General features: G+C 44.7%; 2 protein-coding genes across 3 annotated transcripts; both read left to right on the top strand.

The window, feature by feature from the left end:
• Window positions 1-4,053: 4,053 nt before the first annotated feature.
• LOC123750681 (glutamate receptor ionotropic, delta-1) lies at window positions 4,054-42,690 on the top strand. Its single transcript, XM_045732784.2, has 14 exons — window positions 4,054-4,646; window positions 6,940-7,099; window positions 8,608-8,717; window positions 12,971-13,146; window positions 23,792-23,893; window positions 25,759-25,835; window positions 27,242-27,484; window positions 28,412-28,539; window positions 29,144-29,265; window positions 30,564-30,792; window positions 32,770-32,918; window positions 40,921-41,010; window positions 41,274-41,440; window positions 42,066-42,690. Exons 1-14 carry the CDS (start codon window positions 4,595-4,597, stop codon window positions 42,385-42,387), a joined length of 2,127 nt encoding a protein of 708 aa, XP_045588740.1. The 5' UTR covers window positions 4,054-4,594; the 3' UTR covers window positions 42,388-42,690.
• Window positions 42,691-48,533: 5,843 nt separating this feature from the next.
• LOC123750692 (uncharacterized) lies at window positions 48,534-81,317 on the top strand. Of its 2 annotated transcripts, XM_069333617.1 has the most exons (7): window positions 48,534-48,650; window positions 48,727-48,867; window positions 66,071-66,243; window positions 72,493-72,571; window positions 74,578-74,923; window positions 75,939-76,042; window positions 79,618-79,940. In XM_069333617.1, the coding sequence occupies exons 2-7, from the start codon at window positions 48,826-48,828 to the stop codon at window positions 79,852-79,854; spliced, it is 981 nt and encodes a 326-aa protein (XP_069189718.1). In that variant the 5' UTR covers window positions 48,534-48,650; window positions 48,727-48,825; the 3' UTR covers window positions 79,855-79,940. The 2 variants fall into 2 exon arrangements, with proteins under 2 accessions (XP_069189718.1, XP_045588758.2); XM_045732802.2 differs by lacking the exons at window positions 48,534-48,650; window positions 48,727-48,867 and adding an exon at window positions 62,579-62,698 and having other exon boundaries at window positions 79,618-81,317.
• The last annotated feature ends 44,057 nt before the right edge of the window (window positions 81,318-125,374 follow it).

Here is a 125,374-nt window from a genome sequence, read left to right as displayed (position 1 = left end):
ACTATGTGACGAGGCCATACCCCTAGCCTTAAACAGCCGAACACCAACGCGTTACCGTCACAATATATATATATATATATATATATATATAATCAATAAAAACTGGTAACAAAAAAAAAAATATATATATATATATATATATATATATATATATATATATATATATATATATATATATATAATCAATAAAAACTGGTTTGGAGAAGGTGGGCTCCGTGGTTGTAGACTTTCTATGGCCCAAACATTCACATTGTTAATACTAATGGAGCACTCTGAGCTTTTATGGAGTTTAATCTACTTAATTTGAATACATTCTCGGGGTAATGGGCATCGCCCATGATGGGTTAGTGGGCTCCTCTCTCTGCTGCTGCCCTAGCATGGGGAGATACTACCCACATCGTACCCAAAACTAACCCAAAGGCAACGAATGTTAAAATCAACCTAACCTAACCTTATCCGACCTAGTCTAACCTAACCTTATCCAATCTAACTCGAGCCATTCTAAAATCGAAACGAGTCAAGCCCAATCGCGTTTGTTCCCGATTCACAATCTGCAATTCCGGGTCTGAATCTCAGGCAGAACAGAAATGTTTGGGCACGTTTCCTGTCACCTAATAATCCCATTCACCTAGCAGTAAATATTATAGGTACCCAGTAGTTAGTGAGCTTGTGAGGTTGCATCCCTTTATATATCACAGGAGTTATACATATTTTATATATCACAGGAGTTATACATATTTTATATATCACAGGAGTTATTAATTATTACATAGTTTCACAGGAAGTATGTTCGCGCCTTCTTGACTAATAGGTGAGCTGTGTGGGGCGGTGAAGCCTGATCCTGCACACCTGAGGCCAGATTCACGAAGCAGTTACGCAAGCACTTACGAACCTGTTCATCTTTCCTCAATCTTTGATGGGTTTGGTTACATTTATTAAGCAGTTTACAAGCATGAAAACTTCCCAATCAACTGTTGTTATTGTTATAAACAGCCTCCTGGTAATTCGGAATTCATTAGCTGTTTAATAATTGTAAACAAAGCTGCCAAAAATTTCGAAAAGATGTACAGGTTCGTAAGTGCTTGCGTAACTACTTTGTGAATTTGGCCCCAGGTTAGCAACACTGTATTGGTGGTTTCACAACGTCCATTCTGCAATCTTACACTGGCTTTGAGGACGTGGTCATATTGGAATAAGATATCTTCCATGTGTATAGTATTATCATCCGAATATGTATATGTAGTATCTATATCTTGATATGTAGTAGGCTTCCATCAGTCTCAGGAGACTATGGATTTGGGCTCTGGTTGTCGGTCTGGAGTGTCCTCTCCAGGGCACAAAGCCTGGGTACGTTGAAACGGGGGAGAAGCTGTTACCCATGCAGCAGGTTCATCCTCCCTTCTCTACGTCCCTCCATATATCTTGATATAGATATATCAAATATCTACATATTTGATATATATATATATATATATATATATATATATATATATATATATATATATATATATATATATATATATGTCGTACCTAGTAGCCAGAACGCACTTCTCAGCCTACTATGAAAGGCCCGATTTGCCTAATAAGCCAAGTTTTCCTGAATTAATATATTTTCTCTAATTTTTTTCTTATGAAATGATAAAGCTACCAATTTCATTATGTATGAGGTCAATATTTTTTTATTGCAGTTAAATTTAACGTAGATATATGACCGAACCTAACCAACCCTACCTAACCTAACCTAACCTATCTTTATAGGTTAGGTTAGGTTAGGTAGCCGAAAAAGTTAGGTTAGGTTAGGTAGGTTAGGTAGTCGAAAAACAATTAATTTCTGAAAACTTGGCTTATTAGGCAAATCGGGCCTTGCATAGTAGGCTGAGAAGTACGTTCTGGCTACTAGGTACGACATATATATATATATATATATATATATATATATATATATATATATATATATATATATATATATATATATATATAATCACATTATTTTTCATCGCAAGACATCTCCACACGGGTGGGGGGGGGCTTCTCCCCCTCTCCACAGCTTGAGAATTTAATATTCAGAATTACTTATTTGTTGCAGGAATATCGAGGGAGATTGAAAGGCATGCAGTGACCTGTGACGTCAGTGATGTGGTGACCTGGTGACGTCAATACTGTGGTGACTTGGTGACGTCTGTACTGTGGTGACCTGGTGACGTCTACCGTGGTGACCTGGTGAGGTCAGTACTGTGGTGACGTCAGTACTGTGGTGACCTGGTGAGGTCAGTACTGTGGTTACCTGGTAAGGTCAGTACTGTGGTGACGTCAGTACTGTGGTGACATCAGTACCGTGGTGACGTCAGAACTGTGGTGACCTGGTGACGTCAGTACCGTGGTGACCTGGTGACGTCAGTACCGTGGTGACCTGGTGACGTCAGAACTGTGGTGACCTGGTGACGTCAGAACTGTGGTGACCTGGTGACGTCAGTACCGTGGTGACCTGGTGACGTCAGAACTGTGGTGACCTGGTGACGTCAGAACCGTGGTGATCTGGTGACGTCAGAACTGTGGTGACCTGGTAACGTCAGTACCGTGGTGACCTGGTGACGTCAGTACCGTGGTGGCCTCCTGGTGACGTCAGTACTGTGGTGACCTGGTGACGTCAGTACTGTGGTGACCTGGTGACGTCAGTACCATGGTGACCTGGTGACGTCAGTACCGTGGTGACCTGGTGACGTCAGTACCGTGGTGACCTGGTGACGTCAGTACTGTGGTGACCTGGTGACGTCAGTACTGTGGTGACCTGGTGACGTCAGTACTGCGGTGACGTCAGTATTGTTGTGACCTGGTGACGTCAGTTCTGTGGTGACCTGGTGACGTCAGTACTGTGGTGACCTGGTGACGTCAGTACTGCGGTGACGTCAGTATTGTTGTGACCTGGTGACGTCAGTACTGTGGTGACCTGGTGACGTCAGTACCGTGGTAACCTGGTGACGTCAGTACTGTGGTGACCTGGTGACGTCAGTACCGTGGTGACCTGGTGACGTCAGTACTGTGGTGACCTCCTGGTGACGTCAGTACCGTGGTAACCTGGTGACGTCAGTACTGTGGTAACCTGGTGACGTCAGTACTGTGGTGACGTCAATACTGTGGTGATCTTGTGACGTAAGTACTGTTGTGACCTGGTGACGTCATTACTGTGGTGACCTGGTGACGTCAGTACTGTGGTGACCTGGTGACGTCAGTACTGTGGTGACCTGGTGACGTCAGTACTGTGGTGACCTGGTGACGTCAGTACTGTGGTGACCTGGTGACGTCAGTACTGTGGTGACCTGGTGACGTCAGTACTGTGGTGACCTGGTGACGTCAGTACTGTGGTGACCTGGTGACGTCAGTACTGTGGTGACCTGGTGACGTCAGTACTGCGGTGACGTCAGTATTGTTGTGACCTGGTGACGTCAGTACTGTGGTGACCTGGTGACGTCAGTACCGTGGTAACCTGGTGACGTCAGTACTGTGGTGACCTGGTGACGTCAGTACCGTGGTGACCTGGTGACGTCAGTACTGTGGTGACCTCCTGGTGACGTCAGTACCGTGGTAACCTGGTGACGTCAGTACTGTGGTAACCTGGTGACGTCAGTACTGTGGTGACGTCAATACTGTGGTGATCTTGTGACGTAAGTACTGTTGTGACCTGGTGACGTCATTACTGTGGTGACCTGGTGACGTCAGTACTGTGGTGACCTGGTGACGTCAGTACTGTGGTGACCTGGTGACGTCAGTACTGTGGTGACCTGGTGACGTCAGTACTGTGGTGACCTGGTGACGTCAGTACTGTGGTGACCTGGTGACGTCAGTACTGTGGTGACCTGGTGACGTCAGTATTGTTTTGACCTGGTGACGTCAGTATTGTTTTGACCTGGTGACCTCAGTACTGTGGTGACCTTGTGACCTCAGTACTGTGGTGACCTGGTGACGTCAGTACTGTGGTGACCTGGTGACGTCAGTACTGTGGTGACCTGGTGACGTCAGTATTGTTTTGACCTGGTGACGTCAGTATTGTTTTGACCTGGTGACCTCAGTACTGTGGTGACCTTGTGACGTCAGTACTGTGGTGACGTCATTACTGTTGTGACCTGGTGACGTCATTACTGTGGTGACCTGGTGACGTCAGTACTGTGGTGACCTCCTGGTGACGTCAGTACTGTGGTGACCTGGTGACGTCAGTACTGTGGTGACCTCAGTACTGTGGTGACCTCCTGGTGACGTCAGTACTGTGGTGACCTTGCAACGTCAGTACTGTGGTGACCTGGTGACGTCAGTATTGTGGTGACCTCCTAGTGACGTCTGTAACGTGGTGACCTCCTGGTGACGTCAGTACTGTGGTGACCTGGTGACATCAGTTCTGTGGTGACCTGGTGACGTCAGTACTGTGGTGGCCTGGTGACGTCAGTACTGTGGTGGCCTGGTGACGTCAGTACCATGGTGACCTCCTGGTGACGTCAGTACTGTGGTGACCTTCCAGTGACATCCGTACCGTGGTGACGTCATTACTGTGGTGGCCTCCTGGTGACATCAGTACCGTGGTGACCTCCTGGTGACATCAGCGATGCTTCACGTGTCGGTGGTCATCTATGCCACCTGTCTCCTCCGCCAGTCAGGTATGTGGACCGTGAAACCGTTTGTGCATTAGTGACAAGTGAACGTTAAGACAATGAGCGCTAATATTTGGATTTGGGACGAAAGAAAATGGAGGTGGGGTATCGTTCTTTTCCCCATGTTTCTTTTTTGCTTAAGTTTTAGCTCACTGGTTTTAGTCTTGTTTTAAAACATTATCTTGGTGGCGGATATAGATGCAGAATGTTCATTAGTGTGTCCCATTCTTCTTCAACTGCTTTTCTAATCATTATATGATTCATTGTTATTGTGACTCATCGCCTGTCTAATCATTGTATTCGCTGTGGAATTTGCATCTAATGCAGCTGCCGTCGTTGGATTAATGTTGAGTTTGAGCGCAGGGTCTCCAGCTCGTTGTTTTAGATTTAGTTACTCAGACCGAAATGTCCATGTAGCACGGGCTATGGTGAGCCCGTAAGACTCCAACTCACGTAACCCAACATTATAACCAGAGCGGGGAAGAATAGGTGGACAGCCGCCACACCTGCATCATAATACCGTCCTGGCGCAGCCTGAGGCTTAAGCATCCGTTGGATAAAAACTTAAAACAAATTTTACCGCAGTTCCCCCTTAACATCTCTTACCTCCAGGAAATACATAATGTGACGTGTGTTTCCATACACCAAGTTTAACGGTAGACCAAATATTGGATGAGTACCCTCGCCAGGTAAACTGTATAGTATGTGTTGGGTGTTAATAACACTACGGAACTCAGCTATGGTATGGTTGTGTTCACTTGCAGTCTCCGTGGCGTAGGGGTAAGACGCTCGCCTGACGTTCCCCGAGCGCTTTGTCCTGGGTTCGTATCCTGGCCGGGGACGATTTACTACTATATTTATCTAGGATTTAGTATACTAAGGCGCAAATCCTTAACTGTAGCCTCTGTTTAACTCAACAGTAAAACGGGTACTTAGTTGTAAAACTATTCTTCGGGGGGGGGGGGGGGGGGGGGTCGTATTCCAGGGAACACAGGATTAAGGACTCGCCCGAAACGTTATGCGTAATAGTGGCTGTACAAGAATGTAACAACTTCTGTGTGTGTGTGTGTGTGTGTGTGTGTGTGTGTGTGTATATATATATATATATATATATATATATATATATATATATATATATATATATATATATATATATATATATATATAACTTGTATTCCAATGGTCGATACAATGCTTAAGTCATTGAGGCAGGAAAAGTCGCCTTCAGACTTCAGGTAACAGTCTATGGCAACTGACAGCATCGGGAGGCTGTGCGATGTGTGGCAGTCAGCACTTCTAAACAGTTACATTTCTAGAAGTTACACCCCCGCTCCTGTGCCAGGTAAGTACACTACGGGCTCACTATAGTCCGTGCTACTTGTCCCGCTCCTGTGCCAGGTAAGTACACTACGGGATCACTATAGCCCGTGCTACTTGCCCCGCTCCTGTGCCAGGTAAGTACACTACGGGCTCACTATAGCCCGTGCTACTTGCCCCGCTCCTGTGCCAGGTAAGTACACTACGGGCTTACTATAGCCCGTGCTACTTGTCCCGCTCCTGTGCCAGGTAAGTCCACTACGGGCTCACTATAGCCCGTGCTACTTGCCCCGCTCGTGTGCCAGGTAAGTCCACTACGGATCACCATAGCCCGTGCTACTTGCCCCGCTCCTGTGCCAGGTAAATCCACTATGGGCTCACTATAGCCCGTGCTACTTGCCCTGCTCCTGTGCCAGGTAAGTCCACTACGGGCTCACTATAGCCCGTGCTACTTGCCCCGCTCGTGTGCCAGGTAAGTCCACTACGGATCATCATAGCCCGTGCTACTTGCCCCGCTCCTGTGCCAGGTAAATCCACTATGGGCTCACTATAGCCCGTGCTACTTGCCCTGCTCCTGTGCCAGGTAATTCCACTACGGGCTCATTATAGCCCGTGCTACTTGCCCCGCTCGTGTGCCAGGTAAGTCCACTACGGATCATCATAGCCCGTGCAACTTTGTGTTCCAGTAGCTGAATCTTAAACAACAACTACTTCTAAACATTTTCTTAATGTGTGGTAAACACTCCTCGTCTTATTTTGAACGCCACCTGTGTGGCCAATCAAATGAATAGGGTCAAATAAAACTTTCAAAAGTTACTGCACAACAACATCAACTGAAAAAATGAACTCTGGGGAGTTCATTTTTACAATTCCCTTCTAAAGTGAAGACAAATATAAGGTAAATAGAAAACATTGGCAATATGTGTGTGTGTAAATAAATTCCTGTTTCTATAAATTCGTGGCATTTCACCACCAACTGCAGGAGGTGAGAGGGTGACAGGAGCGAGCGGGTGGAGTGCGTTAAGGAGTGCCAACACCGGCCTTCCACCAGCGTTGACGAGTGCCCAACACGATGCCCAGACCCCAGGCTCCTCAGGCCCCACACCAGCCCACAACGGCATCACCTCCCTACTGGCCTCAAGGTACACACACGCGGGCTCTTGGGTTAAAGGGAGGTCCTCACTGCCTGGTATTAATTTAGTTTCCGTTTTCTAAAATTATATTTTTTCTAAAGTTATATCACATTGGATACGGGGGCCAAAGGTTTAAGTCAGTGGTCGTATACACCGGAGGGGGGGAGACAACCCTTGTATACTTCTGGGAGAGGGGAGACGACCTTTATATACTCGTGGGAGGGGGAGACGACCCTTACATTCTTGTGGGACGACCTTTCCGTCGAGGTGGGCAGACAATGTGTTCAAGTTTTCTTCAAGGCCCAACTTCGAAAAATGTGTTGGAAAAAGAATCATTTCTCAAAAAATTATAGTTTTCTTATCACTATAAACTTTTTCTTTTAATAATAATGTATCTCAATTTAAAGGGCATTTGACTTGTACTATTTGGAAAGATCAAATACAAGCAAACATTAATTTTTATTTATATATTAATGAGTTATTAATATTTATATCTAACATCAGCTCACAGTTTTGGCATTGAAAATGCGATAGATTTTTTACACATTATATTTTGTCCTCACCAATTTCAAAGTAGCTTGATATCTCAGAGCTACAAAATAACTCTAAGCTTGGCCAGCTTAAACGTCACAAGCGTATGACGTTATTGTCAACAAAAGTCGCTATTATAGTTCTTTGTTTAATAAAAACACAGTTTAGTTTTAATTTAAAATACCTTATCTATTGCCATCAAAAACGAATCTCATATGTAACTCATAGTAAGAGATAATATGCTAACGAACTTCAAAATATTAATCCATTTAATAGGTTTTAGTTATGATTTAGGTTACTGTGTAGTTCTGTAAACCATCTTGAAGACGATTAGAGACGATCAAAGATGACCTCTTAAGACGTTCTTTAAGACGACCCTAAGTTATCACAACACAGAAAAGTGCTTCACTCAATAAAACTGCCAAAGAACATCTAATTTCTTTCAAAAACAGAACCTTATACCAATGAACAAATATGTGTGTAGAACCTTATGTCATTCACATATTATAATTAGCGTTAACACTTATGACAATTCTGTATTAACCAAATCTTCGCCCCATACCGTCATCAAAGCAGGATTGACGGAGTCAATCTTCAGTCAACCTCAGGAAGACACTTATTTCATGCTATTAAACATCCACTATTTTAGTTCAATGTTCTCCATCATGACTCTAACATTAAAAATGTGTTTTTGGACATGACTGAGTGATACTTGAGGGGGAGGGAATTATCAGGAGAAATTGACAAGCCATTACGACTATATAGCACTGGAAAGGGGTCAGGATAAGGATTGGGGATAGGACGAGGTGATGGAATGGTGCCCAACCACTTATGGACGGTCGGGGATTGAACACCGACCTGCATGAAGCGAGACCGTCGCTCTACCGTTCAAGTCATGTGGTTGGGCAGTGTGATACTTGAGCTTGACCATGTTCCCGGGCTTAACCATGCCCTTGGGCTTGACAGTGATGCTTGGAGTTTGACAGGGCGGTGTCTGGAGCAGCGGAGGGCAGGCGTGTGGCAGCGCTGGTCGACTTTGTGGTGAGATCATCGACCGGGAGGCAGCTCTATCTTCTCCACGACCTCTCCTTTACTGGTAATTAGTATCTAATTGGTCATTACTCCTCAATAGTTCTGACTTTAGTGGTGGTAGTAAGGATTATGCGGCTACCACATACCTCGTTCTGCTGACTCAATTCAACAGGACCAAAATAGTTATCATTTTCAGATATCCCTGGTTGGGGTATATATATGATTTTGTAAAAAATAAATTTGCTACGTTCTGTGGGATACTTGAATAATTCCTCATTGTATCGACTTGATACAGCCAATTAATGCACAATTATAAATTAATATATTAATGCACAACTATATTTTACCCACTTCAAGACTCCGAACCAATATAGAAGCATCAAGAGGAAGTATGGGCCAATATGCCCTCGGCAGTTACTTCCATTCTTATGTTCTCATATCCAATTAATACTCATTGTTTCGTGTTCTGTCATATATTTGTCACAAGTTTGTTCAACTCATCCAAAACTGTTGCACCATATCACCTCACCCAAATGCGAGTATAAGTACGACGGATCAGATGTTTAGTGTTAGTATAAGTATGACTGTTTAGTGTTTTCAGGTTACAGTTGTGTGTGTCAACTAAAGTCTTTGAAAATGTAATAAGTTATTACGAATCGCGTTCAAGTGTCGTGTCAGACTAGAAATAAAAATGAATTTTGAAGATTTGATTTTTCAATTACCATCGACAGTAAAAAGAAACATAAGAAATATTGAGAAAATTCGTGTTAGAATTATTAATCTTGCTTTTTCGGTCATATTTAAGAAATGTTTACAAGAAAGACTGCTACCAATATATATATATATATATATATATATATATATATATATATATATATATATATATATATATATATATATATATATATATATATATATATATATATATATATATATATATATATATTATTAAATATGACCGAAAAAGTAAGATTAATAATTCTAACACGAATTTTCTCAATCTTTCGTACATTTCTTTTCACTGTTGGAGGTAATTCAAAAATCAATTCTCCAAAATTCATTTTTATTTCTAGTCTGACGCGACACTTGAGCACGTTTCGTAAAGCTTATTACATTTTCAAAGACTTTAGTTAACACATACACAACTGAATAGAACTTACACATCTCCGATTTTGTTTATATCTACATTTGAGTGAGGTGGATGGGGTGAGGTGGTATTTAATAAGGTATTAATTTCATCAACACAAGCCAGAACATGAAACAATGGGTATTGAATAGAAGTGATTGTAGAAAGCCTATTGGTCCATATTTCTTGATGCTTCTATATTGGAGCGGAGTCTTGAGGTGGGTAGAATATAGTTGTGCAACTATATTCATTCGAGACACAAAAGGTCACCACCAAAGACACCTTACAAGCAGAACTTATTGCAGAAGGAGAAAAGAATCGAGGCAACTACAGAAGCACCATACTGTCCCCCGAGCTCAAAGCAGCAGCTAAGAGCCTTTGTGAGAACAAGGAGATAGTCGTCAGAAGAGATGACAAGTCGCCAATATACGTCATTCTTAAAAAAGACGAATATCTGGCGAAAATGAACCTCATTCTCTTTGACCAAACTAAATTCCAAAGGGTAACGAAGGACACTACAGCCAAATTGAAAGCAAAGGTCAACAAATTGATCGAAACTGTGAACGCCAAGAAATCCGGACTCCACCTGCCAAAGATTATTGGGGAATATAAACCTGGATACGCATATGGAAATGTCAAGACTCATAAGCCTGGAAACCCACTTCAGCCAGTCATCAGCCAGATACCCACACCCACATACAGAATGGCGAAGCGACTCAACGGCTTGCTGATTCCTTATGTCCCTTGCGCCTTCAGCCTGAAGTCTCCAAAGGAATTTGTTGACTTACTGCGGGGAACACGGGCCACAGGGCAACCCGTTCTCGCATTTGCTTACTGTCAATATTGGCTTATTTAATAAGTGCATCTGTGACATACTAATTAATTGTGAATATTTTAGTTTACCTTGAAAAGCTTCATAGAAAACACCGACCTCACCTAACTTTCTTAGTATGTTAAGATAAGCATCTTATTGCTTCTTATTTACAATTATTACTTAACCTATCAACGGTATAGGTTAAGTAATAATTGTGTTGCGTTTCACTTACGAGATGGAGAAGGATGGGAAGCTGCCCTTTCTAGATGTAACAGTCATGGAAAGGAGCGGAGGGTTCCACACTGCAGTCTACACTAAGGAAACAAACATAGAAATGTGCCTAAATGCCAACAGTGACTGCCCAGACAGGTACAAGAGGAGTGTTATTAACGCTTATGTCGACCGTGCTCTCAGCCAAAGCTCAGGATGGAAGCAAGTTGATGAAGAACTCTGTAGGGTAAGGCAGGTCCTAGTCAACAACGGCTTCTCCAATGGTTTCGTTGAAGACAACATAAGAAGGAAGCTGAAACGCCATGCAACCTCAGAAGAGACAACTAACACAACACCTATACCCCCTATGAGACTATTTTACAGGAACTTCTTTTCCACAGCTCATAAAACGGAGGAAAGGGTCCTGAAAGATATTGTTAATAGAAACGTTATCCCTACAGACAAAAATCAGAAGATACAACTGACGATTTACTATAAAACCAAAAAAACGGCCAGCCTACTCATCAGAAACTCTCCAGATACAAAGCAGAACGCCTTAAAAGAGATCAACGTCGTCTATGCCTTCAAATGCCCACTTGGGGACTGTAAGCCTCAAAGAATTTAGTATATAGGCAAGACAACAAAATCTCTTTCCAGGCGATTAACGATGCATAAGCAACAGAGCTCCATTAAGGAACATATAATCTCTTCCCACAACCAGACCATCACCAGAGAAATCTTAGCAAACAACACAGAAATCATCGATAGATACAGCGATAGCAGGCGACTTGACATCTGCGAGGCTCTACACATCAAGAAATCAACAGCCAATTAATGCACAACTATATTCTACCCACTTCAAGACTCCGCTCCAATATAGAAGCATCAAGAAATATGGGCCAATAGGCCCTCTGAAGTTCTTCCATTGTTACCTTCAATTTACCCAATTAATACCCATTGTTTCGTGTTGTGTCCTGTGTTGAAAGTTTTGTTCACCTCATCCAAAACTGTTGTAACATATCACCTCACCCAAAATGGGGGGTATAAAATAAAATGAAAGCTGTTTAAATCATAGCATAGTAAGAACTCTGTTTAGTGTTTGCAGGTTATAGTTGTGTGTGTGTAAACTAAGTCTTTTTTTTTTTTTTTTTTTTTTTTTTTTTTTTTTTTTTTTTTTTTTTTTGAGATATATACAAGAGCTGTTACATTCTTGTACAGCCACTAGTACGCGTAGCGTTTCGGGCAAGTCCTTAATCCTATGGTCCCTGGAATACGATCCCCTGCCGCGAAGAATCGTTTTTTCATCCAAGTACACATTTTACTGTTGCGTTAAACAGAGGCTACAGTTAAGGAATTGCGCCCAGTAAATCCTCCCCGGCCAGGATACGAACCCATGACATAGCGCTCGCGGAACGCCAGGCGAGTGTCTTACCACTACACCACGGAGACTGCTGCTGTCTTTGAAAATGTAATAGGTTATTACGAAACGTGTTCAAGTGTCGCGTCAGACTAGAAATAAAAATGAATTTTGGAGAATTGATATTTCAATTACCATCAACAGTGAAAAGAAACATAGGAAATATTGAGAAAATTCGTATTAGAATTATTAATCTTACTTTTTCGGTCATATTTAATAATATATGTCTACAGGAAAGACTGCATATATATATATATATATATATATATATATATATATATATATATATATATTAAGTATATAAATATAATATCTCATACTTTGTTAGACTTAAGACTTTATCACCCAGTTGCTTACCCTTATTTTTATATACCTTACATTAAGAAAAGCAGCAAGAGTCATGAAGACGACTTAAACCGATGCTCTGGGTCCTCCTATGCACACGCCTTAGACCACTACACCACGACATGGTCAAAAGCAATGCAATCTAAAATTCAACTGAATCCTCCTTCAGCTGAAGTCAAATCAGGGTTCTCACACATTGTTGCCCATCAGAGTACCCAGCGCCAAGGTTCGAATCCTCGTCACGGGTCCTGCTCATTTTCTAATCGATACATCACGTTCTTTGTGCATACCATACATTAATTCATTTCCGTCTCTCCCGGTGATTCGAACCCTGGATTCCCTATTGCGAGTAGAGAAGGAACCCAACTGTACCACAGAGACTGATTTAAACGTTTTCCGGGCCAGAGGCGTCCCCGGCGGTGGAGGCGAGTTACAGGAGTGACGATGACACCGCGGTCTTCAGGTACACAGAGGAGTTGAGAGAGTTCGAGGCAGCAGTGAGGACCTACTTCCACGTGGTGAAGATGAGGAATGTCCTCGTCTTCTGTTCTCCCCAACACACTCTCCATATCTTCGAGCAGGTATGTCCTTACACCTCAGTGTACCACAGTATCGCACACGCACACACACACACGCACGTACATACACACACGCAAATGGAATGCATTAGGAAGTGATGTGGTGGAGGCTGACTCCATACACAGTTTCAAGTGTAGATATGATAGAGCCCAATAGGCTCAGGAACCTGTACACCTGTTGATTGACGGTTGAGAGGCGGGACCAAAGAGCCAGAGCTCAACCCCTGCAAACACAACTAGGTGAGTACACACACACACACACACACACACACACACACACACACACACACACACACACACACACACACACACACACACACACACACACACACACACGACATACGAACGTGAACGTGAACATACGAACGGCATTCAGAAACTTGTGTAAAGAATCATTCAGAACTTTGTATACCACATATGTCAGGCCAATCCTGGAGTATGCAGCCCCAGCATGGAGTCCATATCTAGTCAAGGATAAGACTAAACTGGAAAAGGTTCAAAGGTTTGCCACCAGACTAGTACCCGAGCTGAGAGGTATGAGCTACGAGGAGAGACTACGGGAATTAAACCTCACTTCGCTGGAAGACAGAAGAGTTAGGGGGGACATGATCACCACATTCAAGATTCTGAAGGGGATTGATAGGGTAGATAAAGACAGTCTATTTAACACAAGGGGAACACGCACAAGGGGACACAGGTGGAAACTGAGTGCCCAAATGAGCCACAGAGATATTAGAAAGAACTTTTTTAGTGTCAGAGTGGTTGACAAATGGAATGCATTAGGGGGTGATGTGGTGGAGGCTGACTCCATACACAGTTTCAAGTGTAGATATGACAGAGCCCGATAGGCTCAGGAATCTGTACACCTGTTGATTGACGGTTGAGAGGCGGGACCAAAGAGCCAGAGCTCAACCCCCGCAAACACAACTAGGTGAGTACAACTAGGTGAGTACACGACTTGTGTTGTGACCATCGTGTTGGGTGGACGTGGGTTGGGAGCTCCTGGTTCACTAGTGGAGTGCGAGGGGTAATCAGGCAACTTCGAAGTGAAAAAGTGTGTACAAGTGAATGAAAAAAAACTTGGGTTTTGACCAAAGCCATAAGGTAGTGAAGAAAAATAGTTTAAGTAGCGTAATTGAAAATAGTTGATGAAGTACTGTGGCAGTGTGCAGTGTGGAGCAGACCTCACCGACCTCTGACCGTGACCTCACCCCCGGCAGCAACCCTCCTACCACCACGTGGGGAGACGCTTGGAGATTCACTCACCTATTGTGTTAGCAGGACGGTAAGATACTTGGAACCCCTGTGGGTAAGGTTGCATTATAGCAATGACTAGGTCAGGAAGGGTGTCTAGGTCCAGCAGTATTATGATTGAAGAAGAAGATAGGTTTTTGGAGATGATTGGGAAATTTGTAGAGAAGAGGGATGTTTGGATAGATCATCTAATCCAGGGGATTAAAAGTGAAGTCTTTAATAAGATACAGGACGAGGTTCAAAGACTCAAAAAAGAGTTTATGGATTATATTCAAGAGGAAATCAGGAAGAGCAGGGTAGAATGGCAAGAATATCTAAGCTTATTAATGAATTTGGCAGGAATAAAGGAAGCTTGGCAGGGGAAGGGGGAGTAGTAGTAGGTGGAGTAGCGGGAGTGGGAGGGGTGGGGGTCAGCCAGGGAGGGGGCCACCAGCATGACCCTGAACTGAGAAAGAGGACAATCATAATCCATGGATTGCTTGAAGCCAGGGCACCATCGAGGCAGGAAAGGATGGAGATTGAGGATTTGGAGCTACAGGGGATCTTGAGAGATATGAGAGCCCAGATGGCAGGGAATGAGGTGCAAGTCCACCGACGCATTGGGCCATAGAACTGTAACAGGAAACGACCTGTTCTGGTACAGTTCACTAACGAAGAGGCAGTGGATTACATCACAAACACTTACTCAGAGGTAGCGAAAATTACTACAACGTATATATTGACAAATTCATGACGAAGGAGGAGCAGATAGCCCACAGAGCAAGCAAACAACAATACAACTCTTCTCATTTGAGCGTAGCTACACACCCCAATGCTAATCCACCCCATGCTAACCAGCTCACACCTTCTCAGGTCACTCCCTCCCCAAATCAGCCCTCCCTGCCCCTGATTATCTCCCCAACACCTCCCTTGACCCCTCTGACCCCACTGCAGTCAAATTCATCCCACATTCCAAGGACCCCCTCATCACCTCAACCCCCAAAACCCGTCCAGCCCTCATCCCCTCAACCCCCAAAACCCACCCAGCCCTCATCCCCTCAACCCCAAGAACCCACCTAGCCCTCATCCCCTCAACCCCCCAAAACCTACCCAGCCCTCACCCTTCCTCATCCCCTCTCCTTCCATGTGACCCCCCACCCTTGCGAGGGGGGTGGGAGGTTCCCCCACCCCCCTCTATCCTTCCCCCTCCCAACCTCTGACACCCAACCTTACGCTATCTCCCAACCCCTCTATGCCTATCAGACCCTCCCTAATCTTCAGACCCAGTATGCCCTTCCTACTCCAGACCTACCTACCCAGGTCCTACCCCGGACCCTCCTACCTACCTTCCTAGAAGCCCAGCCCCCATTAGCCCCCCAAGCACCCCTCCTGACCTCTTTCACCCCCGATACCCCCCCCCGGACCCCCCCCAGATCTCCCCGGACACCCCCCGGTTCCTCCCCGCCCCCAGTCATCCCCCAGACCCCCAGAGAAAGGGAGAACTCTGGTACAAGAGTTTCCATGAAGAATCTCAAGATTTGGTACACCAATGATGATGGGGTATCTAATAAAGCAGAAGAGATAAAAGAAAGAGTTAGTGAAGCAGATCCTGACATAGTTGCAATTGTGGAAACTAAAATTAATGACATGATCTCAGATGCAATCTTTCCTGAAGGGTACCAGGTGGTACGAAAAGAGAGGACACAGAGACAGGGAGGGGGAGTGGCACTCCTAATAAACCGGAAATGGAAGTTTGAAGACCTGGGAAATCGGGTTACCAATGAGTGCACAAGCTTCATACATGGAACTCTGACAGTAGATGGGAGGAAGATTGTGATCTTGGCAATCTACAATCCCCCACCAAACAGTAGAAGACCCAGGCAGGAGTATGATGACAACAACAAGGCATGTATAGATGAACTGCAGAAGGCAGCAACACTAGCCCACAGAATGAGAGCGAAGCTGCTGATCATGGGGGACCTAAATCATGGAGAAATAAATTGGGAATCAAGGAATCCCCATGGAGGGGACGAAACGTGGGGAGCAAAATTAGTAGATGTTATAGACAGGAATTTCCTAACACAACATGTGAAGGAAGACACAAGGGAAAGAGGAGGAGATGCACCGAGCCTATTAGACCTGATTTTCACCCAGAACGTAGAAGACATCGAGAATTTAGAGCATGAAATACCTCTAGGGGCCAGTGACCATTGTGTCCTAGTCTTTGACTACATGATGGAATTCAAACTTATGACCATGGGACAAGAGATCTGGGAAAGGAGAGTTGACTACAGGAAAAGGGACTATAAGAGGATAAGGGACTATCTGGGTGAAGTGCAGTGGGAGGAAGAAATTAGAGAAAAAACAGTTCAAGATATGATGGACCTAGTCATACAGAAATGCCAGGAGGCCGAAGAGAGATTTATACCCAAAGTAAAGGGAAAAAACAAGAAGGAATATAATAACCCATGGTTTAATAGACAGTGTCAGGAAGCAAAAATGGCCAGCAGGCGGGAGTGGAGGAAGTACAGAAGACAAAGGACAGAGGACAACAGGATCAGATGCAACAAAGCTAGGAACGATTACATTAACATAAGACGAACATCGGAAAGGGACTATGAGAACGATATTGCAATCAAAGCGAAAAAAACAACCTAAGTTACTACACAGTCAAATAAGAAGAAAAATGTCGGTGAACGACCAAGTGACAAGACTAAGGAAGACAGAGGGGGCATATACTGAAAGTGACTAGGAAATCTGCGAGGCACTGAAAGTCAGTTTCCACGGAGTGTTCACTACCGAGCCTGAGCAACTCCCATTGTTGGAAGGGGTTACCCTAGATGAAAGACTATCAGATATAGAGGTGACAGCAGAGGAGGTAATGAAACAGTTGACAACTCTAGATGCAACTAAAGCAGTTGGACCAGACAAAGTATCACCGTGGATACTAAAAGAAGCAGCGCAGGCCCTCAGCGTGCCTCTGGCAATGATCTTTAATGAGTCACTTATGTCGGGAGAATTGCCCAGTTGCTGGAAGAAGGCAAATGTCGTGCCGATCTTCAAGAAAGGCGATAGGGAGGAGGCACTTAACTATAGACCTGTATCACTGACAAGCATCCCCTCTAAAATACTGGAAAGAATAATTAGGCTACGACTGGTTGCACACCTGGAGAACATTAGATTTGTGAACAAACATCAACATGGGTTCTGGACAGGGAAATCGTGCCTAACAAACCTTCTGGAATTCTATGATAAAATAACGAGGATAAGACAGGACAGAGATGGTTGGGCAGACTGCATATTTCTGGACTGCCAAAAAGCCTTTGATACAGTACCGCACATGAGACTGCTGTTCAAGCTCGAGAGGCAGGCGGGGGTGGGGGGAAAGGTCCTAGCATGGATAAGGAACTACCTAACAGGAAGGAGCCAAAGAGTTATGGTAAGGAGCGAGAAGTCGGACTGGCGAACAGTAACAAGTGGAGTACCACAAGGATCGATGCTGGGACCAATTCTATTTCTTGTATATGTTAACGACATGTTTACAGGCGTAGAGTCCTACATGTCGATGTTTGCGGATGATGCAAAGTTGATGAGAAGAGTTGTGACAGATGAGGATTGCAGGATCCTCTAAGAGGACCTGAACAGGTTGCAGAGATGGTCAGAGAAATGGCTACTGGAATTCAACACGAGCAAATGTAAAGTTATGGAAATGGGACTAGGAGATAGGAGGCCAAAGGGACAGTACACAATGAAGGGGAACAGCCTACCTGTGACGACGCGCGAAAGAGACCTGGGTGTGGAAGTAACACCTAATCTATCTCCTGAAGCACATATAAATAGGATAACGACAGCAGCATACTCTACACTGGCAAAAGTTAGAACATCATTCAGAAACCTAAGTAAGGAGGCATTTAGGGCGCTTTACACTGCCTACGTGAGGCCAGTCTTAGAGTATGCCGCCTCATCATGGAGTCCCCATCTGAAGAAGCATATAATGAAACTGGAAAAGGTTCAGAGGTTTGCAACGAGACTCGTCCCAGAGCTACGAGCGATGGGGTATGAGGAGCGCCTGAGGGAACTGTGCCTTACGACACTAGAAAGAAGAAGGGAGAAGGGGGACATGATAGGAACGTATAAAATACTCAGAGGGATTGACAAAGTGGACATAGATGAAATGTTCACACGGAATAGTAACATAACGAGGGGACATGGATGGAAGCTTGAAACTCAGATGAGTCACAGAGATGTTAGGAAGTTTTCGTTTAGCGTGAGAGTAGTGGGAAAATGGAATGCACTTCAGGAACAGGTTGTGAAAGCAAATACTATTCATAATTTTAAAACCAGGTATGATAGGGAAATGGGACAGGAGTCATTGCTGTAAACAACCGATGCTCGAAAGGCGGAATCCAAGAGTCAATGATCGATCCTGCAGACACAACTAGGTGAGTACATACACACACACACACAGGCCAGTGTCCTTAACTTGTATACCATGCAAGGTGATGGAGAAGATTGTGAGAAAAAACCTAATAACACATCTGGAGAGAAGAGACTTCGTGACAACCCATCAACATGGGTTCAGGGAGGGTAAATCTTGCCTTACAGGCTTGATAGAATTCTATGTTCAAGTGACAAAGATTAAGCAAGAAAGAGAAGGATGGGCGAACTGCATTTTTTTGGACTGTCGGAAAGCCTTTGACACAGTACCCCATAAAAGGTTGATGCATAAGCTGGAGAAACAGGCAGGAGTAACTGGTAGGGCGCTCCAGTGGATAAGGGAGTACCTAAGCAATAGGAAGCAGAGAGTTACAGTGAGGGGAGAGACCTCAGAATGGCGTGAAGTCACCAGTGGAGTCCCACAGGGCTCTGTGCTTGGACCTATCCTGTTTCTGATATACGTAAATGATCTCCCAGAGGGTATAGACTCATTCCTCTCAATGTTTGCTGACGACGCATCAAAATTATGAGAAGGATTAAGACAGAGGAGGACAGCTTGAGGCTTCAAGAAGACCTAGACAAGCTGCAGGAATGGTCGAACAAATGGCTGTTAGAGTTTAACCCATGCAAATGTAATGTAATGAAGATAGGGGTAGGAAGCAGGAGACCAGATACAAGATATCATTTGGGAGATGATATACTTCAAGAGTCAGAGAGAGAGAGAGAAAGACCTGGGGGTTGATATCACGCCAGACCTGTCCCCTGAAGCTCATATCAAGAGAATAACATCAGCAGCATATGCCAGGTTGGCTAACATAAGAACGGCCTTTAGAAACTTGTGTAAGGAACCTTTCAGAAGATTATATACCACATATGTCAGACCAATCCTGGAGTATGCGGCTCCAGCATGGAGTCCATATCTAGTCAAGCATAAGACTAAACTGGAAAAGGTTCAAAGGTTTGCCACCAGACTAGTACTCGAGCGTAGAGGTATGAGCTACGAGGAGAGACTACGGGAATTGAACCTCACTTCGTTGGAAGACAGAAGAGTTAGGGGGACATGATCACCACATGCAAGATTCTCAAGGGATTCGACAGGGTTGATAAAGACAGGCTATTTAACACAAGGGGCACACGCACTAGGGGACACAGGTGGAAACTGAGTGCCCAAATGAGCCACAGAGATATTAGAAAGAACTTTTTTAGTGTCAGAGTGGTTGACAAATGGAATGCATTAGGAAGTAATGTGGTGGAGGCTGACTCCATACACAGTTTCAAGTGTAGATATGATAGAGCCCAATAGGCTCAGGAACCTGTACACCTGTTGATTGACGGTTGAGAGGCAGGACCAAAGAGCCAGAGCTCAACCCCCGCAAGCACAACTAGGTGAGTACACACACAGTCATTTACAACCCTCCCCTAAATGACAGAAGACAGGAGTTTGATGGGAACAACATGGCAACCATTAATATAGTAGAGAGAGCTGCTTCAGTTGCCTGCAGGAATGGCTCCAAACTCTTAATCATGGCGATTTCAACCATGGAAAGATAGACTGGGAGAATGGGGACCCACATGGTGGTGCAGATACGTGGAGAGCTAAACTCTTGGAAGTGGCAACAAGGAACTTTCTGAGCCAGCATGTCAAGGAACCCACAAGAGTGAGAGGCAATGATGAACCAGCTAGACTCGACTTTATATTCACCCTGAATGAGTCAGAAATAAGGGAAGTCAAAGTTGAAGCCCCCATAGGAATGAGTGACCACAGTGTACTGATTTTTGAGTACTTGGTGGAGGTAGGGATAACTTATCCAAGGATGGGATCGGAGGGAAAAAGACTAAATTACCGAAGAGGAAAATATGACGAGATGAGGAACTTCCTCAGGGGAATACCATGGGAAACAGTACTTAGAGACAAGAATGTGCAGGACATGATGGATTTTGTCACCCAGAAGTGCCAGGAAGCTGCAGACAGGTTTATCCCCGTCCAAAAGGAGAAAAACGAAGAACAACAGAAAAACCCATGGTTCAACCAGGAATGCAAGATAACAAAGGAACTGAGTAAAAGAACATGGAGAAACTACAGAAATAACAGAACACCGGAGAGCAAGGAGAGATACCAGAGGGCCAGAAATGAGTATCTCAGAGTGAGGAGGGAAGCAGAGAGACAGTTTGAAAATGACATAGCGAGTAAAGCCAAGACCCAACCAAAGCTGCTCCACAGCCACATCAGGAGGAAAACAGCAGTGAATTAACAAGTGATGAAACTGAGAAAAGGGGAGAACAGATACACAGAAAATGACAAGGAGGTGTGTGAAGAACTCAACAAGAGATTCCAGGAGGTCTTCACAATAGAACAAGAAGCCCCTGCACTAAATGAGGAGGAGGCAAACCAAGCAACCTTGGAGGAATTTGACCTCACCAGTAATGAGGTCAAAAGGTGTCTGCTGGAGCTGGATGTGACAAAGGCTGTTGGGCCTGACAGAATCTCACCAAGGATACTAAAGGAAGGTGCAGAAGCACTAAGTGCGCCACTCTCTATGGTGTATAACAGGTCATTGGAAACAGGAGACTTACCAGAAAGTTGGAAGACAGCTAACGTAGTCCCAATATACAAGAAGGGTGACAGGCAAGAGGCGCTGAACTACAGGCCAGTTTCCCTAACTTGTATTCCATGTAAGGTGATGGAGAAGATCGCGAGGTAAAGGCTCGTAGAACATCTGGAGGGAAATAACTTTGTAACACACCACCAACATGGGTTCAGGGATGGTAAATCGTGCCTCACAGGTTTAACAGAATTCTATGACCAGGCAACAAAAATTAGACAGGAAAGAGAAGGGTGGGCCGACTGCATTTTCCTGGACTGCCAAAAAGCCTTTGACACAGTACCCCATAAAAGGCTGTTAAAAAGTTGGAGCATCAGGCAGGAGTAAAAGGGAAGGTGCTCCAGTGGATAAGGGAGTACTTAAGCAACAGGAAACAGCAAGTAACGGTGAGGGGGGAGACATCAGAGTGGTGAGATGTCACTAGCGGAGTCCCACAGGGCTCAGTACTTGGACCCATCCTGTTTCTAATATATGTAAACGATCTCCCGGAGGGTATAGACTTGTTCCTCTCAATTTTTGCTGATGATGCAAAAATTATGAGAAGAATCAAGACGGATGAAGATAGACAGAAACTACAGGATGACCTGGACAAACTGGAGGAATAGTCTAGAAAATGGCTGCTAAAGTTCAACTCGGGAAAGTGTAAGGTAATGAAATTAGGCGAAGGGAGCAGGAGGCTGAACACAAGGTATCATCTGGGAGGTGAAATCCTGCAAGAGTCAAATAGAAAGATCTGGGGGTTGATATCACACTGAACCTGTCCCCAGACCACCACATCAAAAGAATATCATCAGCGGCATATGCTAGACTGGCCAACATAAGAACTGCCTTTAGAAATTTGTGTAAGGAATCGTTCAGGACCCTGTATACCACTTGTGTAAGACCAATCCTGGAGTATGCAGCTCCAGCATGGAGTCCCTACCTAGTTAAACACAAGGCAAAGTTAGAGAAGATCCTGCGGTATGCCACCAGGCTCGTCCCGGAACTGAGAGGAATGAGCTACAAGGAAAAGCTAAAGGAGCTGAACCTCACAACCCTGGAAAACAGAAGAGTAAGGGGAGACATGATAAACATCTACAAAATTCTCAGGGGAATTGACAGGGTGGACAAAGACAAACTCTTCAGCACGGGTGGGATACGAATAAGGGGACACAGGTGGAAACTTAGTACCCAGATGAGCCACAGAGACGTTAGAAAGAATTTTTTCAGTTTTTTTTTCTTACCACAGACGTGGCCACACATTTACAATGCTAACCAGCATATATACATTTTCTTCTGTCCTCCATGGACAGGGTTAGAGAAGTGTTAAACATATAATTCAAGGGTTAATTGAACACTCAACCACAGAAGGTGATTCGGTGCTTTTAAAATGCTAAGCTAACCTACATACGTAAATACATAGTTACACAGATTTACGTATGTACTATATAAAGTGTTTGATGTGTCTTTTACATAGTGTCATTAATGTACATTCACAAAGGTGAAATTTAATTCTTTCAGTGTCAGAGTAGTTAACAAATGGAATGCACTAGGAAGTGATGTGGTGGAGGCTGACTCCATACACAGTTTCAAATGTAGATATGATAGAGCCCAGTAGGCTCAGGAATCTGTACACCAGTTGCTTGACAGTTGAGAGGCGGGACCAAAAAGCCAAAGCTCAACCCCCGCAAGCACAACTAGGTGAGTACAATTAGGCGAGTACACACACACACACGTTACCATGTTTGAGTACTGAAACACTTCTCATATTACTAGATGAGGTACCCGGTGATTCCCGGATCACGTCCGACTCCAGTGATGGTGTAATCCAACATCCACTCTATCGGTGAAGCCCGTCCTCCGTAACGTTCCCAACGTCCAGAAAACGGTCAGTTTAAAGTGGTCTCTCCTAACCTACCAGAGGACCCAAAACAGAAAACGGGACAGAACGTCACTTTCGCCAGCCGCTTCCATTTTCTAGTACGATAATTTTTGGCCCTTGGGTAACGCATACGTGCAAAAAGCGACGTTTTATGTAGGAGGACAGGTTGCTCTCACTAGGGGAGGATGGGTGGCACCACACACCTGCTCCTGTATCACAGGCACCACACACCTGTACCATATGCATACATGACACTAAAATCCACCACGATGTAGTTCTTACTCATACATGTGGGATTTTCACCTCTACTGCCCGGAGTGGTAATTTACCTATAACCATACAGATATGCGTCATTAGCTCCTGGTACGCGGTCAGATTACAACGTATAGATATGTATATGCGTATGTACTCTGGAGTTATACATATATAGATGTATGGGGTTGAGTATTATGTATATGCAGTGAAAGGTTATGCATATGTATGTATACGATAAGGATATTTATGTGATTGGCAGGTCCGGGCCCGGGCGCTGGAGTCTGCCTCACTCTACTGGTTTGTGGTGATGGAGGAGGACGTCACCAGCGCCGTCCTCGACACCCTGAGGGAGGGCACGCAGGTGAGAGAGGGGGCACGCAGGTGAGGGAGGGCAGGGGAATGAGGTAGGGGCCGCAGGTGAGGGAAGGCAGGCGGGGTGAGGGAGGGCAGGCGGGGTGAGGGAAGGCAAGCGGGTGAGGGAGGGCCCGCAGGTGAGGGAGGGGCCGCAAGTGAGGGAGGGGCCGCAGGTGAGAGAGGGGCCGCAGGTGAGGGAGGGGCCGCAGGTGAGGGAGGGGCCGCAGGTGAGGGAGAGGCCGCAGGTGAGGGAGAGGCCGCTGGTGTGAGTGTGCAAAAAATGTCAGGATTAATTTATGAGGAGAAATACTTAGGACTTCTACTGCACTAAATTAAAAAATTACTGTATGTAAAATTAATACTACTAAAAATCCTCAACTATGATTGTAAATCCTACTCCTCTTGTCCTAATGACAATTAACTGTAGGGGGCAGGTGGGTCTCTGAGGGTGAATGGAGTTGTTGATTGGAGATCTACATCCACCTGCAGACATATCAACACATCAGCGTGTATTTTTATACAAGGATAAGATTAAATTTTGTTCAGTTTTGATTAATTTAGATTAAATAAGTTCAGTTTTGCGAGTGAACACTGCTGTAGATCAAGTATGTGAACGATATACACAGTCCAGCCTAACTCTAATATTATCACGACAGCCAATATTCACATACTAATAAACTCAAGATAATTGAATTATACAAGTATGATATATGTAAATATGCAATCAAAGGTCCATAAATGCGGTCCAAGTACTGATATCTAGGTACAAGAAATTCTATTTGATATGATAAACTAATGATAAATTAATGATAGCTAAGTTAGCAATTGTTAACGATGTATAAGATCAATTATATATATACAGATAAATTCAAATTTATATGAAAAGTTTCAGTTGCTGAGAGATTAAATCAAAACTTACTGAAATTTAGGGCTTTGCCCTGCAGTGTAACGATTAACAATTTATGTGGCCATATTAAGGTTATGTTAGGATGAATGCAATTGGCCAATCAACAAACTACAAATAACACTCAAAACTTATCCAGAAATTGAGAACTGGAGCCTTATCTGACTAGTTACCAGACTGTATGTCTCTCTCGTGAGGAGACAGGCTTTATATTTTTAAGTCACAGCTTTGCTATTGAGAAGCTTTGCTAGTTGATTATGTCCTTAGTAGCTTTTGCTGTAGGCTAGGATTAAAATGATCGTGGTGGTGGAGGCGACGTCACTTAGTGTGCCAACTCTGCACACGCTCCATGTAAACAAACGTCAGCTGACTCTGGCGCTGCTCAGGGCGCTTGATCTCCAAGCAAGCCGGGCCTCCCTTTTGGTCTGGCAGGGAGGCCTATAAGTAATATTGATTGATTATTTTTATTGTCTATACAGATTATTGAAATAAAATGTGTTTAAAATATAATTAGATATAGGATTTAAAGATTATACGTAGTACTTGATAATACCATTGATTCTTATTAAGGATTTGATTCAATCCTCACCGGAAATCTATTGATGATCCAATTGTTTTTTAATTGATAGGTTCTTCTGGAACCTTCTAGATCCTTGAGAAATCGTGCACAATGTCACGTAGACACATATAGGCCCAATGGCGTACGTGATCATGGTAGCATTGTCATGTAGGCTCTAGTTGATGTAGGATATAATGAATCTGATGTGATTCCGATACGATATAGAAATAATACGTTTCTTAGGTAATAATATTGATAAAGTGGGTAACGTTTTCCACAAGGGGAGGGCACGCGGGTGAGGGAGGAGTTTCCTCCAACCCCCGTAGTAATGGTAGTGTTCAGCCTGCCCCCGTAGTAATGGTAGTGTTTCCTTCATCCCCCGTAGTAATATCAGTGTTTCTGGATGCAGATGACAGTGGTGGTGCGCCGGGGCCCAGGACACTACGAGCTCTTGGTCTCCCATGTAGACCACACCAACACCATGCGGTAAGTTCCGACGCCAAGCGGTAAGTTCACAGCGCCATTCGGTAAGTTCCAACACCATGTAAGTTCCAAATTATAATAAATAATAAGTTATTATTAAATTGCAGGCAGGAGGCCAACGGTGAGGCATGGAGAGGAAGACATATTATACACAAGGTTGACTACTCTACAGTGATGTTACTCTCTATATGTTCTGGGAGTCTGAGATATGGCTCTACTGAACAGCTAGGCTCTTATTATTTACTAATCACAATTTAGATAGACCAGGGACATTAAATATCTTGATGAATTGAGTACACATTATTTTTAATTTATATTTAATTAGAAATTACAAATCCTGCTCTGTCCACATTCTACTCATAACTAAACCATCCTCCCCCCACCCCACTGTAGGAAGTGTGTATTCACCTAGTTGTGCTTGCGGGGGTTGAGCTTTGGCTCTTTGGTCCCGTCTCTCAACTGTCAATCAACTGGTGTACAGATTCCTGAGCTTACTGGGCTCTATCATATCTACATTTGAAACTGTGTATGGAGTCAGCCTCCACCACATCACTGCCTAATGCATTCCATTTACTAACTACCCTGATAAGATTTACATTTACCTATGTTATACAGGCACTAGAAATTGATAACAATAACCAATATATAGTTTACTAGCAATGCAATTCAAATAATAAATAAACTTAACGACTTAATCCCACAACAACTCGTGAAGTGTAGATGATGTTAACCTCAGATGGAGGCTGGTCAACCTCATGTCTCAATTAATGTCAAACTCTTGACCGAAATAATCACAACTTTCTACATACCACAACTATGTCACATAACATCATGTTCATCATACCACCACCACCACCATGAATCCATATCATGTTCACCATACCACCACCACCACCATGAACCCATGTCATGTTCACCATACCACCATGAACCCATATCATGTTCACCATACCACCACCACCACCATGAACCCATATCATGTTCACCATACCACCACCACCACCATGAACCCATATCATGTTCACCATACCACCACCATGAACCCATATCATGTTCACCATATCACCACCACCACCATGTTCACCATAGCATAATGTTCTTTTTTACCATATCACTGCTCTATAGTATACTATTCCCCTGTTACACTTTGTTATCATAACATAATTGTCATGACACCATTTTCGCCAACCAACTATTTTCATGAGGACATTGAACATGAGGACACTGTTCTTCATAACACTAGAACCTAAACACTGTGTTCATCATAATGCTGTTCACTTCAAATATAACACCATAGTTAAATGTTCACCAATGTGTAAAAATTGCTACGAGGCAAATGAGCTCTATGGGAAATGTATCCGTTCCTCCGAAGGACACTGGGAGTGAACACCACCTTCACCCGCCCGCAGGTTAGAACACATTGGATGGTGGAAGTGGAGCTCTTCCCGCGGGGCCACCAGCTACCTCCAGAGGCCCCTCTATCGCGATCTCAGCGAGGTCTACAGCGACTTCGGCGGCCGGGTGCTGCGGTCGGCGGCGGTGGAGAACTGGCCCTACTTCCAGGTCACACCGCAGGCCGATGGCTCCATCAAGGCGGACTCTGGGATTGATTATAACATCCTGACCACCGTGGGTGAAAAGCTCAACTTCACGTAAGCAATAGCTGGTAGAACCATAGAAACGCTTTGCGTAATAGTGGCTTTAGGCATTGTATGTACTAGCTCTATCTATGAATCCATCAATTTTTGTATCACACCTTGTATGTATGTACTTTACCTAAATAAACATTTGAATTTGATGTTTTTTGAGGCATGTTTTTTTCACATTTGTGAGAATTGCAAAATTTACGGGTTTCACAAAGTATTTTTTTTCAGTTTTCACGTTGTTGAATAGGCTCCCAGAGTTAGAGGTGATATTCCAGTACATGTTATGTGTATAAAACATAGCTGTAGTGATTATTATGCTTTTCAGCTTTAATTACTTTATTTTTAACATTTGTAACCTTTTTTTTGTATTAGCAGGGTAGAGTTTAAGATCTTGGGTTCAGTCATTAGGCTTGCCTCACCCATTGAACCTGCAATAAAATTTCGCCCGTCAATTTTTAACTTATGCAACAAATCCATAGACTCATTCTATTTATTGATTATGCAAACTGAAGAATCATCTCGCGGCAGCCCATCCTCCTGTTTTTGGTAGTATTTAAAGTAACGATGAGGACCATAGCACATATACCGACGAACAACGCAATTAGAAAGTAAAAATCGGTACTATTGTATTTGGACAAACCGGAAGCGATTTTCTACTATGTTACAAAGACAAACTGCTAAGAAGGTTAGTAGCCTAACCTTCTTAGGTCTAATACACGCTATCTTCGGCCTTATATACTACATATGTGTGCTATACTAGGCCTAGAAATATTTAAGCTCTTTTAGTTTAATTTTCTCGGACTATAAAGTGAATAGTACAAAAATCTACTCTCTAATTCCTTAGTACATCAGTCTTTGTACTATGGCGCACATAGTTACAAAAAGTACTATCTAAAGAGGAGGCCGGGTCGCTGACGAAGTCTTCCACCGCAGGTTCCTATTGGTCGAGGCTAAGGACGGTCAGTGGGGAGGCAAACTGGCCAACGGTACAATCACCGGCATGATCGGCCTGGTGGCCAGACACGAGGCCGACGTGGCCATCGACGAGCTCACCATAACAGGTAATCCTCGAAGGTGTTCCTCAACCCCCTGTTCAAAATGGACCCGGATTCACGAAGCAGTTACGCAAGCACTTACGAACCTGGGGCCAGATTTAAGAAGCAGTTACGCAAGCACTTACGAACCTGGGGCCAGATTCACGAAGCACTTACGCAAGCACTTACGAGCCTGGAGCCAGATTCACGAAGCAGTTACGCAAGCACTTGCAAACCTGTCCCATCATTTCTCAATCTTTGGCGGCTTTGTTTACAATTATTAAACAGTCAGTAAGCTCCGAAGCATCAGGAGGCTGTTTATAACAATAACAACAGTTGATTGGAAAGTTTTCATGCTTGTAAACTGTTTAATAAATGTAACCAAAGCCGTCAAAGATTGAGGAAAGATGTACACGTTCATAAGTACTTGCGTAACTGCTTCCTGAATCTGGCCTATGGTTCGTAAGTGCTTGCGTAACTGCTTCGTTAATCAGGGTCCTGCTCTTGCAACCCCTCTCTTAAACCTCGCACTTGAGTGATTCAAACTGCATTGTCAATAAGAGTAAATGATGTCAGTTTACCTGAAAGTTTACAATAACTGTGTATGGTGTGAGTATGAGTTTACCTACAGCGCCCCGGGGGTTGATTGTCGACTTCACGGCGCCCTACTACCTGGAGGCTACGACTCTCGTCTCTCCAGCACCCACCGAGAAGAACAGGGCCTTCGCTGTCTTCTCTCCCTTCTCAGCCCAGGTACTCTCTCTTCTTCCTTCTCAGCCCAGGTACTCTCTCCTCTCCCTTCTCAGCCCAGGTACTCTCTCCTCTCCCTTCTCAGCCCAGGTACTCTCTCCTCTCCATTCTCAGCCCAGGTACTCTCTCCTCTCCCTTCTCAGCCCAGGTACTCTCTCCTCTCCATTCTCAGCCCAGGTACTCTCTCCTCTCCATTCTCAGCCCAGGTACTCTCTCCTCTCCCTTCTCTGCCCAGGTACTCTCTCCTCTCCCTTCTCCGCCCAGGTACTCTCTCTTCCTTCTCAGCTCAGGTACTCTCTCCTCTCCCTTCTCAGCCTGCCCAGGTACTCCCTCTTCCACGTCTCCTGTTGACTATACTAGCTTCCTGTGGTGACTGGTCTTGGCTTCCTGTGGTGACTGGTCTTGGCTTCCTGTGGTGACTGGTTTTGGCTCCCTGTGGTGACTGGCCTTAGCTCCCTGTGCTAACTGATCTTAGCTTCCTGTGCTGGCTGGTCTTAGCTTCCTGTGGTGACTGGTTTTGGCTCCCTATGCTAACTGGTCTTAACTTCCCATTATACGTAATAGTCAGTTACGAGTCCACTTTAAAGAGCAGTATCTCCTATCTCAATCACGGCATCTTAGTGGTATTCATTAATGAGTTTGCGGCGGCGTCTCACCTCTAGCTTGCTGTTAGGTACGATCTCGTTGCACTTCAGAGCTCATAAGCTTTCAGTAATCACCGACTATGCCGCCATGATCATAAGATACACAGGTGTCGTTAGTAGGCACAGAAGTGCTTTGTGAATCGGGTCGTGTTTGCTGACCTCAACTCATCGCTTCTCCTCCTGTCGTCTGGACGTTAGGATTAAGGTATTTTGTAGGATTAAGTACTATTAAGGTTAGTTGCAGATGCTCTTTTGTTTTATAAGTATTGTACATAGGCCGTCATATATCTTATAATCGGTGTGACGTCGTAGATTCTTTGTAAATAAACGCCATGGTGTCCAGACCTGTGTTTCCCTCCACGTCTACACGTGACAGTGGCGACGAGGATGGAATGCCCGATAGTCAAATTCAAATATTTCAAATAGTGTCGTCTGCAACCCGTCCTCTCAAATAATACACCGTAGTTTGACCCTAAAATCCGCCAACGGACAAAATAAGGAATGCTATGAAGACTAACAGCTGACAAAACAACCTCGTTTTCTATGAGTCACTTAGATCGGTAACTTGAGTTTACGTGTTTTAGTAGCCTTTAATTGTGCCCGTTGTGGTAAAACTCCAGAGGACGAGTGAACTATCTGCTCTGGTTGACCTGACAGCTGTGGGTGACGCTGTGTGTGGTGACCCTGTGTATGGGACCTGTACTGAGGCTGGTGACCTGGTTGAGAGGTCTTGGCATCAAGCAGGACGAGAAGCAGCGCACCTTGCAGACCTTCTCCTTCAATGCGTTCCGCGTGCTGGTGGTCCAGACCAACCGCATCATCTCCAAGCACTGGGAGCTTCGCTTGATCTTCTTCACCTGGTACTTCTTCTGCTTCGTGGTTTATGGTGAGTGTCTTCGGTGATGACTTAGTGCCCGCTCCAGGGTACTCAACAGCCTCTACTTTCCCTTGGGCTCAATGGGCGATGTTTCCTTTACCTATGGGCTCACTGCATGCTGTATTCTTTACTTGTGGGTTCACTGCATGCTGTATTCTTTACTTGTGGGTTCACTGCATGCTGTATTCTTTACTTGTGGGTTCACTGCATGCTGTATTCTTTACTTGTGGGTTCACTGCATGATGTATTCTTTACCTGTGGGCTCGCTGCATGCTGTATTCTTTACCTGTGGGCTCACTGCATGCTGTATTCTTTACCTGTGGGCTCACTGCATGCTGTATTCTTTACCTATGGGCTCACTGCATGCTGTATTCTTTACTTGTGGGCTCACTGCATGCTGTATTCTTTACCTGTGGGTTCACTGCATGCTGTATTCTTTACTTGTGGGCTCACTGCATGCTGTATTCTTTACCTGTGGGTTCACTGCATGCTATATTCTTTACTTGTGGGCTCACTGCATGCTGTATTCTTTACCTGTGGGTTCACTGCATGCTGTATTCTTTACTTGTGGGCTCACTGCATGCTGTATTCTTTACTTGTGGGCTCACTGCATGCTGTATTCTTTACCTGTGGGTTCACTGCATGCTGTATTCTTTACCTGTGGGCTCACTGCATGCTGTATTCTTTACTTGTGGGCTCACTGCATGCTGTATTCTTTACCTGTGGGTTCACTGCATGCTGTATTCTTTACCTGTGGGCTCACTGCATGCTGTATTCTTTACTTGTGGGTTCACTGCATGCTGTATTCTTTACTTGTGGGCTCACAAGTACTCACCTAGTTGTACTTGCGGGGGTTGAGCTTTGGCTCTTTGGTCCAGCCTCTCAACTGTCAATTAAAAAGTGCTATTTGCACTGAGGAAATTCGCCCAAAAATAGGCTAATGTTTATCATATTTTACTGGGTTCAAAAATATTGTCAAGACCTTAAAACCTCTTGATGCTCATGTGGTGTTTAATTCTGAAAATGTAATTGAAAAATTATTAGTTAGAAACAGTCAATCAGATTCAGATGAGATGTTTATTCAGGTAAGGTACATACATACAAGTGATGTTACATTAATGGATTGATATATAGATAGAGCTAGTACATACAATGCCTAAAGCCACTATTACGCAATGCGTTTCGGGCAAGAAAAAAATTAATATCTAGAACTTAATACTAATTGAGCATAAAGAATAAAAAGTGTTGAGAACAAATACAAATAAAGATAAAAAAAAAGGGGGAACATGACTGAAAAAGCAGCACAAATACAATAGGTTGACAAACAGTGTTGATTAAAAAAAAAAGAAAATAACAGCCATGGGTTGACAATAGAGGAGTGAGGTAGGTTACAGGGAATTTATTAGGTAGTGTTTAGTTTTTATCTTAAACTGGTTGAGAGAGGTACAGTCTTTAACATGGTTGGGAAGGTCATTCCACATTCTGGGCCCCTTGATTTGTAGAGCATTTCTGGTTTGATTAAGTCGTACTCTAGGAATATCAAAACTGTATTTATTTCTGGTGTGGTGCTCATGGGTTCTGTTACAACCTTCTATGAAGCTTTTGAGATCAGGATTGGCATTACAATTTAGCGTTTTGTATATGTATAGTACACATGAGAGAATGTGCAGTGACTTAATGTCTAACATATTCAGGGATTTGAATAGGGGTACCGAGTGATGTCTGGGGCCAGAATTGGATATTGTCCTAATAGCAGCTTTGTGTTAAGTAATTAGAGGACGTAAATGATTTTGGGTAGTAGAGCCCCAAGCACAAATACCATAGTTGAGATATGGATAGATAAGGGTAGATAATAGATAATCAATTAATCAAGATAATAGATAATCAATTAACCAACCAACCAATCACCTAACCAACCCTTCCTCCAGCTAAACCAGTCAGCCCACAGAGCCTTCGGTACACCACTTCGACTTCCTCTACTTTCAGCGATGTACTCGGGTACGTTGACGGCGGTGTTGGCGCTCCCGTCCTTCGAGAAGCCCATCGACTCTCTGGCCGACCTACTGTACGCCGTCAAGCACAAGAAGTACAAGCCCATCGTCGTTCTCGGCACCAGCAACGAGTTCGTCTTCAGGGTGAGGTGGACGAGCCAGGCAGACGTAGTACTGTTTCAGGACATTTCTTAATGATTTCGGGGCTTTTTAGTGTCCCCGCGGCCCGGTCCTCGACCAGGCCTCCACCCCCAGGAAGCAGCCCGTGACAGCTGACTAACACCCAGGTACCTATTTTACTGCTAGGTAACAGGGGCATAGGGTGAAAGAAACTCTGCCCAATGTTTCTCGCCGGCGCCTGGGATCGAACCCAGGACCACAGGATCACAAGTCCAGCGTGCTGTCCGCTCGGCCGACCGGCTCCCTGTGACCGTGACGAGGATTCGAACCTACGTCCTAGAGGATCCCAGACGCTGCCTTAATCAACTGAGCTACGACATGGTTAAATTAAGCACGATTTCCTGGTTGCAATTCTTTTAACCATGTCGTAGCTCAGTCAATTAAGGCAGCGTCTGGGATGATCTCGGACGTAGGTTCGAATTCTCGTCATGGCCCTTGTGGATTTGCTCATTTATTTATTTATTTATTTATTTATATATATACAAGAAGGTACATTGGGTTTGTGAGAATACATTGGGTAGTACAGTATTTACATTCTTGTAAAGCCACTAGTACGCGCAGCGTTTCGGGCAGGTCCTTAATCTAGCAGATAATTTTAAGTAGGTAATTTCAATCAGAATTGATAAATGATAAAGATACATTACAAGAGAAAATGAGATGAGAGAGCTTAGTAAGTATATTAAAGCACATTGTTATATTAAAGCTCTGATTAATTACATTGACAGCTTGATTAGTAATTTAAACAAGGTTAATAGACACCATACAGCAGATTGTCAGCACATATAAGACAGCAATGATCACAATGGTAAAGATGTTCAGATTGGGTACATAAAGATTGGGAGACTGGGTAGCAAAAGATACAGATGAACAAGATTTATAAACACCATACAACAGATTGGCAGCACATATAAGAAAACAGCAATGATCACAATGGTAAAGATGTTCAAATTAGGAACATAAAGGTTGGGAGATTGGGTAGCAATTGATACAGTGCAATTTTAAGGCAAAAAGTGAAAAACTATGAAGATGAAATTAGGTACTTTTTAGTATTGATTTTGAATGATGTAAAAGTTGGACAGCTTTTCAATTCAGTAGGGAGTGAGTTCCATAAACTGGGTCCCTTTATTTGCATAGAGTGTTTACACAGATTAAGTTTAACTCTGGGGATATCAAAGAGATATTTATTTCTGGTGTGGTGATTTGATACATCACGCTATTGTGATTTTTGTGTGTAATGTGAATATCCATTGGAAAATACATATTCCGACTTATTAACAGTTAACAAAATACAATAATAGAAAAATATATAATAGCAAACGAAATTGAATTTTGATAAATACTACGATACTCTTTATTTACATTGGATAATGCATGAGAGGTTATTTGGAGTGTCGAAGTTCATGCCTATTGGACCGAATGCCTTACTGAACATGCAACCCGTCCTCTTAAAAATAACGTCAGTTTTCGCTCGTATGCGCACTATGCCCAAATTTGGACGTAATTTGAAAGGAAATCGACTCGCAAAAGTGACGTTCTGTTCCGTTTTCTATTTGAGTCGTCCGGCCTATGCGCAGAGGTTATAAGAGGACACTTTAAATTAACGTTTTTCATACCGTTTTGAAATTTTATGAGAATTTCCTGCCCACCTAACCTATCAGAGGACCCTTAACTTACTGTTGTTGAAAAAAAAATCCCAAATTTATTTTAATTTTTTTTCATTTTCAAATTACGTCCAAATTCGGCCATACTGGCAAACGGCCAAAAGCGACGTTCTTTTTAAGAGGACAGGTTGCAACATGACCATTCAATCCCCGACCGTCCAAGTGGGTGGGCACCATTCCTCCCTTACCCCCCCCCCCCCACCGTCCCATCCCAAATCCTTATCCTATCCCCTTCCAAGTGTTATATAGACGTAATGGCTTGGCACTTTCCCTTGATAATTCCCCCCCCCCTCCGGCCCGTTGGCGCCATGAGGAGGCTTGGTGGTCGGCTGCCGGAGTGTGATGCTCCATGAGACAGTCCTCTGTCCTTTTGCGGCCTTATGCTCCTGCTGCTGTCTTCTCCCATTGTGACGGATCGCTTTTCCTTTTCCTTATGTTTTGTTTTTCTCCCCCCTCTTCTCCTATCTGCTTGTCGTTTCCTGCCGACCCTTTGCTTGTTTTGGTTATTCTTTTGGACTTCTATTTTGACGCCCGGGTGCTTGGGGAGGCATAATCTTGCGCCGATAGAACTGTAGTATCCAACGTCGCGAGCGAGGGGGAACCTTTTATTGTCACTCCTCCTTTCGTCACTGAACCCGATCTCGACGGACTGATGGTTCATAAGGTGGCATTTGTGGGGCATATACTCACGACGCACCCCTAGGGGGCCCCGACATGATCAGTGATAGCTTCTTGTTAGGTGTCCTGCCTTTAATTGTGGCTCTATGGTGGGCACATTTGTGAATGAATGTTTTTCGTCTCGTCTGAATGTCTAATTCTGTTCCTCTTCTACCTTCTCGGGCTCGTGGGGTGGGTGACCAAGCCCCCGAGTCGGACCGTGTTGCAAGACTGGGCTCTGTAGCCCCCGCTGCATTGGGCCCTGACCTTGCTCCTCCTCTGACCCTCCTGACTACTCCACTCGGCTCCCCTCCCTCCTCTGTGGTTGGGTCGAGCCCCAAGCCCCCAGTGGTGACCACCTCGTCCCTTGGCACGGCTCAGTCTCTAGTAGTGACTACTGCACCTTTTAACCCCTCTCTCTCTCTCTCTGGGGGTTCTCAACGCCGTCCTCGCCACGGCCGCGCTCGCTCGATTCCTTCCCGTACTGATGCGTTTCAAGCCTTGTTTGGTCCCGCTTCGTGGGCAAAATACTTTGATCTCCTCCCTCTTGATTCTTCGCCTCCTGACGATTTCTCCCTCCATAGGCACCTTGTCGATTCAGTAGACGCCTCTGTTACCTTCAACCCCACCCATCTCTGTACGTGTGTCATTGCTGCTCCTTCTCAGGATGCAGCCTCCTGCTTGGCCGCCTTATCCTGCCTTGGCGAGACCCCTGTTCGGGTCTCCAAGAACGCTCGGTTAAATGCCAGTGTTGGCACTATTCTCCTCCCGCCCTATGTTGTGATTGGTGTTCGGAATCTGCAGGACTGCCACGAAGATACTCGGCATGTTCTCGAAGCCCAAGGCCATTCTGTCCTCCAGGTGGACTCGTTTACTCGTCCCCCTTGTGGCCATCGCCGTCAACCCCTTCGGGTTGTGAAGATTACCTTTGATGGTAGGACCCTTTCGCCCTCTGTCATTCTTGCTGGTGCCAAGTGCTCCGTCCAGGCATACATTCCCTCTCCTCGGCTCTGTAATAAGTACTGGAGGTTTGGGCATGGAGCCCTCAGCTGCTCCAGTACTGTCTCTCTCTGTCCTGTGTGTGGGGACGAGGGTCACTCGTCCCCACAAGTGACGTCCCGTAAAGTGACCCTCGTCCCCAGGGTCACTTTAAGTCGGAGTGCACTTCTCCCCAGGCTCGCTGCCTCAATTTCCGGTGAGGCCCACCCTACCTTCTTCTGCACGTGCATACATTACAAGCTTGAGGCAGCCGTCCTCAACTTGAAGCACCGGGAACGTTTGTCTTTTCCTGAGGCGAGGCACCAAGTTCACCGTCTCCCCTTATGCTATTGTCTCTTATGCTTGCGTGTTGCCCTCTTCCTCTCCTTGTCGTTCTCGCCTTCCTCAGTCTCACAACCGTTTCCGGGTCTTAGACCCAGACGCTCCCACCGCCTCATCTTCTGTTCCTTTATGTTCTGTCCCGGAGGGTCCCCCTCCTACCCCTCTGTCTGGGGTTCCTCTTCATTCTTCCCAGTCTGTCGTGTCTCCTGTGTCTTCTTCCTCGTCTCCCTCCGATCCTCCTTCCCATCTTTCTCCTCCGTCTCTTAGCTCTCCACGCCGCCTGTCAGTGCGGACTGATGTCTATCACTCTCCCACCGGCCGTCGTGTTTGCTCTCGTTCTGTTTCTCCTGTTGAAACACTAGAACCTGTTGCCCAGTACATTGTTGCTGGGACGCCTGTCTCTTTGAGTCAGAAGCGTAAGCCTGGCTCCTCTCCTTCCTCCTCCCCGGCAGGTAAGAAGGCTTTGCTTTCTTCCTCGTCCCCTACCTCTGACTCTCTTGCTCCATCCCCTCCCGCTTCGGTGGTTCCACCCCGTTTCTGCTATGGAGGTTTCTTTGGCCCCCGCTCCCCTCTCGGTTGCTGCCCTTGCTGAAGTGCCCTCCCTGGTTTTTGCCCCTCCTGCTGCTGTTCTTGACCCTCGATTGTCCCCCCTCTTTCCCCTCCAGACCCTGCTCGTCCGCCCCTGGTCGGTTGATCCTGCGCTTCTTTAACGTACTGTGTTCCCTTTTCGCCTTTGTTTCTTCGTTGTTCTCTGTAGCTGTCCTTTCTCTTCCTGTCGATGTCTATTCTTCAATGGAACATTCGTGGTTATTACAGCAATTTCCTTGAACTCCAACTTCGGTTTTAACGATTTTTGCCCCTTTGTCTCCAGGAGCCGATGCTTTGTGCTCGTCCTGGTTGCTTTCGTGGCTATTCCTTTCTCTCCCTCCCCCCAGCCGCACCGTCTTCGACGCTGCCCTCTGCTCTATTCCTCGCTCTTCTCAGGGAACGCAGAAGTGCGTTCCCTGGTGGAATGTGGACTGTGCTCGGGCTGTCCGCTGTAAGCATGCAGCCTGGAAGAGACATCGTCGCCGGCAGACACCTGAATCTTTTCTTTTGTTTCGGAAGGCAAGTGCAGTGGCCCCGTAGGATCATCTGTATGGCTAAACGTGCATGTTGGATGTCTTATGTCTCCACTATCACGTCCGAAACTCCTCTCCCGTTGATCTGGGAGCGTATCCGCAAGATAGCAGGTAAGTTTGTTCCCGATGTCTCTCCAGTCTTTCACCTCGGTGGAACTCTTGTGGCGGACCCATTGCTGGTCGCGACTGAATTTGGTTCCCACTTTTCGTCTGTTAACTCTGGTTCTCATCTCCCCATTCCTTCCTTCTTCGTAAGCCTCTTTCTTGAATCTCGTCCTTTGGATTTCTGTACCCATCTCGACCTTTGCTATAACGATCCCTTCTCTCTCTCTCTCTCTCTCTCTCTCTGAGCTCCAGTCTGCCCTGGCCCTCTGCGGTTCTACGGCAGCAGGCTCCCGATAGCATTCATTATGAGATGTTTCAAGTATCTCCCTCTGTGCTCGTCTCGGTATTTACTGAGTCTGTTTAATCTGGTCTGGGAGTCGTCGTCAGTCCCTGAGGACTTGCTCGATGCTGTTGTCCTCCCTGTTCGGAAACCAGGATCTCTCGGGTCATCCCCCAAGGACTTCCGCCCTATTGCCCTCACGAGTTGTGTCTGCAAGCTCTTTGAACGTATGATTAACGTTCGTCTGATGTGGTTCTTAGAGCACTATCACCTCCTTTCCCCTTCTGAATTGGTTTTCGCAAGTGCCGCAGCACAACAGATGTCCTGGTGAATTTAGAGGTCTATATTCGTACTGCTTTTGCTGCGAAGACCTCCGTTGTTGCCGTATTTTTTTGACCTAGAAAAGACTTACGACACTACCTGGCAGTATCATATTCTGTCCCAACTTCATTCTTTTGGCCTTCGTGGGAATCTCTCTCTCTTCCTCCAAAGTTTCCTTTTTCGTCGTTCCTTTCGAGTGAGGCTTGGTACCACTCTCTCTGCCCCTTTTCGGCAATATCAGTGTGTGCCCCAAATTAGTGTTCTGAGCACTACTCTTTTTCTTGTTGCTCTCAATGGTCTTCATTCCTCCCTTCCTTCTGACATCTTCTCCGCTCTCTATGTAGACGATCTTATCCTTTGCTGTCGGGGTGATGATTCGCCTCTCCTTCAAAGGCGGCTTCAACTTGCGATTGATGCCGTGTCATCTTGAGCCACCGATCATGGCTTCAAGTTATGTGTCTAAGACTTGTGCCATGACTTTTACTCGGAAGCATGTCATTCTTTGTCCCTCTTTGTCACTTTATGGACATCCCCTTGTGTACAAGGATTCCGCTAAGCTTCTGGGGTTAATCTTTGACACTCGTTTGTCTTGATCAGCCCATATTTCTTACCTCCACGCTGAATGCTCTAAGGTCCTTTCCCTCCTTAAGGTTTTGTCCCATACTGCTTGGGGGCGGATAGGCATACGCTCCTCTCTCTCCATTCCTCACTCGTCCTGTCTAAACTCGATTATGGTTGTTCTGCTTACTCGTCCGCTTCTCCTTCTATTCTTCACTGTCTTGATGTTTTGTACCATGCTGGGTTTCTCCTCAGCTCTGGTGCCTTTTCGCTCCTCAGCTCTGGTGCCCTCAGCTTGTATGTTGACACTGGCTTCCTATCTCTCCAGGACCGCCGTGATCGCTACTGTCTTCGCTATCTGGCGCTGTCCTTACAACATCCTCTCACCTCTGTCGTGCTTTGACTTTTATCCCTCCTGTAGTTCCTGTTCCTCTTCACCACCTCCCTCTTTCTGTCTGGCTATCTTGTTTACAGGATTCTCTTTCCATTCGTCTTTCTCTTATTTCTCCTTGTATTGTTCCTTCTTTGCCCCCGTGGAGGCAAAGAAGGAACCCTCCCTTCCGAAGTTTTGTACATCCTTGACCCGCATTACTAAAGCTTTTAGTCCTACTACGGTTCTGAAACGTCTTTTTCTTGAGCACTTTTCTTCACATTCCCACTCCGTTCCCTTCTTCACTGATGGATCTAAGTCTGCGGACGGTGTGGGCTGGGCTACTCCGTTGTTTTTCCTGACCACACTTATATGTGTCACCTCCCTTCGGAGACTATCATCTTCACAGCGGAACTTTATGCTATTCTCCGTGCTCTCCGTCTCCTGCTTTCTCGTTGTCAATCCTCCTTTGTGATTGTAGTTGACTCTCGTAGTGCCCTCGTGGCTTTAGGGTCCTTTAATCCTGTCCATCCGGTAGTCGTCGAGATTCAACATTGGCTGTTTCTTATCTCTGGTAAATTTAAATTCGTGGAGTTTTGCTGGGTTCCCAGCCATGTTGGTGTTTCTTTAAATGAGCGTGCGGATGCTGCTGCTAGAGAGGCCATCCGCTCTTGTCCTGTTTTCCATAAAGGTATTCATTTTTCCGACTTTTATCCGGTTATTCATTCCTCCATCCTTGCCCGTTGGCAGGGTTGTTGGTCTTCTGTTGTTGGTAACAAACTGCGTACTCTTAAGCATTGTGTGTCCCAGTGGCCTTCCTCCTGCCATTGTAACTGGCAGTGGGAAATGGCTCTGGCGCGGTTGCGTCTTGGCCATACGCGCTTAACTCAGTCACTTAATGGAGCGCCGCCCAGCTCCTTGTTATCCAAATCCCATCCCTCTTACGGTCTCTCTTACCGTCGTGCATATCCTTGTTGAATGTCCTGACTTCCAGGACGAGCGTGTGTCTTGTTTTCCGACCGTCCCTTATGGTCACTTGTCCCTCAATAGAATTCTTGGTGAATCGAACACTTTTGATATTGTTCGCCTTATGTGTTTCTGTTCTCGTATTGGCATCCTTGGTGATATTTAGCGCCCTCTGATTATTCCGCACATTTGGTGGTGCTACATAGCTTTCCCGGTTTGGTGCCTTCTTTTGATAATTACTTACTTGATAATTCCCTCCCGTGATGTCCTCAGAATTTTGCCCTGATATATTAACTATTCATTACGTATAATAATGACCTTTATTTTGGGGATTAATAGCAATACTATTAATCCCCCCAAATCCCCACATCCACATTAATCCCCACAGACGAAACAAGAGTGCAGAGCATTGAAACTTCAAAGGAAAGATTTTTTCAGTCTTTTGAGGAAAGATTATTGAATTCTTCCTACTGTAAAGAAAAGCTGCAGGAAGACATGAATAAATTGTATGTCTGAACGGACAACCAGCTGGTATTCCCTCTCGCTGCTATTCCCTCCTGCTGGTATTATTTAATGCTGATTTCTACTGTTTTTGGTGGTGGTACAGGAGGCGAAGAGCGGGATATACAAGGAAGTTTGGGACGTATTCGACCCCAAGGTTGGCTACGTGGAGAACTACAGCGCCGGGATGGACAAGGTTAGTGGCCCCTCCACCTCTACCACACCTGCCACCATCACCTACACCTTCCCCGCGTATCCCCTCCCCACTTTCTTCTCTCACTACGTCTCTCGGTGGGGCCCCACCACTGTCTTGTGTCACAAGCCCCACGACCGTTTTGTCACAAGCTAGGCCCCCACCACCGTTGTCACTAGGCCTCCACCACCGTGTTAACATCTCCCTTTTTCTCTCCCTTATGTACTGTTTTGATTCGTGGTCCGAGCCATCTTCTCCTTCGCCAGGTGCCGAAGGGAAAATATGTGTTCCTCAACGCTAAGTTGGGCGCAGAGATCCGGGCGGTGGTGAGGGGCAAGAACAAGTACTACTTCGCCAAGACCTCCTTTTACCCCCAAGGCTACGGCATCGTCTGCACCAAGGGCTCCCCCTACAGGGACATCGTCAGCAAACTGTAAGTCACCTCTTCGGGTTGGTTCAGCACTTAATGAGAGCTTTGAGCTGACTCTCTGAGTCAGAACGGTTGGTTACTTTGATGATACAAATGTGAGCGGTGTTAGTCTCGGTGTTTTAGTGTGAATAGTCTGTACAGACCAGCACAGCGCTGGCTTTCGACTATCTTCTTCCGCGCTCCCACTGAGGTCAACGTGGTTGGGCACCGTTCCTCGTTGTTGTTTTAGATTTAGCTACTGGGAACAAAAGTTCCAAGTAGCACGAGTTATGGTGAGTGCGTAGTGGACTTACTGGCACAGGAGCGGTGCTGTAAATAACTGGATGGAATTTGTTCATTGGATGGACCGTTCCTTCATTCTATCCTCAAATCATAATTCCTCGTCCTCATAGCCCTTCCAAGTGCTACAGTGGCTTAATACCTCTTTTACCATAATTTTACCATAATTCCTGCCCGAAACGCTTTGCATAATAGGGGCTTTAGGCATTGTATGTACTAGCTCTATAAATCCATCAACGTTTTGTATCTCACCTTGTTTGTATGTACTTTATCTGAATAAATATTTGTATTTGTATTTATACCAGCTCTCATAAACATCCTTAATATAGAGAGTTTTGTCCTCCCTCAGGCTCACTCGATTTGGGTCGGCGGGACTAGTACTGAAGTGGATTAAGGACGAAGTTAGGAAAGTGTCCAAGCGGGAGATCCACCCATCTACCGGTCCGGGAGCCATTACCATGGTGCACCTACAGGCTGCGTTCTTCCTCCTGACTATGGGATACCTTCTGGCGGGGTCGACTCTACTGGTGGAGAAACTCGTCCACTTTCATCTGGACAGCCTAGCCGGGGGGAGGTTCAGCAAGACTGGTATCCGCAGCCATAGAGAGCAAGGAAAAGGAATACCCAGAAATTTGAATAAAAGCAACTTTAGCCACAAATTTGATGTATAAGATGAATAAATGCCAATAGTAGTCTTCACTAACCCTAATCTGAAAATATATATATCCCTGTAACAATGCCTAATATACACTTTTTGATACACTTTTTGTGAACCTCACAAAGCACGTTTGAACTTCTTAAGTGTTTTCTCTGTAATGAAGTATGCAACCTGAGCAAATATACTGTTCACTGGGCAATAAATGAACTTGTAGTACTCTTCACATGTGAAGGAAAACCAGCAAACATTTCTCACGAGACAACACTAACATAACTTTGTAGTTTAAAAAAATAAATAAATTATTTCTCGACCTAAATTAATGACTTTTAGAGGAGCCGCCATCTTCCTGGTGACTCCTAGAGGAGGGGAAGGGAACTATCAGGAGAAGCACCAAGCCATTACGACTATATAGCACTGGGAAGGGGTCAGGATAAGGATTTGGGATGGGACGGGGGGAAGAAGTGGTGCCCAACCACTTGTGGACGGTCGGGGATTGAACGCAGACCGTCACCAAGAAGATGGTAGCTCCTAAAGGAGCTACCATCTACTTATTGTCCCACCGACTCCTCGAGAGTGAGAGAAAGCCATCTTCTGGAATGTTTTAACTATACTAAATACTTAAATCTATTAATAAAAAACATGACCTTGAGAAGTATAGGTTAGGAATTGTCTCCAAAGAATTCTCAAAGAATTACTCATTATTGCTATATAAGATAATTAGACGAGCCAAAACCAAATACTACGAAGATAAATTTACCCAAATAAAGAGCAACATTAAACAAACTTGGAGAACAATTTCACAAATATTGGGATCAAAGAAGTCTTTAAATAACAAACCGACTCTCCTGTCTAATAACGATGGTCAGCTTTCAGCCTCTGATTCTGCTATTGAGTTCAATAGGTTCTTCTCTTCCATTGGTTCATCCCTTGCTAATGATATTCCATCTTCCAGTACTGACATCAAGGACTATCTTACAGGTAACTATCCACAGTCTCTGTACCTAAAGCCTATTAATTCCACTGACGTCAATGAGATAATCCTTTCCCTTAAAACCAAGTCTGGTGCCCTTGAGGAGATACCAACTTTAATCTACAAAAAAGCCTCCAGATCTTTAGCCCCTGCTATTGCTTTGCTCTTCAACAAGTCACTTGAACTCCAAACCTTTCCAGATATACTAAAAAAAGCGAGAGTAACGCCTGTCCACAAATGTGGTGATCTCACAGATGTTAACAACTACAGACCTATATCAATCCTGCCAAACTTGTCAAAAATTTTTCAAAAACTAATCTATAAGCAGCTTTACTCATATCTAGCCAAACTCAATATACTTTGCCCTTGCCAATATGGCTTCAGGCCCAAAAAAAGCACTAACGATGCACTTATTAGTATGCTTAACTCGATTCATACAGCTCTTGATAAAAATGAGTTCCCTGTTGGGTTATTTGTGGACCTGCGTAAAGCTTTCGATACTGTCAACCACCAAAACCTTCTTCTTAAATTACATCATTATGGTGTCAGAGGACACTCCCTACAATACCTCAAATCCTACCTTACTGACAGGTTCAAATGTGTTTCTGTGAATAATACAATTTCTCCCACCCTACCCATCAACATTGGTGTTCCCCAGGGCAGCATACTTGGCCCTCTCCTCTTTCTCATCTACATTAATGACCTTCCAAATGCCTCCCAACACCTCAAACCAATTCTATTTGCTGACGACACAACCTTCATTTACTCCAGTCCTGATCCCCTTGCTCTAAATGCCACAGTAAATACTGAGCTTAATAAAGTCCATCTTTGGCTAACTGCCAACAAACTCACCCTTAACATTGACAAAACTTTCTATATTCTGTTTGGCAATAAATCCTCTAATCAAATAAATCTCAAAATAAACAATACCCAAATTTGTAACAAATTAGATGGCAAATTCCTTGGCATTCTCATTGACCACAAGCTGAATTTCCAGGGACACATTCTAAACATATCAAAAAAAGTTTCAAAAACTGTGGGCATTCTTTCTAAGATCAGATATTATGTACCACGCCCTGCCCTGGTGACTCGATCTATTACTCCCTTATCTATACATATCTCAACTATGGTATTTGTGCTTGGGGCTCTACTACCCAAAATCACTTACGTCCTCTAATTACTCAACACAAAGCTGCTATTAGGACAATATCCAATTCTGGCCCCAGACATCACTCGGTACCCCTACTCAAATCTCTGAATATGTTAGACATTAAGTCACTGCACATTCTCTCATGTGTATTATACATATATAAAACGCTTAACTATAATGCCAATCCTGATCTCAAAAGCTTCATAGAAGGTTGTAACAGAACCCATGAGCACCACACCAGAAATAAATACAGTTTTGATATTCCTAGAGTACGACTTAATCAAACCAGAAATGCTCTACAAATCAAGGGGCCCAGAATGTGGAATGATCTTCCCATGTTAAAGACTGTACCTCTCTCAACCAGTTTAAGTTAAAAACGAAGCTATACCTAATAAATTCCCTGTAACCTACCTTACCCCTCTGTTGTCAACCCATGTATGTTTTTTGTTTTGTTTTTTTGTTTTTCAAATCAACGCTGTTTGAATGTAATTTTCTGTAATAATTTGTAATTGTATTCGTGCTGCTTTTTCAACAATGTTCCCCCCTCTTTTACCTCTATTTTTATTTGTTCTCAACACATTTTATTCTTTTTGCCCATTAGTTTTAAGCTTTAGTCATTAATTTTTTTCCTGCCCGAAACGCTTTGCGTAATAGTGGCTTCAAAAGCTTCATAGAAGGATGTAACAGAACCCATGAGCACCACACCAGAAATAAATACAGTTTTGATATTCCTAGAGTGCGATTTAATCAAACTAGAAATGCACTACAAATCAATTATTAAATTATTATTATTTTTCTTAAGGCCACCTTTCCATTACGTTTTCTTTTTCACGCTCACGTTCCTCTGTTGCCTGTGGGGTTCACTTGTCTATATCTGTCCTAATAGAACGTCGCATTTTGACGTATACTTTACCTAGGACCAAAAACTGTCGTACTAGAAAATGGTAGAGGCTCGCGAAATTGACATACTGTCCCGTTTTCTGTGTTGCGTCCTCTGGTTACCTGGTAGATAACCAGAGCTTCGTCATGGGAGTTCAGTGATTTATTGAACAATCACACAACCTTCATTTGCTCCAGTCCTGACCCCCTTGCTCTAAATGCCACAGTTAATACTGAGCTAAATAAAGTCCATCTTTGGCTAACTGCCAACAAACTCACCCTTAACATTGACAAAACTTTCTATATTCTGTTTGGCAATAAATCCTCTAATCAAATAAATCTCAAAATAAACAATACCCAAATTTGTAACAAATTAGATGGCAAATTCCTTGGCATTCTCATTGACCACAAGCTGAATTTCCAGGGACACATTCTAAATATATAAAAAAAAAAATTCAAAAACTGTGGGCATTCTTTCTAAGATCAGATATTATGTACCACGCCCTGCCCTGGTGACTCTCTATTACTCCCTCATCTATCCATATCTCAACTATGGTATTTGTGCTTGGGGCTCTACTACCCAAAATCACTTACGTCCTCTAATTACTCAACACAAAGCTGCTATTAGGACAATATCCAACTCTGGCCCCAGACATCACTCGGTACCCCTACTCAAATCTCTGAATATGTTAGACATTAAGTCACTGCACATTCTCTCATGTGTATTATACATATATAAAACGCTAAACTATAATGCCAATCCTGATCTCAAAAGCTTCATAGAAGGATGTAACAGAACCCATGAGCACCACACCAGAAATAAATACAGTTTTGATATTCCTAGAGTGCGACTTAATCAAACTAGAAATGCTCTACAAATCAAGGGGCCCAGAATGTGGAATGACCTTCCCAACCATGTTAAAGACTGTACCTCTCTCAACCAGTTTAAGTCAAAAACGAAGCTATACCTAATAAATTCCCTGTAACCTACCTTACCCTTCTATTGTCAACCAATGTCTGTTTTTTTTAAGAGCGCTGTTTGTTGACATAATTGTATTTGTGCTGCTTTTTCATCTATGTTTTCATTTCTTGTTTTCATTCTACTCATTATGCTCAATTAGTATCAAGCTTGTCATTTAAGTTTATCATGCCCGAAACGCTTTGCGTAATAGTGGCTTTAGGCATTGTATGTACTAGCTCTACCTATAAGTCAACCAATCTTTGTAAAAATTTATTGTATGTATGTACCTTACCTAAATAAAATTATTATTATTATTATTATTATTATTATTATTATTATTATTATAATCAACTACATAAAGTGATTGTAATACTTTTAAAATGCTGATATAACCTACAAAACATAAATACCCTGTGGATTTCCCGTGGCGCAGTGATAACACACTCGCCCGACGTTTCGCGTGCGTTGTGGCCTGGGTTCGTATCCTGGCCGGGGCGTTAAACCTTAACTGTATAGCCTCTGTTCACCCAGCAGTGAATGGGTACCTGGTTGTTAAACGATTTGGCGGGCGTTATTCCGGGGAGAATTAGGATTAAGGACCTGCCCGAAATGCAGTGCGTGCTAGTGGCTGTACAAGAATGTAACAACTCTTGTATATATATATAAAAGTACATAAATACACAGGTTTACGTCTGTCCTACATAAACAATGTTCGAGGTATCGTTTTACATAGTGTTATTAATGTGTGTTTACAAAGGTTATTTGCTTACAAATGTATCTTATTGTCTTAAGTAATTATCAAAAGATGGCGCCAAGGGAAGGCTATGTAGCATTTATTGTCTCGATAAACGTAGGCGATGAGTCACAATAACGTGGCTAAAGTATGTTGACCAGACTACACACTAGAAGATGAAGGGACGACGACGTTTCGGTCCGTCCTGGACCATTCTCAAGTCGATTGAGAATCGACTTGAGAATGGTTCAGGACGGACCGAAACGTCGTCGTCCCTTCACCTTCTAGTGTGTGGTCTGGTCGATAAACGTCCTTGAACTTGCACAGGCGCCATATACCATCGAGCTTTCCCTATAACACATCGAAAAGGCCCCACATTCGCGATGGCGCGATCAGGCTTCTGTGTGAATGAAATTTTATTATACACATTTATTGTGGTTAGCAATTTTTATAACTGGGGTGGGGGGGGGGGGCGTGGATCACTTATACTCAAGTGGCACCCCAGGAGAAGGTCTGAAGTCTCCGTTGGACATCAATTGTATGTCTCTGAGAGCCTTCTCTATTGTGGGTGTTCACTAAAGAGCCAAAACTCTACCCCCTGCAAGCCCAACTAGATGAGTACAGTAGCGGATCCCGGGTTCGATTCCCGAGCGGGACAGAAATGGATAGATACGTCTACTTTCACCCAGTGCCTCTGTTCACCAAACAATTAAATATGTACCCCGGGGTTAAATTAAGCAACTAATGTGGGATGCACCCTGGGATAGGTTACTATATATGAATATGAATGAATTAATATATAGTTTGCCAAAGGAGTACCTCGACACGACCAGATATCACAGATATGACAGATTTAAGTTTAGGTGCATATCATAGCTCACCAGTGACCTTGTAAGAGTTAATTACATATCAATTTAGTTATTTTAATTACACCGTATTGAAGGCTGAGCCCATACTAGCTATTATCAGTACGCTGCGCGTACTAGTGACTTTACAAGAATGTTAACACCATGACATGTATCCTCACTAACCCAATATGTACCTTCTTGTATATATATATAAATAAATAAATAAATAAATAAATAAATAAAATAAACGAAAATCCCGCCTTTAGGAAGCACGCTGCACATGCCTATTGCATCACGCAAAAGTTCGCAACCTATCCGCACCACAACAATAATTAATATATCGAATTCAGCCAGTCTCATATTTCAGTTCACACTATGAAAAAGACACCCTTAAATATTGATGATCACATTAGCTTATATTTGGCTTAATTACGTTATGAAACCGAGGATATAATATAGACCAACCCCGGAAGAGTTGGCGAGCCTGGCGGTACCAACAACAACAACATTGGAGACGGTCCCGTCCCGGCGTCAGTGACAGGTACAGCCGGCTTGCTGTCCCAGGCACAGCACCCCATGTGCTCAACATACTCTCAAAAGCACTGTTAGAGGAGAAAATGTAGATGTGTAGAGTAATCTCGCTGTGAGTGCAGTGTAGCGGGGGCTTGCGGTGGTGTTGACTTCCTGGAAACCACAGGATTATCCAGGTGGATTGTACACCAGGCGTTGTCCCAGGTGTGTGGGGGCGTGTACCCCAGGCGCTGTCTCAGGTGTGTGGGGGCGTGTACCCCCCCCTCCGGCGCTGTCTCAGGTGTGTGGGGGCGTGTACCCCCCTCCGGCGCTGTCTCAGGTGTGTGGGGGCGTGACACGTGAGGCAGCACCCTGGAGGAGATGATGTCCTGCGGTCTGCATGGCGGAGGAGGCGCTGCAGGGAAGGAAGTCACATACTACGGTAAGATTATTTATATACTATATATATTTAGGGTCCCGGTAGTACAGTCGGGTTCGTTCTCGACGCACAATCGAGAATTCTGGGTTCGAATCCCGGGCGGGACAGAAATGGTTGGACGCCTCATTTCCTTTCACCTAATCCCTCTGTTCACCTAGCAGTGAGTAGGTACTTAGGAGTTAGCTTGTTGTGGGGTTGTATCCTGGGCAGAGTCAGTAATTCGACCCTGGGGGGGGGGAACCTTGATATAAGCCAAACGTGTATGAATACATGCTGGCTTTCTGTCTCCCAACACAGTGAATGATTAAATTATTATATTTAATAATTTTTTTTTTACATTTAGATTATAATGTTACTTGTTCCTGTCTTTAAGATCCTCATCATTTGTTTTCCTATAGTGTCAAATGAAAAGTTACTTAACCCCGTCCAGTTACAGTGGTTGAACTAGGTACAGTATATGTATTATGTATTTTCCAAATACATAACAGCCAGGCACTATGTTGGGTCAAAATTGAAACCAAACAATCGTGTAATACAATACTGTAGTTGCATCAGAAATGGATTGCCCCCCCCCCCCCATTTAAAAGTACTGTATAGAACAAGCTTTTTCTCTGCAAAAATAATGTAATATAGCTTAATTGCAATAAATAACGTGAATACACTATGTGTTATCAGTACTGTTGGAGACTGAGCATGCTCGGAGATTGACCCACCTTACAGATAGTTCAGCCCATAGTAAAAACTTTACAATTGCCCGTAATAGCATAGAGAATTACAGAAACACGGAGCCTACTGTATATACAAAAGGTGTATGGATAAATTAGAAATGGGCACATGCAGCACTTTGCAGTGTGGAAAATACAGACCCATATTCTCTGCTATTTGAATATGGTACTAGGCCTATGGGAAAATGTGATATTTGCCTACAGGCCCAAGAGACACTGCTATTTGATTATTGGCTCATGGGGGGTATTACTGTTTTCAATATACTGTAGAACCGTGTGGCACTTTTAATTGAATATAGACTCATGGCACACTGCAGTTTGGATGCAGAGAAATATGGTACTGTTATTTGGATAAATACAGACTCAAAGGGCACTGCTATTTGAATATAAGCACATGGTGCATTGTACTATTTTGTTACACGCTATGGAGCACTTGTGTTATTTGCACAAATACTGGCCCATTGGTCAATTCCCTTTGAACGTAGGGAACCCATGTTCAAATATGGTTTTTTGAATACAGGCACATGGTATCTTGTCATTTGGATACTAGCCCATGTAAGCACTGTGTCATTTGGATACTAGCCCATGTAAGCACTGTGTCATTTGGATACTAGCCCATGTAAGCACTGTGTCATTTGGATACTAGCCCATGTAAGCACTGTGTCATTTGGATACTAGCCCATGTAAGCACTGTGTCATTTGGATACTAGCCCATGTAAGCACTGTGTCATTTGGATACTAGCCCATGTAAGCACTGCGTCATTTGGATACTAGCCCATGTAAGCACTGCGTCATTTGGATACTAGCCCATGTAAGCACTGCGTCATTTGGATACTAGCCCATGTAAGCACTGCGTCATTTGGATACTAGCCCATGTAAGCACTGCGTCATTTGGATACTAGCCCATGTAAGCACTGTGTCATTTGGATACTAGCCCATGTAAGCACTGTGTCATTTGGATACTAGCCCATGTAAGCACTGTGTCATTTGGATACTAGCCCATGTAAGCACTGTGTCATTTGGATACTAGCCCATGTAAGCACTGTGTCATTTGGATACTAGCCCATGTAAGCACTGTGTCATTTGGATACTAGCCCATGTAAGCACTGTGTCATTTGGATACTAGCCCATGTAAGCACTGTGTCATTTGGATACTAGCCCATGTAAGCACTGTGTCATTTGGATACTAGCCCATGTAAGCACTGTGTACAGGCACATGGGGCACTGTTCTTTTTGTATTCCCATGTAGCATTGAATTTGGCTAGAAGAATGCATCCAAATAGCTAGGCTAATGCTATTTGGATACAGAGTCAGAGAGCACAACATTTTTTGTTTTTTATATAGGAGCTTATGATAAATTGCCGGTCTCTGGACAGTTAGAAAGTTATCAATGTTCTTGGTGGATTTGATGTAGTTATATCTGGTTAATTGCAAAAGTTATTGCATGAATTAAAACAGGAGATGAATTGAAACAGTATAATTTCTATGAAATTACACTGGACTGAATGCTATACATGCATACCCACAGAGATATTACTGAGAAACTGCAAATGTTCAGAGTTGCGTTGCTTGCCAAGTCTTTGGACACCCTGGTGCTGGTCTCCAGACGAATGGGTATTTTACCCATTTCCTCGACCCATCCTCCTGTTTAGATAGTACTCTTTATTTTTTTTTTTGTAACTGTGGACCATTGCACATACCTGTATATTGATGTAAGAATAATTAAATAGTAGAATTTGGTACTATTCACTTTATAAGAGTCCAGAAAAAATATAACTAAAAACTAAACTTATATATTTGTAGGCCTAGTATAGTTCATATATGTACTATATTAGGCCTTTGTGTGTATTAGCACTAGGATGGTTAAGTTAGGTTAGATTTTATTAGCACCGTAAATACAAAACCTTTTCCAGTTTGTCCAAATTCAATAGGACCTAATTTTTTTTTTCCAATTATGCAATATGTCAATATATGTACAATGGTTGACATCATTTATACAGTATAAGTATAGTACTATCTAAAGAGGAGGATAGCCTCTATTTCTTGCATACTATATTTACAGCGGTATAAATATGTGTAGAATGCTTATACTGTAGTACAAAAATTATGGTTATCAACATAAATTATGTTGACTTTAGTGTACTATTATTAAATATCTAATAATAATAATAATGATAATAACAATGGAGAAACTTACTACAATGCAGTAGTGCTTGAGTGAGGGTGAAGGAAAGATGCAAATTATATGTAAGTGTATTAAAAAAACACATTTTTGGATGTAACCTACATCCTTTGTCAAGGTTTTGTATACAATGCTTAGCATTGTATACAAAATGCTTAGATTGTATATAATGCTTAGCATTGTATACAGTACTTTGAGAAATGTTGTAGGCTATATTCAAAAATTTGGTTTTAATACTTATACATAATTTGGGTCTTTCCTTCACCTTCAGTAATAGGGTAATGAAGAGAGAGAGTGAGTTTTCAAGGGAAAGTGCCAAGCCATTATGACTATATAGCACTTAGAAGGGGTCAGGATAAGGATTTGGGATGGGACGGGGGAAATGAATGGTGCCCAACCACCTGGACAGTCAGGGATTGAACGCCGACCTGCATGAGATGAGACCGTCACTCTACTGTCCAGCCCAAGTGGTTGGGTATAGACTAATGAAGTAATAATCAGATTTCAGCTTAAAAGGCTGGCATCATTTTGTGCTAACCCTAGGTGAAACATTTAAAGATGCTGCTTTAGCTGAAGTGATTTCATAGAATTACTTAACAGGACTTTATGGCATATTAAGCATTGATGAAGTACAGTAGTGTGTTAATCTTCTCAGTGTAGAAAAATCCATCTTGTATGTAATCTTCCTGATAGTATACAGTATATCTTTTGGTATGTGAATTACAGAATACAACCTGGGATTCTACTACAGTAGTGTTGGAGGTTGCACAATAGAATGCCTGGTTGTATAACTAAATCAGGTCAGGGTGATAGTTTTTTTTATTATTATTTTCTACCACAGATGTGGCCACACATTTACAATGCTAACTAGCATATATACATTTTCTTTTGTCCTCCATGGACAGGGTTAGAGGTATGTTAAATATATATATAGTTCAGTGATTTTTTGAACAATCAACCACAGAAGGTGATTGCAGTGCTTATAAAATGTTGATCTAACCTACATACAGAAATACAGAAATATACAGATTTACGTCTGTACTACATAAACAGTGTTCGATGTGTCCTTTTACATTGATGTGCATTTACAAAGGTAAATTGCAATTCTGACCAGCTTCCACATATCCTGTATACACATGCATACATACATACACACATGTACTTAAAAATATATACATATATACACATATATACACACATTTGTCTCTCCTACTTTGACAGGGTAAGGTAGCTGCTATATTAACTACCAATGATTACTTCAGTGATTACTGAATTAAGCGTTATTAAGCACTGAACCTCTGAAGGTGATTAGGGTACTTTTACAAGCTCAGGTTATAGTTACATCACAAACATTGTATAACTGATGCATTACATAGTCTTAGGTACAAGTCCAGTATATTGTCAAGTGTTCCAGTATTCATATAGTATTTACAGAGTTCAGCATACCTCAGCCAAGAAGGGCGAAAGTCAGTCAGTATGGGACATTCTACAATATAATGTTCAAGGGAGTGCATGTTTTCTCTTTCACAAAGTTGACACATGGTGTATTCAACATTTGGGTTTTGAGAGAGCTGCCCGATACGTCTATATTCCAGGCGTATTCTGGCCACTATGACATCACATTGCCGAGATCTTGCTCTATTAGTTCTACTGTATATATAAATGTCTCTTCACGTTATTTATCAAAATCTTTAATGCTACAACTTTCAGGTCTTTGTGAATTTGTTTGGTCAGAAAGATTTTCATTAGATAATTTGTTTAAGTATTCTCTTTGTCACTGTTAATGAAACACCCATATCAATATCTACTACAGGTGGTCTTGGTGATACAGTGGTGGAGGCTGTGGCTGGCAGTATGCTTGTCACGTGTTCGCGTCGTATAAGAGCTCCAGTTGATTTTTTCATTTATATATATCACATGTGTGATTTCTCTGTAATTGTCATGAGTGTTATTTCAGCAGTTATCTATAATTCATTGTGTCTGGGGACAGGAAGCCAGAGTGTTTTCATACACGTTTTGACTTTTGTCGAGGTCCCACCCCAAGGTCGAATTACTGACCCCGCCTAGGATGCAACCCCATCAAGCAGTTTAAGAAGGTGACTAACTTCTGAGTACCTACTCACTGCTAGGTGAACAGAGGCATTAGGTGAAAGGAAGTGTCTCCAACCATTTCTGACCTGCCCAGGATTCGAACCTGGAATCCTCAATTGTGCATCGAGAACGAACCCTTTGTACTATCGGAACCCATTGTATTACTGGGAATATTATTTTACCTACCAGTAAGGATTGTGTTGTTGTGTACCTTGACTTTAGCAAAGCTTTTTGATACAGTGCCACATGAAAGACTGATTAAAAATATAGAAGCTCATGGTATTGGGGGTGCTATATTAAGTTGGATTAGGGCATGGCTGTACCAAAGGAAACAGTTAGTATAAATGGGGTTAAGTCAGATTGGGAAAAATGTTGTAAGTGGAGTGCCTCAAGGCTCTGTCCTGGGACCTCTGTTATTCATAATATATATAAATGATTTAGATTCAGGATTGAGCAGCAATATTTACAAATTTGCAGATGATACAAAAATTGGGAGGGAAATAAACATGGAAAAAGACTCAATATCACTTCAAGATGATCTAAATAAGGTTTTGAAATGGTCAAAAGATTGGCAGATGCAGTTTCATGACACAAATGTAAGGTTTTGAGGCTAGGTATTAATAAGAGTTACAAGATACAAACTAGATGGTGTTGAGAGTGCGAAGTCGGATTGCGAAAGGGTTCTGGGAGTTATGATTAGTAAGAATTTAAAACAAAAGGATCAATGCTTGAATGATCGTAATAAGGCAAATAGGACACTGGGATTTATTAATTGAAGCGTTAGTAACAAGACACCTGGTGTTGTTCTTCAGCTATATCTTGCTCTGGTTAGGCCCTAATTTAGATTATGCAGTTCAGTTTTGGTCGCTGTACTATAGAATGGATATAAATTCACTAGAACGCGTCCAGCATAGGATGACAAAGTTAAACCCTGAAATTAAAAATCTTTCTTATGAAGAAAGATTGACAAAGCTTAAATTACATTCTCTAGAAAGGCGAAGAACTAGGGGTGACCTGATAGAAGTGCACAAGTGGATGAATGGCATAACAAAGGGGATATTAATAGGGTATTAAAAGTATCAACACAAGACAGAATACGAAACAATTGGCATAAATTGAATAAGTTTAAATTTAGGAAAGACCTCGGTAAATACTTGTTCGGTAACAGGGTTTTTGATTTGTGGACCCAATTACCGCGTAACGTGGTGGAGGTCGGGTCCCTCGATTGTTTCAAATGTGAGTTGGACATATATATGAATGGGATTGGGTTGTTATAAATAGGAGCTGCCTCGTATAGACCCAGAAATGCCTCGTATGGCCCTCTGCAGTTACCTTTATTCTTACATTCTTATGTTATCAACATGCTATGTTAAGTGAATGTTGATAATATTGATTCAGCATTACACAAGCATGCTTTGCACACTGAGAGAAAGAATGAGAGGGAGGGAGAACTGGTGGAGGGAAGGGAGAGAGAACAGGTGGGTGGGAGAATTGGGAATGAAAATGAATTGAGAAAATGAGGGAGGGAAAATGGAAAGGAAGGAGAGGAAAAGAGAGAGGAGGATAGAGGGATGGAGACAGGTAGAGAGGGGGGGGGGGAAGAGGAGAGGGATGAACAAGAGAGGGATGAGGAAAAGTAGGGGGAGATGGGAAGAGTGGGGGGATAGGGAAACAGAGATGAGAGTTAGGGGAGGGAGGGGGGAAGAGAGTGACTAGGACGGATGTGTAACCCCCTTGACTGGGGGGGGGAGGTGAGGAACCAATGGGGGCACGGGGAACCAGTGCCGAATGTAATACGGGTAACAGTGTTGTCATGCTTACACATATATTGGTCGCTTAAACAAAGTTCTTTAGGAATTCATTCAAGCAGCTTTTTCTATTGACTCTCAAGGGAACTTTTTAAAATATTGCCAATTTAATCCCATGCTCTCAAAAAGTTCCCCACTCCTGCTCCTCCCTTGAGGAATGAGCTTCCACACCCTTTCCACAGAGTTGGGTATGATATATGCAACCAAAAGGCCATAGAGTTTAGCATTCGTTTAAATATAAGAGTTTATTCAGATACTGACGTGCAAAACGAATATTCAGATGGCAGGTTTGGGGCATGGTCACAGCCTTTTGTTTATAGTGATGTAGATAGTGTAATGTGAAAAAGTTTAATTATATGAGGATATAGGGGGGAATATGTTCAGGTAGATAGGTATGGTGTGAAAATGATTTCAGTAATGTGGTGAGAAGGTGTGTAAGGGGTGGGGTGATGGGGGAGGTGAGGGAAATATTGCCAGAGTAGAATTCCAGAACCCGATCCAGATACAGTGTGGTGGGAGAGGTCTAGGCACAGGGTGGGCCCGGGAACCGTCAGGTACCGTATCTAGTAAACATAAATAATGTCTTGCTGGAGGGTGTGTGTGTGAGATGGGGATCAGGCAGAAGCCTCCTCCTTTCATGGTAGAATCCGGACGCAAGAGGAGAGGAATGCGACAGGGTGGGGGAAGGAAAAGGGAGTCGGGTGAGGTTAGTGCGTGAGCTTGTCATGAGGGAGAATGAGGAGGGAGTGATTGCTGAATACTAATGTTTATATAACCGTGCTCCAGCAAAGGGATTAGGCTCCTTGTTTCAAAACAAAAGAGAGATAGCTGTTTCCTCTTCTCTCGAAAATATGCGACTTCATCACTTTTCCTATGGAGTCAGTTGGTGTAGGCTGGCGGCAATTTGTGTTAGCTTGTGTTTTAAGTGTGCAGATGCGTGCATGTGTAGATACATGAATGTGTAGATGGATTAAAGAGTATGTTGAAGAATATTGAGTGTACCTATGCGTGTTAGTGGCTTTGCAAGAATGTAAAAATTACCAATATAATGTAATCGCACAAAATCCATTGTACCTTCTTGTTAATAAATTATGATTATAGATAAATTGATAAGTATGTAGAATAGATGAATATGTGTGTGTGTGAGCGGGTAGATGTTTCGGTGTGTTTTGAGTGTGTACTCACCTAGTTGTACTCGCCTAGTTGTACTTGCGGGGGTTGAGCTCTGGCTCCTTGGTCCCGCCTCTCAACCGTCAATCAACTGGTGTACAGGTTCCTGAGCCTACTGGGCTCTTATCATATCTATATTTGAAACTCTGTATGGAGTCAGCCTCCACCACATCACTGCCTAATCTATTCCATCTGTGCATTAGGCGGTGATGTATGGAAGTGTGTGTACAATGAGCCGCCTAGTTGTGTTTGCGGGAGTTGAGCTTCAGCTCTTTGGTCCTGCCTCTCAGTCGTCAATCTACTGGTGTACAGCACCTCAATCTATTCACCTAGTTGTGCTTGCGGGGGTTGAGCTCTGCTCTTTCGGCCCGCCTCTCAACTGTTAATCAATCAACTGTTACTAACTGCTATCTAATCTTTTTCACACAAACCCGTAACAGCTGTCTAACTCCCAGCTACCTATTTACTGCTAGGTAACAGGGGCATCAGGGTGAAAGAAAGTTTGCCCATTTATCTCTGCCTAGTCCGGGAATCGAACCCTGGTGTTTGCAATACATACCCGGGCGCAGTGTCCTGTGGCTCTGTATTCAGTTAGCGCAGCTTCCTGTGGTCTGTATTCAGTGCAGCTTCCTGTGGTCTGTATTTAATTAGCGCAGCTTCCTGTGGCTCTGTATTTAGTTAGCGCAGTGCCCTGTGGCTCTGTATTAAGTTAGCGCAGCGCTCTGTGGGTCTGTATCCAAATAACACAGTGCGCGCGCGCCATTTTTTGTATTCGAATCTCCGAGAATCATGGCATGATAATTGTATTTGTGGCCAGCGGCGACACCCGACAACCGTTACAATATCACAATATAATGAAGTAGAGAATAACCTGCATGTATTGTTTTTATTTGGTAGGAATAGTTGTAATTTTAAATTTAATTAAACGATATTATCAATAAGAAAAATTGAAGTAATTCAAGTGGATTTCCTGATTGTAATTTTCAGTATCAAAGTGGTGGTATACAGGAATTTTAATAAAGATATAATTGTTTCAAATTTCAAAAGTTTATTTATAAATGTTTTGAACATTTGTAATTGAGTTTACACAAAATTTCAGTGCAGTATTTGCAATGCCACAATAACAGCCTAACACGTAATCGTTGTAATTAGATACCGTATACTCTACATTTTGATCTAGAAATCTTGTTGGTTTGATGATTTTGATTTGATTTATGGAAACCATTACAGTCGGGGGTGGTGGGGGGGGGGGGACATATATAGCAGAATATACATTTCTGGGGTCCCGGTAGTACAGTCGGCTTCGTTCTCGACGCACAATCTAGTTCGAATCCCGGGCGGGACGGAAATGGTTGGGCACACTTCCTTTCACTTAATGCCTCTGTTCACCTAGCAGTGAGTAGGTACTTAGGAGTTAAGTCAGCTTGAAGCGAGACCGTCACTCTACCGTCCAGCCCAAATGGTTGATGGTTGGACAACAGGAGGATGGGTTGCATATTGTTATTTGATAAAAGGCGTCGCTGGAAATCCCAGGCGAGCGGCAGTGATGGAGGGTGATGGACGCGTGCGGGACCTGTACCGCCGCTCTGCTCTCTGGCTTCACCTGCACACCTGCTGGTAGCCTACCCCCCCCCCCCCACCTATATAGAACCCCCTCCCCCTCCTTCACACACAGTCTCAACCTTCCTTCCCTCCTTCCACACACACGCACTTGGTCCCCCCCCTTCCCCTTCTCTCTCTCTCTCCCCTCCCTATAATTTATCAGTATCCGGCCGCTCCTCCCTCCTTCCAGCCATATCAGCGTCAGCAACTATGTTAGGGAACAAGGAAAATCGTCCCGGTGACCAGTTGAAACCAAACATCATTGATGACTCCAACCAAAACCACTTATCGGCAGCCACTCCAACTTTCACCCCCCCCCCCTCACCCTTTGAATGATTAACTGGGGTTGACAGTGCAGTGGAAAAGAGGATAATTATTTAATAAATTTCATGAAATTAAACCTACATTACAGTATACACTTAGAATATATAGAGGTGACTGCCTCTTCTAGACATTGATAACGAAAACTGGATGACAGTAACGTCGTAGAGTCTACAGGAACGTTACCAATAATAACTGCCAACTTCACTTTACTCTCGCTACGGTAACAGGATTAACGCGAGGCTAGTGATCGCATTCTCTACTTGGGCATATATATTTATTTATTTATATATATACAAGAAGGTACATTGGGTCTGTGAGGGTTTATAGGTTCCATAGCCGGCAGTTTCCTGAAGTTGTGGCAATGTAACACAGGTTCCTCAACCCCCTAAACTTTAACTAGGCCTGCCCAATATCCTTCATAAAGGAATACAGAAAGCAAAAAACAATGTAATATCCACACTAGCGTAACAAATCTGTACCAGAGCGATGGCTCATTCTCCCGACAGGACAGACTACCAACACAACAAATTCCAGCAATAAAGCCAGCATAATGGGTGTAAATTGTGTACAAAACGTTTCTGAAAAAATAGGATAGAAACAAAATTAACAGGCATTAGGATATACCCTGAAGGAGTTGTGGCGAATAACCGCCAATTAAATTTGACCAAGCGCGTTTACCCCATGCACTTCAGAAGCCCTAAACTCATTATAAAGGAAGACATAAGATAGGAAACATAATCGAGTTGATAACGGACCGAAACGTCGTCGTCTTTTCAATTTCTAGTGTGTGGTTTGGTCAAGAAGATAGTGTGTGTGTGTATTAAGTCTGCAAAGACATTAAACCACCACCACCACCCAACACAATTATGGAAAATTCTACATTGTTATCCCATCTTGTTAATTAATTTATATAAATCACAACACACATCCCTCACGTATGTGTCTCGCCTTCAACTGTGTGACCTCTACCAACGTCCGTCTGAACCCCCCACCCCACCCAACCCCCTGAAACACATCCCCCCTTCCCACAGCCTGAAACACCTCCCCCCCCACACCGCATGAAACACCCTCTCCCACCGCATGAAACACCCTCTCCCACCGCATGAAACACCCACTCCCACCGCATGAAACACCCTCTCCCACCGCATGAAACACCCTCTCCCACCGCATGAAACACCTTAATAAGCGTTCTGTTTTGTGTCTGGAGAGTTTCTCATGAGTAGGCTGGCCGTTTTTCTGGTTTTATAGTAAATCGTTTTACTATAAAACCAGAAAAACGGCCAGCCTACTCATGAGAAACTCTCCAGACACAAAACAGAACGCTTTAAAAGAGACTAACGTCGTCTATGCCTTCAAATGCCCTCTTGGGGACTGTAAGCTCCAAAAAAACCAGTATATAGGCAAGACAACATCTCTTTCTAGGCGTTTAACGATGCATAAGCAACAGGGCTCCATTAAGGAACATATAATCTCTTCCCACAACCAAACCATCGCCAGAGAAATCCTAGTAAACAACACAGAAATCATCGATAGATACAGCGATAGCAGGCGGCTTGACGTTTGCTAGGCACTACACATCAAGAAGTCAACACCAGCAATCAACAGCCAATTAATGCACAACTATATTCTACCCACCTCAAGACTCCGCTCCAATATAGAAGCATCAAGAAATATGGACCAATAGGCTTTCTACAAACACTTCTATTCAATACCTATTGTTTCGTGTTCTGTCTTGTGTTGATGAAATTAATACCCTATTAATGCCACCTCTTGTTCTGTCTTGTGTTGATGAAATTAATACCCTATTAATGCCACCTCACCTCATCCACCTCACTAAAATGTAGATATAAAATCGGAGATGCGTAAGTTCTATTCAGTTGTGTATTTGTAAACTAAAGTCTTTGAAAATGTAATAAGTTTTACGAAACGCGCTCGTGTCGCGTCAGACTAGAAATAAAAATGAATTTTGGAGAATTGATTTTTGATTTACCTCCAACAGTGAAAAGAAATGTACGAAAGATTGAGAAAATTCGTGTTAGATTATTAATCTTACTTTTTCGGTCATATTTAATAATATATGTCTACAGGAAAGACTGCTACCAAAATATACAAATACATAGATATGTAGCCTGCTTTTGTGCTTTCAAAACTGAGGTTACTGAATCCTAATCTGAGTTTATTTGGAATTGGAAGCTTGATAGGTTTTGTCTTAGTAATCAATATGCTTTGACCCCTGAACCAAACCAAAGATTGGCTGTTAAGTTCCAAGTAGCACGGGCTACGGTGAGCCCGTAGTGATATGTGCAGCCTATACACCAATGTTATATACCTTATGACTGAGGACTGCACCAAAGCACATTGATAAAACAAACAGGGAGTTATTTTTACTTTTTTTTTTTGGTAATTAAACATGAGTGTGAACTGTACATTTCTCTTCGTTAAGGTCTCTTAGTTATTTCCCAACTTTGCTCTTTTTTGCTCTGTATTATTATTTCTTTAGTTTCATAGTATTTTTCACGAATTTTGGATAGGCTAGTTTCCCATATTTTATTTTGACTAAGCTGCTTAATTCTGTTTTTTTCCATCTATAGCCTAGGGTCATTAACACTTCTATAAGCAAAATTGGTTTTGAATTTTTCCATTTCAGGCTAGTTTATTAAGCATGATCGAAATGTTTCCCCAATTTTTAATAAAACAAATTAATAGCCAATCAGTTTGTTAATATTTATTTCCCATTTCACAAATCTATTTAAAAATTCGGTGTAATACTACAATCTGTGCGTATTTCGCTAATCTTTCACAGTTTCGGCCAAGTTAAAACATTTACAGTTTCTGCCTTAAGTGTGTCCCATTTCACAATCCCTCTTCATACTGGAGATCTGTGGAGGCGCGACTGCACCCTACGTGACGGGAGATGTCTCCTGGACCAAATGGTGACCAAATGGTGTGTGGTGGCCCTTTGGAGCCATTACCAGTATCAAGAGCTGATACTGGAGATCTGTGGAGGTGCGACTACACCCTACGGAGAGGTCGTGACCTCTGAATTCTGACCCCTTCCCAGTGCTATATATAGTCATGATGGCTTGGCGCTTTCCCCTGAATCTGAACGAAATGAATCTGAATCAGTGTCGATAGGCAGGTGTAACTGCGTGCTAGAGCTGGGCAAGGATAGCATAGGCATTTCTCAACATGTTGTTGCAGCGGGGTACACACACAGGTCCGCTGGTGACATGCGCGGTCAGCATTTCTGTTTATAAAATGGTTACCGAGGCGTGCCGGGGCTGATGTTCTCTCACACTGGGAGGAGTCACACGATGCCCACACTTACTGGAGAACAAATAGAACAGATGCACCTCTGTAGGTCACAATAACGTGGCTTAATAATAGGGGTCTAGCAGGAGACCTATTGGCCCCATGCGATGCTGTTCTCAGTTTGAATAATGCTGGATGATAAGCACTTGTAGAATTGTGTAGTTATATTTGATGTTTATCGAGTAGCGTATAGAGATCGAGTAGCTTAACCTCCATTTACCTGAGGGACCACTAGTACTAGCGGCCTCGATGACGACAGGAAGCTGGCGGCTTGTCAAAGGTCCCCTCCCCCCCCTCTTTTGTCTTGATCATTTTCAGCTGTATTTTAAAACCCAGCAAAGTTTAGGCGTTGGCGGGTAGGCGGTTCCACGGGTTTATAGCAAGGGATATATGTCCACGGGTACAAGGGATCTATTCCACAAGGGATTATATCACGGGATATATATTTATATCCCTTCCCGGGTAAATGACGTTAATATTAACAAACGTTTCTGAACGTTTTCAACGCGTTTGAGAGGACGCTGGAGAGGGGATGTTTGGCAGCTTGGCGGTGGCCAGCCAGTGTGTCAAGAGACGCGGTGGAGAACGCACGTCCGCCAGTGCTCCTCCTCACTGTTAATGTAAAGTATTTTCACCAATTACATTCTGATGAGGCAGATATACTTTGTTATATAGAATGTGTCTATTTAAAGTGTATTTGAGCTATAAATGCTCGATTATGTGCAGCTGATATGTATGATGTATGCCGGCATTATAATTTGAAACAGGTGTTAATTATTATTTATGTGGTGTACAGCGAATAAATGTTATTTACATGGTGTATAGTAAATAACATTACGTATCAAGTCTTATATATATATATATATATATATATATATATATATATATATATATATATATATATATATATATATATATATATATATATATATATATCGTACCTATAGCCAGAATGCACTTCTCGGCCTACTATGCAAGGCCCGATTTGCCTAATAAGCTAAGTTTTCCTGAATTAATATATTTTCTCTAATTTTTTTCTTATGAAATGATAAAGCTACCCATTTCATTATGTATGAGGTCAATTTTATTTTATTGGAGTTAAAATTAACGTAGATATATGACCGAACCTAACCAACCCTACCTAACCTATCTTTATAGGTTAGGTTAGGTAGCCGAAAAACAATTAATTCATGAAAACTTGGCTTATTAGGCAAATCGTTCCTTGCATAGTAAGCTGAGAAGTGCGTTCTGGCTACTAGGTACGACATATATATATATATATATATATATATATATATATATATATATATATATATATATATATATATATATATATATATATATATATATATATATATATAATATGCGGAAAATCCACAGAGAAATATGAAATGAGGTGAACGTTTCGGCTTGTTAAAGCCTTTGTCAACACCAGACTGACGACCTTTGCCAACACAACACCCGACCTTTGCCACCAGACCTTTGCCAACACCAGACTGACGACCTTTGCCAACACAACACCAGACCTTTGCCAACACCAGACTCTGGTCAGTCTGGTGTTGACAAAGGCTTGTCAACACCAGTGTATCTGCTTGTACAATATCTCTCATGACCATTATGAGGCCCTCTCGTTTGTCATCCAGTTCTTCCTTTGTCCAAGTGTTGCTTGCTGGTGGGCTGTAGGCATTTAAAATTATCAGCTTATCATCCTGATTCCAGACCTGCAATGCCATTATGTCAATATCTCGAGGGTTTTCAAATATTAACTCTCTTACCTTCAGCTGTTTTTTCACCAGTACAGCCACTCCTCCTCCCTTCCTAGTTTTCCTGTCACGTCTCCAAACTGAATAGCCTCTTGGGAATATGACTTCATTTATTATATTTCCTTCAAGTTTTGTCTCTGATAATGTATGTGTGTGTGTGTGTGTGTGTGTGTGTGTGTGTGTGTGTGTGTGTGTGTGTGTGTGTGTGTGTGTGTGTGTGTGTGTGTGTGTACTCACCTAGTTGTGTTTGCTGGGGTTGAGCTCTGGCTCTTTGGTCCCGCCTCTCAACCATCAATCAACAGGTGTACAGATTCCTGAGCCTATCGGGCTCTGTCATATCTACACTTGAAACTGTGTATGGAGTCAGCCTCCACCACATCACCCCCTAATGCATTCCATTTGTCAACCACTCTGACACTAAAAAAGTTCTTTCTAATATCTCTGTGGCTCATTTGGGCACTCAGTTTCCACCTGTGTCCCCTTGTGTTAAATAGACTGTCTTTATCTACCCTATCAATTCCCTTCAGAATCTTGAATGTGGTGATCATGTCCCCCTAACTCTTCTGTCTTCCAGCGAAGTGAGGTGTGTGTGTGTGTGTGTGTGTGTGTGTGTGTGTGTGTGTGTGTGTGTGTGTGTGTGTATATATATATATATATATATATATATATATATATATATATATATATATATATACATATATATATATATATATATATATATATATATATATATATATAATATATAATATATAATATAATATAATCACTGTGTGGGCCAGCACACAAGACACAACACATGCATAATAAGTGTGTTGTGTCTTGTCTTGTAACAACACTCTCCATAAGACAAGAGGCAGGGAAGGGAGAGCAGACTATATAAAAGGAAACCACATAAAACTAAGAGAGTATCTGGAAAATGTGCAATGGGAGGAAGAATTTAGAGGGAAAATGGGCCAGGAAATGATAGACTGAATACTCTACCCTGGCAAAAGTCAGAACATTCTTCAAAAACTTGAATAAGGAGGCTTTGAGATAACTGTATACCGCCTATGTGAGGCCAGTCTTAGAGTATGGAGCCCCCATCTAAAATAAAACATAAAGAAGCTTGAAAAGATGTAGAAGTTTGCAATGAGACTCGTCCAAGAGTTGCGAGGGTTGAGCTACAAAGACAGACTGAAGGAACTAAGCCTGACCACGTTAGAGAGGAGGGAGAAGGGGGGGGGACATGATACAGATGTATAAAATATTTGAGGGATTGACAAGGTGGAAAGACGAAACGCTTACAATGAATAACAAGAGAATAAGGGAACACAGATGGAAGCTTGAGACTCAGATGTGTCATAGAGATGTTAGAAAGTTTTCTTTTAGCATAAGGGTTAGTGAGTAAAAGGAATGACCTAAAGGAGCAGCTTGTAGATGTTAACTCTACCTTAAGGTTAACTGATGCTGTGTGGACTAGTAACCTGACTGACTCTGGGGTGGGAGAGTCTCATTGTTGATGTTGTGGTGGGGGAGTCTCATTATTGCTACGGGCTCACCATAGCCCGTGCTACTTGGAACTTCTTGTTCCAGGTAGCGAATCTTTAACAACAACAACAACTCATCGTTGATGCTGGGGTGGGCGAGTTGCATTGCTGATGCTGGGGGGTGGTGAGTCACATCACTGGCACTGGGGGAGTCACATCACATAGGGGAAGTTGCATTGCTTGGGGGTGGGCAAACTGCATTGCTGTGCTTGACCATGGGGCATGTGTGTTTCATTTTGCTGCTCCATTGGTTGTGTAGATATAATAGAGCCCAGTAGGCCTCAGGAACAACGACTGTCTTGCTTCTTGCAGGTCGGCGTTCAATCCCGACCATCCGTAAGTGGTTGGGCACCATTCCTTCCCTGCCCTGTCCCATCCCAAATCCTTATCCTGATCCCTTCCCAGTGCTATATAGTCGTAATGGCTTGGCGCTTCCCCTAATAATTCCCTCCCTCCCTCCATTGGTTGTGTTGACATCACTGGGATGTGCCCTTTGGCTAAGAGTCAGTAGGTTTGGTGTTCAACTGCAGTCTTGCCTTGCATTGTGTTCTGTGGGCTTCACTTTTTCCATGATTTTGATTTTTGTGTTGTCATCCCATAGTAAATTACAATTATTAAGAAAATTGTATTAAAAAATATTTGATTTAAAACATTGCTAACATTTGTTGTGTGTCCTTAACTCTTTTTAATATTTTATTGACAGATGACTGATGATAAAGAGGAGGCAGAGAGTATGTCGTGTGTGGTATGCGAAGAGACCTTTGACACCGAGGGGCATCGGCCTGTAGCTCTTCCTGGATGTGGCCACACCTTCTGCAGACCCTGCCTTGTCAACTTGCAGAAGCACTCCACAGTTCTCCTCTGCCCCACCTGCAGGTAATTTCATAAGTGTAGTTATGGGTTATTTTGAGGTTATCTTGAGATGATTTTGGGGCTTAGTGACCCCGCGGCCTGGTCCTCGACCAGGCCTCCTTTTTTGTTACACACCCCCAGGAAACAGCCCGTAGCAGCTGTCTAACTCCCAGTTACCTATTTACTGCTAGGTGAACAGGTCATCAGGGTGAGAGAAAATGCCCATTTGTTTCCGCCTCCGCCAGGGATCGTACCCGAAACCTTATGCGTACGAATTCCAAGCGTTGTGCACTCAGCTGTCAGGCCCTCAGCCGGACAGGGTTACTGTACATACATAAAAATTGTCTCATTGCGTCCATTATCGTTAATCTATTCCCACTTTCTTTAGGTGGGGATGCAGAAAAAACCTTGATAATAATAGTTCATGAAAGAGATACTAAATAATGTATTTAAATATCACTAGTGCATTAATTTTACTGTATGTGGATTGTACCAGATGGACTTCTGCGAGTCCTACTCCCCAAGCCAGGCCCCGGGCCCAAGCTTGGCTTGTAGGAGCTTGGTCCAATGGGCTGTTGCTTGTAGCGCCCCGCAGGCCCACATATCGACTGTAGCCTGGGTGGTCTGGCACTTCTTGCAGAAAACTCCACTTTTTCTTGAAGAATTCTACTCTTGTTCTAGCATATATGGCTTATAGTAATATATGCCATATATGTTCTCTGTACAGCATTCTCTCTTATTGCAGCGCACTTTCTTGCTTTGAAGGGGAAGTGAGTATCGAGCATTGTACTCGAGGGAAAGTGAGTATTGTACTCAAGACGGGACAGTGTAAGTCATTTGAATAGTATGAGCATTGTAATGGGATCCCTGTATTTGAAGGTTTTTGTAATCCATCCTATTATTTTTCTAGTTGACATAATATTTGCTTGTTTATGCTCCCTAAATGTTTGGTCATCAGACATCATTATACCCAAATCCTTTACATGTTGCTTTACTACTATGGACAGATTTGATTGTCTTGTACCCTGTATTTTGTTTAAGGTCTTCATTTTTATCATACCTAAGGACCTGGAATTTATTACTGTTAAACATCGTGTTATTTTCTGCTCTCCAGTTGGAAACTATATTAATTAATATCGACTTTTTAGTTTTTCAGTGTCTTCTACAGAAGTAATATTTTCATGCTGATTTTTGTCATCTGCAAAAGATGACACAAAACTGTGCCCTCTATTTTTGTCTATATCTGAAATGAAATTAGGAAAAGCAGTGATGCAAGGACTGTGCCCTGATGTACAGATCTTTCACCATGCTTTGACTTGATTTTTATTTAATTGACTGTTACTTTTTGCATTCTGTTTGACAGAAAATTGAATATCCATTGCCCTACTTTACCTATTATTCCTATTGACCTCATTTTGTGGGCTATCACACCATGGTCACATTTATCAGATGTCTTTGTAGAGTTCCATAAGAGTAGTAGATCTAAACAAAATATCAAGCGAGAGGGGTTATTCAATAAATTAAATGTTAATATGTAATGAAAGGATTAACTAGGAAAACTAAACATGGAACTTACAAATATTCAATGGGGGAACTGTTCAAAGTAATAAAAATCCCACACAAGGAATAAGACAATTGATTGCCGAAGCATTGCCGTTTGGGTGGGAGCCGGTCGGCCGAGCGGACAGCACGCTGGACTTGTGATCCTGTGGTCCAGGGTTCGATCCCAGGCGCCGGCGAGAAACAATGGACTGTTTCTTTCACCCTATGCCCCTGTTACCTAGCAGTAAAATAGGTACCTGGGTGTTAGTCAGCTGTCACGGGCTGCTTCCTGGGGGTGGAGGCCTGGTTGAGGACCAGGCTGCGGGGACACTAAAGCCCCGAAATCATCTTAAGATAACCTCAAGATAGGAAGCATATATAATCTGTTTGAAATGTCTCGCTTTGCCGAGAGCCAGAAAGAGAACCGGCTTAGAAAGGGAATGCAGAAGGCACTACTGAAGAAGGAAAAATTATGGAAATGCTTAAGCAGACACGACTATCCCTAAAAAGAAATAATAATGTAAATAGGGAGATTGCTTCAGTCTCTGAACACATCGATATTGTATATCTCCAGGAGTGCAGAGTTCCCGCAAGATCCTCACCCCTGAAATTGCCCTCATTTGTTTCTTACAACCTCAGATCCAGTAATTCTTGCATTCATACATCAAACAATCCCTACCCCATCAACTTCTTCCAGAAAAGCAAACTGAGGGGGGCAACAATATCATGGAGTGAGGATCTGTGTGGGCAACTCTGTCCTCAATGTATTTAATCTATATGCTCCAGCAGGAGGGTTAAATTATATTGATCTGGCCTGCGCTCAAGCAGAGCCCACCATCATTCTTGGTGACTACAATGCTAGACACAGACATTGGTGGCTCTCGCTTCAGTGACGGGAATGGGAATCAACTGCTGTCGCTACTAAGTAGTCACGAAGATGTGCAGATTGTGGGTGACCATGAACCCATGCATATTTGTGGAGGCATTCTAGACCTTTGTGTTGGTTTCAACGTCTCTCACTGATCATCACCCTAGATTGACTACTCTATGTATTGGAAATACCATCCTGCCCGGTGGGATTTTTAAACGCAAATGGCTCAGTGTTCCTCCTGCTCTAGGTGAAGACTTTGTTGCTCATGTGTCAGTGGTACAGTACTTATGATCCCTCCACAGTCCAGACATTTAATGACGATCTAGTACAGAACAGTCAGATGTTCGCTGAGCCTTTAGGTCAGCCCTCCGCACCATCCAATTGTCAGAACGAAATGAAAAGTAATAAACACGATGCCTATTACAATGTCTCCAGACTGTGTACGGTACTTTGAAACGCACTGCCAGATGAGTTGAACTTGCATATAGGGAAACATGTATGCCAGCAATGCTCAAGCTCTTTCAGAAAGCCCTAGCCAAGGTGAGGGAGCACATGACAGAGATCAGGCAAGATAAGTGGGAACTTTTGTTAACAGTCTCAACTCTCACACCCCCCTCAACCAGGCATGGAAGGATATTAAAAGAGTTAAAGGCAATAAGATCGGCCAAGTGTCATACCCTAACCCTCTACACAGAGCAAACGAGTTAGTCGATGCTTCGGCAACCACCTCTAGCTTCAATAATCTTCCCCCAGACACACAATTCAGATTAAATGCTAGTTACAGAGATCGAGAAAGACTCGTTAACCACAAGGAAGATGAATGCAATGTGCCATTTACTGAGTTTGAATTATTTTTTGGTCCTAAACAAAGCTAAAGCCACATCCCCCGGTGAAGATGGTATCACTTATGACATATTGCGTTTGCTTCCTCTAGTACCAGGAAATTCCTTTCTTGAGATGTATAATATGAGCTATGTTACTGGGGAACTTCCTATCTCTTGAACCAACAGTATAATCATTCCTATTCCCAAGCCAAATCAGGATAATGTGTTCCGCCCAATTTCCCTTACTAGCTGCATTTGCAAAACATTCGAAAGAATGGTCCTAAACCGTCTCCTCTATAGAATATGAACCATGCTATTCCCCCCAGATATATATGGCTTCATGCATGGAAGGAGTGGGCATCATTGCATCACTACCTTTCGTACCCTGCACACTGAAAAGTCATATACCATCTTCCTAGATCTCAAGTCTGCCTTTGATATTGCAAACCGACATGTTGTCTTGCGTGAGCTTATGAGAATGAATACTTGAGGTTATCTTGAGATCTTGAGTCTGTATTGGTGGTTGGCGTCTTTGTTGGATTAGGGAGTTTCTTATCCAACAGGAAGTCATCTTTGTTTTTCCAGGGGCATAGAAGTGTAACAAGAGACTTCGAACTAGATACCCCACAAGGAGGTGTCCTCAGTTCTACATTATTTAATATCTTAATAAATATGCTGTTAAACTCTGTTCCGACCGAGCAAACCCAATGTGCACATCATTAGTTATGCTGATGATTTAATGATACACACCACTGGGTATGCTAACACGAACACTTGTGTTAGCAGTGTTAAGTGGTAATACAGAGTTAAGAGAATACTCTTAACTCTGTATTAGACTCATGTCAGGACCTAGGTTTAGTCATCTCAGCAAAGAAAACAGATACTAAATTGGCGCCGACCCAGGGAGGGAGGAGCTGTTTGCAAAATGCAACTGTATGATGGCTCCCAGCTTGACTATGTAAACAGATTCAAATGTCTTGGCCTTGAGGTGCCACTGTATGGTTCTGTTGTATTCAGACTGTCGTCAGTATAAAGAGAGGCTCCGAGCTCTCAAGGCTGTTGCAGGTTATCACTCAGGCTATGGTGCCAATGTCACAATTGTCAAAATGATGTTCCTTGCATACATCAGATCTTTACTGGATTATGCTGGACCTCTGCTTACTTTGATGCCTGAAAAAATGTTTGGAGGGCTTGAAAAATTGCAGAACGAAGCCTTGAGGATAATCCTTGGGGGTGCCCCTTGTACCACAAAGATACTGTACTTAACATGAGAAAGGAATTTAATACAGTATTCTGAGTGTTGTTGATCGTGTTACTGAAATTAACTGTCAAATTGGTATAAAAATGCTTAGGCTAACTCATCCTAACCCTTGCACAGAAGCCCTCCAGAATTTCTTTATTGAAGGTCAACATTGTTCCAAATGGATAACTAAAACTGGAACTGAACTCAGAATGTATCAGGTTTATAATTTGTACCAAGAGAAACAACAACGGCACTTTCCTGCACCGTGGGAGATTACACCCTTTCCAATTTTAATCCCTCCCCTTTTCACCCAAGAAGCAAATTAGAGATCAGCCCAAGCTTCGTCTTGAGGCAAAGCTCAACGCCTTAAGCCATATTGATGCTCTGTCCACAGAGCATTCTCTCTCTCAAATCATATGCACTGATGGTTCCCTACACCACCCCACGGGTGTAGTTGGAAGTGCAGTTGTCCTGACAATGGGCGATGGCTTATATTTTGAGTGGGGAGTTCATATAAACACCTGGGGCCTCTACCCTTCAGACAGAACTATTTGCCTTGCTTCTTGCACTGAAATGTGTACAAGTCTCCAAACTTGATACATTAATTGTAAGTAACTCTTTATCATCCTTAAGTGCTCTCAACTCTTTAAGACATAACTGTAACATGCTCGTGTCCGAAACTAGACACAAATACAACAAAATTATTAATGATGATAACAGAGTCCTTTTCATGTGGACTCCATCTCATGTTGGCCTCCAAATTCATGATAGAGCTGATGAGTTAGCCAAAGAATCTGCCTTTAAAGGAGAAATTGAGTATAACCTTGGATTGTCAATATGTAGTCTGAGAGCAATAGTACACCAAGAACTTCAACAAAATCTTGTAGATCTACACCAAAACTTCAACAAAATCTTGTAGATCTAAGGCAAAATGAAATTGACACCAGTAATTCCATCTATCATCATTCTATCATGCAAGAGGAGCCACACATCTATGGTTCATCCAATAAAATCGGCAGACTTCTAGATGTTACTACTGCTCGGCTTAGATTCGGCTACAAGTATCTCTGGGAATTCTCATTATCTGCCGATGTAGACTTGACCAAATGTAAACTGTGTCAACAAAATTGTTCGCACACCCTCCGTCACCTGCAAAGACCAGAATGTGGACATGCCAACAATGATGTCACTGCCCAACACACCATACCAACTATGGTTACCGTGGCTTCACCCTATCACCCAATTTATTCTTATATGCTCACTTTTCTTCTATTCGTTTTCTTTTGCCTTTTCTCCTTACTTAATTTTATATGTACCTGACCTCTTCAGTGTTATAAACCAAATGTTCCCTTTATGCCTTCTCACTCCTCACTTCAGAATGAACCTTGTAGATTTTAAATGTTGTGTTAAATTATAATAAGTACAATACAGTACATTTGTTCAAGGTTGACTAAAAGAACATTTTTGTTCTTTTAATCAACCTTGAACAAATGACATTTGGAGAAATCCTCTTCCATATAAACCAGAATGCAAGAGCACTAGTCAGAGGGATAGAAGCCCTAAATAAGAAAATAATCAACACGGAATACGCAGTCATGTGCAGTGAAACATGTCGAAATGAAAACCTGCTGCCAGTATACACCAATATTTTATATACTTTATGTACAGTGTATGGTTATATATACTGTATATATATAGTCTTTGTTATATGACAAGTACTGTGCTATCTGATAACTGTTACAGTACAATGTACTTGTGACTTCGTCTATTTTAATTTTCATTTCCTGTCACAGGCGACCTCATGAAGGGGTGGATGCATCCGGCCTTCCCACCAACTTCCTAGTCATGAATCTGCTCTCAGGCGTCTCAGAGGTTAGTGTGGTCTTTCTACATCATTTTGTAGTACTTCAAGAAATTTTGTAATTTATGAGATTACAAAGTTCATTGGTATTATGTCTCTTGCTCACTTGTTAAAATGAAAAAAGACATGCAAGTCACTGGTTCTTTTATTGCAAAAATGTAAATTAACATAAAACAATCTACTAGGTGTGTCGGTTTTTTCCAGAATTGGTAAAAAAAGAGCTGTGAAGAGCCCGGTTGGCTCCCAGGAGCTATTGGACTGATATATGCTACATTAGTCTGGGGCTTCAGTCAATGGAGTTTTGCCTACCGGACACCACGAGCCAGAACCTGGCCTCCTCAGAGAGGCGCAGGGAGTAATGGCCTAAGAAAACCCCTTTGTAACAAATCCACAATTTGCAGGATTCGAACCTGCGTCCAAGAGCATCCCAGACGCTGCCTTAATCGACTGAGCTATGACATGGTCAAAAGAGTTGAAACCGAAGTTCTACTGAACTTACTGGATCCTGCAGTCTCTCCAAGATACAAACCAGGGTTTTACACAACTCCCCCATGCACTTGAGCTATGTCAATAGGCCATTCTTTCTCTTTGCCCTTACTTCAAAGAGGGTGAAGGCCTCTTGCTTCAAGAAAAAAATGGCCCTTACTTCAAAGAGATACAACCCTTTGTATTTGAGAGTATTCCATGTCTGCCATCAAACGGGGTTAGGCACCAAGAAAGGTAGGCATTCCAAAAACAGACTGCTTGTCTGCACAGGTCTCTCCTCATCCCCACCCCCTGGGAGGGAAGAGCCCCAGACCCCTGTGCCGGCTGCACACTCCTCGGTTCATAAGCTAAAGCGCTCTGGGGCTGTTGTCAACTCTGCCCTCGGGTTTGTGCCTTTGTGGTGTTTCCTGCTGTTTGTGGTGCAGTGGCCAGGAGTAATGTAGTGTACTGTGGCTGCATGCACTTAGGGCTGCCTTCTATGAGCAAGCAGGGAGCTGGTCGGCCGAGCGGACAGCACGCTGGACTTGTGATCCTGTGGTCCCTGGTTCGATCCCGGGCACCGGCGAGAAACAATGGGCAGAGTTTCTTTCACCCTATGCTCCTGTTACCTAGCAGTAAATAGGTACCTGGGTGTTAGTCAATTGTCACGGGCTGCTTCCTGGGGGTGGAGGCCTGGTCGAGGACCGGGCCGCGGGGACACTAAAAATCCCCTAAATCATCTCAAGATAACCTTTCAAGATATCTTGTAAGTGCTACCCTTGGGTTCTTGGGTTACTTTCCCTAGGGCCTTCGGGCCTCACTTCCGTAGGGGGTTCCTGCTGCTCGGCATTTATCTCGCCCTTGGGGCCATCTGGGGTTTCATGGCCTTTGTTTGACTCTGGGTAGGAAGTGTTGTTGTTGGTTTGGGGCACAAGGTGCTGTGCAGCACACCTACCCAGCGGCGGCCATGTTTCCTGTTCCTGCTGTTGTTGTTATGCTTTTTCGGGGTTTTTCTTTTCATTTTTTTCTTGCCTGGAGGAGGTCTGCTTGTCTGCAGTCTGTTTGCAGGAGGGCTGCGCAGATGAGTGGCGAGGTGTGATGTTTGCTTGTTTCCTTGGAAATTGAGGGAGTTCTGCCTCTGTTCGGTTTTTGGTTGCAATTTTCTTACTGAGTGGGGTCTGTTTTGTTATCCTACTTTTCTTGGTGCCTAACCCCAGTTGATGGCAGATAAGGAAAACCCCCAACCACAGGGGGGTTGTCCTGGGGCCATTGCTCCCTGTGCCTCTCTGAAGGGGGGGGGGGCAGGGTCTGGCTCGTGGTTCCCAGTAGACTGAACTCCATTGACTAATGCCCTGGTCTAATGTATCACACATTAGCCTGATAACTCCAGGGAGCCTCCGGGGCTTACCCAGAAAATGGCGTTTCATTACATTGAACGCTGTTTTTTTTTTTTTTTATACATTTAAGTTTGATTTGCATGGTTTTTGCAGGAGCATAACCCTGTCTCCCACTAAAATCAAGGACCCTCCTGCTCAGTAATAAATATTTTCAGAGCGATGATGCCATGTTGCATGTGAAAAATTCCGACGGTAATGAGAAGAAGGTGGATGAAAACCAAAGCAGTACTGAAGAAGCTGGTCATGATACTGAAGAGGACGAGGATAACATAGTGAGGAAAGACTACACTGGTAAACACAGAGGGCAAAATGGCAAACAAAGAAATGAGCCTCAAGATTGCCCTTCAGCTGTGTGCAACTCTTCAAGAGGTGCTGAGGAACTTCAAGAATATATCTGGTACAAAGACTGGAAAATAAGACTATTGTTTGGGGTGTTTATTTTAGTCACGGCAGCTATTGGAGTTGGAGTGGCCTTAGGATGTAATACTTATGTCCTTAATCGTAAGTTACAGTTAATCTTTTTTGGGACACAGGGTGTCCCAGAAAGTCTGGCCCCATAGGCAGAGTATAAAAGAGAATAATAGGATTTTTTAATATAATTCAGGAATTATCAGTTACAATACATGTTCAAAATGACATCCATTTACTGCAATACATTTTTTAACATATTCAGTGCAAGACCTTTGAACATTTCTAAACATGGAAGTACAGTATTTGGTTTTGTGGCTTCAAATTCTCTTTATCCTTTAGTGCATGAATTGTTCCAGGACGGTTATTATACACTGCCGATTTAAGATGGCCCCATAGGAAGTATTCCAAAGGCGTTAGAGCTGGAGATTTTGGTGGCCATTCACTTTGTTTCTTGTACAAATGCATCAACAATCATTACAAAACGTTGGGAGAGCACCATCCTGCTGAACCCACATATATCTTCGATGGAATAATGGTATGTCATCCAATTTAGGTGTAAGGAACTTTTGCAGCACGTGCAGATATAACTTAAGCCATCACAGTATCGAATTTGTTTTTTTTCTAAGGTCTTCCTTTGAACACATATGAAAATGTATTGAAGTAAATGGATGTGATTTTGAACATGTATTGTAACTGATAAACAAACTGATAATTCATAAATTATACTACAAAATCCTAGTGGTTTTGTTTTGTACTTTGCCTGTGGGGCTGGACTTTTGGGACACCCTGTACAGTATAACAAACCTAATTTTCTGATACGTATATGCCTTTGTAACACTATTACTTATTATTAATAAGATATTCATAGTATATCTTACAGCCTGAAATGGCTAAAAATAGGTGACTTCAGATACTTTGACATGAAATTTAATATTAATACATATAATAATAGTATTTTAATTATAATAGTATTATAATAAGAAATGGTGTTTCACAAATTATAGCTCCTATTGCCATTGCATTAGTTAACTTTTAAAACTTTTTGTAAGTAAAAATAAAAAATTCACCTTATGCTTTTCTGTTCACATCATTACTGCTGCCTCAGAGATGGGATTCACATCTACTGGAATTGTGAGGAAAAGTTACGCTTCCAAGTTAATGTCCTCCACTTCCCGCAGCAACAACGGAACCATTCCTCCGGAGAGCTGGGTATGTTTGTCTCCTCGGGGACTTGGGTAAAGTTTTATCCGAGCTGGGGCAGTTTGTTTAAATTCTACTCGCAGCGAGTGAACTGTTCTTTTTTCATGTAAGTTATCTATATTATTTTTAGGGATTCTTAATAGGAAAGGTAGTGTGCATCATAAGGTTTTAACTGTTAATTTATTTATTAAGATCTGCACCTGTTGATAGTTGCCGTCAATTTATATTACCAGTGTAGGTAGAACACTGACCAAGCCAGGCTTCCAGTGACAATTTTAATATGCCAGTAACAAGTCCCATTTTTGTTTGCCCTCTCCTTGTGGTTGGGATGCTTGGGATGATCAATGATCAATCCACCTAAAAGATAAACATCTCGAGAACAGGCACACCCTAAAACTCGACCCTTCTACAAAAATGGGTTTGGAAACCGCTAATCGCCAAACAACACTGAACAATCTAGTCCCATTAATCTGACTACTTCAACTGTCTCAATGTGGCAGCTGAGCTACCCAAGGGTTGGGATGAGCACGGATGCCTACACTCTTGCCTGACATTGTGATGATGGGGTCTTGCCAACCGATTGCCAACCGAAGACATGTGCATTTTAATCAAAGTTAATTGGCTAATTGTTGACTTTGGTGTCCCACACAGTGGGTCCATCCTTGGAACATTTCACAGCTTGTATGTCTCTGTTTCAGGGTCTCTTTCCCTGCTTAACTTCCAGAGTTATCTTCTCATGAGGATTTAGATTCCTCCCAAAAACCAATTACAGTTATCCTTTTTGAGTTGGGCCTAGCCAAGTAGTGCTGGTTAGTTCTGTCAGTAGATTGAGGCCCTGCCGTGGGTGTGCGATGTATTTAGTGTGTGATTGTTGTGTGTTGTGCTTGTTCTGGCTTGTTTTAAGGCTAGAAGTCTGACAGGTTTAGCTCTTGAATGACATTGAATGAGCATTACAAGTTTATTTCTGACATCTGCATACCAGATTGTACAGCAGGGATTTGCCAATTCCCCGGCATCAGGGAGGGTTTACCAAATTGTTCTGCTGCTGGCAATGCCACAGTAGATTTGCCAGCCAGTATTGAGTGACTGTTGCTCACAAATCTCCTAGGTGTTTCACTTGGTTTTCTGGGAGGCTTACTTGGTAGCTGCTCGTAGGTTGTGCTTTGGTGAAGCCAAGCCTTGAGAAGTGCACCAGGTCTCCGAGGCCTATGCCATCACAGTATCTAGTGTTCTGAGGTGAGTGGAGCATGGAAATTGGAAATTAACTCCAAACTGAGAAAACTCACCTGAAAGATGGGGAAACAAACACTGCCTTAAAAAAATAGTCAACTATTACATAACATGCCTTTATAAAGCAGTTTTACTGGAGTTTAAATGTTTTCAAAAACCATAGTTGTTTTATTAAAAAAAATTTTTTTTTACCATGGTTTTAAAAACCATGTTTTAACAGGTGTTCATTTCAATTAAATCACACACACACACACACACACACACACGTAGGAGGGATGCCCTCAGTGACTTCCTGAACCACCCCGCCTGCAAACCTAGGGTACCACACCAGGCACTAATGAATCACCAGTGCTTACTGGAGACTAGGACCTGAATCTGGTCACTTCTATAGAGGCAAAAGGAATGACCACCAAGAAAGTAGAGTGAATCAAAACAGCTGCTTAAACAACAGTATGCAACTTTGATTCAAACTATGTATACACTCGTTGAAAAGGTCCATTTGCTAGTTAGCAACACATCACCACCACCAGGTGGCCTCTGTGGTGACCTGAAGGTTCCAGGCAGCCGCCCCAGTCACTTGTGCATATGGTGTCTCCTGGTACTTCACTTCTCTGCAAACACCCGTCTCTCAGTCGAGTTGAATTTCCTTTGGATTTTATCCTTGCAAGGGCCGCTGCTCTCTTGTTTCCTTTCTTGTCTCATGTACACGTATTTTTGGCCAACCTGTTGTGTATTCCTCGATTACTTGTCCGTCTCGGCTGCCTGGGGCCACAGTTGCCATCTCTGGTTGCCACTTGTCACCTTCTTCAAAGCATTCAAAGCTCGCCGTGACTGTCTCCCGTCTTTGCCCTCTGGATTTGCCTTCATAACCATCCTGGTATTTTGACATGCTCTATACTCCTCATTTTGAAGTCTTCATCTTTAGAGTGTGAATTTCAAGACGGGATTTCTCCTCCCCATAAATTTAGGTTGTTGTGCCTGGGGATTACATGCTCTTGGTCAGCATTCTGAACCATTGTCATTTGGGTCTGTTAATCAGTGTATGTATTAGGTTGTAACCTCCTCTATTCTGTTTTGAAGAGTTAATATGCTTCATACCATCATGGGTCAATCATTGTTTTTGGTTATTTTGTTAGTTCTGGGCTGCACCATACTCCCTGTCTTGTAGCACATGTTTTGTGTTCTCTTCAAATTGCTAAGGAGTGTCATTCTTTTAAGTTATATTTTAGTCCCTAAGTGGTTAAGCTGAGTCAGCACTGTGCATAGCCCCATGCACAGCCCCGTGCACAGCCCCGTGCACAGCCCCGTGCACAGCCCCATGCACAGCCCCATGCACATGATGTAAAGAAGAATGCAGCTTTGACAGCCTTTTTAGCCATGAGTTTGGTCATCATGCAGCTCGTCATCCTGAGTGTTGCCAACGTCACTAAACTGCCATACTAAAATGCCCAACCCTAACCAACCCAAGGACCCACGAACAAAAAATGGGACATCGTGTCAATTTCACAAGCCGATGCTATTTTTTTGTGCATCAGTTTATGGTCTTTGGTAAAGTACATCAAAATGTGATGTGTTACTAGGAGAACGGGTTGCACTTTTGAAGGCTCGAAGCTGTTGAAAGGTAAATGTGATAGTATTTGCTTTGCCTTCCACATCCGTGTGGCTGATGCAGTTTTGGTGTAGCTGACTTGTTTTTTCTACCTCATGTAATGGAGTAGTACTGTGGGTAGAAGCCTAAAGTAGGTACCAGGAGGAGCTTCCTCAAAAATAAAGCATTACTCCTTTGTAAGGCCTCGCTTACAAAGGGTTTTTTTACGCTTAACCTCGCTAGCTCCCTGTTATTGGCCTATATTTCTCATCATACCCCAAGATTCGTTGCACAGCAAAGTGGGATGGAGACCAACCACCAGCCCGAATGTGTGCTGGAACTTTTATCTTGTGGCGACCGAGGTACTTAGTGGGTCTTTGTTTTGAGGGGTTTGTGTATTATAGTGAGCATTTACCTTGTGGTGTATTGAGGTGTGCTCTCCACTGAGCTTTTCCTCCATGTTTATATCTGGGACAAGATAATTTTCAATGGTATTTGTTCCCAGAAGATAGTCACTCAGCCTAGTGGAAAATGTCTGTCATCATAGATTTAGATCATAAGGCTAAGGCTCCACAAAGGTAGAGCTCTGAAAGGGGCATTTCATTTCATCTTAACACATAGCTGCTAATCATTTTCCTTTGTTTAATGTTTAAATGTCAAATTTCGTCGTGTGGAAATCAAAGAAATTTATATACAGTATGTTGTATTTTGTTATATTTTCTCATTTCTACCTCTAAATGCTGTATATTTTCCTCACTGTGTACAGGTGGCATGGCTGCAAAACGCTGGTCACAAAGGCTTTGATTCCAAGACTCAGGCCGGCCATGCACTGCTGGGTGCTCTTGCCGGGGTGCTGGTTGGAACACTCACCTTCGGGGTCATGGTCGCTGTGTGTCTGGGAGTACGACGCTGTAGAAGCACCAGAACTGAACAACATTTGCTGGTAGATGATGTGCCACTAATGACAAACAGTGAAGTAATTAGCAGAAAGAGGAAAAACTGATACTAATAATACCATGCTATCAATTTTTTGGCAAGTGCATATTCTTTGTGAATATTTTAATTTGTATCTTAAATGTGTATAGGAAATTTAGTAGCAGTTTATAGTTTTTGAAGATACAGAAATATGTATTTACTTTGTCGTTTTTATCTATGGTAATGTTAGCTAGTACTGTAGTTACTTAGGTTTGACGCCTGTACCTTGTAATGGTGACTTGACCTTGATCATTGTCATTTACTAATAGTAATGCGTTGTGTAGAGAATATAAGCAATGTAAAAAGGTCCTAGCACACTTATTGAGAAAAATTCCTTGTCTTAGTTTTGGGATGTGGTGATCTCATTGCCATTCGTTAAGTAGTGCAAGAATTCGTACTTACCTAGTATTCACCTAGTTGTGTTTGCAGGGTTTGAGCTCTGGCTCTTTTGGCCCACCTTTCAACTGTCAATCAAGCTTCTTTTTTTTCCCACACACACACATAACCAGGAAGCAGCTTGTAGTAGCTGTCTAACTCCTAAATACCTATTTACTGCTAGGTGAACAGGAGCATCAAGAAGAAAGAAACTCCACCCATTTGTTTCCGCCATCGCCGGGGATTGATTCCCGGACCCTAGGATTGTGAATCTCGAGCGCAGTCTACTCAGCTAACCCCCCCCCCCTCCCCTCCCCGCATATCTCCCTATTCGTGAATCTCTCAAAATGCCTTCCCACAGGTATATAAGGTTAGCAACCAAGGCATGATGAGATAGATCTTGCTCCCCTGTAGTCATTATTAGGCAAGATTTGTACTTATTACGACTCCTCACCTCATTCATGTTCAGTGTAAAATGGAGCAATGAGGTTGAAAGCTCATTCATATGCAGTATGACTGACCACTTAATATTCTGAAGCAGAGTAATTGAATGAGTTATGCATTGAAAGATTTTAATTTGGTAAGAATAGCCACTAAAGCATATACATAATGATTATTATAACATTTCCCACCTTCATGGGATGGGAGCGGAAGGGGAGGACTTGGTTGGAAATGGACATAGGTGCCAGCTTAAACGTTCTGGGTTGTTTACCATAAATTCACTCTTGGTCTGTTGGTAGGGACTACTGCCCCAAGATTCAGGTAAACTTGTAAATAGTGTTTGTCCTTGCACTGCGAGTTGGCAATTTGCGTCTGTTGAGGTTCTAGTCAATTATAATAACCTGTAGGTAAATTATAGCTAAAGATGTTTATGAAGATTAGCCACAGCCTTCATGACATGTACTAGCAAGATATCCGCAGAGATGTTTTGGTTGTTTCATAGACTAGGTATTAAGTGATATTGAGAGCGGAAAGTTGTCGTGGTCAGGTTGAGACGAGACCTTGCGTGATCTTCCTCATGACACGCAAGAAAGAAGACATTTCAGTTGGGATGAATGTAATACACTCGCTTTTGAATATTTGTAATAAAATGCAAACAATTTTAAAAGCCAAGAAGAGTTTATTTAGTATACATAAATCCAATCAACTTCCCAAATTTACTACAAGAAAGAAGCAAATTTAATACTAGAATAATAATTAGGTACAATATTTAAGTTACTGATCTAAATAAATTCTAACTGGGGGAATTAAAAGAGGGCGGGTGGGAAGGTGCGCCATGTGTGGAAGATCTCCAACTAATGCGGTACGTCCAATCCTGGCAACATAAGAAACAGTACTGTATAGGTAGACAGACTTGTCTTTACCCAAGACTTGCCCTCTCATGCAAACATTCCATACCAATCTATTTCGTCCACTCAGCCCCATGCACTGCCACTTCCCATGCATTATTAACATTCATAACAAGAACAGTTCACACCACTCTCCATATCTCACAACTGTTCTCTCGTGTACCTTGCAGTTACCTTGCGTTGATTCTGAGGGTCAAGGTCCCCGTAGCCCGGTCTCTGACTAGACCTCTTCCAAGTGTGCAGTATACTTTCTTAATTCCACATTATCCATTGGGCTGTAGCACATTGGTTGGTATTCGCCTCACAACTGATTGGACCCAAGTTTGACTTCCAGGCAGAGCAGGACTCTTGGGTATTTTTCCATACACCTAATGCTTCTGTTCACTGAGCAGTAAATAGGTACCCAGGAGCTTGGCAACTGTTGTGGGTTGCATCTTGGGGAGGGTCAGCTGTTGGCATGCAGGCTTCCCATTTCTAACAGCACGAACCCAAGTAATTATTGAATGGACATCTTTCGTAGTCTTAGTATTACTATCTATCCATAACTTGACCAGTTTCATGGCCCATTTTATTTAGATCACATAGCTTTATAAACCAAAACACTGACTGTTATGAGATGTACTCTAAACCATATGTCAAGATGATTAAATTCTATATAATTTCTGTACACAAATAATTTCTCTTAACTCTCCAGCTGTCGGAAAACTTTACACTTTCTCCCGCAAGACTGTATATTCTAAATGCCTTCATCACTATTGCACTGTTATTATCTGGTCTAGGAAGTTAATGTCAGTTGGTCTCTGTGGATTGCCAGCTGACTGAATAACAAGTGAGGCAACTGTACTTAGACATGAAATTAAATTACTTTAGTATATTAAGTTGGCGTACAACGCTAGTTAATTTGAGAGAAGTGCATGCAAAATTGAGTGATCGTAGGTAGTAATGAAAGTCAACAAATTATTTTAAGTGTAAAATGTCTGAAAGTATGATGCAAGGAGAGCTGTCAATAAACTGAAAGATACACTACAGTGTTGACAGGTAGGAGAGAATTTTCTCGTTCCTCCTTCAACTAAAGTACTGTACTGTACTTGGAATAATAGCATCTTTGACTAGTGATTGAAATATGATTTGGCTGACGACGAGTCACAATAACGTGGCTGATAATGAGTCACAATAACGTGTCGATTGTAAACTTGATAATGGTCCAGGATGGACTGAAACGTCGACATCACTTCATCTTCTGGTGTTTAGTTCGGTCTCCGTGAGTTTGCTGTTCCTTGGTTGAGCAGCTGTGCTCTAACACCACAACTAGCAGGCTTGCTTTCTAGATTGCAAGAAGTTACTTAAATAAATTACAGTATTAGTCCTTATTTAATAAATAGCTTTAATGTACTTTACTGTATAGCATTTGTCATACGAGAGATGCATCTAACCAGCTTTCTGGCATTCTATCCTTCTGTCTAGCTGTCCAACCATCCATCATATGAATCGACACATTCATGTTTTCGTGTATAGTAAATGATACATCTTGCTCTGTCTCATTTTCCACCCAGAAATTTAACTTTATTAAGATTTAAAGTGATTTTTTTTTTTTCAAATGTGGTTTTGATCAAAGAGAAAGGGATTAAGCAATTAGCCAGAGGAAGGTAGTAAATTGTATTAGCAATGCAATGCAATTTATACATAGCAATTGCAATGCAATGCAGTGTCGAGTGGCACAGGCTGGAACGATTCTGATGTCAAGGTCTGGTGCTGGAATGGCTACTAATGAAGGAGAAAAGGGAATTCCATAAGCAACACCATTTTTGGGCAGTGTAGGTATAGTGAGGCAGTCCAACTGTGCAGTATTTATTGTTTCAACACATTAACTAACGACTATTTCCCCCAGCATTAATTTCTCTATATTTGAAAGTTATATGGAAAGTCTTTGTTTCTCACCCCTCTCTCATTTACCCCCCCCCCCCCCTTTTCTTTTCCTATCTTTCTCTTTTCCCCATATCTATCTTTACCCATCTCTTTCCCCTTCTCTTTCCCCCTCTCTCTTCCCTCTTCTCCCCCCCTTGCCCCCTTTTGTCCCCCCCCTTTTTCATTTTACTTTAGTTTTTGAACTGTGTTTAATACTGTATAGCCATAATCTCATTGTGGGCATATGCTAATGACAATTGTTGAGGTTATCATAGGGGAGTGTGTCCTCTGCCCTCTCACATGATTGAAACCCTTTGTGTCATAGATACCTTTGTGTAGGCCTGGCAAATGTGCACTATCTTGTGTAGGCCTGGTAAATGTGCACTATGTTGTGTAGGCCTGGTAAATGTGCACTATCTATTTAACGTTCTACCTAGGGTGTTAACTTAAGGACGCTTCCCCGCCATGGCTGTGAACTTTATCATTAATGTGAAACTTGTTGAACAAATACTTCGTTAAGGAGGGCAAATGGATTAAATTGGCTGAGGTCAGGGCAATTAAATGAATGATCGACTTTAAATCCCATAGTCTGTGAATGTACCCATGTAGGTGGATTATATTTTTCTCCTGAAGTTCTGGCTTCTGCTTCAGGATAAAATAAATGTTTTGATTGACAACCAGGCCCCAAGAAAGAAAAACAGTTGTATTCCAAACTGTTGGATAATCTTTTTTTTTCTCTTGCCAATGGACTAGCTATAAACTTGTTGATTTGAGGTGTGCTGCTCCACTCTGAAGCACAAGTGCCTCCTTACACATGCTGTAATGTATGGTGAATTTCACCACATTTACCCCAAAATGGGTTCATTGTTTAAAGCTTTGATATGCTGTATATATTCACTGATGGCAGTTCTGATTAGCTGTTGATTAGCTTCTGCGACTTATCGTGTGAGTAGGCAGGAGAATATTGCCGAACCATGTGACGCAAAGTCTGCCTGTGGTGCCAAACCGTGTTTTGCAAAGCCTGCCTAAGGTATCAGTTCTTTGTGAAAGGATTTTCTGTTCTTTGAGAGTAACAACTAAGAATGTTTAATTTTCATTTAAATGCTACTTGAAAAAACTAATAAACAATACCTTTATTTTCCTTAAATATTGAGTCTCAGATGTACCTGTCAATTCTTTCCCAAAGACTAACATAAAAATATTGTACAAGTGTTTAATAATGTAAAAGGTTACGTGTCAGGTTGTGTATATCTGTTAGTGTTAAGATTTCAAGAAGAACTTGTTCAGCGGTGTAACGGTGTATCATACCAACGGTCACAGTGATGGGGAATATGCTTTTGTTAATTACCAGTAAAGTTGTGTTGAGTGATGCTAATCTGCTGATTAGCTGAATAATGCTGAGAATTGTGCTTAACAGTGACTGCTTAAATGAGGTGTAATTCTAATAGTTATAGGAAATATACACAAAAATATAATGACTCCCAGACATGTGTTTTAAAGATAATAATAATCTTATATTAATTAGAGTAATTACAGTATAACAGTTTTGTTTAAGAATAGTTTCATTTAAACGGTTATTTGTAACAAGACGACGATCTTGTCAGTTGATTAAAGAGCATACCGTATGTGATGGGTAAATATTACAATTACACTTGTTCATTCTAGTTCATTCCTAAACAGTATTGGTAATGTTAGAGGAGACGGTCAGCACTGTAGTAAGATATATTACTGTAGTTTCCATTTTTTTTTTTTTTTTGCACAGTGCCTTAATATACCATTTAGACTTGATACTTGAATCTTGATAATAGTTTTATTACAGCAAACTACAGTACAGTACAACTAGGTGAGTACAGTACTCACCTAGTTGTGTTTGCGAGGGTTGAGCTCTGGCTCTTTGGTCCCGCCTCTCAACTGTCAATCAACTAGTGTTACTGTTTAGCTGTAGACCTAAATACTAAACACAAAGGCATTGTCTACTCAAACTTGTGGAATAAAGATACTTTTATTGAAAGATGTTTCATTATTCATAGACTTTGGTGTGCTTTATTTCATTTGTGATATTGTGTTTTTACAGTAATTAAAAGAAAATGCTATAATGTTCATTGTTGTATCCAACATTTAGTGTATTTCAACAACAAATAAATACAAATACAAATATTTTTTCAGGTAAAGTACATACATACAAGGTGAAATACAAAAATTTATGGATTTATAGATAGAGTTAGTACATACAATGCCTAAAGCCACTATTACGCAAAGCGTTTCGGGCAGGAAAAAACATTAAGACTAAAACTTAACTCTAATTGAGATTAAAGTATAAATTGTATTAAAAAATTAGAAAAAAAAAAGAAAAAAAAGGGGGGGGGAAACGTGGCAGAAAAAAAACAAAAACAAAAATACAATTTGGTCAACAAACAGCATTGTTTAAAATTGTAGTCATGGGTTGACATTTAGGGGTGAGGTAGGTTACATTTCATGGTGCTGTAATGTAATTCTATACTGTGACCCATCTGTTAATCCACAATGGTTGGGGTCAGGGATTGTGCAGGGATTATACTTTATAGAATAGATCAATACAGAGCAAAATTGCAAATTCAGTGTTGTCTAACCCTGGAGAAAGATAAAAAAAATGGTTTCAAAATAAAGCTCCACAGATTTTTGTTAAGAGAGGTAATAAAAAAGTGTTAGGGTGAAATGTAATGTGAGATGATGGAATGCAGTGGTATGTCATCTTCTCCATCAGAAGATGGCATCTCGCAGCCATTTTCCGATAGAGCACTTTAGAAGATGGCTGCAGGATGAAGATACTACATAACATCGGTTTTATTGCACGGACAATATGAGTCTAGTTTTTCTTAAAATAATAAAACCAGATTTAATGCTACTAGGATTAGGATAACTGGGTAATGTGTGAAATTAATTTTACCCAAGTTTACCTGAGGGGCCGCTCTCTCACAAGTGGCCTCAACGAGGACTGGAAACCGGGGCCTGTCAATGGTCCTGATGATTTTAACGAGCTGGATTTTAAAATTACAGGGTTTCAGTATTGTGGTTAACAATGTCAAAGGCCTTATGCAGGTCAACAGATAGATGTATGGGGTACTCATTTTATCAAGAGTTGCATGTATTATATCAAGCATATTAATTACAGCATCGTTGGTGCATTTTAGGGTCTGAAGCCACATTGGCAAGAGTTTAGTATATTATGCTCAAGTAAAAGTAAGGCTGTTTGTACATTAGCTATTAAAATATTTTGGACAAAGTGGGCAGGATTGGTATTTTTCTAAAGGTGCTGATTTCATTGAGATTACCACTTTTATGGACTGGGATTACTCTAGGCATTTTAAGAATATCAGATTATTTTTGTTAAGAATATTTGAGATTTGAAAACTCCAAAGTTCAAGTGATTTTTTTTGTAGAGTAATATTATGGCCAGCAATATAACCGATATCTTAGTAAAGTTACTTGATTTAGTTGAAGTGAAAACATTATATAATTAACATTTGAGGAACTTGTTGGGGACAGATGCTGAGACACGGGATATTTACTTGTTTGGGATGTTGGGATCTCATTTGTATGGAATGAGCCCCCAATTGATAAAAAGAAACTACTGTTATTTAGTAGCAATACCAGTAGCTGATAACAGGATTCTACTGCCACCAGATAGGGATATTTTGTTTTATTCAAATTCAATGATGTTAATATCTGTGAAATCCGTTATCCATGTTTTTTCATGTTACCCTTTAGTTGATTAGATTTATTTTCATAGTAGCTTGTTTTGGCACTTTATTTTTTTTTTAAATAACAATGAAGAGTATCTCTTGAATGTTTGTTAGAAAATAACCCCCACTCATGTCTGTCTTCTGATTTGTATTGATTTAAGTATGCCTTTAAGAGGCCATGGGTTGTTTACTCTTTGGGTTGTGACTTATGGTAGTCTGAGAAAGGGCATGTTATAGAAAGTTAGTTTTGTGAGGAAATGTTTGCACAGCTAGGTTAATGATTTGCTACGTTACAAAGTTCAGTCTGCCAGTTTGTTACTGTATCAGCAGTGGCAATACAGCTGCTTGTAGAAGCATCATAGTGCAGTATAAAGCTAATCTTCATGGTTTCTAACAATGGTTTGCTAATGCTGATTAGAAGAAATGTAGGGTTGGGGGATGGGAGGTCTGTTGTACTATCAGAGGATAGTAATGGTGACCAAACCACACACCAGAAAATGAAGAGACGACAAAGTTTCGGTCCATCCTGGACTATTATCACAATCGACTTGATGATGGTTCAGGATGGACTGAAATGTCGTTGATGATGGTGTGATGGTGATGACGTCATCTTTTGGTGTGTAATTTGGTTTAATATCTTCAGCCACATTATTGTGCTCATCGTCTGCATAGTGAAGAGGTAACGTTTATCCAAATGTGATCAAGGGTGGAGGTATTCGTTAGTAATTCTGGTGGGCTTAGTGATCATGAGTAATATTATGCAAAAGTTAAGACAGTTGGGGAAGCTAACAACTTGAGGGGTTATCAGGCTGGCAGAGGTTAATCTAAAAAATCTCACGTTAGTATTAGGTGATTTTTGTTACATTTGTTGCTTAATGTTAAATTTCCAAAGCTAGCATTGAGTTCAGTTACATTTGTGTTAGGAAATCTGTACACTGCTTCCACTGTTAAGTGTGTGTCCAAACCTTTGATTTTGATTGGGAAAATATATGCTGTACTCTCCACAGATGTCTCCAGTTCCAATAACTTCGAATATGATAGCTCCTGGTGGTAATAAATTGCAGTACCACCACCTCTCTGGTTTAGTCTACAGTAGTGGAGAGCTGAGTTATTGGGTATGTTAAATTTAGTCATCTTGTAGCCAGGGTTTTCTTAATAAAACTATAAAATTCTATTTAAAACAAAATAGAATTTTATAGTTTAGTACTTGTAGTAAGGCACAAAGTTCATTATGGTGTTTGCTTAGAGGCCTCACATTGAAAGTTATTAATGTTAGTTTATGATGATTTGCTTATACTGTACATTGTTGGCAAGATTTGCTATATAATTCTTGGTTATTTAAATGAGGATTATGATAGAGACTTGATAAGTTGTTTAATTCATGATCCATGCCTGATTGCGTTCATAAAAATCAAGGAAACTGCAGAAGGCCTATTGGTCCATACCTGAATTTACCTGAGGGCCACCAATACTAGTGGCCTCAATGAGGACAGGTTAAAGGTTCCCTCAGTTGCTCAGATGATCTTTTCTAGCTGTATTTTAAAACCCAGCAGAGTTCTGGCATATACGACTTCGGCGGGTAGGCGGTTCCACGGGTTTACAACCCTATGGGTGAAAAAGCATCTATAGTTTTCTGTCCAACATTGTGGTTTGTTGAGCTTGAACCCGTTGCTCCTCGTTCGTGTTACATCTGACCGTTTGAAGAAATTGTCCGGATCAACGTCCTCCAAATTGATTGGAGATCTGTCCTGTCTTGCGGATCTGATGACGGATCCTCCAAATATTTGATCGTCCTGTCATTCCTAGTTTGCAGTGTTGTTAGCTCAGTGGCCTTCAACCGTTCCTGACACAAGAGGCTACGTTCAGTGTGTAGGACTTAGAGAGAGTGAGAGATAATTTACTACTATTTATCTGAAAGCTACCATCTCTCAGGCAGCTTGACAAAGGTACTCTCACTGTTCCTGAGGAATTTTCATGTCTGGATTTTGAAGTAATGTAATATCTTGGCATTTCCAGCTTTGGCAAGTTGGCCATTCTATAGGTTTATAACTCTGTGTGTGAAAAGCATCTCCTGTTTTCTGTCCTATATTGTCGCTTGTTGAGCTTAAAGTTGTTGGCCCTTGTATGTGTTGCATTTGACCTTTTAAAAAAAGTGGTCAGAATTATTATCCTCCAACTTGTTCAGTAAAGGTCTTGAGGAGATCAGCCCTCTAATGTGTTGTTACCCTTGTAGCTCTTAATAATTCCTGGTGAAGAAGTGGATTTGGTTCTAGGATGATTTGGTTACTGCATCAGGACAAGTGGTGGGCACCTTTGACAAGCTGCTGGCTTCCTGTCCTTGTCAAGGCTACTAGAGAGATAGCGGCCTTCAGGTTAATTCAGGAACTTTCTCCAAAGCAGATATGCCCTTTTGAAGGTGAGGTCTTGATGCTTGGATACAGTGCTACTGATGGAGGCACACAAGAGACTACTGATGGAGGCACACAAGAGACTACTGATGGAGGCACACAAGAGACTACTGATGGAGGCACACAAGAGACTACTGATGGAGGCACACAAGAGACTACTGATGGAGGCACACAAGAGACTACTGATGGAGGCACACAAGAGACTACTGATGGAGGCACACAAGAGACTTGTATACATGAATAATCACTTTCTTTTTCTTAAGTCAAAGGTTCTTTTGATTATTCCTAAGGTATTCTCCTACATCTTCCATTTGTTGTTCAACTTTGAATTGCCCTGTGGATCAACTCCTAGTTCCTTTTCTTCATCAATTTACTGTTATGATAGTTGTCATGTGAATTGTTATGTCCTACTTGCAAGGTCTTGCAATTTTCAATATTAAAAATCAATTACCAGTCTTCTGGGTATTTGTGAAGTTTATGTAGATCTCTTTGTAAGGTTACAGTATGGTTTTTGCTTCCTACTTTACCGTAGATCTTAGTGTCATCTGAGATCTGATGCTTGCTTGTCTGTACAGTCCCCGCTTGCTTGTCTGTACAGTCCCCGCTTGCTTGTCTGTACAGTCCCCGCTTGCTTGTCTGTACAGTCTCCGCTTGCTTGTCTGTACAGTCTCCGCTGCTTGTCTGTACAGTCTCCGCTTGCTTGTCTGTACAGTCTCCGCTTGCTTGTCTGTACAGTCTCCGCTTGCTTGTCTGTACAGTCTCCGCTTGCTTGTCTGTACAGTCCCCGCTTGCTTGTCTGTACAGTCTCCGCTTGCTTGTCTGTACAGTCCCCGCTTGCTTGTCTGTACAGTCTCCGCTTGCTTGTCGGTACAGTCTCCGCTTGCTTGTCTGTACAGTCTCCACTAATCAGTTTTGTTTCTGCTATTGGTCTGTTCAGTCTCTGGTACTGGTTTGTATGGAGAGACTGCACAAAATCTGCTTGGTCTCTTCTAATAATCTGACCAGTCTCTGCTGCCGGTCTGCTCAGTCTCTGCTGTTGGCGTGCTCGGTTTCTGTTATTTCTCCGCTCGATCTCTGCTGTTTGTTTGCCTTGTGTTTTCTGGTCTGTTCGGTCTCTGCTCCTTGTCTGTTTGGTCTCATGTTACTGACCTGTTGGGTCTCGGGTGCTGATCTGTTTGGTCAATCCAGGTACAAGACCAGGTACAATCCAGGTCTCTGTTACTGGTCTGTTTGGTCCCTGTTACTGGTCTGTTTGGTCTGTTACTGGTCTGTTTGGCAAATGGTCTGATCAGTCTCTGCTTTACAGTTAATGTGTTCATTGACTGCTACTGACTTGTTCGGTCTCTGCTACTGATCTTTGCGGTCTTTGATAGTTGTCTGCTCGTTTTCTGCTTTGCTCGATCTCAGCTATTAGACAGATCGGTCTCTGCTACTGGTCTGCTCGATCTCTAATAATGATCTGCTTGGTCTGTGCTGCAGATCTGTTGGATAACTGCTAATGGTCTGCTACTGGTCTCTTTGTTCTTTGCTACTGGTCGGTGCGGTCTCTGCTGTTGGTCTATTTTGTCTCTACTATTGACGACCCTCATTCCTCAGCGTCGTCACTGCTCGGTCTCTGCCTCATTCCTCAGCGTCGTCACTGCTCGACCTCTGCTTCATTCCTCAGGGTCCTCACTGCTCGGTCTCTGCTTCATTCCTCAGGGTCCTCACTGCTCGGCCTCTGCCTCATTCCTCAGGGTCCTCACTGCTCGGCCTCTGCTTCATTCCTCAGGGTCTTCACTGCTCGGCCTCTGCCTCATTCCTCAGGGTCCTCACTGCTCGGTCTCTGCTTCATTCCTCAGGGTCCTCACTGCTCGGCCTCATACCTCAGAGTCCTCACTGCTCGGCCTCTGCCTCATACCTCAGGGTCGTCACTCCTTGGTCTCTGCCTCATCCTCAGGGTCCTCACTACACAGTCGACGGAGGAAGTTGGCGTGCTCCCGAATCCACTTGTTCGTAACTGCTATAAAAGATTCAGCAAATAATAATACCGTACCAGTATCTAATGCCCATTCCAGTACGTAATGCTAGCACAGATATCTAATGCTATGAGCGATGTATTACTTAAAATTAAAGCACATTAACATTGCCGTTTTCCATACATTCGCCTCTATTATCAATAGGCACCAAGCCGGGAAGTTTGTGTACCACCTGATGTTGCTGAGTATTCAAAAGGTGCTAAATGTCACTTAGGTGGCAAACACGAGGACAAAGGAACAGTTGGTGAGCGAGAGGAAAGGTGTTGGATTCACCAAGGATTCTATGGAGGGACAAGTGACCTGGAAGGTCAGTAGGGAAGGTAGATCAAAGATGAAAAGTAGCACGAACTGGCATGAAAAGCATGTATATTGCATTGAAGGAAAGTCTTCCACAGCGAAGTCAGTCAGTTCAACTCCTTAGACGGGAGACGATGCAGGGTAAAAAAGAATGGAGGAGGTAACTGGAGGAAGGACTAAGGCCTTCTTACCCACCGGGGACGAAGGAGGAGAGGAACCAGGACTCAGAAGACGGAGAAGCGACGACGTTTCGATAATGGTCGAGGATGGACCAAAACGTGGTCGTCTCGTCATCTTCTGGTGTGTGGTTTGGTTATCATTTCTTCAGCCACGTTATTGTGACTCCTCGTCTGCACCATGTTAACACTTCAGACAGAGACAGAGGTGTGGAAATATCAAGGTACTGCATGATAGACTATTGTCTCATGCTGGGAGGTAGAACGAAAACAGGCACAGATAGTACGTGGGAGCCGGTCGGCCGTGCGGACAGCACGCTGGGCTTGTGATCCTGTGGTTCTGGGTTCGATCCAAGGTGCCGGCGAGAAACAATGGGCAGAGTTTCTTTCACCCTGATGCCACTGTTACCTAGCAGTAAAATAGGTACCTGGGTGTTAGTCAGCTGTCACGGGCTGCTTCCTGGGGGTGGAGGCCTGGTCGAGGACCGGGCCGCGGGAACACTAAAAAGCCCCGAAATCATCTCAAGATAACCTCAAGATAGGTAACCATTGATGCGTCTGAATAGTTGCCCAGGGACTGAGAGGGATGCCAACCCTGCAATGCCCACTTAACCCGATGTCTAACTAGGCGAGCTAACAGCCAGTTGAGCCAACTGATTCATGTGGACCACGTGGAACCTCTCGTTTAACTACCAATCTCCCATCAAAGAAGTGTGTTGACCACTCCTCCCCAGGGATTGGAGTCGATGGGTTGTCTCAACCACCATATGAAGGAACAATGGGAAGTATAAGGGTCTAGAACAATCTACATTCACCTCTGTTCCTCCAAGTGATAATCCAGGAGTCTGGAACAATCCACACTCACCCCACTTGTGTCCCTGCAGCACGGGGCAGCCTCCATGCTCGGTCAGAGGGTCGCCTTTTAAGTAACTTTCCTCCCAGCTTCAGTAAATATACTCAAGCCATTAAAACTGAAAGTCCAAGGTATTCAATATGCACGTGCAACCAGTACAAGGTCAGCTAGTACACGTGCAGCTAGTACAAGGCCAGCTAGTACACGTGCAACCAGTACAAGGCCAGCTAGTACACGTGCAACCAGTACAAGGCCAGCTAGTACACGTGCAACCAGTACAAGGCCAGCTAGTACACGTGCAGCCAGTACAAGGCCAGCTAGTACACGTGCAACCAGTACAAGGGCAGCTAGTACACGTGCAACCAGTATAAGGCCAGCTAATACACGTGCAACCAGTACAAGACCAGCTAGTACACGTGCAACCAGTACAAGACCAGCTAGTACACGTGCAACCAGTACAAGACCAGCTAGTACACGTGCAACCAGTACAAGACCAGCTAGTACACGTGCAACCAGTACAAGACCAGCTAGTACACGTGCAACCAGTACAAGGCCAGCTAGTACACGTGCAGCTAGTGTAGAAGATAGTTATTATGACTTAAGTACCGTGCTTGGACTCGATATAACAATGTTGTACTTACACGTTCTTCCGGGAACTTCTTGTGGAAGATGTCCATATGGGCGCCGTAGTGGCCACCAACACCGTAGCTCAGTACCTACCTCCCCTCCCCGCTCATCTCGTTGTCGCCGTGTGGGGGCTTCGTGGGCGGCTGCCGGAGTGTGATGCTCCTTGGGACAGTCCTCTGTCCTTTTCTAGCCTTGTGCTCCTGCTGCCGTCCTCTCCAATTCTGCTGGGCATCTTTTCCTTTTCCTTCTGTTTCGTTTTTCTCCCCCCTCTTCTCCTATCTGCTTGCCGTTTCCTGCCGACCTTTTGCTCGTTCTGGTTCTTCCCTTGGACTTCTTCTATTTTGACGCCCGGGTGCTTGAGGAGGCATACTCTTGCACCCGTAGAACTGCAGTACCCGACGTCGAGAGCGAGGGGAACCCTTTATTGTCAATCCCCCCTTTCGTCACTGAACCCGATCTCGACGGACTGACGGTTTCTTAAGGTGGCGTTTGTGGGGCGTATACTCACGACGCACCCCTAAGAGGCCCCGACAAGATCGGCGATAGCTTCTTGTTGGGTGTCCTGCCTCTAATTGTGGCTCCATGGTGGGTGTGGGGGCACATTCGTGAATGAATTCTTCTTTTCGTCAAGATGATAACCCCTGTTTCGGCTGCTTCTGGCTTACCTTCTCAGGCTCGTGGGGTGGGCGACCAAGCCCCCGAGTCGGTCCGTATTGGAAGACCGAGCTCTGTAGCCTCCGCTGCATTGGGCCCCGACCTTGCTCCTCCTTTGGCCTCTCTGACTCCTTCCCCTGGCTCCCCTCCCTCCTCTGTTGTTGGGTCGAGCCCCAAGCCCCCAGTGGTGACTACCTCGTCCCCTGGCGCGGCTCCTTCTCTAGTTGTAACTACTGCGCCTTTTAACCCCCCTCTCTCTGGGGGTTCTCACTGCCGTCCTCGTCGCGGCCGCCCTCGCTCGATTCCTTCCAGTTCTGCTACCTATCAAGCCTTGTTTGGTCCCGCTTCGTGGGCCAAATATTTTGATCTCCTCCCTCTTGATTCTGCGCCTCCTGACGATTTCTCCCTCCATCGACATCTCATTGATTCCGTGGATGCCTCCATTACTTTCAACCCCACTCGTCTCGGTACACGTGTCGTTGCTGCTCCTTCTCAGGATGCTGCTTCCCGCTTGGCTGCCTTATCCTGCCTTGGCGAGACCCTCGTTCGGGTCTCGAAGAACGCTCAGTTGAATGCCAGTGTTGGCACTATTTTGCTCCCGCCCCATGTTGCGACCGGTGTTCGGGACCTGCGCGACTGCCACGACGATATTCGACATATCCTCGCTGCCTAGGGCCATTCTATTCTCCAGGTGGACACGTTTACTCGTCCCCCTCGTGGTAGTCGCCGTCAACCCCTCAGGGTTGTGAAGATTACCTTTGATGGTAGGACCCTTCCACCCTCTGTCATTCTTGCTGGTGCCAGGTGCTCTGTCCAGGAGTACATTCCTTCTCCTCGGCTCTGCAACAAGTGCTGGAGGTATGGGCATGGTGCCCTCCGCTGCTCCGGGACTGTCTCTCTCTGTCCTTTGTGTGGTGGCGAAGGTCACTCTAAGTCGGAGTGCACTTCTCCCCAGGCTCGTTGCCTCAACTGCGGTGAGGCCCATCCTACCTTCTCCCGTGCGTGTGTCCATTACAAGCTTGAGGCAGCCGTCCTCAACCTGAAGCACCGGGAGCGTTTATCTTTTCCTGAGGCGAGGCGCCAGGTTCGCCGGCTCCCGCCTTATGCTAATATCTCTTATGCTCGCGTGTTGCGCTCTTCCTCTCCTCGTCCTTCCCGCCTTCCTCAGACTCACAGCCGTTTCCGGGCCTTGGACCCTGATGCGCCCACTGCCCCCTCCTCTGTTCCTTTGGGTTCTCTCCCGAAGGATCCTCCTCCTGGTCCTCTGTCTGGGGTTCCCCTTCCTTCTACCCGGTCTGTCGTGTCTTCTGTGTCTTCTTCCTTGTCCCCCTAGGATCCTCCTTCCCATCCTCTTCCTCCATCTATCGGCTCTCCCCGCCGCCTGTCGGTGTGGGCGGATGTCCATCGCTCTCCTAACGGCCGCCGTGTGTGCTCTCGTTCGGCTTCTCCTGTTGAGACACTGGAATCCGTTGCCCGGTACGTAGTTGCTGGGACACCGGTCTCTTTAAGTCAGAAGCGTAAGCCTGGCTCCTCTCCTTCCTCTACCCCGGCGGGTAAGAAGGCTTCGCTTTCTTCCTCAGCTCCTCCTCCTGGCTCTGTTGCTCCTTCCCCTTCCGTTTCAGTGCTTGCGCCCCCTGTTCCTGCTATGGAGGTTTCTTTGGCCCCTGCTTCCCTTTCGGTTGCGGCTCTTGCTGGGGTGCGCTCCCCTCTTTCTACTCCCCCTCTTCCTGCTGCTGTCCTTGACTGCTCCTCTCCGTTGTCTCCTCCTCTTCCTCCTCCTCCTCCTCCGGACCCTGCCCGCCCACCTCTAATCTGTTCTCCCGTTTCCTTCCCTCCGTCTTTGCTCAGTTTACCCATGCCCCCTAACCCTGACTTTGCTGACCCTGATCCCGACCCTGATATTCTTTAACGTGCTCTGTTGCTCTTTCGCCTTTGTTTCTTCCTTGTTCTCTGTTTTTGTCCTTTCTCTTCTCGTCGTTGTCCATTCTTCAATAGAACGTTCGAGGTTATTACGCCAATTTCCTCGAACTCCAACTTCTTATTTTGCGGTTTTCGCCCCTTTGTGTCTGTCTCCAGGAGTCAATGCTTGGTGCTCGTCCTGGTCGTTTTCGTGGCTATTCCTTTCTCTCCCCCCCCCCAGCCATTGCTGGGGCTTCTAATTCTTCTGCTCTCTTGATTCGGGCTGATGTTCCCTTTGTTCCTTTACTTTTTCCTTCGCCTCTCCATTGTTCTGCTGCTCGTATCTTTGTGGGGAAATGGTACACAGTTTGTTCCATTTGTCTCCCCCCGAGTGTCCCGTTCTCTCTTCCTGATTTGAAACACCTCCTAGACTCCTTGCCGGAGCCTGTGCTCCTGCTGGGTGACTTCAATTGTCGTCATTCTCTTTGGGGTGACGTTCTGACGAATACCCGGGGTCGCCTCCTTGAGCCGTTTCTCCTCTCTTCTTCCCTGTCTCTTCTGAATTCTGGTGAGCCCACTTATTTGGACTCTCGGACTCGCACCCTTTCTTGTCTTGATCTTTCTCTCTGCTCTTCTTCTCTTTACTTAGATTTCACGTGGCAGGTTCTTGATGACCTCCATGGAAGTGATCATTTCCCCATCCTTGTTTCCTTTTTCTCTTTTCGCCCTTCCCTCTCTTTCCCTAGGTGGCAGTTTGCTAAGGCAGACTGGACCCTATTTACCCTCAGTGCTGCTCTCTCTGACCTCTCCCTTCTGCCTCTCTCTCGCGCTCTCCTCCTTTTTCATGACACTGTCTTCAACGCTGCCCTCCGCTCTATTTCTCGCTCTTCCTCTCGGGGTCCACGGAAGTGCGTTCCCTGGTGGAATGCGGACTGTGCTCGGGCTGTCCGCTGTAAGCGTGCAGCCTGGAAGAGGCACCGCCGTAGGCAGACGACCGATTCTTTTCTTTTCTTTCGGAAAGCGAGTGCGGTGGCTCGTAGGGCCATCCGTACGGCTATACGTGAATGTTGGGCATCTTATGTCTCAACAATTACGTCCGAGACCCCTCTGGCCCAGATCTAGAAGCGTATCCGCAAGATAGCGGGTAAGTTCGTTCCCGATGTTTCACCGGTCCTTCACCTCCATGATACTCTTGTGGCGGACCCGTTGCAGGTCGCTTCCGAACTGGGTTCCCACTTTTCTTCTGTTAGCTCTGGTCTTCATCTTCCCCAATCTTTCCTTCTTCGTAAATCTGTCCTTGAGTCTCGTCCTTTAGATTTCTGCACTCATCTTCAGCTTCCCTATAATGATCCCTTCTCTCTCTCTCTGAACTTCGTTCTGCCCTGGCCCTCTGCGGTTCTACGGCGGCGGGCTCCGATGGTATTCATTATGAGATGCTTCGCCATCTCCCTCCGAGCACGTCTCAGTATTTACTGAGTCTGTATAATCGGATCTGGGAGTCGTCGTCAGTCCCTGAGGACTGGCTCGATGCCGTTGTCCTCCCTGTTCGCAAACCGGGGTCTCTGGGTACTTCCCCTAAGGACTTTCGCCCTATTGCTCTCACAAGTTGTGTCTGCAAACTCTTTGAACGTATGGTTAACGTTCGTCTGATGTGGTTCCTGGAACATCATCACCTCCTCTCCCCTTCTCAATTTGGTTTCCGCAAGTGCCGCAGCACGACAGATGTCCTGGTGAACTTGGAGGTCTATATTCGTACTGCTTTTGCTGCGAAGACCTCCGTTGTTGCCGTCCTTTTTGACCTAGAAAAGGCTTACGACACCACTTGGCGTTATCATATCCTATCTCAACTTCATTCTTTTGGCCTTCGTGGTCATCTCCCTCTCTTTCTCCGCAGCTTCCTCTCTCGTCGTTCCTTCGGGTGCGCCTTGGTACCGCTCTCTCTCCCTCTTTTCAGCAATACGAAGGTGTGCCCCAGGGTAGTGTTCTGAGCACTACTCTTTTTCTGGTTGCCCTCAATGGTCTTCTTTCCTCTCTTCCTTCTGGTGTCTTCTCCGCTCTCTATGTCGATGATCTTACCCTTTGTTGTCAGGGTGATGATTCGCCTCTCCTTCAACGCCGGCTTCAACTTGCAATTGATGCCGTGTCGTCTTGGGCCACAGGTCATGGCTTCAAGTTCTCTACTTCTAAGACTTGTGCCATGACTTTTACGCGGAAACGGGTTGTTCTTCGTCCATCTTTGTCACTTTATGGTCATCCCCTTGAATACAAAGATTCCGCGAAGCTTTTGGGGTTATTCCTTGACACTCGTTTGTCTTGGTCTCCCCATATCTCTTACCTCCGTGTTGAGTGCTCTAAGGCCCTTACCTTCCTTCGGGTCTTGTCCCATACTTCTTGGGGGGCAGATAGGCGCACTCTCCTTGCTTTACATTCCTCTCTCGTCCTGTCTAAGCTCGATTATGGTTGCCCTGCTTACTCGTCTGCTTCTCCTTCTACTCTTCGCCGTCTTGATGCTTTGCACCATACTGGGTTGCGTCTCAGTTCTGGTGCCTTTCGTTCGACTCCCATCCTTAGCTTGTATGTTGACACTGGCTTCCTGTCTCTCCAGGACCGCCGTGATCGCTACTGTCTTCACTATCTTGCGCGGTCCTTGCAACATCCTTCCTCTCGCCTCTGTCGTGCTTTAACTTTTGCCCCTCCTGCGGTTCCTGTTCCTCTTCACCACCTCCCTCTTTCTGTCCGGTTATCTCGCCTACAGGATTCTCTCTCCGTTCGTATTTCTGATGTTTCTCCCCGTGTTGTTCCTTCTTTGCCCCCGTGGAGGGTCCCTCTTCTGCGGTTTTGTACTTCCTTGACCCGTATCACTAAAGCTTTTACCCCTCCTACGGTTCTAAAACGCCTTTTCCTCGAGCACTTTTCTTCTCACTCCCGCTCCGTTTCTGTCTTCACCAATGGGTCTAAGTCAGCGGACGGTGTTGGCTACTCTGTTGTTTTTCCTGATCGCACTTATATGTGTCGCTTGCCTCCGGAGACTAGCATCTTTACAGCGGAACTTTATGCTATTCTCTATGCTCTTCGTCTCCTGCTTTCTCGTTGTCAGTCTTCCTTTGTGGTTGTTGTTGACTCTCGTAGTGCCCTCATGGCTCTCGGGTCCTTTAATCCGGTTCATCCAGTAGTTGTCGAGATCCAGCATTGGCTGTTTCTCGTTCACAGTAAATTTAAGTCGGTTGAGTTTTGTTGGGTTCCCAGCCATATTGGTGTGTCTTTAAATGAGCGTGCGGATGCTGCCGCTAAGGAAGCTGTCCGCTCTTGTCCCATCTCTCGTAAAGGCATTCCGTATTCCGACTTTTACCCGGTTATCCATTCCTCAGTCCTTACCCGTTGGCAGACTTCTTGGTTGTCTGTTACTGGTGACAAGCTACGTACTCTTAAATGTTGTGTTTCCTCGTGGCCGTCCTCCTTCCACCGAAACCGGCGGTGGGAAACAGCTCTGGCGAGGTTGCGTATTGGCCATACTCGCTTAACCATGGTCACTTGATGGAGCGCCGCCCTGCTCCTTATTGTCCTAGTTGCATTGTCCCTCTTACGGTCGTGCATGTCCTTCTTGAATGTCCTGACTTCCAGGACGAGCGTGTGTCTTGCTTTCCGACCGCCCCTCACGGTCACCTGTCCCTCGATAGAATTCTTGGTGACTCGGATACTTTTGATATCGTTCGCCTTATGCGTTTTTGTTCTCGTATTGGCATCCTTGGTGATATTTAGCGCCCTCTGATTATTTTGCGTATTTGATGGTGCTACACAGCCTTCCCGGTTTGGTGCCTTCTTTTGATAATTACTTGCTTACTCAGTACCTACCGTGAGACACGAGACAGTCTGTAATAATTACACGATACAGTGTTGTAATCCACAGTCCACGTGCACAGTTCAACAGCTGTCATGCCGGGTAAAACACCTGTCCCTCTTGATTCATTCAGCAGAGATGTGTATTGGTAAATTTTGTATGCAGTGTTTCCCATCGTGGGGGGTGTACGCCCCACAGGGGGGGGGGGGCAAGTTGGAGATTTTGGGAATCATGTGGAATATTTTGGTGGGTCTATTTGAAGATTTTTGGCAGTCAATTTGAATATTTTGGCAGTCAATTTGAATATTTTGGCGGTCAATTTGAATATTTTGGCGGTCAATTTGAATATTTTGTGGGGGCCACTTTGAAGATTATGGGATGCATGCACGGCTATTTTCCCCAATAGTCACCAATGGAACAACTAACGTTTACAGCAGAGACCCCAAGCGCAAGGGATTGCATTGATGCTCATTTGATTTTCCAGAATTGAGTTCAAATTATGTGTTTGGATGCCCCAAACTCGATGTTATTTGTTATAATTTGTCGTTTATTCTAACAAATGAATTATATATATTGTCATTTACTGTTGTATTGTCATTAATTGTTATCTTTCAGCATATATTTCAATGCATTTGTATTTATTGTAATTTAAATTATATATCTGGGAGGGGAGGAGGAAAGGGAGACAGTAGTGGAAGGCGCGGGACAGGAAGACAGGGATAACAGGCGTAAATGTGACAAAGCACAACGTGATCGAGATGGACTGGACAAGACGGGCGATGGTGAGCATGCAGGACCCAGGAGCTAAAGTTTAGCTCCGTCACTAAGACAACTTAGCCAGCACACCCACCTGTAAGGACCCAGGACCCAGGAGCTGAAGCTTAACCCCGTCACTAAGACAACTAGGCCAGCACACCACCTGCAAGGCATCCCCTGCCATGCGATCTTGGGTACCTTCAAACACGTGGAGACCGGTGATGTAGGCGACCATCCTTGCCACAGCCAGGAGCACAGGATCCGTCCCATTGTGGAGCCAGGCTGTGTGCGAGACTGTTCTCTGTCCTCGGGTTCTCCCTCGTCGCCACTGTTGACCTCTGCAGCTGCTCCTACAACAGGTGCGCATACACACACTTAATTGTTTGTTTTAATTATCAGGGGAAAGCGCCAAGCCATTACGAATAGACTGGGAAGGGGTCAGGATAAGATTTTGGGATGAGATGGGGGGAAGGAATGGTGCCCAACCACTTATGGGCGGTCGGGGATTGAAACACACACACACACAGTCTTACGCAAGTGTGTCTGCTATACACATCTAGTGCACGAAGAACTCTTTAAGGTAATCAGTTCAATAACAGTGACTCTGGGCTCTACAAAGTTTGAAATCAAATTTGATACATAAGTTTCTACATATTAGATCAGTGTTCTATTAACAAAATAGCTTAACTATTCTATGTAAATCTATTCTATTAACTATTCTATGTAAATCTATTCTATTCTATTAACTATTCTATGTAAATCTTTATCTTTTGAGCATTGTTGTGTGCAATTCATGTACCAGAATGTGATATTATCACTAGTGTAATTATCTATGTGTAATTAGTGTGTAAACTGTACAGCTTGCTGGGGGTAGACCTGCACTCAGACCATCTACACAAATCCCCACATAGAAACCCTCAAAGTGGACAACTGGGACAACAGAGCAATAGTGGAGTAATGTGATGTCAACTGATCCTATCCTCCCCTCCCCTCTCCGGTGGCAGTGCTGGAATAACGGCATTGTGGTAACGATATATCAACGAAGGCAGCGTTGATGCTCGAGGATAATCGTTATCAACGTTGAAACAATGTTACATCAGCTTCTTTTCCCATTTTTGGCCCCCGGAGGATAAGGAAACCCGTCCTAATAGCACGTTGCATTTTGACGTATGCGTTACCCAAGGCGTACTAGTAAGTGGAGGCGGCTCACGAAAGTGACGTAGTGTCCCATTTTCTGTTTTGGGTCTTCTGGTAGGTTAGGATAAGGGCACTTTACTATGACAGTTTCTTGACGTTAAGGATATCTTAGGAGGACAGGCTGGATAGGGGGATGTTGAATTAACAGTAACCAATCCAAGTTGAATCCAACAGTAAATCCGCGCTAGTCGATCGCTGCGTGCTTGACAAGTTATGCTGCCCCAGCACTGTTCTCAGGTGTGACCTGGATAACATTGCGACGACTTACTGTACCTTGGGGAAGGCAAGTTCCTTGATGACGGCGATTTCATGATCACTGAGGACCTCCTAGAAGAGGAAGATATCCGGGTGGTGGTGGACCTGCTGGTAGCGGACAGGCTGGAGGAGGAGGTAGGGCGCCCCACGGCTGGAGACGTGACACCGAAGGCGGCCGTCCTCAGCCTGCCCAGACATATAACATGCTGCAATAATGTCTTCTGACACCTAGGTAATATATCATGACACACCTGTCTAACACTAACACAGGTATTACCTCATCACACACCTGTCTAACAATAGCCTTGGGATTGCATCGTTATACACCTGCATGTGTGTGATAAGCAGCCACACACTGTTGATATCTCAACATCACACAATCGCTATAGCCTTGTATTTTGTGTAATAGTTTATTGCAAGGATAACATTGTCCTCACTCCCATGGCATCACAGGAGAAACCAAACAGCATGGGGCTTAAACATAAAATGAAGCTCTACGAAAGTTTGTTGAATATTTGCAATTCAAAGTAGACGAAAGGTAGAATGGTAGTATTTTCTACAAGTTGTCCGTGAAAATGACGCCATGCGACAACAACCTTGTGTTATTGTCGTGGAATCACAATGATCACAACAGCTGGGAGAGGAAAGTATGGGGACGAAATATTTTCCGATAAACACACCTGCGAGGCAAGGCTGATTATATATATGGCTTCGGATACCTATGTGGCAGGAATATGATTATTTATATTTGGCGCCAGACACCTGGTGCCACGCAAGAGTGACAGACTGATATGTGGTGCTGAAATAATATCTATTTTGAGGATATAAGGGCACATTCATTGCCTGTTGGTTCCCGGTTTGGTGCCTTCTTTTGATGATTACTTACTTACTCATTGCCTGTTGGAGAGTCAGGAACTTTGTGAGCGTGAGAGCTTCGTGCTCTCAATGAGAACTCCCAGAGACCAAAGAGAGCTGTCGGTGGCCAGAAGGAGATACCACAGATCAGATAGAGCTCTCAACTACCAGAGGGACGTCTCTGATACCAGAGGGACGTCTCTGATACCAGAGGGACGTCTCGGATACCAGAGGGACATCTCGGATACCAGAAGGACGTCTCAGATACCAGAGGGACGTCTCGGATACCAGAGGGACGTCTCGGATACCAGAAGGACGTTTCGGATACCAGAGGGACGTCTCAGATACCAGAGGGACGTCTCAGATACCAGAGGGAGCTCTAGTTTGGAAGATGCAGTTCCTCGCACTTCTGTTCAAAAAAGATCCACCATACAACTACCCACAAAACGAAGAGAGCAAACACAGTATTCCCAGTATGAAGATAGAATACACACAGTACACAGTGACCGCACGAGGACACACTTCACAGGGGCCACACAGTATGAAGAGAGAGTACACGCCACACACACACACAGTACACAGTGACCGCACGAGGACACACTTCACAGGGGCCACACAGTATGAAGAGAGAGTACACGCCACACACACACACAGTACACAGTGACCGCACGAGGACACACTTCACAGGGGCCACACAGTATGAAGAGAGAGTACACGCCACACACACACACAGTACACAGTGACCGCACGAGGACACACTTCACAGGGGCTACACAGTACGAAGAGAGAGTACACGCCACACACGCACACGGTACACAGTGACCGCACGAGGACAGACTTCACAGGGGCTACACAGTACGAAGACAGAGTACACGCCACACACACACACACACACACCTGGCTACGCTGGGCACGACACACCTGGCTGTAGGGGGTGTCCCAGGGCACCTGGTGGTGCGAGAGAGCCAATGGGGCGGGGGAAGTATCTGGGGGTCGCTGGTCTTCCACTCCGCGTCGTGCTGAAGCAACACCGTTCTCATTAATGTTTGTCTTTAGTGAAATAATTAAGATAAGTTACTATGGATTTTGTAATCATTTTATGGGGCATGTAAATAGTACATTTAAATGTTTGTGTAGAACTACATAAGAGCTCCGCTTAGGACTGTTTTGGGAGCTCTATGTGGGATAGAGGGAGCTCTATAAGCCTGTACCACAGTCAGGCAGTACCTGTACCACAGCCAAGCATCGGCCAGCTCGTTGTGGAGACGTGTGGCGTTACAGAGTCTAACGCAGTCCCCCGCCGTCAACGCTATCAATAGTAAGTAAGGCTCCGGGCTCACCATAGCCCGTGCTACTTGGAACTTTTTGTTCCAGGGAGCTCGTTTTAAACAACAATAATAAGTCGTGTCACACCTCCTGGACCAGAGGTAATTAGGTGGAGAAAGTTCTTATGAGGATAAGGAGCTGGGATGTGAGGACAAGGAGCTGGGATGTGAGGACAAGGAGCTGGGATGTGAGGACAAGGAGCTGGGATGTGAGGACAAGGAGCTGGGATGTGAGGACAAGGAGCTGGGATGTGAGGACAAGGAGCTGGGATGTGAGGACAAGGAGCTGGGATGAGGACAAGGAGCTGGGATGTGAGGACAAGGAGCTGGGATGTGAGGACAAGGAGCTGGGATACGACGACAAGGAGCTGGGATGTGAGGACAAGGAGCTGGGATGGGACGGAAGGAAGGAATGGTGCCCAACCACTTTCGTCCTCCAAACATCAACGCATCACCACATTTATTAAATTGAAAATATTTTCTTGCCATATACCAAGTTGTACTAAACCAACACTTACCCAATATCTTTGTTACAGGTTGGGGTTCGATCCCCACAGTGTTCCAAGGGGTTGGTCTCCATTCCTTACCCCCTTTCCTAACATACTTCCATGCCCCCTCACATATCTTACATGTCCTATATAACCACACTGCCCAATCGTTTTCGTACGATAACATCTAAACCAAACACACTATATGATGCATATACCGTCCGCTCGGGTAAATTACGAACCGTGACCAGCGGTAACTTACTAAGGAATGAATGGTCCAACAAATGGCTACTAAAATTCAACTCGAGTAAATGTAAGGTAATCAGACGAGGAGTCACAATAACCTGGCTGAAATATGTTGACCAAACCACACACTAGAAAGTGAAGGGACGACGACGTTTCCGTCCGTCCTGGATCATTCTCAAGTCGATTGTGACAATCGGCTTGAGAATGGTCCAGGACGGACCGAAACGTCGTCGTCCCTTCACTTTCTAGTGTGTGGTTTGGTCAACAAATGTAAGGTAACTTACTGAGGCTGCAGGAGGTGTTATCGAGGCGCCCTTGCATCAGCTGCCGATAGGATGACGTAAGCCAAGGAGACGAGCCCAAGGAGGCCCCAAGGAGGTCATCATAACAGGGCAGGACTACCTTGGTCTGGGCCTCCAGAACCTCTGCCACCTTCGCGCGCACCTCTGTCAGGAAGCAGCGCTGTTATGGGCATCTTCGTTGCCTTCACGACTGCTGTCTATCTGCTCGTAATTGGCAATGTTACTCATATCTACTATGATAAAAATGGGAGAAGGTTCAAGGTGACCACGCTCCCGGGCCCTGAGTCCCCCCATCTGATCTCGCCACCTCCTGTGGGCAGCCAAGTCTGCCGGAGTCTACCCTCATGTTCCATTTTCTACCATAGTAAATAATGTTTTGTTTAAGAACACTGTTTTTTTCCCAAAAACGGTGGGTTTTCTGAGGGAAGAGAAAACGTATGTCTGGAAGCTGACTTTAACCGTCCAAGCTGCGCGCGCAACGAGCCGAGGTTATATAAGCCTGGCCTGCAGACTGCGTGGCCCCTCTTCCCGACAAGCCAGCAGCTGCTCTCTTACAAAACGCCCACCCTCCTCCCGGGATCCTCTGCATCCTTTGTTTTATTTTGAAAGGGACGGCCCACAGACGTGCTCAAGGGGCACTTGTTCTAACATGCTAAGCATTTGCTGTATCTTTGGGGGTGCTCCGCCGGAACCCCCAAAGTGATAAGCCTGCAGATAGCTAAGAAATATTCCCATGTATTGTAATTAGTGTAATTAAATTAATGCAACTTTCATTTACTACCTATAGATGTAGTTATTAATTGTAATTGATTTACTACTTTATCATTAAGGATTATTCATTATAATTATTCCTTAATACTTTATTGTTATGCACTAGTCAATAATTATTTATCATTCATCCTAATTAGCTATTTGATTCATTAAAAATAATTGCTTATCATTATACTATTTGTTATTATTATTATTTATTATATAATAATAATTATTTTATTATTTATTAATTTGTTATATATTAATTTATTATTTACCATTATAAAATAAACAAGTCCCCAATCTGAGCACGTTTTCTTCCAACCTCAGAAAAAATTATTTCTTTATATATGGAAGAGGAGTGAGTGAGTGAGTGAGTGAGTGAGTGAGTGAGTGAGTGAGTGAGTGAGTGAGTGAGTGAGTGAGCAGGTAAGTGTGAAGGCTGTCAGGCTGCCGATCACATCCAGGTGCCTCCCGTTAGCAAAAGCCAATCAATTATTTGCTATGCGTGCTAGTGGTTTTACAAGATTGTAATTTCAACTTAAACTCTATGTTCTCTCTTAACCCCCAATGTACCTTCTTGTATATATATAAATAAATTTGATTGTCATGCAGTGTTCTCAGTTACTGTTTTGAGATATATACAAGAGTTGTTACATTCTTGTACAGCCACTAGTACGCGTAGCGTTTCGGGCAAGTCCTTAATCCTATGGTCCCTGGAATACGATCCCCTGCCGCGAAGAATCGTTTTTTCATCCAAGTACACATTTTACTGTTGCGTTAAACAGAGGCTACAGTTAAGGAATTGCGCCCAGTATATCCTCCCCGGCCAGGATACGAACCCATGACACAGCGCTCGCGGAACGCCAGGCGAGTGTCTTACCACTACACCACGGAGACTGTTAGAACACTACCACCTCCCACTCGCAGCAAGACGTGTCTAGTGCAAGCAGACTTATTGTTTCATCCAATAAACTCATTATAAACAGAATTAAAAAAGCACACTGCCTCTCGTAAATACTCTACATAATAATATCTACCTTTATCGATCATTACAACATTCAATCGGATGTATACGACGCTGATCTAGTGCGTTATCACTTCCTAATATCCCTCGCAGTATACCTAAGTCATAAAAGTATTTGTGTGTACGTCTGATACCATACTACTTGTGTACAGGAGGAAATGTATGTTTATCTCTCAGAATGTTTGGTAATATGTTTATTGTTTGTGATGTGTGTCTATATATATATATATATATATATGAACACGTTGTACTGAACGGGGTGATAATAGCTTGAGCTACCTCATCCCTTTGTGTGTATTTTACTTCAATAAACTTATTTCAATTTCAATACCATCGCTAGAGGGCTCCCCACGTCGCTAATTCCGTAACTCTCTGGTAGAGGTCACTATAGTAGCTTAATTACACCTGTGCCCGACTGGCCTATCCTCTGACCTGCTGATCAGTTGTTTACCAACCACAGTTACACACACACGCATCTCCACCTGCCCGTTAATGGCCGTCATAGAGGCAATTAACAGGCTGTGCGCTTAGGCTGTGTTATTTGTTCAGTGGCGATCCACACATTGAGTTTCTCCTCTATTGTGTCAGCAATCCTCGCGGGCACTTGACCACACACGCCTTCCCGGTAGGAAGATGTACTGTGCAATGCTTAATAATACTTTATTTACGGGTTATTCATGCCCGTACCGCCTCTTGGGTGGCTTAATCTTCACCAATCAATCAATCAATACTTTATCTCTTACTCCCCGGTGCAGTATTGTGATACTTTTATCCTCTAGTTTAGCTATTGCAATCCCGTTTTCCTTAGTTTATCACCGTGCAATATTCGTTCCTATATTATAAGGCTGATATTTACAGGAAAATATCCTTTATTCACTGTCTGTTTCCTCGCTATATATATATTACCCTGCAAGTGACTCTTCTGGGGCTTACGGGCTCACCATAGCCCGTGCTACATGGACATTTTCATTAGACCGGCCCGTCCTCCAAAACTGTGTTGTTGTTATAGATTCAGCTACTGGGCACAAAGTTCCAAGTAGCACGGGCTATGGTGAGCCCGTAGTGGACTTACCTGGCACAGGAGCGGGGCAAGTAGCACGGACTATGGTGAGCCCGTAGTGGACTTACCTGGCACAGGAGCGGTGCAAGTAGCACGGGCTATGGTGAGCCCGTAGTGGACTTACCTGGCACAGGAGCGGGGCAAGTAGCACGGGCTATGGTGAGCCCGTAGTGGACTTACCTGGCACAGAAGCGGGGCAAGTAGCACGGGCTATGGTGAGCCCGTAGTGGACTTACCTGGCACAGGAGCGGGGCAAGTAGCACGGGCTATGGTGAGCCCGTAGTGGACTTACCTGGCACAGGAGCGGGACAAGTAGCACGGGCTATGGTGAGCCCGTAGTGGACTTACCTGGCACAGGAGCGGGGCAAGTAGCACGGGCTATGGTGAGCCCGTAGTGGACTTACCTGGCACAGGAGCGGGGCAAGTAGCACGGGCTATGGTGAGCCCGTAGTGGACTTACCTGGCACAGGCAGTGGGGCAAGTAGCACGGGCTATGGTGAGCCCGTAGTGGACTTACCTGGCACAGGAGCGGGGCAAGTAGCACGGGCTATGGTGAGCCCGTAGTGGACTTACCTGGCACAGGAGCGGGGCAAGTAGCACGGGCTATGGTGAGCCCGTAGTGGACTTACCTGGCACAGCAGTGGGGCAAGTAGCACGGGCTATGGTGAGCCCGTAGTGGACTTACCTGGCACAGCAGTGGGGCAAGTAGCACGGGCTATGGCGAGCCCGTAGTGGACTTACCTGGCACAGCAGTGGGGCAAGTAGCACGGGCTATGGTGAGCCCGTAGTGGACTTACCTGGCACAGGAGCGGGGCAAGTAGCACGGGCTATGGTGAGCCCGTAGTGGACTTACCTGGCACAGGAGCGGGGCAAGTAGCATGGGCTATGGTGAGCCCGTAGTGGACTTACCTGGCACAGGAGCGGGGCAAGTAGCACGGGCTATGGTGAGCCCGTAGTGGACTTACCTGGCACAGGAGCGGGGCAAATAGCACGGGCTATGGTGAGCCCGTAGTGGACTTACCTGGCACAGCAGTGGGGCAAGTAGCACGGGCTATGGTGATCCCGTAGTGGACTTACCTGGCACAGGAGCGGGGCAAGTAGCACGGGCTATGGTGATCCCGTAGTGAACTTACCTGGGACAGCAGTGGGGCAAGTAGCACGGGCTATGGTGATCCCGTAGTGGACTTACCTGGCACAGCAGTGGGGCAAGTAGCGCGGGCTATGGTGAGCCCGTAGTGGACTTACCTGGCACAGGAGCGGGGCAAGTAGCACGGGCTATGGTGAGCCCGTAGTGGACTTACCTGGCACAGGAGCGGGGCAAGTAGCACGGGCTATGGTGAGCCCGTAGTGGACTTACCTGGCACAGGAGCGGGGCAAGTAGCACGGGCTATGGTGAGCCCGTAGTGGACTTACCTGGCACAGGAGCGGGGCAAGTAGCACGGGCTATGGTGATCCCGTAGTGGACTTACCTGGGACAGCAGTGGGGCAAGTAGCACGGGCTATGGTGATCCCGTAGTGGACTTACCTGGCACAGCAGTGGGGCTGTAACTCAGAACAAGAATGCTATTATATGTCTGGCAGAGCGCCTGGAGTGGTCTTAGCAGTGAGTGATAAAATCTTTCTTGCACCTACACTCTATAATATTGTGGAATACAATATTGTATACATGAATACAACATTCATGTATACAACATCATGCGGGTCGTGGTTCCAGTGCTATATGCGTCACTATGTTGCCTACATATGTTCATGCTGTTTATTAGAGTACATGTTGTAATTCTATGTTGATTACCATATGTTGTCAGTATATTTGACGGAATATGTTTACTAAGCATAGTTTTGAAGTTTGTAATGTTATCTATTTAGCCAAAGCTAGAACTCATTGTACAATATATCTAATTGTATGTACTGGTAGCTTTGGTTGAGGGCTGACCTTGGGGTGTGGTAAGCTTGGAGGGTGTGGTTGAGGGCTGACCTTGGGGTGTGGTAAGCTTGGAGGGTGTGGTTGAGGGCTGACCTTGGGTGTGGTAAGCTTGGAGGGTGTGGTTGAGGGCTGACCTTGGGGTGTGGTAAGCTTGGAGGGTGTGGTTGAGGGCTGACCTTGGGGTGTGGTAAGCTTGGAGGGTGTGGTTGAGGGCTGACCTTGGGTGTGGTAAGCTTGGAGGGTGTGGTTGAGGGCTGACCTTGGGTGTGGTAAGCTTGGAGGGTGTGGTTGAGGGCTGACCTTGGGGATGTGGTAAGCTTGGAGGGTGTGGTTGAGGGCTGACCTTGGGTGTGGTAAGCTTGGAGGGTGTGGGTGAAGGATGTCCAGTAGAGAGAGAGACGCTTGATGACAGAGTAAACATGGAGAGGATTACCAGTCAAGGCCACAGACGTCACCTGACCTCCGACCTCGTCCCGGTCCGCTGCCACACTCCAGTACGACTACAGGTACCTGTAGGGGAGGATACCTGTAGGGGAGGATACCTGTAGGGGAGGATACCTGTAGGGGAGGATACCTGTAGGGGAGGATACCTGTAGGGGAGGATACCTGTAGAGGAGGATACCTGTAGGGGAGGATACCTGTAGGAGAGGATACCTGTAAGCGAGGATAACTAAAAGCATTACTCCAGGTACCTGGATAGGTGAGGGTGATTAATTCAGACACCTGGTTGATCGTCAACCAATCTGGGGGAAAACGTGTTCACATACCCGGTGTTCACATTATAGCAGGCTTGGTGGTGTTTGAACAAAAGCTTCAGTTCTACCCTAGCTCTCTTCGGGAGATGTGTTCAGAGACCCCCCCTGGAGGCGTCGGGGGGTGTGTTCAGGGACCCCCCTGGAGGCGTCGGGGGTGTGTGTTCAGGGACCCCCTGGAGGCGTCGGGGGTGTGTTCAAGGACCCCCCTGGAGGCGTCGGGGGTGTGTTCAGGGACCCCCCTGGAGGCGTCAGGGGGTGTGTTCAGGGACTCCCCTGGAGGCGTCGGGGTGTGTGTGTTCAGGGACCCCCCTGGAGGCGTTGGGGTGTGTGTTCATGGACCCCCCTGGAGGCGTCGGGGGTGTGTATTCAGGGACCCCACTGGAGGCGTCGGGGGTGTGTTCAGGTACCCCCCTGGAGGCGTCGGGGGTGTGTTCAAGGACCCCCGTGGAGGCGTCGGGGGTGTGTTCAAGGACCCCCCCTGGAGGCGTCGGGGGTGTGTTCAGGGACCCCCCTGGAGGCGTCGGGGGTGTGTTCAGGTACCCCCCTGGAGGCGTCGGGGGTGTGTTCACGGACCCCCCTGGAGGCGTCGGGGGTGTGTTCAGGGACCCCCCCCCCTGGAGGCGTCGGGGGATGTGTTCAGGGACCCCCTGAAGGCGTCGGAGGGTGTGTTCAGGGACCCCCCTGGAGGCGTCGGGGGGTGTGTTCAGGGACCCCCCTGGAGGCGTCAGGGGGTGTGTTCAGGGACCCCCCTGGAGGCGTCAGGGGGTGTGTTCAGGGACCCCCCTGGAGGCATCGGGGGGGGGTGTGTTCAGGGACCCCCCTGGAGGCGTCGGGGGTGTGTGTTCAGGGACCCCCCGCCTGGAGCCGTCGGGGGTGTGTGTTCAGGGACCCCCCTGGAGGCGTCGGGGGTGTGTGTTAAGGGACCCCCCTGGAGGCGTCGGGGGTGTGTGTTCAGGGACCCCCTGGAGGCGTCGGGGGTGTGTGTTCAGGGACCCCCTGGAGGCGTCGGGGGTTTGTGTTCAGGGACCCCCTGGAGGCGTCGGGGGATGTGTTCAAGGACCCCCCTGGAGGCGTCGGGGGTGTGTTCAGGGACCCCCTGGAGGCGTCGGGGGGTGTGTTCAGGGACCCCCCTGGAGGCGTCGGGGGGTGTGTTCAGGGACCCCCCTGGAGGCGTCGGGGGGTGTGTTCAGGGACCCCCCCTGGAGGCGTCGGGGGGGTGTTCAGGGACCCCCCTGGAGGCGTCGGGGGGTGTGTTCAGGGACCCCCCTGGAGGCGTCGGGGGGTGTGTTCAGGGACCCCCCTGGAGGCGTCGGGGGGTGTGTTCAGGGACCCCCCTGGAGGCGTCGGGGGGTGTGTTCAGGGACCCCCCTGGAGGCGTCGGGGTGTGTGTTCATTGACCCCCCTGGAGGCGTCGGGGGGTGTGTTCAGGGACCCCCCTGGAGGCGTCGGGGGGTGTGTTCAGGGACCCCCCTGGAGGCGTCGGGGGGTGTGTTCAGGGACCCCCCTGGAGGCGTCGGGGTGTGTGTTCAGGGACCCCCCTGGAGGCGTCGGGGTGTGTGTTCAGGGACCCCCCTGGAGGCGTCGGGGTGTGTGTTCAGGGACCCCCCTGGAGGCGTCGGGGTGTGTGTTCAGGGACCCCCCTGGAGGCGTCGGGGGGGGGGTGTTCAGGGACCCCCCTGGAGGCGTTGGGGTGTGTGTTCATGGACCCCCCTGGTGGCGTCGGGGTGTGTGTTCAGGGACCCCCTGGAGGCGTCGGGGGGGGGGTGTTCAGGGACCCCCCTGGAGGCGTCGGGGTGTGTGTTCAGGGACCCTCTGGAGGCGTCGGGGTGTGTGTTCAAGGACCCCCCTGGAGGCGTCGGGGTGTGTGTTCAAGGACCCCCCTGGAGGCGTCGGGGTATGTGTTCAGGGACCCCCTGGAGGCGTTGGGGGTGTGTTCAGGGAACCCCTTGGAGGCGTCGGGGGTATGTGTTCAGGGACCTCCCTGGAGGCGTCGGGGTGTGTGTTCAGGGACCTCCCTGGAGGCGTCGGGGGTGTGTGTTCAGGGACCCCCCTGGAGGCGTCGGGGGTGTGTGTTCAGGGACCCCCTGGAGGCGTCGGGGGTGTGTGTTCATGGACACCCCTCCCCCCTGGAGGTATCGGGGGTGTGTGTTCAGGGACCCCCTGGAGGCGTCGGGGGGGTGTTCAGGGACCCCCTGGAGGCGTCGGGGGGTGTTCAGGGACCCCCTGGAGTCGTCGTGGGTGTGTGTTCAGAGAACCCCCTGGAGGCGTCGGGAGTGTGTGTTCAGGGACCCCCTGGAGGCGTCGGGGTGTGTTCAGGGACCCCCTTGGAGGCGTCGGGGTGTGTTCAGGGACACTCCTGGAGGCGTCGGGGGTGTGTTCAGGGACCTCCCTGGAGGCGTCGGGGGTGTGTTCAGGGACCCCCCTGGAGGCGTCGGGGGTGTGTTCAGGGACCCCCTGGAGGCGTCGGGGTGTGTTCAGGGACCTCCCTTGAGGCGTCGGGGTGTGTGTTCAGGGACCCCCCTGGAGGCGTCGGGGGTGTGTGTTCAGGGACCCCCCCTGGAGGCGTCGGGGGTGTGTGTTCAGGGACCCCCCTGGAGGCGTCGGGGTGTGTGTTCAGGGACCCTCCTGGAGGCGTCGGGGGTGTGTGTGCAGGGACCCCCCTGGAGGCGTCGGGGGGGGTGGTGTTCATGGACCCCCTGGAGGCGTCGGGGGTGTGTGTTCAGGGACCCCCCTGGAGGCGTCGGTGGTGTGTGTTTAGGGACCCCCCTGGAGGCGTCGGGGGTGTGTGTGCAGGGACCCCCCTGGAGGCGTCGGGGGTGTGTGTTCAGGGACCCCCTGGAGGCGTCGGGGGTGTGTTCAGGGACCCCCTGGAGGCGTCGGGGGGGGTGTGTTCAGGGACCCCCTGGAGGCGTCGGGGGTGTGTGTTCAGAGAACCCCCTGGAGGCGTCGGGAGTGTGTGTTCAGGGACCCCCTGGAGGCGTCGGGGTGTGTTCAGGGACCCCCCTGGAGGCGTCGGGGTGTGTGTTCAGGGACCCCCCCTGGAGGCGTCGGGGGTGTGTGTTCAGGGACCCCCCTGGAGGCGTCGGGGTGTGTGTTCAGGGACCCTCCTGGAGGCGTCGGGGGTGTGTGTGCAGGGACCCCCCTGGAGGCGTCGGGGGGGTTGTGTTCATGGACCCCCTGGAGGCGTCGGGGGTGTGTGTTCAGGGACCCCCCTGGAGGCGTCGGTGGTGTGTGTTCAGGGACCCCCCTGGAGGCGTCGGGGGTGTGTGTGCAGGGACCCCCCTGGAGGCGTCGGTGGTGTGTGTTCAGGGACCCCCCTGGAGGCGTCGGGGGTGTGTGTTCAGGGACCCCCCTGGAGGCGTCGGGGGTGTGTTCAGGGACCCCCTGGAGGCGTCGGGGGGGGGGGGGTGTTCAGGGACCCCCTGGAGGCGTCGGGGGTGTGTGTTCAGAGAACCCCCTGGAGGCGTCGGGAGTGTGTGTTCAGGGACCCCCTGGAGGCGTCGGGGTGTGTTCAGGGACCCCCCTGGAGGCGTCGGGGTGTGTTCAGGGACACCCTGAACTTGGGGGCCTCGTAGCCTGGTGGATAGCGCGCAGGACTCGTAATTCTGTGGCGCGGGTTCGATTCCCGCACGAGGCAGAAACAAATGGGCAAAGTTTCTTTCACCCTGAATGCCCCTGTTACCTAGCAGTAAATAGGTACCTGGGTGTTAGTCAGCTGTCACGAGCTGCTTCCTGGGGGTGGAGGCCTGGTCGAGGACCGGGCCGCGGGGACACTAAAGCCCCGAAATCATCTCAAGATAACCTCAAGATAACCCCTGGAGGCGTCGGGGTGTGTTCAGGGACCTCCCTGGAAGCGTCGGGGTGTGTTCAGGGACCTCCCTGGAGGCGTCGGGGGTGTGTTCAGGGACCCCCCTGGAGGCGTCGGGGGGTGTGTTTAGGGAACCCCCTGGAGGCGTCGGGGGGTGTGTTCAGGGAACCCCCTGGAGGCGTCGGGGGGTGTGTTCAGGGACCCCCCTGGAGGCGTCGGGGTGTGTGTTCAGGGACCCCCCTGGAGGCGTCGGGGTGTGTTCAGGGACCTCCCGGGAGGCGTCGGGGTGTGTTCAGGGACCCCCTGGAGGCGTCGGGGTGTGTGTTCAGGGACACACGCCCACGCCAACCACGGCCAGGCTGCAACCCGTTCTCGCACTTTTGTACAGTCAATATTGACTTATTAAATAAGTGCATATGTGACATACTAATTTATTGTGAATATTTTAGTTTACCTTCAAAAGCTTCATAGAAAACACCGACCTCCCCTAACCTTCTTAGTATGTTAAGATAAGCATCTTATTGCTTCGTAATTACAATTATTACTTAACCTATTATAGATATAGGTTAAGTAATTATTACTTAACCTATTGTAGATATAGGTTAAGTAATAATTATAATTACGAAGCAATAAAATGCTTATCTTAACATACTAAGAAGGTTAGGTAAGGTCGGTGTTTTCTATGAAGCTTTTCAAAGTAAACTAAAATATTCACAATAAATTAGTATGTCACATATGCACTTATTAAATAAGTCAATATTGACTGTAAGAAAGTGCGAGAACGGGTTGCAACATTAGAGGGGCTGGTCCCAAATCTGCACACAGAAATAATTCCATATAACACCAGGAGGCATGGCAGGATGTGCAGAATACCCCTGTTGAATAGCAGAGGTGCAACAGGTACTCTGAGAGTGAACTCTATTAACATTAGAGGCCCGAGACTGTTCAACATGCTTCCACTACACATAAGGGCATAACTGGCCGACCCCTCAGTGTTCAAGAGAGAACTGTCAACATCAGAGGCCCGAGACTGTTCAACACGCTTCCACTACACATAAGGGACATAACTGGCCGACCCCTCACAGTGTTCAAGAGAGAACTTGATAAACCCCTCCAAAGGATAACTGATCACCCAGGCTGTGAGCAGCCACGTCCAACATCCTGGTTGGACGTGCGACGTCCATCCAGCAACCAGGAGGCCTGGTCTGGGACCGGGTCGCGGGGACATTGAGCCCCGAAATCATCGCAAGATTCCGCAAGATTTCTAGGGTTTTCTAGGGTCTAGGACAGGGGTCTCCAAACTATGGCCCACGGGCCACATCCGGCCCGCCACATAATTTCATCCGGCCCTCCAAACAAATCCCTGTGTGGTGGCCTTGAAAAAATAATTATCGTACGAATGGCATCACAGAATTATTCAAAGCTGGGGCTGCTGACTGGTGGCGCTCAACCCGAGTCAGTTTTCCTCTCTCTCGATAGTGTGACGCACAGATACTAATACTGGTAGGTATGTGTTGTGCATTACAACCAATCAGTTGTGTATAACTCTTTTATGCTATAACTGTATATTGTGGGGATGGAGGGCGAGTGGGGCTTCGCTGCTTCCGTTTCAGGGAGCACAAACACTGTACAATATTCTTTTCTCTGTACTTTGACAATGCCTTTATCTTAGTTATACAAAATAGCAATAATACTATTGTAGCCAAAAATATTGCATGTTTAAAATAGTTAAAATGGTAACCATTAAGTTTATCAACGAAAGCTGTTGCCATAATATTTACCACTTTATAATAATATGCTATGCTTTTTAACACCACATACAAGCTGTTTTTTTCCTGTAGAATTTATTTCATTTATTTTACCCTTATGTTTTCAGATATGGAAAAGATAAAGAAAAGAAAAGTGGACATTGAGTGCCGTCGGTTCAATGACGAATGGAAGATAAAGTACTTTTTTGTGATAGCAAATGATAAAGCTTTATGCATAATATGTAGAGACAGTGTTGCTGTTCTGAAGGAATACAATATTCGTCGGCACTATGAATCTAAACATGGCTCAAGTTATTCTCACATCACAGGAGCAGAACGCACTAAAAAGTTTGAATCATTTCACCACAGTCTGCATTCTCAACAAGCTGTTTTCAGTAAGAAAAAATCTGAAAATGAAAATTCAACTAGAGCCAGTTACAAAGTTGCCTATGTGTTGGCTAAAAAAGGAAAACCTTTCACTGATGGTAGTATCATAAAAGAGTGTATAGTGGAAGCAGCAGGAGAGGTATGTCCAGAAAAAGTAAACCTCTTCAAAATGATAAGTCTTGGGTCAAATACTGTTGCTCGTAGAATTGAAGATTTAGGAGGCGACATAATTCGGCAAATAAAGGAAAAAACAAAAAGATTTTGTTGGTATTCTCTTGCGTTGGATGAATCAACTGATGTGTGTGATACTTCTCAGCTCTTAGTATTCATTCGTGGTGTTAATAGTGAATTTAATGTGAGCCAAGAATTAGCATCAGTTCACAGCATGCACACCACAACAACTGGAGAGGACATTTTCAATGAAGTAAGTAAAACTATGACAGAATATAACCTGGAATGGAAACAAGTGCAGTGTGTGACAATTGATGGAGGAAAGAATATGTCTGGGACAAAGAAGGGTTTGGTTGGGCAAATTACAACAGCTTGTGAGGTTGGAGGATTCTCAAAACCCATTTTTCTGCATTGCCTTATCCATCAACAAGCATTGTGCCTAAAATATGTTGATATGTCTTGTGTCATGAAACCTGTTGTTTCTGTGGTTAATTTCATTAGATCTCATGCACTCAACAATCGCCAGTTCCGTGATTTCTTGAAAGAAATTGATGCGGAGTTTGTTAACTTGCCTTATTATACAGCAGTTAGATGGCTTAGTTGTGGAAAGGTTTTGCTGCATTTCTTTGAGCTCAGATTAAAAATTGATTTATTTCTCACAGAGAAAAATAAACCTCAACCATTATTATCAGAATGTGAATGGATTTGGAAATTGGCATTTTTTGCAGATATGACAGGTCATATGAATATGACAGGTCATATGAATATGACAGGTCATATGAATAACTTGAATCTGAAATTGCAAGGCAAAACAAATTTGATCAGTGACTACTTTGTTCATGTCAAGGCATTCAGAGCAAAACTTGCGCTACTTGAAGGCCAGGTGAAGGTTAAGAATTTTGCTCATTTTCCATGTTGTGAAAAATTTCATGCAGAAAGTAAAGTTGAATTTCCTTTTTCATTTGCAAATGAAATAATTTCAGATTTGAAAAAACAGTTTCAGAAGCGATTTGCTAATCTTGATGCCAAAGCAAATGAAATCAGGCTCTTTCATAATCCATTTGACTGCAATGCTGAAAATCTTCCAACTCAATTTCAAATGGAAATTATTGATCTCCAGGCAGATGACAGACTGAAAGATAAGTATAGAGAAGGAAATCTGATTGAGTTTTATAAATGCCTGCAGCCAGATCAGTTTCCAAATTTGATAAAGTTTGCTTGTAGTTTTGTGTCCATTTTTGGTTCAACATACTTGTGTGAACAAACTTTTTCCAAAATGAAGTATGTGAAATCTAACTATCGAGCAAATTTGTCTGATGATCACTTGAAATCAATTCTTACAATTGGCTCATCTAATCTGGAACCTGATTTTAATTAAATTTTGAAGTCAAAACGACAGTATCATTCGTCACACTAATTTGGTTGCATAAAACTAAAGGCAGGAATCTATTTAGTTTACCCTGATTTTTTCCAAAAAGATATGTTTTAATTTTTCCATGTTTATACTTTAATATTTGAGGAAATTAAATTACTGGTACTGATTTGTTTTTTGTTTTTGTTTTCATTTTTTATTCCTCCGGCCCGCATAAATATGGGAAATATATAATGTGGCGCTTACATTGACAAGTTTGGAGACCCCTGGTCTAGGATATAATGGTTTTCAGAGACACGTTTCCACTTCCTACCGGCTCAGTTCTCTTCACAATTTTCCTCTATAGTACTATATAGGGAAGGCAATGTTTGTGAGTGATAAGTCTGGTTTGTAACCCACAAGCTTCTCTTTTATCCCTTCTCTTAATATAAGTATACTATTTGATGTTTTCCGTTAGTCTGGCAATTCCTCTTTCTCTAGTGCATTGTTGTAATTGTCCTTCATCGTGATTCATAAACATTCATCTATTAATTTACAGTTTCTTACACTTCACCCGTCAATTCCCAGCCCCCCCCCCTCTCTTATACTTCATCAATTTCTTCGCCACCTCTCACCGACTTCCTATCGGTTCATCAACCACTCCCACAGCAACTTATTGCGGTCTGAAACGTGCTCCATCAAGCTTCCAGGCTCCGGGACAGCAATCACCGTCAACTTGGTGAGGTCTGGGACAATACGCGTCGTCATACTGGCAGGATCTGGGGCATCACAGGAGAGCTAGTAGGGGAGAGTACGACGCACACCGCCAGTTTTCATCCTAATCATTAGAATTTTTCTTGACGGGACCGTGAGCTTTAGCTGATCTGGTCATAGACTAGTGTTTTGGTGCGTCGCTCCCCTGACATAGTCGTCCTTATCTCCGTGTACCCGGCCACCCCTAGCAGGTGTAGCTCGTCTGACGAGCACCACACACACACACCTGGGGAGTCATGAGCCCCTGTGTGTTTACACTTTTTTTTTTTTTTTTGAGATATATACAAGAGTTGTTACATTCTTGTACAGCCACTAGTACGCGTAGCGTTTCAGGCAGGTCCCTGGAATACGATCCCCTGCCGCGAAGAATCGTTTTTTCATCCAAGTACACATTTTACTGTTGCGTTAAACAGAGGCTACAGTTAAGGAATTGCGCCCAGTAAATCCTCCCCGGCCAGGATACGAACCCATAACATAGCGCTCGCGGAACGCCAGGCGAGTGTCTTACCACTACACCACGGAGACACTTGTGCCTGCAGGATCGAGGGTGTGTGAGCGTGTGGGCCTTAACCTAACCTTCCATACCTAGATTATTTCTAATGTATGATAAACATTTTTCAGCTTTAAAAAGTATTCCTTAATTCCAAGGGGTATTTCCCCAGTTCTCATAAATAACATAGATACATGTAAAATGGCATGGAAAGTAGAAGGGTTAAGTGAAGTATAAAGGTGAATGATGGAATGGAACGAAGGGTGCAGAAATGTCAAACGATAATTTTTTTTTTATTATTTTCTACCACAGACGTGGCCATACAAGGGGCCCTCGTAGCCTGGTGGATAGCACGCAGGACTCGTAATTCTGTGGCGCGGGTTCGATTCCCGCACGAGGCAGAAACAAATGGGCAAAGTTTCTTTCACCCTGAATGCCCCTGTTACCTAGCAGTAAATAGGTACCTGGGAGTTAAGTCAGCTGTCACGGGCTGCTTCCTGGGGGTGGAGGCCTGGTCGAGGACCGGGCCGCGGGGACAATAAAGCCCCGAAATCATCTCAAGATAACCTCAAGATATACATTTACAATACTAACCAGCATATATACATTTTCTTCTGTCCTCCATGGACAGTGTTAGAGAAGTGTTAAACATACAGTTCAAGGGTTTATTGAACACTCAACCACAGAAGGTGAGTCGGTGCTTTTAAAATGCTAAGCTAACCTACATACGTAAATACACAGATACACAGATTTACGTATGCCCTACATAGTGTTCGATGTGTCTTTTACATAGTGTCATTAATGTGCATTTACAAAGGTGAAATATAATTCTGATCAGCTTCCATATATACTTTATACACATACATATACATACACACACACATATATGTACATATACATATATACATACATATACATATATACATACATATACATATATTCATATATACACGCATGCATTCACATACATTTGTCTCTTTTACTCTGACAGGGTGAGATAGCTGACAGAGAAACTAGTGTGCAATTAAGCACTTAATCACTGAAGGTGATTAAGGTGCTTTTACAAGCTCAGGTTATATAGTTACATCACATACATACATTGTATAATTGATATATTACATGGTTAATCTTGGGTACAAGTCCAATATATCATCAAGTGTTCCAGTACTCATATAGTAATTACACAGTTCAGCATACCTTAGCCCAGGAGGGCGAAAGTCAGTCAATATGGGACATTCTACAATATAATGTTCAAGAGAGTGTATGTTTTCTCTTTCACAAAGTTGACACATTGTGTACTCGACATTTGGGTTTTGAGAAAGCTGCCAGATACGTCTATATCCCAGGCGTATTCTGGCCACTATAACATCACATTGCCGGGTTCTTGTTCTATTAGTCCCATATGTTTATTTATTTATTTATATATTGTGACGGTGTTCCCCCCCTTATATTTCTCCCACGCCTGCAGTAAGAGTCATGTCCACTTTTCCCAAGCGTTCTCTACGTTGCAGGCTACAATTTGATATATGGGAGAGAGTGAAGTGTTCTCGGAGAGCCGAGAAATTTGTGAAATAGTAATATTTTGGCCTGTGGCATAGGCCCTTTAGGGAGCCAAGATGGCGCTTGCCTCCCTGATTTCCCGCCAAAACCGTGTGACGTCAGTGGCACCGGATTGGTCGCCGACAGCAATGTGGCACCGGGAGCCAATGAAAACCTCCCGTGGCGAAAGTGACGTCACGAAGGAAGGGGGTCCGGCCAGCGCGCCGAGCTGGCGCCAGCAGTCAGACACGACACGTCATAGAGGTCGGACGTGCGACGGTTGGTCCTGTCAGTTGGACAGTTGTTTCCCGCTCCCGTGGATTTACGCATCACCTGAAGTCAGCCAGTACTCTGAGAAGTCTTCCCTAGTTCATGTGTTGAACCAGAAGAGGGAATTGACGGTTATTTGAGCAACAAATGCTCCAGTCAGGTACTGTGCAAGAAGCAGTGAAGCCGTGCAGTGACGTATGTGACGTCTGTGGCAGTTCACCAGTTCGTGACAGCGTAGTGGCTGACAGAGCCACTGGGTAGCTGAGGAAGAGAGGACTATTTGGGGAATCCGGACGACTGTAGCTGAGACGTAGGCGGCAGCCGTGGCTGGGAGAAGACGACGGCCAGGAGACCGTCTCCAACCCTTCAAGAAGTCAAAAAGGAGGACGGACCTGCAGTGAAGAGGGCACGGAGACGACGCGCTAAACGGTGGGACGACGAGAGGCTCTGGTAGGACACGACGACGTGTGTGTGGGGGCGTTCCCGACACGAGGACCAGGAGCTACATCTCGACTCTCATCGGAGGATAGGGTGAAGTAGGTGGTTCTAGTTCCCTCCCCATTCCCCTTTAGTTAGCTATATTATTCGGCTATATTATCTAGCCTGAGGATTTTATATGTCGTGAGCAAGTCTCACCCATGTCACGGTGAAGCACCAGTGTGCGAGACAGTACTATCAAGAGTACTTGTAATATTCATGTTTAATTATTGGTGTGTACAGGCACCAGGAACAAGTGATAAATTTACTGTGTTGTGTATATCTTTCTATAGATTTTGATATGAACATATAGTGGTAAATTATATATAATATTATGCCAGTATTTGGAAGTTAGGCTGTGTGCCCAGAAACTGTTTATTTTCCATGTATTGATATTTGATGTATCTACATTATATATGCTATGTTCATGCAGTGATTAGTCATTTGTGAATACAGTGAATTATTGCGTTATCGCCCACGAGAGAGAGTACTGAAAACTCCAGTGTTAATACTTTATAATATATCATTAAATGAAGGGCAGTGAAAGCCATTACATTGAGTCATTATAGCATTGATTGTAGAAAAGACTGTTTGAGCCTGAGTGCAGTGTAACTAAGTAATACAGTTTACTTGTGCCAATATCGAGTGTGCGAGTTTCTAGTAATATTGGAGAATTTAAAGAAACAACGCGCGTGAATCTAGAAAACAAGCAAAGCTTTCGCGCGGAGAGGCCAGGCGATCAGCTGTTCTTGACATTTGACAAGGAGGGCAGGTGTTGCCACTTAGTGGTCGCATACTAACCGTGGGAATTACCGGCCGCGTCAGGATCAGTTGATTTATTTGTTATTGTTTGGCCTTGTGACATCTTTCATATATTTTAAGTAAAATACAAAATTACCATTGTGTTTTTATCATCTCCTCCATTGATCTTGTGGCTATATTATACTGAAAGCAAAGAGTGATAACAGTAAGTACCTGCCTGGATTCCTGATCTATTGAGTGTGACCTTGCCAAGGCTACCACTAATTCCACCAGTCCACTGATGGTGTTACTGGCCACCTAAAACACCAGTTGGCGACCTTGTGGTTAACCGTAGAGCCCGATTGTTGGGGAGGGCACACGACAGTCTAGTGAACGAGTCGTGTTCCCACTCCTTCTCAATAAGAGGCCGTTGAGATTGACTGGGAGAGACTCCTGGCGTGCAGTGGCGCCGTGAGGATCGAGTGAAGACCCGCAGGGCTACGGTGAGTGACCTAGAGCATAACTATTGCTCACCCCAGAGTAGGGTAGAGAAGAATAGAGAGGTGAAACCCCAACAATATATACATTGTGATTGTGAGGATACAGAGTATAGTAATTACAATCTTGTAAAGGCACTAGTACGCGCAGCGTTTCGGACATGTGAATGTCTCCTCACGATATCTATCATAATATTTAATGCTACAACTTTCAGGTCTTTGTGAATTTGTTAGGTCAGTGAGATCTTCATTAGATATTTGTTTAAGTATTCTCTTTGTCACTGCTAATGAAACACCCATATCAATTTCTACCACTGGTTTTCTACAGGCTGTAAACTGAAAGCGAAGCTAGAATGGAACCCAAGAACTAGAGCCTAGCACAGATATCACCCGTGTCAATGTGTCTTTTTTTAAATTTCCTGGGAAACAGATGGGAAGAGACTGGGGGGGGGACTGGGGGGGGGGGACTGGGGAAGGGGAGACTGACACAGTTGACAGACGGGGGGGGGGGGGGGGCGGTGTTCGGGGTAGTGTTCGTACAGGTGTGACGCCCACAGCTGCGCCAGGAGGGTCACGATATTCTCCTCCAGATGGTCGAGGTTGGAGTTTGCGTCACATCAGCCACACCTGCCAGCCAGTCACACACCTGCCAGCCAGTCACACACCTGCCAGCCAGTCACACACCTGTTTGTGGGGTCTGGGACAATAACCATCACGAACATAAAGGAGTTTGGAACAACAAGTGATAGCAACTTAGCTCGGGTGTATTGGCCAGCCCTGTGTAGGTCGAACACTTGTACTCAGTTGCGCTTGTGGGGGATGAGCTCTGGCTCTTTGGTCCCGCCTCTCAACTGTAACTTGTGTGTAAGTATGGGTGTGTAGTGACTACTCCGGAGGATGACACAGGTAAACTCTGAGATAGGGGAGAAGATAGTGTTAGATATGTGGAGCGGTTAGGATCCGTTGTGTGGACGGGGTTTGGTTCAGGTGTGGACGGGGTTTGGTTCAGGTATGGACCGGGGGAGGGAGGGCGGTTAGTATATATATAATACTAACGTCTGAGAGAGATTGATTGATGGTTTACTGATTTATGTCGATATTCACATTGATGTAATAATATGACGTGCACTGCATCCCGTTACAATATGCAATGCAATGTCGGTTTTCAGCAATGGTGGTTTACATTAAGTCAATTCTGCAGTTGGACCCGGGGTGTCTGAGGTTACATCACAAGCATCTTAGTGGGGTCTGGGTCAACAATGATCAGTAACTAAGCGGAGTCAGGACAACCAACACCTTACGTGGGTCTAGCAAACATGCACCAACATGTATTGTTGGCGCATGTTTGCTGGTGTGGGGCAACACCCAACAATAACTTAATGGGAGTGAGACAAAATGTCTTCTTGTTTTGTCTTCTTAGTCTTCTAAAATGTCTTCTAATGTCTCGGTAAGTGAGCGAGGTTTAGGCAACTTGTTCCAAAGACTTAGCAGAGTCTGGCACAAAGAACCCCAACAAACTTACTAAGCTCGACAGCCATCATGCCAACAGCTGCTGACGATTGGGGACGACTTCGCAGTGTTCCGTATCTTCGAACGTTCCTGGTAGTTCGCTTGTGGAGCTACTGGGAGATCTCGCTCTTCCAATCAGCGTAGGGGTGTTGGCGTCGGAACCCGTGAATCCCTTACATTCCCTCCCGGAATGGCGCAGATGTCCGCGCGAACTCGCTGCGAAGTGTTGATTGATGTTGGGAGGGAAAGGACGGATATTCTCCTTCTTGGGTACGAGTACCGAGCTTCACTTCGATGTCCCCAGCCACCACTACCATCACACTGGATGCCAGCCGCACTTTGCCACATCTGCACGCTGTGGGGATACCTGTTCTTCGTCACGTCCCGCTATCAGTTCCCTCAACACAGGTGTTATGTGGCTGTTCACTGCGGGTGTGGTGACGGGTTCAATCACTGTCCTTCATCCATGGGCTGGATGGATCTGCAGCCATCGTCATCCATGGGGTGAAGAGGCCAGGAGACTGACGCTACTGTGGCTTGCTTACTGGCTTGCGTACTCCGGTGATATTAGGCTTTGTTTTGCTTCGTCGGATCTCCATACTTCGTCAGTGGACGCCGGGCACCTGCTATACCCCCCATACTTCGTCAGTGGACGCCGGGCACCTGCTATACCCCCCCATACTTCGTCAGTGGAGGCCGGGCACCTGCTATACCCCCCATACTTC

This window comes from Procambarus clarkii, chromosome 4, assembly GCF_040958095.1.
Source record: "Procambarus clarkii isolate CNS0578487 chromosome 4, FALCON_Pclarkii_2.0, whole genome shotgun sequence".
Lineage (NCBI taxonomy): Eukaryota > Metazoa > Arthropoda > Malacostraca > Decapoda > Cambaridae > Procambarus > Procambarus clarkii.
Note: the sequence above shows the minus strand (reverse complement) of the source record. Positions and strands in the feature narration are given on the sequence as shown.

Coding starts and splice junctions, on each gene's coding strand:
- LOC123750681 (XM_045732784.2), top strand. CDS start 4,595: ATGCTTCACGTGTCGGTGGTCATCTATGCCACCTGTCTCCTCCGCCAG. Junction 4,647..6,939: donor CTGTCTCCTCCGCCAGTCAG/GTATGTGGACCG, acceptor CACCAACTGCAG/GAGGTGAGAGGGTGACAGGA. Junction 41,441..42,065: donor AGGGACATCGTCAGCAAACT/GTAAGTCACCTC, acceptor GTCCTCCCTCAG/GCTCACTCGATTTGGGTCGG.
- LOC123750692 (XM_069333617.1), top strand. CDS start 48,826: ATGGCGGAGGAGGCGCTGCAGGGAAGGAAGTCACATACTACG. Junction 66,244..72,492: donor CTCCTCTGCCCCACCTGCAG/GTAATTTCATAA, acceptor TTCCTGTCACAG/GCGACCTCATGAAGGGGTGG. Junction 76,043..79,617: donor CCATTCCTCCGGAGAGCTGG/GTATGTTTGTCT, acceptor CACTGTGTACAG/GTGGCATGGCTGCAAAACGC.